The sequence below is a fragment of the Stegodyphus dumicola genome, chromosome 11 (genome assembly GCF_044657685.1).
Source record: "Stegodyphus dumicola isolate Sdum_Otavi_A_Nest chromosome 11, ASM4465768v1".
NCBI lineage: Eukaryota > Metazoa > Arthropoda > Arachnida > Araneae > Eresidae > Stegodyphus > Stegodyphus dumicola.
Genome location: NC_140778.1, coordinates 42,445,842 through 42,590,020, shown reverse-complemented (window position 1 = coordinate 42,590,020; position 144,179 = coordinate 42,445,842). Strand labels below are relative to the sequence as shown.

Genomic DNA, 144,179 nt, shown 5'->3' with positions numbered 1-144,179 from the left:
TAGAAAATTATATTTATAATCACGGTTTTCAAAGAAAAGAGTATGATCAAATATATCAAATTTCCCATGCTTTTGAAGAGAAACATCCAGCGGAATTAAAATTTCCGTTATACTACCACAAAGAGATGCAGAATGTCATTTTACAAAGGTGTCAAGCAAGAGAAATACTACTTAAGTATAAAGTACTCCCTAAAGTACTGAAAGGAAATAAATTAGTACCGTATTTAATTTATGTGCAGATAAATTCACAAAGATACATTTATAATTAGGTCATCTATCAGGATCGATCGACATTTATTATGGAATTTTTAAAATTTCAAAGAAAGAATTAAACACATTATTAGGACTTCACATGAGATGAATCTTTTTTTTACACTGTGAGCAACAAGTTAAAATTGACATACACTTTATTTTTTAGTAGATAAACTTATAACTAGATCCTATTGTTTTGTTACTACATTTCGGAAAAGAACTAAATATACACCTCATACATAAAAAATATAATTCTTTTCTATACCTCCAAGAGTTTCACAAATTCCATATGCGCCGTAATATGCATAGCAACTTACTCGAAAACATGTTTTTTTGAGTTTCTCAGATGCAAGATCTTAGATAATGAATAGAATATTCAGATATATGACAGATCTGAATAATGTCCTATTGCTCGAGACATAAAACATACAAAATAGATCGCATAACAAGATGATGTTGTGCTACGTTCTGTGAACTCAAGTGAAGATCTTAATTTAATTTAATGGCAAACATATTCCGCCGGTATAGCGGTTAGAGGTTCTGATTGCCGTAACGATGGGTCCGAGTTCGAACCCCGAAGAAGGCATGATTCCAGCTGCCCGTCCCTTCAAAAGAGGCCACGGATCCGTCCCTTGTAGTGGCGCAAGGCTAATGGCTATTAAACTAATCTCTCGGCCATTAAATAAATATTCGTATAGAGTAAAATGTTTAGTACCAGTTGGTTTAGGTTCTGAATACACTACACGGAATTCCAACCATTTGGTAACCAGCACCATTTCCTCCGGAGTAAAATATATTTATAGAGGTGGAAGTAAAGATCTAGAATATGAAATATTTATTGGATCGCTTAAAATTTCAGATGCCTAATTGTTCACCCTGATAAATGTGTGAAACGTAAGTCATTTAATTTTTTTGCTCTAAATTGTACTTTAATTTCATCCTCCGAAAGAATAATCACAAGTGTGAAAGAGGTGGCTAAACACTCTAGTACTCACTAGAAGTACTCCTTCGCTCCATAATGTAACTGATAAGACTTTTGTTTCCAGAACACGATAACTAAGAACCTGTTAGCTGCATTTAGTTAACTGAGAATCTTTCATTTTTTGGCTGCGGAGTATATGATTCCTTAAATACTATTTTGTTCTAAGATGAATTGAGTATCTACGCAATCCTCTGTTAAGGAGAATTTTACTTTCTCTTTTTTCCTTTTGGACTGCAGGGTTTGATCTTGTTATATGAGTTGATATTTTTTGAATAAAATTTAAAGTCTTCCTTTCAACCTAAAATAAATATTTAAGTATAATAATAAACTTGATATTTCGATAAAGTAACCGTTTCTGCACTCAGATTTATGATTCCTTTAAGATAATTTCACAAACTTTTTAAAATACAGTCGGTGCAAAAGCAGCTGCGGACGTCTTTTGATATCCTAGTAATAGCCTGCTTCATTTCTCTTTTCGACCTTTAAACGTTCAAGCACTGCGTTTTGTTATGGGATTAGTACTTTATTGTGATAGTACAGACGATTTAAAAGATTACTTTATTCCCCTTATGAAATATCTTATTGCCTTGGTATTTTTCAATTGAAGAACTGCTGAGGACTGTAATGAGGGGATAGGAATCGAGGTTATAATTATTTTTTCACTTCTCGCAGTATATACCTGAGTGAAAAGAAACTTTTCCAAGTGTGAAGAAGAAACAAAATGAAAGGAAAAGTATCAGTTTGTTTCTTATGTCCACTAAAACTGTGCAGATACGAGAATTTTTTCCTTTGATGGTAAAGGTCCCTCCCGAATGACCGCAAATCTTTTGCTTGGATTCGAATTAAATTTAGGGGTAGGAAAAGTATGTAGATGAAAGTATGTAGATGTAAGTATGTAGATGTGATTTAAAGTATAGTATGTAGATGACACAATAATTGTTATGTCATGAATCCACAAATTGAACCTAAAGAACTAAAACGAGCCTAAGGAAATCCCACGCCAAATTTCATTTCTACCATCACCAACACCAAAATAACCAAAACTAAAAAAACAACACACACAAAAAAAGAAAAAAAAAAATTGAAAGGTTTTCAGATTTTAAATTACGTCCAAACATGAGTTTTTTTTTTTTTTTTTTTTTTTTCCAACATTTTGCGTATTACCTTTATTTGTTAAATTCAATGTCTCTTCGCACTTAAACCATAAAATTCAGTTCATAAATAATGATATGATAATATGATAAAATAATTTTAAATTGACCATATCTTTAGAATTCCCTACGCAGTCTCAAACGCTGGAGATAAAAAATGCTTTTTTCGGTAAGCGTTGCCATTTCTCGCTTTGAACTCGTTTAGTTTTTAATCAAAAATTCGTTAAATTGTTACAAAATATGAAATCGATAACAAAACAAATTTCAAATTCAAATTAGTTCTTCCACATCCCCATACTCTGTGGAAGATTACGTTATTCAAATTTTGATGGCTCTAGGTACCGTTGTTTTATCACAACGAAGGAAACATACATTTAGTTATGAAGATTCTTCAATATGTAATTTCTTCAAATATTATACAGGGCGATAATATTTGGTGGTAACGATTTGAAACATGATACAGCATTTTAAATGTTTCGACGCAAAATCTGAAAACGAAAACAATAGTCCTTCAGGGCAAATTCCGCATTTGGACTTAAAGACATCAATAATAAGCGCAGACCAGCCGCAGCTCTTAACGCTAGTAATATACCTTCCGGAGTCTCAAATCCAGTGTTTTAACAGGGGAACAACACGTTGCTCTCCCCTCTCTTATAAATTTATCGGTACCCAAAGAACGAAATTTTATTCTAAATTGTAACGATATTCTTTCGGGAATCATACAAATTTCTAATCGGTCTGGTTTTGACCAGAAAGTGCTGCTGTAACTCTCAAAGCTGCTCCGCCACATCTTAGAGTGGCTCACTCTGGTGCTGACACAGCCTACTATAACTCTAAGAACCATATTACGCTCCAATTTTCCGATTCCGCTCAACATGAAAATTCAATACTTTTAACGACTTCATAAAACGTTGTTTATGGAATACCAATGATATAATACCTAAGCTTCCGGAATTCAGAGAAAATCTGTATGAAAAGCGTTTTCACCTTATTCTTATGCAAAAGACCAAACTCCAGCCAGGGACAGTTCTCAAGCTTGCAAATTACAATTTTGCTTCATGGCAGACAAACTGTCAGTCCGCTGGAAATGTATCATTGTGGCACAGGTATCGATATTAAAGACCATACCCTTCACAGAAGGATGGATACACCGAGTCTGAACAAACCTGAAGCTAGTATATCGAACTTTTTTCCAGATTCAAATTCAGTAATTGGGATCTCTTCCACATAAGGGAGTGGGAAAAGGTTTAAAAATCACTGAGGGAGATTTTAACAAACTGCTCAAAACTCCCAACAATATCATTATTGCTGGTGATTTAAATTTTCATAATCAGTTTGGGGCGTTATAAAAATTCAAAATTCGTCTTATTTTCCAAAATAGGATGAAGACATCACGCGACCAGTTCTTCTAATCACAATATTCAAAATATATAAAGTCTCTAACGGCCAGTGGCAAAAGTCTTTCGCGTGAATCTGCCGGATAACGCAAAACAGAAAACACTCATTCCGTTCTTTTTGTAGATGCAGTAATAGCTCACACAGACACGAAGAAAGCTGAGCTTATTGTTAACAGTCTCCAAACCCAATTAGCACTACGTAGCGAAGATACTATATTCGCCAACAACACTGATACCTCCCCACAAGATGTTGAAAGTTTCTTAAACCCATCTTTCAAGGTGACTAGTAGTTAATTTCACTCTTTTGAGGTTAGCACTTATATTGCTAAACCACAAGCCTAAATATACAACTTGAGTGAACTCTACCTCCCATCGTATGATCAAAAACGTTCAGTCCAAATTTGTTTTTTCCTACAATAATGGTAATTGCTAATTAACTTTATGTGCACATTAGCAATGAACATTATTATTGCCATAATAATGTTCATTGCTAATTAACTACATCGCTATATTTAAAGAAAACCAAAAACGTGAATTAATATTGCCTATTCGAAACCGGACCAGTACCATTCAACCCCTCAAAATTAACTAACTCTTATCGTCGTTACCAAATGCGATACGAATTTATGTTTCCTGAACACATGAATGTTTTGCTCCGAAACGAAAATATCAATATTAATAAAAAGTTTGGATTCGAAAAAAATACTGTGCAACTCACCAGCTTCTACGAACAGTGGAGTACTTTCACGTAGGCTTCAGCAATAAAATGCTTTAAGTTTCAATTTTTGTATATACTATATATACGTAAGATTTAAAAAATATAATTTATTTATTAATATATAACGAAAGAGAAGCGAGCTAGCTCTGTTTGGTGAATGAAAAACTGGCAAAATTATTTTTAATTTATGCTTCCTTACTTTGAATGAGTAATGTAAAATTGAATTTTTGCGACTAAGTTTTAATTCAAAGAATTCAACAGTTTCATAATCATATTTAATCCAAGTTTGCTGACCACCAGTTTTTTCATACTATCTTGCGGTATAAGAACTTTAAAATGAATTTTGATGACGTGACGTGTACGGATTCTGATCTTTTTTTTTTTTTTTTTTTTGAATAAAACTGCTTTGTTTCATTGAATCAAAGTGGTGGTTTGGAAAATATGTTAGCTCATAGTGTGCTTTCTAGCTAGGTTGGTTTTAGAATGATTTTGGCTGCCAAACGTATTCACGTTGCGTTTTGTAACTTTGATTTACAAGGTTGAGTGCCAACAATTTCATTAATATAAAATTGTAAGAAAAACAAAAAAAATTCTAACTTTAACATTTTCCTGAAAAAATATGCTTAAACCAGCATGGTTCTTCAATTGACAAACAATAAGCAATTTGAGAGTTTGGAAGCTTTAGCGAAAAATGAAGTTAGGCCAGATATAATACCGGGTTGCATTTTATTCTGGGATTTACACAACGCCTTTTAGGATTAAATAAATTCCTAAATGGAATGGTACAGTTATTAAAATATCTCTTGTTACCTATAGAGGGATGTAAAATACTATTCTTTATTATTGCTCAATACATAATGTGTAACAAACGGCCCACCAGTGACCGAGCGGTAAAGTCGCTGAACACTGGTAGTTCGGTCCGAGGTTCGAATCCCGCGAACGGGCTGTCTGCATGGGTGTTTTCGTGCTTTTCCCAATGTGTAACGTGTATACGAGCCAGTTTCCCTTAGAAAGTCCTCCGCGAAGGCATCCCTCCCTTTAGGCAGATAGCCCTAGTGTGCTTTGCCATAATTAAATAACCACCACACACCACCATAATGTGTAACATACTTTCATATTTTATGCTTCCATTTCACTTAAATCATTATTCGCACATCATACGGAAAGCCTGTATTATTGCCAGCAAACTTTCGATGCTCGCAAGAATTTTTTTTTTCAAAAACGAGTTAAGGATACATGCATTTTAAGGCCAACTCTATGTTACGCTTCTGTGACTTTGCGTATAATTACTATGAATCAACGATTCACCTGAAGTTGCTTTTCAAAATTGCTTCTACGGACTTTGTGTAAAATTGCTATGGTTTAAGTAAGTGCCTGACTCAGTTGTGCAGGCAAGCCTCCGCATTATTTAGGCATCGTTTTTGTTAATCGCGACCGTACGAAGACAACGCCTGAAGGGATGCAACAACCGGTTTCTCCCTCTCTTTTTTGTTCTGCTGCTGGAGTACGGGGGTGACGGACGGTCTTCTGGCCTGTTTCTTCTTCCCTGCCGATGTCATGTGCCATTTTTCTTGTCATCCAATGCTGCCCGAAAAAGCCATGCAAAATTTAGTGAGATTAATTCAACTTGCAAGTAAATCGTAGGATGACTGATACTCCTAAAACGTATAAGATTGCTGCTGATATGTTTTCTACCGTCTAGCAACATATAGACACGAATCATGTATCCACTGGTGCTTCCTTGTTCATCGACCTCGTGAATCCTCATTTTAAGTTCAGCGTGCGCATGCTTCTTCTTTGGTTCAAAAAATAAGTTTCATTACCCTTTATGCCGATCGACTACAAAAATTTCTCATAATTAAGTTTTCTCAGAACTTTTAATTTGGACAGATGGACAATGATTTACTTGTGCCGATGAGTTCAACAGTTTTTTTACGATATTCATGAAGTCGCGTGTAATGTAGATCTGGTGTCAAATGATGTATAAGTACCAGTTTGTTCAGTTTAGGTTGTCTTGCGAACACCATATTTAAAATTCCTTAATGCTTATTTTGAAGTAGTGATGCTAAAAAATAAGAAATAATTGATTCTCTTGTGAAATATTTTAGTTATCGTCATTCTGGGCAAATTTTTCTAATCATATTTTTTCCCTTCATAGAGCACACATTTGTATATATGTATCTATCGGTTGTTATGGCTACGAAACAAACTAATTAACCATTTAAGAATTTTTATTGTAACATAAGTCAAGAATGATTCTCTCCTCCGAGTGTTAATCTTATTACACGATTTCTTATTTTACTACCGCAAAAGCCCTAGGGAAGCTAAAGAAATTTACTGGTTAAGATTCTCAGATAGTTGTGCAGCAGCACAAAAATGAGGTTCAAAGTTCAAACGCTTCTGCAGCCTAGCCGTCAGACTCAAATGCAGAATTCCACAAACTTCGTGTAGTACAGAATAAGATTCTGAGAGAAACGAACTGATAAATGCTGATTTAAAAATCGACTCTATTGTGGACACAATAAAAGAACGTTTATTCAAAACAGGACTAGCTGTAATGATGCAAAAGTTTCAGAAAAAATCTTAGTTACCAAGTCATTCCAGAAGATGATTGGATCAGAACGTTTCCTACTGAAACACTAACTTAATGACTGAAACTTCGTAACCTAGCTTTGACTGCCGATTTTTATTTAACTTTTTTCGCTGCGTTACTTTAGTCTCTCGTCGCTTTGAATCCGATTGGCACATATGCAGCACAGGAGAAAACGATGTCCCCACTTTTACCTCACATCCTCAATAAATGTTATATATATTAATGATTGTACGATTTGCTTCTTTTTCGAACCTGGCGAGCAATTTCGCTCGTTGAAAGAAGTTTTGTTAGTCCTACGTTTACATAGTTTTGGATTTTAGACGTTTATTTAACATTATTTTATAGTTTATAATTTCTATTTGTAGACATAATATTAGTTTATATTTTCGGATTTTAATTATTTTGCAAATGGATCGGAGAGGTCTGACCTTTTCTGAATCACTCAAAGAGCTACACGAATTGCTTGAGGTAGTGAATCTGGTACGGATCCCGGTACATGTGCAAAGCACACAAAGTTTGGTTGTGCTTTTTCAAAGGTGGTGTCACTTTCTTCGTAAAGTACCACCATGAAAAAATAGATGAAATTATAAATATGAAATGCAGATAATGAAAATATCATATACCCAAGTTACCTTTTTTTCATTTATATGCATGTAATCATTATATAAACAAGAAGAACATTTTAGGGTGGTGTAGAGTAGCAACGTCTTCTATTGGCACATCTTGGGTAATGCTAAATCTGCTATGGTGTATTTAGAATCTAGTGTTTGTAATCGTAGGCAAAATCTCTTAAACCCTTATCACATACGATATTTTTTGCCGGAATAAAAAGTTTGGTGGAACAGTTCTGAGAAACGCTCTTTGGCGAAATAGGGTTACCATCTTCACTTGGTAAACAGGCTGAAAGCCAAACAAGAATCAGTTATCGCTCAGATTGGCGAAAGTGACGTTTCCTTTCAAGTGACGTTTGCTTCTTCGTGTTGTTTTGTATCGCTCATACTCTTTTCGTTTAAAATTTATTGTTAGTAATGGAATATAATAGAAAGGTGATTGCTATCAAGTTAATCAGTTTGATCTCCACTGTGGCACTTCAAGTAACAGATAAACACACTTCTGGTTATAGCAATCAATTATATCAGTAATAGCGAAATTTTGTATACATTAAGAATAGTTTAAAACGTATGCTGGATAAGTCTATTTATCATGCATTATTTATGTGTATTTTCTGTAGTCTGAATTCCAATGAAGATTTTATGGCTCACTGGAAAATTTGTTACCTGATGAAAGCATTTTCTTAACTAATTTTATGGCTCATAATTACTGTTCTGTCCATTCAAACAAACAAACAGACAAAAAAAAAAAAAAAGACCTTCGCGAATTGTTTACTGTCCCGTATTTCCCCGACTGTCCCGTCGGTAATATACCTAAAACACATTAATTATACCAATTCTAGAAATTAGGTGGTGCACATCATGAGTTTGTTTTATGTGATTACGGCCAAAGCCTCGAGAGATATCCGCCTAACAGGAGAGATCCCTTTGTAGAAGATTTTTTAAAACTGGCTCGTATACCAGTTACAATTGGTAAAAACCAAGAAACCGCCCATGTAGCCAGCCCGTTCGCGGCATTCTAACCTCAGACAGATTTACCAGTGTTCAACGACGCTTCGGCTACTAGTAGGCCCGTGCACGTAATTGGAAAGTACAATTCATTATGTAAACAGACATGAAAGTAATAATCAGTTGTCCACTGTTTTAAGCAATCAAATGTTATAAATGCACAGCTGTTACATCTCTTTTTTATTTATTAGTCATGTTTATATTACGTAGATCATACATATGATATAATTATAAATTAACCCAATAACACAATGTGTACCCTCTTTAGTACTCAAATGCTCATAAATTATTTTTCAACTGATTATTACATATCCATAATAATTTGCAAAGAACTGATGACTACAGTTGCTGCCAATTACATGATCGCTATATGAATTAAAAGTAATTTCAAATAAACTTTTTGGCAATGTTCATTTTTGTATTCATACATACATATATATATATACACATCTAATAAGTCATATATTTACATACAGATAGAGAGATGCGATGGTTAAGAAGTTCTTAATATATATTTATTAGTATTAATGTAAAGAATAAGATTTATATTAATGAATGTATATACAAATTTTTTCATCATGCATAATAATAAATCCATAAATTTCCAGTGTTTCAATGTGTAGCATTTACAATAAAAGTATAGTTGCTAATGTATTTATAATCCATAAAGTAATTCATTAATAACATGAAAATAATAGACAAATTTAATGAGAATTCTCATTATGACATAAGCTATGCTTTTCTTTTTTACGCATCTTTTATACTGTTTAAAATGCGTCACTGATTATGCAATTAACAATTTAAAAGATATGTAATTAGGAAAAAAGCCACGCATACACAAACGGATTTTAAAAAGTTATTCAACTTAAATTTAAGAAATAAAATTCTATTATATAAGTGACAATACACGATCAACACGAAATACCACAAATTTGGCGAACTTTTGGCGATGAACAATTTGTAAACAAATCGAATTGCAAGAACGTCGTAAAATATTGTCAACTCCGAAATTTCCAAAATTATATATTTAATGAATGTATATACATTTTAAAAATGACCCAGGCAGTTATATTATTGCAACAAAACAGCAATAATTAAATCGGCCTCTATTTCCACCGTCCATGACTTCACAGTGAGAGGCATCGCCCATATTGAAATTTACCCGTGATCCTTCAGAAGCAGAACTTTCGTCTGATTGGTTTAACGTTCGAGGAACACGTCTCCAGCCGGAACATTTTCGGAAAAGTTTTAAAATGTTGCTCGTAGCCGGGACATGTTCCTCTAGCTAGACGAAACATTTCTCGGAAGCCTCCCGCTTAAAGCAGTCCTACTAGAATCTCGTTTCTCGGAATTGTCCCGGGTAAGCGCGCGCATCCCTTGAAGGAATAGCCTCTTTAAAGAGCGACTAGGGATTAGGGACGAAATGGCCAAATGCTGGTGCTGAAGAATCATCATTCAACACCTTTTAGTTCGGGTGCCACTATAGAGTCATTAGGATTTTTTTTATAACAGGAGATGTTAAAAATTAGCAACGCCTTCGCAAATAAATCAAAACGTGGATCTCTGGAATACGCGCTCAGCTTGCAGACCACTACACCTCGAAGACACGCTAAGAAAGCGAGAGAAATATCTTCAAAATGTATTTATAATCATTATATTTCAAAACTATTAAATGCATATATCACTTTTTCTTGCAGCTTAACCGTTTTAAACGCTATTGAAACAATTTCGAAAGGTAGAATACAGGAAACAACAGAAGAAAATAAAATAATATTAGTAAATGTACTTCTTGTATTTTACCTTGATTTCTGACGTACACGTACCTCTTGCATGTACAGGAATATTAAAATAATTTTGAAATTCTTCCTATTTGTTTTCATAATAATGCAACAATAAAATCCACATTTTGCTTACATCTAAAAATATGAGAAAATATATGAAATTGAACATAAAAGGCAATATACGCATTATCCATATCAATCAAAAAATGAAATAGCAAACAAAAATGAAAGAAAAAGACGGCAAACAGGTTTCTGTTCTTTCATTTTTTGTTCGGCAACTCTTTTTTACAACTCTTTTTTTTTTACACGGCAGATACGTTCCTAAGGAAACCGTGCAAAGAAATCGTGTAAAAATATATGCGACATATGTTAAATTTGGGCATATATTTTACAATTTTAAAAAATCAAATTTATCAAATTTATCAAAGAATGTTTTGAGTTGAAGAATTCTTTTTACATATTCAGCAGCTACAATTATAAACTTAGATCATTGGTTCAATTCTTTCAATCGTTTGGTAAATTTTAATAATACAGTTTTGAGCTTTAACTCGTTGTGTTAAATGTTAAACACAGCAAACAACAGACATTTAAGTAAATGTATCATAAAACATATCGCGCAGTAACATTATAAAACCTAGCATTTCTACTCAGTTTAAATATAATTTAAATTTTCTTCCAATACGAAACTGTAGATATCTGTAATTTGGTTTCTAGATAGAGAGGCACTCATTATTACGGTATAAAATGGCGTGTAAAGGCCTAAAACAAGTAAACAGTGTCTTGATTTGTGCAGCGTCTTCTAGGATTGAACCTAAATTTTTGCAATTTAATTTCTACTTTAAAGAAATTTAGTAGAGAAATCTTTCATTTTAGGTTTAACAGAGTTAGTTTAATAAACGATGTTTATTTGCTATCGATTTACCAAAAGTATGATTGAATGCCCATACAGTTACGAAGCTGGCATTATTGGTGTTGGTTAATATTAGTACTTTGTGCCGTTTTAAAACCTCTCTTAGAATTAGTAGACACGGTTTGTACCAATTCTTCCGCAATAAAATTCGAAGTTTAAAACTTTCGTTTCTTCTTAACTGCATTTCATTTTGAGATATGGTTCTATTATAATCGCCTGATTACACTCAATAGATAGCTTTATTGAAACCTCTTTTTTATTAGACACGATAAAATCAAATTAAAAAGAGAAAGACGAGACTCAGTCATCACTGCAGCATGGATTTTTCTAGGCGCGTTTAATTTATAATTGCATTACAACAAAAGAAATTCAATACATCAATTCCTATAATAAATGTTATTGTAACAATAGTGTAACGCAGTGTTTCCCAACCTTTTTTTTCTCGCGAACCAAAAGAAAGTTTGACGAACCGCTTGTGTAGTCGTTACTTACAGGTAAAAAAAAAGCAATAAAATTTGATAGAATATATATTTTTAATATTGCAGAATAATTGATTATATTAATCGTGAAACATTTAAATAAAACATTAATAAGACTAAAATGATGGCTATAAAAGTTAATGAAATAAATTTAACAAACTGGTTCTTATGTTTTACATTTGGTAAAACTACTAATGGGATATTTGTGGCTGTTTGATAGAACAAAACATTTCAAAGTTAGGCTCAATATCTGACAATTTCATTCTTAGATCAGGTTCTGCATTTAACCTGTTTCTGTATTGTATTTATCTTTTAGATAAGTATATGTTGAAAATCCTTTCTCGCATAGATATGTTGTGCAAAATGGTAATAAAACTCCAATTTTTTTTTTTTTTGGGGGGGGGGGACAGAACAAGATATTCATTTTATATACTGAGCCAGAAGTCAATTAAAGATTGATTTTTAAAATTTGCTTCAAGAGAACTGTCTCAAAATAACTCTATGAGTTTCTCTTTTTACAGTATATTTAGAGAGGTTTCTGAATTTACATTTCCTTGAAATGGATTACGTATCCAGTTGTGTTGGATATCAGTTGAGATGGATATATTGCATCTGTTGGGAAAATAGTCATCGAAAGTTAATCGAAGATAGTTCAGATGTTCACATATACTCCTTTTAATGTTTTCGTCAAGTTTAATTGAATTTTCTGATAAAAAAGTGCTGACAGAATCGAAACGTCCATATTCATTCATCTGCAGGCATTGAGTCCAAAAATTGATCTTTTTCAACATAGCCTCAATTCTATTATGTACACTGAAAATGGTGACACCCTCGCCTTATAAAGACATATTTAATTCATTCAGTTTACAAAAACGTCAGCTAAATAGGCAAGCTTTTGAAGCCAAAGAACATCAGATATACAAGAAGACAAATGAAATGGATGATCAATAAAAAATGCTTGAACTTCAGACTTCAACTCAAACAAATGCATCAAAATTTTACCGCGGGAAAGCCATCTAACTTCTGTGTGAAGTAGTAAAGAAACGTGGCAACTTTCCAAAATCCTCACAAAGCATACGGAATAGACGGCAATTTGTAGCACACGATTTTATAAAGTTCACAATTTTCACAGCATCACTTAAAGTAGTAGACAACTCTGCAGGAATACGCTTACATAAAGCTTGTCTATGAATACAACAATGAGTCCATTGAATTTTCTCGTTGATTTTTTTCACCCGTGCCACAAAACCAGAACATTTTCCTATCATTGATTTTGCACCATCTGTACACACACCACAATAAGACCAGCTTATTCCATTCTTTTCAAAATACCCATTGATCATATCGAAAATAGCTTTTCCAGTTGTGTAGGTTTTCAAAGGTTTTGCAAATAGTACATCTTTTTGAACAATAATTGTAAAAAGATATCTAATGTAGACAAGCAAGACTGCGGCATTTGTTACATCCGTCGATTCGTCAAGTTGAATTGCAAAATAATTCAATTTTATTCTTTTTAGAAGTTCGTTCTCCACATAATTAGCCAAGTCATTTATTCTACGCGACACCGTGTTGTTTGATAAGGGAATTAGCTCAATTTTCTTTGCTGCCTTTCCCCAAGCATACATTTGGCGATATCTTTCGCACATGGCCCAATTAAATTTTCTGCTATTGTATGCGCTTGTCCAGATCTTCCAATTCTATAACTTACTCGAAATGATGCTTCTAGGGCCATTTTATTATCTTCGTTTGAAGTCAAGATAGAAGAAAGGCTACATGTTTTGATATCTGCTATTTTTTTTTTTTTTTTTTTTTTTGAAATATTCAAGAGGTTTATCTTTGTGTGTCGGATGTTTTGTTTCAATATGTCTATGAAGAAGTGATGGTTTTAAACTGCTGTTCACAAGAACTTCGTTACATATAACACAAAGCGCATTAGGTTCCGACTCATCTCCAGTAAAACGAAAACCCATTTGTAGATAGTCGTTGTCATATTTTCGCTTTCTCTCTTTTCTATCATCATTTCCTTTCTTTTTCGTCTATTGAAAAGGTACCTCACTACAGCTTTCAGTACTATCATCTCGATTATCATGTCTCATTTCTAAACGACCCGTTTTTAACCATCGATCCATAATAAAAGTAAGCTATAATAATAATTTAATTAATAATTATTAAATCATTTACACGAGAACTTGACAGTCACAGTATCACTATCACTCAAGCTTTACAAGTGCTAAGCCTATGTATGAACGTCGACAGACAGACAGACAGACAAAATAGACAGCTAATACAACACTACTCTCCCAGTTCCCAGTTGTGAACAAGAATATAATTCTAAAATCTGTAGTAAACTGCCTTAATTTGATATTTATTTCCAATTGTATTGTAAAAAAATATTACATAGAAGGGAAAACTGCTGCAATGATTTTAAATATAAAGCAGAACATGATACTAATTACATTGATAAAATGTTTTAAATATAAATAAATGTTTGTAACAAAAATAGAATAGTATTTGATTACTTGAATAAGCGGAATAAATTATAATGTATAAAATTGTTGATATGATTTTATATTGATGAAGTAATTTTGAAAAACAAATAAGGAAAAAAGAAATGAAAATATTGAAATTTATTATAGATTTCTTAACAAAAGTTTCTTAACACTTGATAAAACTTATCTGTCTACTCAAAATATTCTTGCATCTCAGAGACATTATAATCACACCGCCATGTCTTGCAAACGATCTGAGGCGAGACCCAAAGGTGTGGAAATCTGTCAACTATGCTCACGTCTGAACCATCTAGGGTAGCTGAATTTAACTCATTTAACTCATTCATAACATTTCAAAAAATGAACATTTTATGACATTTTTATATTTATGACATTTATGACATTTTTATATTTATGACATTTATGACATTTTTATATTTACGGACAGGAGTTTTACACTACTCAGATCCATCGGTAGGTAGATACATCAGCTGGAATACTACTAAATTTAGTAGGGGGATTAATGACTTCATCAGAAAAAAAAAATTGTTCAGAACGTCGCTGATAGGGCAAAATGTGGCATTGTTGTAATGTACACAACTGAAACTTTGCTTGAAACACAGGTAAACTTTGAAAAAGAAATGAAAATAGCGACACTAATTCCGTCCATAAAGATAAGGACAAACCGAGGAATGTTCGCTGGTGTAAGAGGGTCCATGACACTTAGCTAACCACCACTCAGCCGACGAGACACTGACTGACACCAGTTAGCCGACAGGACATTTAGCCGACACGGATGATTAGCCGACAGAAAATTTAGCCGCCACGGTCACTTAGCCGACAGATCATTTAGCCGACATGGAGAGTTAGCCGACAAGACATTTAGCCGACAAAGACACTTATCGACAGGACATTTAGCTGACACGGACCGTTAGCCGACAAGACGTTTAGCCGAAAAGGACACTTAGTGGACAGGACATTTGGCCGACACAGAGAGTTAGCCGTCAGGACATTTAGCTACAGAACATTTAACTGTCAAGACATTTAGTCAACAGGACACTAAGCGGACAGTGACGTTTAGCTGAAACGTACCCAATAATTATATAAACTTACTATGACTTAAAAAATTTCTTGACTTATGCATAAGTTCAATATTTAAGTTATTTTTTTACCTATCAGTAAAACTCATTTTTCGATTCTTAAAGATCTTATATATGCTTTTAATTATTGCGTTAATTCAGCATTGTTTGATACGTATGGTGCTCTTTGGTGTACATTAGCCAAACTGAAAAAGGCGCTGAAATTTCTCGTCAGGAAAAATGAATTAAATTTCGAAAGGAAAAAAGGATTTAATTAGCTAAGTACGGCGGTCACTTTATTGCGTTTTAATATGGGGTCTTCAAAAATTATTATTCGTAAAGCTTCTTCATTTAATCAACTCGGACCTTTTGAACACTTTCACTTCATTAATAATTTTTCTTTTTTACTTAATATTAATTTTCCAATCTCGCTGTTCCAAATGCTTTCAAATTTCTAATACCTTTACGTTTCATTACTATTTTACTGAACACATCATGCTACGACCCTTCCCGTACAAAATCATTTCGCTCCTTCCACCATTGAAATTTCCTTTCATGTGTGAGTTCTAAATTGTATGTACAGGGTGATCAGCGAATAAGCCCTGATTTCAAAATTAAATATCTCTACAACAAAAATCGATAGAATTATGCAGTAAATTGTACCTTTATTAGCAAAACTGTAAAAATGCTGTACAAAAGTTTAGAAAATTTAGTTACGAAAATCGTTAACAGATGGCGCTCTAATCGCAATGACCTATGAATAGCCTTAGAAAATGTGCTTTGAATTCGAAAGTGATCAGTACGACTGTTGTGTAGTGAAGAAAAGCTAGCGTAGAAAGTGAAGTAATGTATTCCATCGAACAAAGTGTTTTTTTGGTTCTGGAATTTCACCGATTAGAACACAGTCCTAACACGACACGTCGCAGTTTTCAAAACCGATTCAATGTTCCAGTTGGACCCGATGCGAAAACCATTCGCATGCTCTTCGCGAAATTTGAACGGACTGGCAACGTGGGTGATGATCGAAAGGGAAATGTTGGGCCCACGCAAACTGTAGTCACTCCTGAAAATGCAGCCAACGTTTCTGGAATTGTTCAGAAAAATCCTAGGATAAGCATCCGATGGATGGCATCAGAGACAGGTTTGAAGTACACGAGCACACAAAAAATATTCAAAAATAGCCTACGGCTATTTCCATGCAAAAACTAAATTCATCATTCCATGAAAGCTGGTGTATATGAGCCAGTTTCCCTTAGAAAGTCCTCTACGAACGCATCCCACCCCTTAGGCAGATAGCCCTAGTGTGCTTTGCCATAATTAAATAAACACCATGAAAGCTGTGCGACAAAGGGCTGACTTTGCGAATCAGATTCTAACAATGGTCGACAACGACAGATTTGATGTGAGCTGCATCTGGTTCACAGATGAGGCTCATTTTCATTTGAATGGAGTCGTTAATAAACAAAACTATACTCATTTGTGTGAAGAGAAAGCACTGCATGGGTTGCGGTATGCGCCAGAGGCATTATCGGACATCGTACGAGAAACGATAACTACTGAACGTTACGTTACAATTTTGGAGCAATTTGTCAGCACTCAACTAGCGTTGGACGATCGACCAGGTATCGACTGATTCATGCAGAACTTGGCTCGACCACATCGAACAAAGTTTTTCACTTTCTTCATGAATACTTTGGAAATAGAGTAATTGCGTTAGATTATCCGCAATTTACTGACACAGGAATAGATTGCCCTCCATATTCTCTCGATTTGAGTCCTTGTGACTTCTTTCTGTGGGGCGCATTGAAAGACACTGTCTATCGAAACAATCCCGCTACTCTAAATGAGCTTGAATCCTTGAATCGCCATCTGTTAACGATTTTCGTAACTAAATTTTCTAAACTTTTGTACACCATTTTTACAGTTTTGCTAATGAACGTACAGTTTACCGCATAATTCTATCAATCTTTGTTGTAGAGATATTTAATTTTGAAATCAGGGCTTATTCGCTGATTACCCTGTATCAAGCTCAAATTTTTTTCTGAATTGGAATCACTTCTATAGCAGTAGCTCAAGTATAGTGCCAATTCCGGAAGAAATAATACAAATTGAAGAATGTAAAGTAATTCTATCATGAAGTGTTAAAAGTGCATTGCTTGTTCAAGTCAGTGTGAAAGATTAATGTGAAATGTGTGTAGAAGTGCAAACATGAGTTGAACTGAGTTCATCAGAAAGTGATTTCATTTTTTGGTGATGGAACAATTTTTTCTTAATCCGGAGGGAATGTGAGAACGCAAGTTTCTCATCATGGAGTTTATCGTCACTGATCCAATCGTATGTTGAATTGTAATCGCAAAGCTACACGTGAGAATAAATTCTCGAAGAACTGCTTTTTTTTTTCCTTTTCTGTCTGACTACGACGACAAAGTGGTGTTTTCTTCTTCGGGCCGTGCTGCACGTACACAGTGGAGTGCAGGAGGTCACGCTGCTGACGCTTTGCAAAGTGTGGGATTCTTCGAAACGAAAAAAGACGCAAGCTGTAATTTCCGAAATTTCATGGAATATATCTGTTACAATATGTTTCCGCCAAAATTGATTCTCTCGTGGTGATGAGACCTCATGACGTATTTGTGTAAAAAAATAGTTGATGGTGTGGAAATTAGAGCAATAAAATCTATTTTACAAAAAAAAAAAAAAAAAAAAAAAAAAAAGACGGCTGAATGTGAACAATGCAACATCCAGAATTAGTGTGTGAAATGATAGAAGGATTCCAGTAAGACAACAGAACAGTGTTTTTATTCATATTTTGCTAGAGGTAGCGCAACTCATTAATGTATGGCATAATAATCATATTATTTATTTAATCTAGATAATAACTAAAAGTATGTCTAAGTAATTAAATAAAGTAAGTTAATGGAAATAAATATATGTATTTTCTGAAGAAAGAAGTGTGTACTGTTTGGGGAACGCAAAACGGAAAAAATTCAGTTTTAATTTGAGATATGCATTTCCAGTTTAGCTGAAAAATTTGAAATCGAATTTTTCGAAACAAGCTTTGCTTTGGAGTAGTAATGAATTTAAATTCAGATATAATACAATCTAGTTACATCTGAATTATTAGTTGTCTATTCAGATATAATACAATTATTTCAAAATTAATGACCACCAGTTTTGTTCTCTCCTTCCATGGTATAAGTCCATGAAACTAATGGGAACGTTGCTGAAAAGTGTGTCATGCTGTATTTTGTAAGTAAAACTGCGCTGTCTCTTTGAGGCAAAGCGGTGGTAATTAACATATATAAGGTCACTATTTGCTTAGTAGCTGGGCTGTCGCTGTTGTTTTTGATTTGTTATGCGATTGAATACAATTCAATTAATTTTAAAACTTTTACTTCGTTTGATAGGTTTGTGAAAGGTAAAGCTACTATACAGGGCATTTTCAAATGACGTTGACAAACATGGAATTGAAGCATGGATAAAGCTACTATAGTGGGCATTTTCAAATGATGTTGACAAACATGGAATTGAAGCATGGATAAAGCTACTATAGTGGGCATTTTCAAATGACGTTGACAAACATGGAATTAAAGCATGGATAAAGCTACTATAGTGGGCATTTTCAAATGACGTTGGCAAGCATGGACTAAAGAAGTTTTAACACAGCCCCCCGAATAGTGGTAGTAAAGGTTTCCTAGTTACTGACTGTTGTGCATTTTCCTATTTTAACTTTATGTACACATTAGAAATTAGTATTATTACTTCCATAACAATTTTAATTGCTTATTAAGCACATTGCTATTTCCCAGAAAGGCAGAAGCGTAAATTAATTAAGCCTATTCCAAACCTGTCCAGTGACATTCGAACGCTCAAAATTACAGATCTAGCAATCTTCTATCTTCGTTATCAAAGGTATATTAATTAATTTTGCTTAAACACTTGAATGTTTTCCTCCGGAACAAAATATTAGTACTGATGAAATGTTTGGATTCAGAATTAAAAAACCCTGGCTTCTACGGACCGTAGAGTATATTCATGGAAGCTTCCGCATATATATATAAAAGGCGTAAGGAATATAATTTATTTAGTACTTTAGTACTAATATATAACGAAAGAGAAGCCTGCTTATATTATTTGGTGAATGGAAAACTGGGCAAAAGTATTTTTTAAGTCAAGTAATGCGATTTTACTTTGAGCGAAGAATGTAAAGTTGAATTCTTCAACATAAGTTTTGATTCGAAAAAGAAAATAATTTTACAACAAAATATGATCCAAGAAATTGCTGACCACCAGTTTTTTCGTAACCTCTTTTGATATAAAAACAGAAAATTACTTCTTTAGAAAGCATGTGAAATTCTTCATCTTTTTTTTCCAATGAAATCGCTTTGTGTTATCGAAGCAAAGTGTAGGTCATGGAATATAGATTTGCTCAATAATTGCTTTCCAGCTAGTTGGCCTTTAGAGTGGCTTTAGCTTTCAAACGTATTTTCGCTATATTTGGAATGTTTGATTTGGAACATGAGTAACGACAATTCAACTAACTTAAAATTGACGGTTATTTTAACAAAAAAACAAATAACATAGACATTTTACAAAAGACGTACGCTTAAAGCAGCACGGTTTTTCAAGTGACAAGCAATTTGAGATTTTTGGAAGCGCTAACGAAAAATGAAGTTAAGTTAGATACCGAGTTATGTTTTATTCTGGAATTTATATAACGCTAAACGGAACGATTTATCATTCAACACAATCAAATAACAGAAGAGATTATTATTTATTTTCTGAAAATATAAATCGAGATTTCTAACAGGATTTGCTGTATTTAACTTGCAGGCTATGTTCGGCGTTTAATTAGCAAATACCGGTTATTATTGAAATGATGAATAATAATCATCAACAGGATTCAAACGCTCTAGAACAGCATTGCAAATAAAGCTAGAATCGTCCATGAATAATTAGTAAATAATTACACAATCTTTACTTCTCAACATCACTTTCAACACCAGTATTTTTGAAACCTTTTATCCAATGAAGGTAATATACAATATGACAAAAAATAATAACTTCGCTTTCTGAAACATTTTATTCACGGAAGAAAGAATATGCTGCATTATTATTGGTACATTTTGTTTTCAAGTTGAAACTTACGTATTCTTTGCAATATTTCTCTCGTAAATATTAGCAACAGTCGGCGCGTATTACTTTTACATAGTTTCGTTGATTCTAAACACTATCCTTTCGAATTTTTTTAACTAATTTCGTACTGATTTAAGGAGGGAATGCTTGGTAAGTAAATGTTGCTGATTGATAACGTAGCACTTTGAAATTTCTGAAAAATGTTCAAACGAAATCATAAAATCTTCAGTATCAATAATCAGTACAAAAGCATTCAAATGGCAGGAACTAATCTGGGACAGAGATAATAATATGTACTTTACTCTATTATACTCGAAAGGTTTTGTTTCATCATATGTTAGAAATGCTTATTGACTGACTGTGGTCTTGGTGTATTAAATAAGCCTCTTTAGTTACCCCCACCTGCTCTTGTTTCGCAAAACTGCTATCTTGCAATGCTTTTCTTACATGCTTCTACAACATACGCACATTGGGCAAATAAAATATAATGCTTAGAAATAATTTCCTATTTGATAAACTGTGAAGATTTTAGTTCTACTTACTTCTTCTCCTTCATGGGTACTCTTTCTGCTGAAACTCTCTATCTCTGATTTTATCTGAACAATATATCTCTGTTTGCACACTAATAACATTAATTTATTGGCAGTCTATAATTCACAAGTATCGTAACCTTCATTTTTTATAATTGTCCTCTTTTAAGCGATCCTCTAATTCCATTGCGTCTAACTATCCATGCTTAAAATTTAGAGCTCTGTTTTTAGATCACTGTTTAGATACCTTTGTTACCTGAAATACAAAACGTGTTACGAAACGGGAAGTTTGTATTCTTATTTATTCGAATCATATTCCTTTAAATTACTACCTCATGATGAGTCTATTTGAAGCATTAAAAATATGAATGAATAATTTGCATTTTTTTTTTTTTTTTTTTAGTTTTTTGTTGAAAGTGTTCTAAAAAAACAGTATATTTTAATATTTCTAGCTACATTTTACTTCATTCTAAAATTTAACATTTAACCCTCTAAGCGGCAAGCTCTAAGCTCTATGTTTTTTATGATATGTGTAAGAACGTATATATACTTGCATCTTAAAATGCGTAAAGAAATTAAGGGAATATATCAAAAGCAGACAAATCAAGGTATGAAATTCCAGGAGAATTTTTACATTAAAATAAAAAAAAAATAATAATTTGTTCTCATAGTAGTTTTGGGAAATTTGTGCTTTCTTAGCGAAAACCCTGGCCGCTCGGAGGGTTAATAATGTTTTATTTTTAAATAAAAGTTTTCCTGATGTTTAATTTTTTTCTAGCATGCTGTATAATTTTTAATTCTAATTTTAAATTTTAACTTTGGCGAATGCAGAAATGGGCAAATTTATTTTTCTAGTTTTCAGTCAAGATATGCATTTTGAAATTGGATGAAAAATTTCAAACTGAATTTTTTTCAACAAGCTTGGATTCGAAGAAGTGACAATGACAATGGGCACAATGAAAATTACGCTGCCTTCGCCAAGTTAAGGAACTGAATGTTTTTCGTGTCTAACTTGAGAATAAAAAAACATAGAAATAAGACATTTACAGGACATGTTCACTAAATAACTCTTTGACTCTTAGAAAAACCGAAGCCTTCGCTGAGGTGTATGCTTTAAATACTAAAACCCCCGAAATGAATTCCGAGATTCATATTGGATCATCACATATTGGAGAATCTTGTGTTTCATCTCCTGAATAGGATACATTAATTAAACTAATTAAAATTTCACTTAGTCAACTCTCTCACCAGCCCCCGGTTGATCGTTACGTGGTAGTTCTACCCTTATTAAAATTTTGACAAACAGTTTCACTGATAATTTTTGTTAAAAAGCCGGTAATCCAGGAAATGTTTTTCTGTTCTTTTCGCTTGAGGATTTAATTGCACTGAACTGCTAAACCAAGTTTGACATTTCCTCTATGACAGTCGTCGTAATCGTATGCTCTGAATAGCAGATTACACCCATATGGCGAGTATTTTTTGAAATAATTTGCTTATGCTACACCATGCCGCATCGGAAGTTTTCAGCACGAATAGTGCATAGGTTTGTTACATTTGTAGTATTACTCTCCTCTTTTTAGAAATCCTAGACGGAACAAACACAGAAGGGCAAAGACCTCCGGATCGTGTACCCTTTTTATGAGTAATGATCTAGGATCTAAAATCCCTAACATACATTAGGGAATGGACTTTATATTATACCGAGCTATTGCGAAAAGGAACTTTGCCGGTTCGTGAGTTCAAGCCCTACGGCACATGACATGCAGAATTCTGGACGTGGAGACCATGTCTGAAGAGAAAACGGAGTAAAAGAAAAGGAGAGAAGTATCAAAAATGAACAAGGCCGAAGAATCTGACACGTTCTCAAAAGTGAGGAGAGAAGAGTTTTCTATAAGGATTCTGAGACCGTGCATTTAGGGAATGGGTTATTCTTTTTGAATGAAACTGCTTTCCCTCTTTTGAAGCAAAGCGGTGGTTTGAATATTAAATTAGCTCATTATTTTTTTTTTGTGTGTGTGTGTGTAGTTAAGTTGGCTTTAGAATGCTTTTGCCTGCGAAATGTATTCGCTTTATATTTCGGAACTTTGATTTGCAACATATTGACGATAATTCAATTAATTTATAATTGATGGAAATTGTAAAAAAAACAAAAAAACCTTTATTCTAGATATTTTATCGCAGAAATATCCTTAAGCCAGCACGGTTTTTCAAGTGACAAACAAAAAGCAATTTGAGAGTTTGGAAGCTTTAACGAAAAATGAATTTAGGCTAGATATAATACCGACTTACATTTTAGTCTGGAATGTATATAACGCCATTTAGCATTAAATAAATTCCTGAATGAAACGGAACTCTGGCTTATGTCTAGCCTAACTTCATTTTTCGTTAAAGCTTCCAAAGCTCTCAAATTGCTAGTTTTATTTCAGTTGACAAACCATCCTGGTTTAATTATATATTTTCGGGGAAAAATATCCAGATAAGAATTAGTATATTTTGTTAAAATTTCACCGAAGTTTGAAAGCGAATTGCCGTCACTAACAATACAAAACAAAGCTCCGAAATATATCGGGAACGCAGTTGGCAACTAGATGAATTCTAGACATCGTAGGAAGAACGCAAACAACAATCTAACCCTTGCCAAAAATTGAAAAATTTAGTACGACTACTACATTTTAAAATGATTATTTTCATTTTCTCAATAAAAATATTAAATATATATATATATACAATAACGTTTGCACAACCTATTGGCGATTTGTATTAAGCACATATAAAACTATTAGATTAAAAATTGGTTACCATTTGAATCATCAAAATTCAAGTTTATAATGCTTTGATTCTAAAATTTAGTGTGAAATTTGGGCCTGTTTAAGAAAGATCAATTTCTTTGCGTCTGGTCTTATTTCACTTAGTTTTAACCGTAAATTAGGATCCACTTTTAATGTTGGGTACTTAGGTATTAACGCCACCTCAGCTGCAGATTTCGCGGTTTTTAAGCGCCGCCAATCTACATCTAAAATTTTTGCGACAAATTATAAATTAAAACACTTTATTTAAAAATCAAAACATCTTCAAAAATCAAAACACTTTATTTAAAAATCAAAACATCTTCAAAAATCAAAACACTTTATTTAAAAATCAAAACATCTTCAAAAATCAAAACACTTTATTTAAAAATCAAAACATCTTCAAAAATCAAAACACTTTATTTAAAATCAAAGTAGTCAATCGGATTTCGGTGGAAAATGGGCCGATATAGATTTTAACATAGATTTAAAACAGTCTCTATTTTCTTTGACCTGATGCTGTCGCCGTATGAACTCTGCTTAATAAGATTCTAAATGATGTCTCGCTGTCCCCCTTTGTCTCTTGTTCCTCCATTTAGCACTGTCCCACATCCCCCCAACTGTTTGTGTATGAACTCCTGTATCAGGATCAATAAAACTGTGTTTTTATTTGTTTGCCTTTTCTAAGTCTTACTTGCTGATAACACTGTCTTAAATTACAGTTACAAAACGTACGTTTACCAAAATAAAGTTTCATAGCATGCGAATTGATACATTTTCGTTTTTTTGGCAAATCCCAAAGACGCATTTTCGTAGCACTTAAATTGGCGTCAAAAATCAGCGAACGACAGGATTGCTCTTGATCAGCGCAATTTCTGATGCGGAGGCGTTCATATGTAAGTACCTAATTTTGTTGTGTATTTACTTTTGAAATGTAACAGGAAAAAAAAAATTCTCGTTAACACAAATAGGTTGGGGAAAAGGCAATAAAAATTATACCTTCATTTGAAATAACTATAAATTACTTTTTTTTTTTTCGGTTCAGCCAAAAGTTAACAAGTGGGTTATTTTTAAAATCTTCAGTTAGAGTTCGATCGCAGGAAATTCCTGTCAATTGCTTTTTTTCTTCACGAGATAAGTTATACTAGTTAAAAATACTTTGTTTCTTTCCGTCCCACCCATTTTTCTCTTGCGTACCACCAGCAGAGAATCCCGAATCCATATAATCTGAATACCTGTAGGAGTTGTCTAACCGAAACGTTTTAAACTTGTTCGATCATTAGATTATTGAAACTTAAATTCCTTAGTTTACAAATGTGGGTCAGAAAGTTTTGTCGAAATTTCACCCCCATAGGTAGACGATTTATTTGCTTAAACTGGTGTTATTAAATTTAGCGCAGTTGTTAATGTGCATTTGACGTAAAACTCTATTTATTTATTGTGAGTATCCATAGCGTTGTTGGAAACAAGAAATTTTGGTAGGTGTTGTGAATTTCTTGTAAGAGTAGTATTGTATATAAAATCTCAAAAAAGTACCTGTAAACTTGCTTAATTTCTAGTTATTTATGATGACATATTTTCTATTTATTTTGGGCAAAAAAAAAAATAAAGTAGACTGAGACAATTTAAAAAATATATTACACGCATTTCGAAGTTTTAGAAGACCGAAATCGTTCATTAAAAATTGTAAACAAGCATTCTCACGCTCACCAGTTTGAAAGGGGCAGATGTGTGGTGGAGCTACATAAAAAAGTAGAAGTTAAAGTCTGTTTAGAAGTCTCTATGACAAAAAAAAAACTACTATAAAAGTGCATTCACGGAAGAACTCAAAACTCTAATAAACATTTTAATAATTACATCTGTAAATGGATACCGAAAACTGATTTTGTGAGGGTGATCACATTAAAATTAGTCTGTTAGATGCGATAATATCTGTTACTGATGTTGTGCAAAGCAGCAATAAAATAACTGAACTATTATACGTATACAACCAGGATTTTATCTTTCTTTGAGAAAACTCTTTGTGAATTTGAGAAAAATAGATTGTGATAGAATTTGTGAGATACAGCTCGCTTATCAAAACCTTTGTAAACGGGCCAAAAAGAAAAATATAAACTAACAAAACAAAAACAACTTGATGTAGAAATGTCAACTCAAGATGATTACGGCGCAGAAAAATATAAAAATGTTTTTCTTTAGTAAATTATTAGTGTTTAAATAGTTTTTTTTTTTTTTCAGTTTGTTTCAAAATATGTTTTTTTTAACTTCCTGTAGTCATTTCTTGAAAACTTATTAATCTAGAAGGTGAAAATAAACAACATAAAATGAAAAAAAGGACATTCATAGGGTATGGTATCCCCTCCTCATCTGTATACAAAGTTTACACCTTGTGACCATGCTTTCAATTAGGTGGTCAACCACCGCAGAATTAAGCAATTGCCATTCTTCTTGTAGAGCAGTTTCCAGCTCAATAAAAGTGGCTGGACGTGGGAAACGTGAACATACAACACGGCTGAGAGCATCCCAAGGATTTTCAATGGCATTAAGGTCGGGCGAATGTGCTGGCCACGCCATATGCACAATCCCTTCACTCTCCAGGTAGTCATCGACGATGTCAGCTGTATGGGGACGTGCGTTTCGTCCATTAAAACAAAAGTAGGGCCAACTGCTGCAGCGTACAATCTGGCAATGGGTTCTAGGACTTCATCTCGATACCGGTCAGCCGTCAAAGTATTCCGTTTAAAGATATGCAGGTCGGTGCGGTATCCTAATGAAATCCACACCATAATGCTTCCACCTCGGAATGCGTGATGTTCGGTGATGTTTTGAGACTGATTGCGTGTTCGTTCTTCACACCATATCCGTATACGCTTGTCATCTGGCTGCAGAGCAAATCTTGACTCATCAGTAAACATGACATTGCCCCAGTCGGACACATTCCAATTGACATGTTTCTGGCAGCAATGTAATCGTGCCCCTCTTGATCGGACGAATAGAGGAACACAAACTCGAGGTACCCGGGCTTACAGTCCACTCATATGTAATCTTCGGGGTATAGTAGCTGCAGATATCGCCTTACCAATGGCCGCTGTAAGCATGGATGTCACACGTGTGGAAGTCGCTCTGCGATTCCGCTTGGCTACAGTAGAAGTATATCGATTTTCCGCGGGGGTTGTAAGCCTTCGGTGACCGGCTACGGGTCTTCGGACAACTGTCTGTGTGGTTTGGAATTGTTTCCATAAACGTGAAATTACAGAATGATGAACGCCGAAGAAAAGAGCAACATCTGTGATCGACAGTCCTGCTTCGGTGTGCCCCACAGAAAGCCAGCGCTCAGAATCTTCCATTCGTCTTCTGGAAACCATAATAAAACGTGCGCCCTGTAAACAAATTGTACGAAAGTTTTAAACACTTTCTATCAGCACTTACAATCAACTTCTGTAAACCTTCATAAAGCTGGCTTCTTATAAGACTGCCCTTTTTGCATATTTCTTGAGATGAAAGCGCAACTGGCTGTTACCTAACATATTTGCATACTTCCATCTACCTCTGCAGCGAATTGCACCCTCTTCAATTCTGATTGGCTTCAGGAAACTAGCATTTTCCTCTCCGTGCTTAACTTTTGGAAGTGAGTGTATATATTAATACTCTAGATATTCTTATTAATTTTAGGCTAAATGGGTGTTAGCAGAGAAGGGATATTAGTCTCAAAACGGTATTTTGCGTTGAGTTACTTTTGAGGTTGTTACCACCAAATATTATCGACCTGTATTACAATTCAAGAAACTACATAATGGAGAATCTATATGAATGTACGTATGTTCCTCGCATTATGAAAAAAAAGGTACCTAGAACGGTACCATCAAATTTTGAATAACGTAAACCTTTACCCGAATATAGACATCTGGAAAATTTTTTTGATTAAAAAACTCATTGACTTTTAAGCGAGCAGTCACAACACTGTACGGAATAATACATATTTGTCAAAAGCGGAAACTCTAAAGATATGGCTTTTAAAAATATTTTTAGTTAAAAGGGGCATTAGCACATTTTTAGTTAAAAGGGGCAATGCTCTCCTTCGCTGGTGTATTGAGAACACGGGAGCAGGCATCTTGGCTGTGTGAATGCTTGTCCAAATGCAAAAAAACATCACAATAGGCATAAAAACCAGATGTCAAATATACATCTTTAACTGAATATTTATCCACCAGTTTTTGGTTATAAAACTCCCTAGAAAAGTTTTAAATGCCAATCATTTTTAAATTTGCTTGAGATAAATTTTGGTAAGTATATTTTAAAAGCACTGCTATGTCCATCCAGGCGAAGCGGTGATTATTATTATATTGTTACTTCTACTTACGTATGTTTTTCACCACATAATACTGCGTAAAGTAGTTGGGTAGTGTAGCAAAACTGTAATTTCTTACGCCGCCATTTAAACATTTCCCGAAAGCATGTCCCGATTGCTGTGAATAGCCACTGGGGTTCGGCAGTTTCTCGTCGTTTGCAGCAGTAGAAATTCTGCCGCTTGAATTTCGAAGAACATTTTATTCATAACCGGCGGTGAGAGCGCTATTTTCTGGATCTCTTTTATGATTTCAGAGAAATTATACGTAAATTGAACCAATAATAATTACCATTGTTTTCTGTATATTTATATCATATAAAATTAAATGTTAATTGCAAGTCGTTTGTATTGTTGGGGTTTCGTAGCTGAGGTGTTTTTCAAAATGGTAAAATTATCAAATTATCTCAACGATACCATTCAGAAATTTGCAATAAATGTGATGACAATTTATCGCAGTTTGTAATATTTCAAAATCAAGATCGAGAGATATTTTACTTGGAATTTTGCCTTCTGCAAGGTTTCCCAACTAAAAAATTACTAATATGGGCATTTTAGAATTTTATGCGAAAAGCAAAATTTGATTTTAAATTAAACACTGTTAGGAGTTTTTCAGAAAGGTTTTTAAATCTTCATATGGATCATAACACCGTTGCCGCTTAGCCCAGTGTTAAGTAAAACACAAAAGGGGAATTGTTTCTGGCGAAAGAAACCTTTGAGGATTCAATTTCATTACAGTTCGTTGACAAAACTCTTAGCAAGTATACATGACAATATTCCACCTTACGATATTTATGATCAGTTAGAATGCATAATATTGCACAAGTTAATATAGACTCCCGATCAACGAAGCAAGCCATTTTTAGTTCTATATGCAATCATTTGTATCCGGATCATTTTTTAATAAACTATTTCGGAAAACGTGACCGTTGATAACAAAAATGCCAGACGGAGAGGATTGCTCTTTAACGAATGAGCAATATTCCGGATTAGAATTTACCTCTCATTTTCACTAAAGCATATTTCCAGTTACCGATCGAGTAGTCAGGAAAGTGAAAAGCCATTTCCCGATATGTTATAGATGTATTTACTGGATTAAGGTTTAAAGTATTTTTCGGTTGTCTCAGATAATCCCAGTATGAATGGAGCCTTATGGTATGTAACATTACCCAACATTGTGTGAAATTTACGAGAAGAGATTAAAAGAAGCAAGAAAAAGTTGATAAGAAATTATTTTACTTTTTGAGAGAAAGAGAGAAAATGTCCAGATTTAAATGCAAAATGAATATGAAATAAGAACGTCACATTCTATAGAATCTACTCAGAGAATCCAATTGAAAAACCAAGAAAATCACATAACCAGCAGAAGAATCTTACAACGTTTACCTGATGGGTAAACGTTTCGAAATTGTTATACTTCGTAACATATTGCTCTGTATATCTCAACATAAAAAGCGGCATCAATATGATTTCATTACAAGAATTCCCTACATTCATTTCTTCAGATTTCACACTTATTAAACATTATTTCAAATTTCATTATTACATGTTTATAAAAATTCGGCAAAATATTTTAAACATATAAATATTAATTGAAACAAGTTAGCATTTTCAGATTAGCAGATATATGATTGCAGCAAAAAAAAAAAAGTTTCAGATTTCACATTACGCCCAAGGGAACTTTTCTAACGTTTTCTGTGTTACCTTTATTTATTAAGTATCGTGTTCTTTGCCCTTAAATTATAAAACACAATTCAACAGCAATATAGCGAAATAATTTTAAAATGATCATATCTTTAGAGTTTCCGATAGACAATCTCGCGCGCTGGAGATATTTTTTTTTTCTTTATCCATACAGTGCTGCCATACCTCGCTTTGAAATCGTTGAGTTCGTTAATCGAAAATTCGTTAAAGTTCTACAATATATGAAACAGATAATAATGGAATCGTTGTTTTACCACAATGCGAGAAAAATACATACATTTTATGCAGATTCTTCATTATCATTATCTCACTTCTTTAAATATAATACAGGCTGTATTATTTGGTGGGAACAGTTTGAAAAGTGGACCCACATTTATCGTGAATCAAAGAAAAATGACAAAGCGAGATTAATAGCCCTTTTGGGCTAGCCCAAAGTCAAGTCATGAAAGCCCAAAACAAGTCAGGAAAATCAGTCTTTCGTAACAGTTAAAGTATTTAAACAAAGGTGCTGATTTTAATCCATTTAGGCAATAATGCCTTCGTTAAAACATGAGTAGGTGAGGATGAAGTCTCGTTTGCTTTGTAAAAACGATTTTTAAAATCACAAAGTCTTTGGTGCAAATTTTTTTAAATTTGAGTTATTGGTTAAGGTCAGTCACGTACGCAAAGGTCATGGCCTTATTTGCATATAAATGTGTTAATTTATGCATTTTTAAGGATTCAGTATTTGATTTCTTTTATGGTACTTACTGGAATTTCTATATTGCACTGATTTGCCTTAATTGTAAGTCTGCCTTCCTGTCCAGGAATTCTACTGCTTAAGACGTGCAGTCCTTGTCAAGATGTCAATGTTACGAATTTCAAATACAGATAGATAATTTTAGTGAAATCATACGTGAAACTGTTGTATTATTCTGTATAGTACACTCATGTCCATAAATTAAGGATAATGTAAAATCAGGCAAAGGAAGAGTTAGAAGCAAAACAAATTTGACTTATTTGTAAAGCTTATTTATTAAACAAAAGGTAAAGAGCAAAAAAAAGATGCTATATGTTTGATATTATTAAAAAAATAGCGATTTTTTCTCCCTGGAGCAAATTACAAAAAACAAAAACAAAACAAAAAAAAAAAAAAAAACTATTTTAAAAAACCCAATATTACATGGTTGGTATGATTGTTAATACATTGTATGTCTCAAAGACGATGCAATGCAGTCCGTACAACGCCTAGGCATGCTGAGTATCAAATTATCGATCTGAGCTTGGGGGCTATTACACCACTCAAAAAGCAATGCTCTCCGAAGTTCCGGTAGACATGTAGGAGGAGGTTGACGGGCTGCAACTCGTCGGCCAAGCATGTCCCACACGTGCTCTACTGGATTCAAGTCCGGTGAGAATGCTGGCCAGTCCATACGGGTGATATCCTCCGATTGAAGACATTCGCTTACGATGTTTGCACGGTGAGGACGGGCGTTGTCATCCATAAACACAAATTGTGCGCCCATGGCGCCCCGAAACAAACGTACATGTTCCAGAATGACATCCCGATAGATCTGGCTTGTCATGGTTCCAATTTGAACATGCAGGTCAGTTCTGAAACCCAGAATAATTCCATTCCAAACGAGCACTCCTGCACCACCGTAACGGTGTTGTTCAATGATGTTTTCTTGGTGGTAACGGGCACCTGGAGCTCTGCATATGAAAGTCCGGCGAGAATCAGACTGCAAGCTAAACCTGGACTCGTAGGAAAACATCACACAAGCCCACTGTTGCGGTGTCCACAATGCATGCTCTCTACTCCAGGCTAACCGCAGGCGACAGTGAGTTGCAGTACGTGGAACGCATCTGACAGGTCTACGAGCATATAGACAAATCTGCCCTAAGCGTCTGCATTCGGTCTGCCTTGAAAATGTCGTTCCAGTGGCTTAAGAGAGCTGACGAGACAGGTCTGAGGCTGTGCTCCGACTGTTTCTTTTGGCAGTATCTTCCAAAAACCGGCGTTGTAACTCTGAGGCGACCCGTGCTGTAACGTCTACTCACATTATCATCATCTTGGAATCGTTGCCAAAGCCTGGAGATGACACTCTGTGCAATTCCAAGTTCGTCTGAAACTTCCAGTTGGGTACGCCCACATTCCAGACAGCCGATAATCCTACCACGTAAAAAATCTTCCAAATACGTCCTTTGTGTCATAACTATTCGGTTATTGCACTCAAATGCTTATAAAGCGCCTTCGAAAAAAATTAATTCTTTGCCAGTATTCCTTATATAACACTCTCTTACACTCTCGTCATTGTGACGTACCATCGGTGTCATCTGGTTACTTCCTGAAATTTGCATATATTTCTTGAAGATGTGTGTAGTGATTTTACAGGTGATATATTTATTTTAAAGTTCGATTTCCGCGTGACTTCGAATTATCCTTAATTTATGGACATGAGTATATAATATGAAACGTCTGAGAGAAACGATGCTGTGCCCGAAAAATAAGAACACAGGGACAAGTCTGTTTAACATTAAGTAAATGACTATGTCGCTAATATAGCAAAATTTCGCCAATGTGGCAACGCATTCAGTGACTAATTTTCTGTCGGCAAAATTTGGGAAGAAATTACCAAAGGTCACCATACGTAGCGAACATTTGGCTCTGTTTTGTTCCGTTTCCTGTATAAATCCAACTAATATTGTAATTAAATAGCTGCAAATGATTCCTATATTAGCTCTAACCGTAACCAGACTTGGTATGCTTTCCAGTAAATTCGAAAAGCAAAGGAACCTGCATATTTATCTGCGGAGGGGGGGGGGAAATGAGGAAGACCGGAGAGAGCATCAGTTTCTCAGTTGTCAGTTCAGATCGAGTTCCTCTTCCGAGTATTGTGATATCCGTGAGATCTTTACCATTTTAGATGCGCTTTACACTGCATTGAGTCGAATGTTCATAGTAGTTTGAAGTTTAATTGCTGATTGTACTGTGGGATATTGTGAACATTTCTATGAGTTCTGAAACATTCGAGAGTTCTGAAACATTTGTTTTGATAAAAATTAATTTGATTAACCTCTTATCGGACCTGTGTGCGTTTAATCGAGCCTTACTCACGTAACAATATGGTTATTTGAGTAGTATTAAAAAGTAAAGAAAACACACAATTACAAAATACATTTGAATGAAAATTAAGAAAATACTAGAATATAGTGCAACTTGAAAATATATACAAATGTGTAAACATTAGCTATTAATATACAGCATTATGGGGAATTGTCCTAGAGTAGGTTCGTTTGTAATTGGTAGGATCATTGTCCGCTACACTGGTTACATGGGCATAAACAGAGATTGCAATTCTTTCAAAGGAATTATGCAAACTTGGAAGGATGCGATCATGAGCTGGGAAAATGTCGAGAGCATTATGAATAATATGGTTGCGCGAAAACAGGATGCATTTGTACGATTCCTAATTAGTTTATTTTGAAAACCTAAAGTTTCTTTCCATAAGATTTGGGTGCTTAGGCCCAAGCTCGTATAGCATAAAAGAGAACTGGGCGAATCATGGAAAGATAGAGAGTCCTGTTAATTTTGAGGTTAAGCTTTGAACTTCTTCCCAAACTTCTTCCCTATTATGCCTTTTTTAAGGCATATTTAATATGCCTTTGAAAGTTAGCTGGTTATCTAAGATTACACCCAGATATTTTGTAGAATTTACAAATGGGAACATTTGGTTGCCAATTCGCATGTTTAGGTTAATTGGGTGGTTTATCTTGTACCTTCTAAATATAATTATACTGCAATAATTTGAATTTCCATAGGTGGCACCAGAGAGAGATTATATTTAGGCTAATTTGTTAATTTTCTATTGCATGATTTGGATTAACTGATTGGGTCGTAACAACTAAATCGTCGGCATACATTGCAATCTTGCTGCTGATAGGTACCGACAAATCATCGATGTGGGTGTTAAAAAGTAAAGGCCTTCGAGGAACTCCAGCACATATAATTTTTCTACTAAATAGTGCGTCTCCCACACGAACATGGAATTTTCGGCAGTGCAAATATGATTAAAGAAACTTAATCATGTCAGGAAGAAGCCTGAAGATGGAAAGTTTACATAGGACTACCTTGTGCCATATTCGGTCAGAGGCTTTCTCAACGTTAAGAAAGCAAGCTGTTATATATTGTTTTTAGTGAAAGTCTGCTCAATAGTCTCCCACACGAACATGGAATTTTCGGCAGTGCAAATATGATTAAAGAAACTTAATCATGTCAGGAAGAAGCCTGAAGATGGAAAGTTTACATAGGACTACCTTGTGCCATATTCGGTCAGAGGCTTTCTCAACGTTAAGAAAGCAAGCTGTTATATATTGTTTTTAGTGAAAGTCTGCTCAATAGTCTCCACAAAGTTAAGAATTTGTAACGTTGTGCAGTGACCATGCCTGAAGCAGAATAGATCGTTATTAATAATATTGTGATATATTAGAAATTCATTCAAACTCTGAAGAGAGACTCTTTCGAGTATTTTCCCGATGTTCTGGAGCAAATTGACAGGCGATAACTAGCCGGCAACTTATAACCTTTTTCCAGGTTTTGAAAAGGTAACATTCACAGCATGATTCCATTGAGCTGGAACGTAAGCCAAACGCAGGTAAGCATTTATGATGTTGTAATAAGTACTGTTAAAGTTCTTGGTTTCTCTTTGGTAATTTCACTAAACCTTTAGATTTTTTAACATTTAATTTTTGATGATACAAGCAATTTCTCGAGGAGTTGTGTGTGGGTTTATTGTAGTAGAACCTGTTTGCAAATATACCATAAGTTCATTATGAATTATATAATTAAGACAATTTTTGTTGTAAACTTCACCATAAAAGTATTCTAACCATGAAAATATATCTAGTAAAGATATTGATACCCCAGTTGATCACCGAACCTGTACCTTAAATTCAACTACGAGGAATTTGGTATGGAATTAGAAATTCAAATTTTAAAATTCAACGTCTTATTTCCCAGAATGAGATCAAGACATGATGTGACCAGTTCTTGCAATCACAATATTCAGAACATATAAATTCTCTAACGAGTAATTACAGCAATCTTCGGCGTAAATCTTCCGGACTATGGAAACATAAAGCACTGACTGCGTTCTTTGCTTTCGATGCAGTAGTAGCTCCCACAAACACGGAGAAAGTTGAATTTTTCGACATAAGTTTTGATTTGAAGAAGTAAAGAACTTTATAATCAAATATCATACAAGAAAATGGCCACCAGTTTTTTCGTAATCTCTTGTGCTATAAAAATTAAAAATTACATCTGCTAACTTAATTTTATGTGCGATCTATTATATCCGTGTTTTTTCAATAAAACTGCTTTGTCTTTTAGAAGCAAAGCGGTGGTTATTGAATACAGAATAGCCCGTTATTTGCTTTGTAACAACGATGTTTTTACAACGCGCTTGGCTCGAATAATTTGCTTTCTAGCTAGATGGGCTTTAGACCTATTTTAGCTTACAAATGTATGAGCGTTGTATTTCGGATTATTGATTTGGAAAGTAAGTGACGACAAATCAATTAATTTAAAATTGACAGAAATTGTAACAAAAACCTATAATCTACATATTTTCTCAAAGAAGTATGCTTAAAGCAGCACGGTTTCTCAATTGACAAACAAAAAGCAATTTGACAGTTTGGCAGCTTTAACGAAAGATGAAGTTAGGCCAAATACCGAGTTATGTTTTATTCTGAAATTTATATAACACTAAACTGAATGATTGTATCATTCAACCCAGTTAAATAACAGTAGAGATTATTACCTTTTGTCTGAAAATATAAATTGGGATTTCTAACAGGATTTGCTGTATTTAATTTGCTGGCGAAATTCGGCATTTAATTAGCAAATACCAGTTATTATTGAAATGATTGAAATGATGATTAATAATGCTAAGAATCACCAACAGGATTCAAACGCTATAGAACAGCATTGCAAATAAAGCTAGAATTATCCATAAATAATTACACAAACTTTACTTCTCAACATCACTTTCAACACCAGTATTTTTGAAACATTTATCCAATGAAGGTAATGTACCATGTGGCCAAAATTAATAACTTCCTTTTCTGAAACATTTTATTCACCGAAGAATGAAAAAGTTGTGTTACTATTGGTGCAATTTTTTCAAGTTAAAACTTACGTATTCTTTGCAATATTTCTCTCGTAAATATTAGCAACAGTCGGCACGTATTACTCCTATATAGTTTTATTCTTTCTAAACACTATCCTTTCGGGGAAAGATGCCTCGAGAAAGATTTTTTGAGACTATTTGATTCGTCTTCGTACTGTACATGAAACAAAAATATAACACAAAAATTAAGATCGCGCAGAGAGCCCTTTAGCCTGGACTCAAACTCTTGTCACACTACCAGTATTTGGCGGTCTCTACCACTCGACAACTGATAGACACGCCGTTTTTGAAACAGTTTGTGTTTTTTTAAGCTATTTTTAAATTCTTTCTGCAGCGATTCTATGTGTCGTTAATACAGTAAATGTTTCCCAAGCGAGGAGTTACTTCAATACTGCATTGTTCGTAGGGAAAAACAGCGTTCAACAGGGCTCCCTCTTTATGGAAAAATTATGTACAAATCCTTTACGTCATTTTCAGTCGATGAAAATCCCGAGAGCTAAAACTAGAAAGCACCGACGAATCAACGTATAGAACAGCGTATGAATGTTGAGGTGCATATTTCTAGCGCTTCGCAAATTAAATTGAAGCAATTTAGGTAACACGAATATGCGATATCGCGTTCCGCAGATTCACGTTATGGAGGGGTACTGCAAGGAATTGGAGGGTTATCTGCTTATGTAAAGGGATCTTTCATGAAAGATTTTCTGTGACTTAGTTTATGTTATTTAGATATCGCAAAGAGAACAACTGTATTTATGGACTAGATGTGTAAAACGCATCTTTAGTCAAATATTTACCTAATAATCTTCAGTTTGAACATCTAGTAAGCACCGGACCACTTACCTAATAAGTTATTTTCTCCCTCATTTATCCATTCATTCCTGGTGTAACGATAAGCAAAGTCGGCGCGCATTCGAGAGGTCGAGGTTCGTGTCCCGGCAAGAGCATTGCTCATTTTTCATGTTTTCTCCTTCATAAAAACCTAATTATTCTACAATGCAACTCATTCGCATTTGATTCGCTTTGTATAAAGATGATGTCAGTGCTCCGAAATCTACTTGTTCGGATTTATTTCATCGAACATTAAGGACTCACACGAATAATGTTTTATAACTGAAAATATTCCACTATAAATGGGCAAAATTTTAAAGAATGAAATATGACTAAAGTATTTTCAGCTACGTTTCGTATCGTGAATCCTAATTTACGAGTTGAAGTTATTAATAATACAATATATGTTACCGTTAAAGCATATAATTCAATTATTTCATACAATAACTAGTTATTTCATAAATTAACTAGCCAAGTCAATTAATGTGTATAATAGATTAATAAGTCACCCAACCGTTGCCGCTAAAAGAACCGAAAACATGAACGCTAAGTGTGTGTTGGAAGGAAATATGATCCTCTAAGGCTCACTTCAGTTGAAATAGAAAACATGAATCGTCAGAAATACAACTTGGTGGCACTTGCTAAATCATACAGAGGCGAAGGTTTTGATAATATGACTATGGAGGAATTTCGAGATAGATTCGAGTGGAAGAAGTTGACTAAGGTGATTTGACGGAAATGACGTCCGAAGCGTTAAATCATATCGACTCTGAGGGCACTAGCTCTGATCAAGATTTTGTAGTTAATAATTAATCATTAAAAAATTAAAAGAAGGGCAAAGCTTAGCTGAAAATCTCGACTCCTTTCTCTTGAACTCCATCCGCTGAAAGAAGGCGAAAATTCAAAAGAGAGCTGAAAAACATTCTGACTCCATTCCGAGAAATTTACACTGACCATTTAACAATGTAAATTACAGACTTTTTAAAGATTGAAGAAGATGTAAGAACTCTAAATGAAGAAAAAATTTCTGAAAGTGAAAGCGAAATCATTCCACCGAAAGAACGTTCTCGGATGATTATAATGAGCATTGATGACAAAGACATTTATTAAATGAAAGCTGGTTTTAATAAAAACAATGTGTGTGTTTTTTGCCTTGTACATATATTTGTATTTTTTATAAAAATGTTTGATTATACTTTCACAATTTCTCGACTTTTAAAAAATTTCGAAATTTGCGATCTGCAAAAATTCTTGATGGGATAGTAAAGCTTGAAGGTAATTTCCGACTCAGTCATAAAAACGCATAAGAAGCAATTATCAGAATTTTAAAAAACAGCTATCCCATACTTGTTAATTTAAGTAATCTGGTTTTAAATTTAGTATGTGTAAAATATTAAATTGTTCACGAAAGAGATTTTCATTCTAAAATTCTTAAATGAAGTACAACAGATAAACTAGCTGGTAAAAATTCAGAATGTCAAAGAATCCAAAATTTTTGGAAACTCGCAAATTTTTTATTTTGAATACACCCAACTCTTTTTTACACGGTATTTTTTACACAATTTTCAAATAACGAGGTTCACTAATAAGACCAAATACACTGTTTTATTCTTGACGAATCCCCTCCAAAATGTTTCTTTAAATCTAATTCTGTCGGTGTGATCAGCAGTTAGACTGTTTATGCCCACACATGTATTAGCAACTTACTCTACCAAGTCAAGGAATTTATCATGTTAAGAATGAAATTTTCGCCAAACCTCAGAGGGGCATCCATCCAGTCTTATGGGCATGCGCGAAATAGCTGTCGAGCAGTTGACGAAGGTCGAAGGTAAAGTTTATCGAGTTCAAACTTCGGTTCAAGCGCGATATTGACGCTCTCTTGGGTACCCGCGATTTTCGTTATCCCAGCAGAACAAAAAATAAAAGATTTTCGAACATGTGTGAGTTCATAATAAACTAAGTAGTCTGTGAAGTTCAAAAACAGAGAAAAATATGGAATAAAGGAAGAGTAGGAAATCAGGATCATAATGAAGAGTACAACGTCATAATTCATCAAGCGATGTTTGCTAACACGAAGGAAACTTTGCTCTACGCAACGTGTGCTACAGGCCCGAAGTCGACGGTAGAAATGCGTTTGTCCTCTCTGTCACGTGACTATTTACCTTCCTCGGCGAATTCAATGAGCCGCTGAGCAGTTGCAAATCCTGCTTTGAGTTTCTCTGCTGTGATTTTCGCCTTCTGTATTTTTTCGATGAAGTCGACAATAGTTTCTAAGAGTTTCTGAATACTTTCATCCAAAATGCAGTCATAGCCTCATGCATCATTTTACGAATTTTCCTGGGAGGTGTTTTCAGTTTCTCGCTGTAAGTTGGCTTGGAATTTGACTGCACAGGAACTTCTTCCGTATTTTTAAAAGCAGGAAAATTTGTCTGAGTTTTTTCCAGAGCAGGAGGGGCAGAGATTTTCTTATTTTCAAACCTTTCCTTGTATGTTTTACATCCGCGATAGGACGAGACATGTCCTTCTCCGCAGAAAATGCAGATGGGTTTGTCTTCTGCTTTTTTTGGACATGTGTTACTTCGATGCCTTCGCCGCACTTCACACACCTTTCGGGATTGTTGCATAAGTGCTGTGTATGTCCACAGGCCTGGCAACGAAAACACAGCACACGCCTTTTCTTCGGATATTGCGTTTCAATTTTTACATCAAAACTGAACATGTTGTTCAGATGAAAAATGTTGCTTCCGTTTTCATATCTTTTCAGCTCAATGAAGAAAATTGGAAGTTTCTCAGTAATTCCTCTTCTTTTACTGGAAACTGTCTCACTTTAATTACGGGAAATTTGCGATGTACCAGGTCGTTAAAGATTGCATCTTCTTTAATGGGAGCCGGGATGTTTTTCATAATCACCTTAACATTTCTTTCGCTATGCAGGAGGAATTTGTGGAAGTGTATTAACGTTTTTGAAAGTATTTCGTCATTTTCTGGTCGTCTGCTGCATTCTTTAGGTAAACATGGATACTTCTGCTCTTAACGCTAGCTTCATATTCATCCGTACAGTTGGATTTGAAAAGGTCATATATTTCTAGCCAATCAGGAACGTTCTAGGGAAACACAATCGGAGGGGGAACTTCTGAAGTTCCCGCTACTGCTTCGTCTCGTTCTTTGGCTTGTTCAGCCCTTCGAACCGGTTTTCCTGCTCTATCTCCATAGATTTACTTACTCTGATCAGTTTAGCGGTTTACTCAGGGGAAATCTTTCCTTGATTTTCTGTCGAACTTAAATCTGTTGAGTCAGGCGTGGAAATTTAATCAGTTTTGAGTTTCTTGAACGGCTGGGGTGGCGGGTTTTCAGCTACTGGCTTCAGCATTTGCAACAGGTTTTCGATGCCATCCGCTTTGATAATCTTGAGAACCTTCTTATAATTTTCAGCCCCGATCGTCTCAGGTTTCGCATGTGTTTCTGGAGTTCCCAAGTTTTCACCTTTAGAAACTGACTTCACAAGCTTTTTCCCTTTTCCTTCTTTCGAAGTTTTTCTGCTCCTGAGAAATTCATTCCTCTTATCCTAGACAGGTAGCGACCTTACAGAGTACTCCGAATCAGCATCACTAAACTCCTCATCTGAGTTCACAGTTCTGAAGAATGGCATGTTAATTCACAGAGAAACTCGAAGTTAACACTGAATAATTACTTTTAAGTAACACACAGGAGAAATTATCGAGGAACTGAACTAGCCGCCTAATTTTACTGAGCTAGTAAGTTTCTTCTGACATTGTCAGGCTTACTCTCCGAACGAACGAACTAACTCTGCGAAATTTCAAACTTCTGACATTGCTCTTTTTGTTCCATTGAATCGACGTAAATTAAATCACTGATCAAACTGCGATATGTATCAATGAACAGAAAGTGCAAGCAATTCGATTAAGTTTTATTCCTAATTTAAATTAAAAATTGTATATGTATCTATAGACTCGATTTTTCACTTCCGAGCGTTACAGGTTTAGTTCTGAAATTTCGAAGTTCCTCAGAATGTCAAGAATATGTGGTATTTTCTTCATTTTAATTAAAAAAGGACTCTCTCACTTTGTAACTTGATTCCTTTTCTTCCAATATACATTAAATCGGATACATTAAATCTAGCAGAAATGTTCCTGTGTAATGAATAAAGAAGACAGCCTTCTGTACACAATTTTCCGGCCGTAACGCTGAGAGGGATAAATTTTTTGGTTACAAAAATGAACTATTTTTGTTTTATAAATATATAATACGGCTTTCATAATTACTTTTTTGTGCGATTTTTTGGGAAAATCTTTTTAGATTTTCATCTTACACGATTTTTTAAAATTGTGGAATATATGCGCAACTTTACCATACGTCAAATGCATTTTTCTACGAATATTTTTACACGCTTTTCTTAGGAACGTGTAAAAAAAGAGTTGGATGTATTTTAATTGCCGAACTAAAAATGTCATAAACCTGTTTGCCGTCTTCTAGAGAATGTATACATCAGAAATGAAAGTAAAATACAAGAAGTAGATGTACTAGTATTATTTTATATTTGAACACATGGATTGGCAGGATTTTACCCAAAGATACATAATTTTTGTGTTTTATTTGTAATTTTTAAATCAAAAATGCACATACAAAAAGTATTTAACCCTCTGGGCGGCTCGTATATTTGTATCGGTCATGAAGACCTATATTTAAACAGCCTTTATTAGCTATTTACTTACTTTATTAATTAGTTACTTTAGGTTCTGTTTACATTAACTTACATTTATTAAGATGAGATTTATATTATTAAAGAAAGCAAGAAAGCAAAATGTCGTAAATTATAAGCTAATATATATAGCAAATGACAAAATAAGTCGTGACCGAATAAAGCCGGCTATGCCGTTCAGAGGGTTAAAATCTCTTATTCCAAAGCTGGCCAGTGCCGTTCAAATCGTCAAAATTACAGACCTACCAGACTAGCATCTTCCTTATCAAATTATACGAAATTATGTTGCTTAAACATTTGGATGTTTTCGTCCGGAACAAAAATATGACTATTGATGAGATGTTTGGCTTCGAAAAAAGATCCTACTGTACAACTCACCAGCCACTGAGGAGAAGGGAGTACATTCATGAAGGCTTCAGCAATAAAATACTTTAAATTTTCATTTGTATATATACAGGGTGTCTCATAAATGTTGTGACTTCTGGGAGAGGTAGGGCGCATCATAAGGATTAAGAATTGTAGAGGAACTTAATGCCCGGAAATTAAGGGGTAAATGGTAGAAGAGATAGAAAATGGGAAAGGAAACGAGAGTGATTAATTTGAAACGTTTATTGGACATGAATACAAATGGTGTACGACAGTTTGAATGTTACAACTGATGCTTGAAGTTTGCACCATCAGACGCCAAGCATGTCTGACATCGATGGACCATTGATTGCCGGACATGTCAAAACACACCAAGAGTTCCTTTGATTGTAACAGCTGTGCAAGGGCGTATTTATGAAATCATTTCAGACACAACAGGATCGTGATGAACGGTACTTTTGATGGCTCCTCACAAAACGAATTAAGGCTCAACCAGGCCACCACGTCCAATCCATCGACGCGGAAATGATCTGTTCGAATGGACAGGAACATTCAGTCAAAACGAGGAGGCTTCCTTTTGTGTTGGAACCACATGTTGTCCTTCACGTTTGGTGGAACATCGTCTAGCAAGCCGGAAAGAACCTGCTCCAGAAACATCAGATAATTCGCGGCATTCAACCTAGATGTTAAAACGTGCTGCCCGAATAAGCAGTCGCCGACCAACCCCACACAGACATTAATTTTGAAGCGTAGTTGTGAAACGTGATGCAGCATACCGGGGGGGGGGGGTTCTTGAGCCTACAAATGCTGATTGTGGTGATTGAATACGCCATCCGTATTGAATGTGGCCTCATCTGTGAACAACACTTAAGCTGGAAAATTAACATCACTGGAACTTTCTTGCAGAAATCGCTGTGCGAAACGCCCTCGTTCAGGATGGTCATAGGGGATTAGTAATTGAAGCCTTTGGAAACGAAAGGCGTGGAAGGAGTCGGCGTTCAAGTCATGCTGGACACTACTACGAGATATTCGTAATTGAGAGACAATAATAGGTATGTTCGTCCCTGGATTACTCTCCAACGTATCCGACACATTTTCAGCGTTAACGACGGAGCGAGTCGATCTTGGCCTGCTCTCACTTGTCCTGCCACTTCTTATGACATGTATTCACACAAATATTGATGCAGATGTGTAAACAAACTGTGGTGCGGTTGATGTCTATCGGAAAGCATTCTCGATAAACTCGTGCAGCGTCTCGTCAATCACCCTCAACTAGTCCATACATTAAGTGCATGCCTGCAAGCTGTCTGTTCGTTTAACTTTACATGATCGTCGCATGGTGCCTACGGCTCGAATGAGGCAATCCTCATTCTCTTGTACAGCACCTTCTGTCGGCGTGCAATGATGTTTCTGGGCATGGGTTTATATGCGATTCTTAATCCTTGCAATGTGCTCTAACACCTTCAGAAGTTTGTCACAACATTTACCGGGACAGCCTATATATATATATATATATATGTTATATATGCATAAGATGTATAAAATGAATTTAATTTATTGATATATAACGAAAGAAAAGCAAGCTTACACTGTTGGGTGAATGAAAAACTGGTCAAAAGTAATTTTTTAAGTTACGCGTTTTTATTTTGGATGAAGAATATGAAACTGAATTCTTCGACACAAAATTTGATTCGAAGAAATAGAGAATTTAATAATAAAATATAATCCAAGAAATTGTTGTCCACCAGTTTTTTCGTATCCTACTGTGGTATAAAAAATTGAAAATTCTTTTTCTGACAAGTCAAAAGTGTACTTTACGCGTTATTTGTTTTGGATAAAACTGCTTTATTCTTTTGTAGTAAAGCGGTTGTTTTGGTAATTAAATTGTTTTATTATTTTGCTTTGTAGCTAAGTTGTGTTAAGAATGCTTTTGGTTGCTAAATGTAGTCGCGTTGAGTTTCGGAACTTTGATTTGCAACATGAGTGAAGACAATTTAATTAATTTAAATTTGACGGAAATTCTAACAACAACAAAACAAACTTTAACGTAGACAACTTCCCAAAGGAATATACTTAAACCAGCACACCTTTTAAATTGACAAACAAATGACTATTTTGAGAGTTTGGAAGCTTTAACGAAAAATGAAGTTAAGCCAGGTATAATACCGAGCTATATTTTAATCTGGAACTTCTATAAAGCTAAGCGGAATGATTTATCAATCAAACCCAGTTAAACAATAGTAGAGATTATTATTTATTTTCCCCAAATATCAAACTGATATATTTAATAGGATTTTCTCTATTTAATTTGGAGGCAAATTTCGCCATTTCAATTAGCAGATAGCAATTATTATTAAAATAATTATTAATAATGCCAAGAATCGTCAACAGGATCACCAGCATCGGAAATATAGCTAGACGCGTGCTTAAATAATTACACAAAATTTACTTCTCAATATCACTTTCAATACCAGTATTTTCGAAACCTTCATGAAAAGTAGGTATGTACCAATGAACTTCCAATGAAGGTAATGTACCATATAACAAAACATAATAACTAACCTTTCTGAAACATTTTATTCGCTAATGAAAGAAAAAGCTGTATTTTTAGTGGTGCATTTTGTTTTCAAGTTAAAACTTACGAATTCTTTGCAACATTTCCCTCGTTAGTAGCATTCGGCGAGTATTACTCACCCTCCTCTATTATTAGTTATAAATTCGGTAAACCAGGCTAGTCTTTCGCGGAAAGATGTCTTCGTGAAGGACCTTCTGAGAATGACTGGGTCGTATTCACGTTGCAAATGAAACAAAAATAAAACAAGAAAAGAAAATCCTGCTGGAAAGTCCTATAAATAACTAAGTAAATTTGAGAGCATTGTCTCACAAGTAAACCTTCTCTCTTTTGATATCGGTTTTCCGGAAACCCATATGTTTTCTGAAAGCTTAAATCACAAACAGGAAAACTGTGAAGTGTTAGGGGCAGAGGGAAAAGCGTTTAGAAGCTATAAAACCCACAGGGTATCATTGAAGTGTGTATAGATGGACATATTTCCGTAATGACGTCTCTATTTCTTGTATGTTTGTGCTTTGTTTGCTTCCGAAGTACCTGATGGTAAAGTCCTACAAAAAGAACTGATACCTGAAGGATTTACGGGAAAGATCCAGCCTCTAGGTATTCAATTTTTCAGACACTAAAAATATATTGTTCATTACTGCAGTCTGGCCCTGCAGTCTTTTCCACTTTATCAATTCAGCGCTCCTGGTTTTAAGAGATTGATTAAGTATGCTTTTTATAAGGGCAGATACTTGGATGATGAACCTGGAATGTGGATTGTGCAAATAGATTACTGCTCCAATTCATTGACAAATAATGAGTGTGCAAGTGTGAGGCTATCGCTTTTGTAAAATGTGCCATTTGTGAACTGCCTTTCTGCCCGTCTTACTATTTATTTGGCGAATTGCATACTGATTATCTCTTGCAATAGATTTTGTTTGAAGTCAATAACAAGCCACATTTTCAATATCCCAACGTATAATGTTTCTTTTCAACAAATTGTTTCTTACTTTTTCTTGAGATCCCTACCTTCTTATCGTATTATTAGTTCATATAAACTCGCAAAACGAGCATTTTAGGGACGGCTAGTGTTATGTTCCCAAATTTTTTTTCTGATACTTTGTGAGCGGGTAATTGTTGTATATCTTCTAAACCCTTGTCCCTCTGCCCCTAAGATTTCACATTTTTTCTACTTGTGACATAAGCTTTCATAAAATATTTTTTCCCTGGAAACCTATATCAAAGGAGAGAATGTTTCCTTGTCAGTATCCTAAAGATTGCAGTGGATGGCGATTCTATGCTTTGGTGCATATTATGTGCACAGTAGGTACAGTTCTGTTGTAGAATCCTGCGCTTGCCAGATCACTTAATGAATCCCACGTGGGGCCTCGCTTTTCAAGGCTTACCACATCTGAATTACCGTAGAGGTGAGATCAGAATGGGTTAAAAATAGTGAGTCGCGTTGCCTCGGTAATCTCGCTGGCGGGTGAGAAATTGAGATGAACTGGCTAAATCTGAGAGTCCAGTCAGGAGATTTAGTACAGTCACATAGCAGTAGAAAACAATGAATATTTATTTACATTATAAACAATATTAACCCTTGTGATGTAGCCGTTCCTCAACAGACACTAATGCCGGCTAGCTTTAAAAGGATTTATTAACAGAGCACACAGGAAAGGTTACAAACAAAAGAAATATACATAAAAATGAAACTTATACCCAAATGGAACATCAAACATTTGAATAACACAACATAGTAAACTATCATCATGGCGGCTGGAGATCGACTGACGTTTTTTCATATCGCCACGAGATGGCGTTTAAATAAAATAGTTCGGTTACAGTTCATGAGTTCATGGCGAGAATAAAATAGTTCAATTACACTTAAATAAGTCTGTTACATCCTCCCCCTCTGACTTCGTAGACGTCTCGGCAAGAAGTCAGGAACTGACATTTGTCTACTTTGTGCAGCGGACGGAGAATCAGATGGACGGGCTCCAGTTTGACGAGGAGTAGATTTTGCGTCACCAGCACCTTGTTTTAGAAGGGAATCAAGTTCCTTTTTCAACAGTTCTTTCTTACTTGGTCTCATCCGATATGGAGGGACTGAAACAGGGGGGCTGTTTCTTGTGTTAATATGGTGTTCAATGAATGGAGTGGCTTCTCCCCCTACTTTGAAGACAGTGTGATATTTGTTAAGCAATGCATCAGTTGCAAGCCGTTGGGCTGTAGTTAATTGTTGTCCTTCATTTTCTCGTAGTTGGCAGTTGTTTACAACAACTGGGATTTCTTCCAGTACTTAGGATTGATGAGGTTTCACGAAGCTATATTTTCTTCGAGGTTCATCAGAAAAGTTCCACCTATTTTCAGCAAGATTTAAAACAATTTTTGCTTTTTGAAGAAAGTCAATTCTTAACAGAGTCGAGTTATTTTTGGCATCAGGCAACACAAGGAGCGGAGTTTTGAACTCTCTGCCTTCGAGAAGAATGATTTGTTCGGTGCGAAGTACCTCTTTTTCAGATACCAAACCATCAGCGAAAGACACACTTCCAGTGTTGTCTTTTCAAATACTGCATCTTGTTTCTGCAGAATATGGTAGAGGGATTCACTTGCGATTGAGTGACTAGCACCACTATCGGCGAAAGCTGTACCGGAAACACCACCAATACTAATTCGAAATATAGCATTCCGAGTGGAAGATAAACAGGATCGGATTTGGATAGTGCCAAAATTTGATGAATTTGAAGTCTTTGGGGGGTTACAGTCTGAACATTTAGACTTGATAAACCAGTTTTTCCGCACCCATAGCATGTTAAAGTAGGTCGCTTTTCCTCTATTTGTTGCTGACCACGATTTAAAAAGGTTTTATGAGTTCCCTGTATGTCACTTGTTCGATTTTCCACTTTGTGTTTGAATGGATTAGTCGATTTATAAGAATAGTTCAGGGAAATGCCAGGAAGTTGAGTTTTATAGTTCGTATTTTTAACACGTACAGCTTCATAATCATCCAATTTCTGTACTAATACAGATGAACTCTTTATTTTTCCCCAAGTATCAATAAAATGCTCCTTAACGTCACTACTGACTCTTCTTTTAAGCTGATCCGTCAGGACCAAGTCTTTGAGCGATTCAAAGTCTGTAACATCGAGACTATGAAGCCACTCTTCGAGAGAATTGTTTAATTCGTAAGCAAAATCTTTCCATAAAGACCCAGGGTGTTTTTGGTGTGTAGTAAATTTAATTCGAAATGATTCAGCATTTAATTTGAATCTTTGTAGCAGAATCTTCTTGATGTAAGAATAATCTTCTAATTTGTCTTTTGGTTCTCTTAAAATAATTTGCGAAATGTCTATAGGCAGAAGAGGTAGGAGATGAGTAATGTAATCTATTTGTTTTATATTAACTTTCTCACATTGTCTTTCAAAAATTTGCAGGTAGGTTGCAATGTTAGAAGTTCCTGTAAATTTAGGGATTAGGTGTTGAATATTTGTTCCAATAGCTGCATTTGAAGCAAAGGCGGCATAGTTAGGGTTTGAGCTAGCAGCTGCCAGGTTTAATTTTAAACGTTCCAATTCTAATAAAAGTTCTTGTTCTTTTCTTTGACGTGTCTCCAGATCGTTGCTTTCACGTTGTTTTTGATGTCTAGTTTCGATTAAAGTTTCCAGAAGATTCCTGGTAAAAGCCTCATCATAAGTGTCAGAATTGACAATAAGATCTTTAAGATCTATTACTCGCATAGTGTCGTTTACAGTGAAACCCAGTTCTGCAGCGAGAGTTTTTAAATCCTCTTTTCGTGCTTTGGCAAGGTAAGCCATAATTATATGAGAGGTCAGGGGGAGGGAAAAGATGAAGTTGAATTTGTTGTTATTTCGATTTTATTCACAATACAGTATTTTAGAATTAATAATTATACCTTTAAGTAAAATGTATATACCCCTATTAAACAGCATGTATGAATGTAAACAATGTTACTCGTACATTTATATACCACTATTAAACAGTATTTATAAATGTAAACAATAATACTCACAAAGTTTATTATTTCGGAGTCGTAAAAATATCATAAAATGCCCTCATAAATTCAACTTGTATCAAGAAAATAACATATAATAAATTGCTCAAAAATTGTTTACTACTTAGCAAAACATACAAAACATACATAAATGTCTTACCATAAGCTTTTATATTTAAGCTGAATTCTTCGAAATCTTAATCTTAACAAAATATTAAGCTGATTAAGCAACATACACTTAGTAACTCTTTTACTTTATTTAAATAGTCATTCGATTTTATTCATAATTATTTTCTTTCGCTTCAAGAAATATTTTCAAGACATGCATTCATTAAAGGAAAACAATCGTATTTTCTTAAAGTATTATTATACTATAATCATTTTCTGAAAATGTTCGTCGAAAGATAAATCAACAAGTACAATATTTTATTTTATGTAGAATAAAACATTTAATAAGGAACAACAGCACTCAAAGGAAATAAAAATAATAAAAGATTTGACGTAAACACATCATAAATCATCGCTAGTCTAAACATTTCCGCGGGGGGAAAACATCTGCTGCTGTATGTCAGAATCGAAACTAATAAATTCTAATGAACAACGTCCATGAATATGTTCAAACTTTAACATCAAAACATGTATTCAGTGAAACAATATTATTCACAAATTAATTTACTATGCGCATTAACATTTTAAAATAACAAATTACAATTCAAGAAATAACGTTTGGTTAACAGAAAGCCGTTTGCTTTCGTTTAATACTCTTATGTAGTATCAATAAATGAGATTTCAGTAAAGAATTTACATTTGCTTTAAGAAGCAGCTTATAATAAATAATCAGTTTAAAAGAACTTTAAACTCAGATTAAACGATAATGTAAACGAAACTTATCTTTTCCGTTGAAATTGTCCAGTTGATGATTCGATGTGCTAGCAACACGGTATGACAATTTTAATTCCAGAATTCGTTTCCAGAATATTTGACCAGTAGTCCACACCTGAAAAGAAACTGAGCCGATCTCCAGCAACTAAAAGTTAAATTCGGGAGTAAGAGCTTGTTAAAGCCAAACAGAAATTCTAAACATTTTGTTGCGCCATTTTGGATTCAAATTTAGTTGGGCGCCAATGTGATGTAGCCGTTCCTCAATAGACACTAATGCCGGCTAGCTTTAAAAGGATTTATTAACAGAGCACACAGGAACGGTTACAAACAAAAGAAATATACATAAAAAATGAAACATATACCAAATGGAACATCAAACATTGAGAATAACATAACATAGTAAGCTATCATCATGGCGGCTGGAGGTCGACTGACGTTTTTTTTTTCATATCGCCACGAGATGGCGTTTAAATAAAATAGTTCGGGTACAGTTCATGAGTTCATGGCGTGAATAAAATAGTTCAATTACACTTAAATAGGTCTGTTACAATTCTCAAATAATTAAAAATACTAACTTACCTAATCTTCTTCAGAATCTTGATTACGTGGCGGATAAACTTTTCTTATTTCCTCCGCTAAATAAAAAGCAATGGTATGTGCGCCTGTTTCAAGATCTTTAAAATCTTACTTAATAGTTCACAGCAAGGTACCAGGTAAAATAAATAAGTTAATAAAACTTAATAAGCAATCTTTACTTCTATCTCGCACAACCTTAAAAAAAACACTTATTACTACCCCTTTCAATCCCACTAAATACCCATTTCGAATTCACTTTAGATAGGGCCATGGGATCCAAAAATTAACCAACACTGTTTCACACAACACAGAATAAAGCTAAATATAAAATTTCCAGATTTTTTCCAGATTCCCCCCCTTTTCCGATTAAAGAACTGTAATTCGTCCATTAATGTCACATGACATATCGCATGATCTCTCATTTCCCTCACACAAAATAATGCGTAATCGGAACTGAGTACTTCTCACATTATTCCCAAAGTCCTAGGTAGTAACCTTTATCGCCTACCAAAATATCGGCAAACTACCTGTTACCATATTCCAAAGATTAGCCAAAAAAATTGAAGAAAGCTACAAGTTAAAGTAACAGTGATGGCGAGTTGAATTGAACGAACGAGCTACGATTCTGCAAATCGGAACCAGGAAGTGTGTGGTACGTCATCACCGGAAGTGTACCTACGTCATCGTTACATTACCTTTGCTGACCAATGGCATACGAGCAGGTTAATATAGTTCTAAGAGTGGTTACCCAACTCTTTGATTTATCACTGTTTGGCAATTACAATAGGTAAATAATATCGTAAACAAACAGAGTAGTTATCGGTAAAAATTTGCTATAGCTATTACAGTCAAAAGTCGTTAATCCGGACTCGTCGATTCCGGTACTTCGGCGATTCCGGATTATCGATTTTTCCGGATTATAGATCATCAGTTTAAATCTCGTAAGATGGCATGCAGAAATTCTAAAATTAAAAATATGAAACCGTAATTTATGAAATAAAGAACAATTATGATCTAAAGGGTATCAAAATTTACAAAAAAAAAAAAAAAAAAAAAGCTTAATATTTATTTGTTTACTTTATTAAACATTTCTTTCAATGCAAGTTGTTTAAGTTGCTTCGTTTTATGTGATAATACTTTCTCTTTAATTCTATAAACAGACATATTTTTCTTGTTCAGTTACAAAGTTCCCCTCTTAAGTCCCGTTAATTGCTGTGCCGAGAATACCGACTAACTTGTCAATCGAAATGTTTTCGTTTTCACTAACCTCTCTGTCACATTCTTCATGTCTTTATCCATTTTTTGCAGCAATTCCACTTTTTGTTTGTGGGACATCGAACCATACTTTCGTTTTGTAGATCCTTTGGAAGTTCCAGCATCGGAAATTCTATTTGACATAATCGAAAGTTCAAGTTTTCTTTTATAAAATTGCTCTTACAGTCTGCAAAAAATAATAAGCGGGATCCAATTCGAAGATTAAGGAACAATGCAATCATTAACATTAACTGAAATAGATAATTAGATAATTTTAGCTTACACCGTCCGTTATACATTAAACGCGCAGGCGAAAACGTATTCTGCACTTGCGCACACGCATATGCGCTGTAGTCAAGGTCTTACGCGCACGCGTAAAAGGCCTGTGCGCCTGTGCCAACGCGGCGCATGCGCAGAAAGTTTTTAGCTTTGAGGTCCGGATTATAGATCCTTCCGGATTAACGACTTTTGACTGTATATGGTATGCACTTGAACTTTAAGGATATAGGAAAACTATACATCTTCAGTGTTTTTTAGGCAGAACATTTTTTAATTCACAGATATTGTTCTTAGTTTGTAAACATTCCCTATTACATATAATTCACAATGTTTGACAGAAAATTTACATATGATATTACTCTGTGACTTATATTGAATTAAATTATTATAATTTGAATACTGTTGTTATTGTATTGCTACGCATCTACTTGCACTCGAAGTGAAATAAATAACAGTAAGAAAAAGTAACTAAACGGCATCGAAAAACATTTTGGTCACAGTACATTTCATATTTCGGTTATTAGCAAAATAATTATTTCTCATTAACTGATGTAATGAATGAAAAGGAATAGAAAAGCGAGGTAATTCTTAACAATATTTATATACTACATGTACGAACCGCTGGGACAATAATATTTGACTTTTATTTTTATGGGTTAAAACTCTACAAGAAATTAAGAAATATTATTTAATTTTTCATAGAAAACGTACTGTTTTGCAAAAACTTATAAACATCTTCAAGTTGATTATGTTGATATTTTCATTAGATCTCATCAAAGAGTTTCATATTTTTCTATCAGAATGTTTTAAAAATAATTTTTTCATTATAAAATGTCTGTATACATCTAGGTTCAGCAAAGAATTTTGTGTAGCTGGTACTCTTTTCATTCACACTTGGGATCTTTTGTATTCCAAACTTTTGTATACTGCAGTTCTAAATTTGATTTACTTTGAAGTAATTATCTCGCAATTTTGTGCATTTATTGAATTATAATAAAATTACTGTATTATTATTTCAGTTACATTTTAATTACTATTTTCATTCTGGGATATACTGTCTCAAACCTTACCTAGTGGTGCAGTGTTCCAGATTTAGAAAACATTTTGAACAAAATGTAATCTGTCACTGAATATAAAATTTTCTAAAATTCCAGTCTTATCATTTCATCCTTTCCTCTATATTCTAATTTATATTAATAACTTCTTACAATCCAAGGTACCCTTCGAATGTTTTAATGTGATGCAATACTGTAGGCTGTTTTTATATTTCAAATAAACTAATTTTCCTGTAATTCTATGTATTCTCTTATTATATTTTGTATTATCTTGATTCAGATTTATTAATTTGATTATATAATTATATATTACTTGTCACAATACTAACACTTTTGGCTCATATAATTAGAGTGTTTTAATTCTTTCCAGACATCGTTTAAATTTTCATTGTATAACTGAAAAACTGTAATACTAAAAGTAAATAAAGGAAGAAACTAAAGCATATTTCATGCATCTTCTTCTTTTCCCTCTTTTGTAATTCATTCAGTGTATATATTTCTCATTTATTGTTCATTATTTTTATAATTTGCATGTATTGATATGCATATTTTCGTATATTTTGCATTGTTACCCATTTCATTCTGATATTCTGTTTATTTATTACATCAATTAATGTAAATTTATTTATTTTGTCAAAATTTAGTTATTGTTTATTAACTCCCAGTAAATTTAATGTGAAACAGAGTTTCTTTGAGTACTTTTCTCTAGTGCTGTAAATATTTATACATAGTTGTCTGTTTCTATACTTCTTTAAGGATTTTGATTTTCCATTAAAAACAAGAATCAAAATTCAATTTTATAAAGCTAATTACTACAATTAAAATATTTGTTGCAAATAAATGCATTTAAAATTTTAAAATACTTAAAAACAGTTTAAATAACTACAGTTTTAAGTTTGCTTGTTGGAATTTCAAATAAAAATACAATTAATTTGAATATTTTTATGCTAACTTAATTAAAGAGTTTAAAGCATTCAACATAGTATTACATTAAAAATTCTGCATTATTTAATTTCATCGAGAACACAATGAACTTTCATTACAATATTTCAGTTCATTCAATATTTTCGGAAATGTACTTGTCCTAAAATTGAAAATATAATTATTTTTTAAGAAAAACATTAAAAAATTGACTGATGGCTATTTTATTCATATTTCCCTAATTACTTATTTTATGAAGCTGTATTTGTTAGTCAATTTATGGTAAAGCTCATGAAGGCTATCTGCTTAAGAGGAATCTTTCCTTCGTGAAAGATTATGTAACATTCATATTCACTGTGCACATAGGAAAAATTATGAAGACAAATTGTGCGCCAATAGTCTAACCTGGATTGAATTACGAATTCTTAGAGATTAATTTCGGGGTTCTTACTTTAAAGATAATTTCTGTACTAAAATTGTTGAGAACATGGGGGTTATTTAAATGTGCAGCTGTTATAAAGTAACACTTATGTAATAAAATAGTAAAATATATCTTTGAGATTCTTGTAAGAGATAAAGTTCCTCATTATTATTCTTAATGGAGGATTTTGTTAAATTTTAGTTAGAATCATTAATATGCATGAATCACATATATGCAGAAACCACACAAAATTTCATTTTCTTTCTGAATTTTGAATTAAAATTATGAACAGATTTTATTTGTTTAACAACTAGTGAAGAACCTTTGGTGAGTTTACAAAAATTATGCATTTTCTATATTAAGGTCTGATTAATAGATTTTTATCTTTTTTATATACTATGAGAAGTATAGACATAATTATTTCTTAAACCTGTTCATGACTTTATGCATTAAACAAATCTATGATAATATTAGTGGTGTTTTTTTTTTTTTTTTTTTTTTTTAAATTTACTAAAATTTTATACCGGGTGATCAAAAGTCAGTATAAATTTGAAAACTTAATAAATCACGGAATAATGTAGATAGAGAGGGAAAAATTGACACACATACTTAGAATAACATGGGGTTTTATTAGAACCAAAAAAAAAAAAAGTTCAAAAATGCGTGATTCTGGTTTTGTAACTGCTACCGTGACGGGTGAGAGGTATGCCGATATGTTACAGAATCGCATCCTCCCCAGCCTGGCTGATAAACACCTGCTGGAACGTACGATTTTTATGCAGGATGGCGCTCCACCCCATATTGCTAGACGCGTGAAAGATCTCTTGCGCGCGTCGTTTGGTGATGATTGTGTGCTCAGCCGCCACTTTCGTCATGCTTGGCCTCCCAGGTCCCCAGACCTCAGTCCGTGCGATTATTGGCTTTAGGGTTACCTGAAGTCGCAAGTGTATTGTGATCAACCGACATCTCTAGGGATGCTGAAAGACAACATCCGACGCCAATGCCTCACCATAACTCCGGACATGCTTTACAGTGCTGTTCACAACATTATTCCTCGACTACAGCTATTGTTGTGGAATGATGGTGAACATATTGAGCGTTTCCTGTAAAGAACATCATCTTTGGTTTGTCTTAATTTGTTATGCTAATTATTGCTTTTCTGATCAGATTATTGCTTTTCTAATAAAACCCCATGTCATTCTAAGTATGTGTGTCAATTTTTACCTCTCTATCTACATTATTCAGTGATTTATTAAGTTTTCAAATTTGTACTGACTTTTTGATCACCTGGTATATCAGATACCTAAAGATGAAAAATTATGGTTTAGTTAATTAACTTCAAAAAATGACAGCTCAGTATCCAAGCATGTAAAACTGAAGCATAAAAATATTTATTCATGAATACATGAAAAAATCCAAAAAGCAGTATCCATTTAGGAATTTAAATATTTAAAAGAAAAACATAAGGACTGTTAGTTTAATAAAATGTTTTTATATTAAAAGTACCAAACCTTATATTAAAGGCGAAGGGGCTGGCTGCAGGGGTGTTTTTGTGGTTTTCCCCATGTGTAACGTGTATACGATTGAGTTTCTCTTAGAACGTCCTCCACGAAGGCATCCCTCCTCTTGGGCAGATAGCCCTACTGTGCTTTGCCATAATTAAATACACCACGCCACACCACCTTATATTAAAGTAAATTTGGCCATCATTCCATATAGGTATGTGTGGCACTGAGATATTTATTTTACAAGGATACAAGATTCTGTAAACGCTAATCATACACATTTGTTAGCAGTTCATTTAGAAATGAAGATACTCTTTTCTGGAATACTTTGTAGTTGTAAAATAATTTTTGCCCAAAAATTTGTTTAACTGTTGAAAAAACAGTAAATATTTAGGATGAGATTGAGGTTGTTGACCAATTGCTCCCAAACTTGTAATCACAATTTCTGAAGTAGCTGTTATGAATTTAGCCTTAAGTTCATGCTGTCAGCCAAGAAGCATTTCTTGTAATTTCAAAAGAATCTGCTCAGTGTATTCAATGTTTCACGAGCAGAAGTGGAGCAATTATTGTACCACAATGCAGTGGTCATCTGCTTAGCTGCACTTTGGCTTGATTAATAGTGTGCATGATGCCATGCCATAAGTTATTGTTTAATCTAACGTGATACACATCATTGTTTGCATTTGGGTGTAACAGACAACTCGATTTTTTTTTCTCAGCCATGATATAAGAAAGTAAATAAGCATCTTTATTTGCTTATTGTGCCAATATCAGTGCAGCTCTAAATGAAAGGTTCCCCCACACACACACACACACTTTATATTTGGTATATTCTTTGGTAAGCATATATTGTTATTACTTAGCACACACTTTTTCACTAAAGCAGATGACAAGCAATGATATCATGCATAATGGATATATGAGAATAGTGTATGGAATTCATGATTCTCATATAACACATAATGTTCATATCACTATTGTCATATAACACATATGAGAATAGTGTATGGAATTCATGAATGGTGTAGTGCTAGTCACAAAGTTCAACTTTATCTATTCTATGTTATAATTCATTCAAAATAATAGATGTCCTTCCAGGACATTCTTAATCATGCATGTCATCTCTTTCACCCAAGAACTTTCCATGTCACTATCTCATTTTTGATTTTTTAACAGGTCAACTTCATAAACTTCCGTAATTTGATATTTAATTTCACATGAAAGAATATTTCTAGTGAGTAAAAATCAAGCAGGTGTCGCTTCATATAAATACAAAATTAAATTAGCACACATCATTGACTGATAATGGATGATTTTGATTGTCACTTACTTATTGTTCAATCAATAGACTGGTGACAGAAGTATGTTACAAAGTAGATATGAACTCTTGTTTCCCAGTTCAATTAGTTGCTCAGTACCATAGTATAAACGTTTATATGGAAAATAGCCTGGCTTATGCATTTTTAAAATTAAAATGTTTATTCAAATAAATTTTTCCATTCCTTTTTATTGTGAAATAGCTGTAACATTTTGTATAAGTCTGATATACAATAAATTACATTAATATTTTGCTCTTCATTTTGTATTCAACCAACTGTACACATACATGTATTAATTTTCATAAATTTACTGAAAGGTCATCATTTATCATTACCCATTGATAAAAATTACCCATGTTTTACTACATTAAAAAAAAAAGACTCATCATGGGTCGAATGTTGTCTGAAGCCATGGAATGCTATTAGTTTGTTCCAGATTCAATAACCAGTAGATAAATGGATTGGAAACACATGGTTTTCATGGCTTTCCCATAAAAATACAAATTACTTAACTTCAAAAAAGCTGCATTTATTCCTATAGAAATTTAAGCTGTCTTTAAAAAATTTCTCATAAAGGCATAACTTTTATATAATTTGTCACGATAAATTATCTATCCACCTGCTTCATTCAGACTAATGCATAAAATGTGCTAAAAATCTCAAAATTCATCATTAATATGAAAAAAAAAAAAAAAAAAACTTAATGGTTTTCTGCGAATTGCTGAAAGGCACTATGCGCCATGTTTATTTTTGAAATGACCTTTGTAAGGAAACTAGAGACACTGTTGAATGCATCATGAAAAAATATTCAGCAAATTCTAATTATTGGGAGGGACTAGATGCTGTAGAAACAGAAGTCATTAAATTGTTTGTTTTATTTGTTCGAATATAGCAAATTACATTACAGCTATCTGCTTAAATGAAGGGATGCCTTCGTGGAGGAATTTCTAAAAGAAACTGTCTCATATTCATGTTGTATGTAGGAAACACTATGATCCCAGCTTTTACTTCTGGGTCCGAAAGAAAAGAACTGATTAGTCTAGTTTTTTTTTTTTTTTTTTTTTTTTTTTTTTTTTTTTTTTTAGTATGACAAAATATACTGTTATTTGTTTATCCAGCAGAATGGCTTTATGAAGATTTTTCTAAGAAAAACTAGCTGATACATCATTACACAAGATAAAATCTACAGAAATGCATGCAAGCAGTTTTTTCCAGCTACCAGAATAAACTTCAGTAAAAATTACAAGTGTTTGTGGCTTTAACTACTTGTCAGGCCAGTCTTCTAGTCTGTAAAACTCTGTAAGAAACTGATCTTTGTCATATACATATGGCAATACTCATCTGTCTCATATGCCATAATACATATGAGAATCTCATTTGTCATATACATATGAATACATATGGTTGTCTCTTTAAACAGTAACTTCAGATGAGCAGCAAGAAATTAAATAGCTGAAGGAGAAAATGGACATTAAGCTATCCCCCTTAGTGCATAAGAAATATTACATATTCCCAAATCACTCATGAATCAACTATAAAACGCTAACATTATTTTAAACCTCAAAGTCTTACAGCTGATTAACAACTAATTCGTCCCGTCTTTCAGAGCCGTATTTACACTGTCATCAAAATTTAAGGATAATGACAGAAATAAAAGTAGCTGATACTTAATGAAAAATTATTAATAGAAATTTGTACAAAAGCATTAGTTAACATAAATTACAATATTTGGCAGTTGATTATTCGCAAAATATTTAAATTCAAACCAAATTGATGGGAAAATTAAGCCCCTCTTGCAGAAAATATTTTTTTTAATATGGTGTATGGTCACCTAGGGCATATCTGACATCTTGATTTAATACACTTTAGTCTTGTAGAATTGCACGCCAGTGATCTAAAAGTGGATTTGTCAGCTCTTGGAAGGTCCGCGGACGAATTCGGCGTGCTAAGGCATCCCACACATGCTCAAGTCGGGTGAGTAAAGTGGTCAATACATTTGAGTGATATCTTCTGTTTACAAGTATTCTTACACCACATATACTCGACGAGGCCAAAAATTTTCATCCATTAGCAAAACTTCAGGGCCAATAGCTCTCCTAAAAAGTCTAACTTGGGGTTTCAGTAGCTCGTCAACATATCTCCGAGCGGTTACAGAACATCCTTGAAAGATATGCTTGAAAAATTCCTATACGGCCAATGGTCGTAATTCCTCCCCAAAGCATTAAACCGTGGAAACGGTATATTTCACGGACAAGAGAAGGGAAGTTGTGTGTTCCTTTCTCTTTCCAGATCAACACACGTCTAGAATCACTGTTTAGACTATGTGTGGACTTCTCAGTAAACAATACTTGGGATCAGTCGTTTTGGCTCCACTAAACATGACGACGGTACCAGTTTAAACGGGCCCATCTGGAAGATGGAGTGAATGGGACACAAACCATTGGTTTTCTTGCATACAGCCCAACCTCGTTAAGCCTTTGTGCAGCAGCAGAACGGCTAATTTGAATTCCTATGGCAGCATGAAGCTCTAAAACCAAATCCCTTGCAGTTTCTTCACGCCAACAAGGATATAAAACGCTCTTCTGATGCACTTGTTGCTCTTGGTCGCCGTTGACCAAGGCTGTCTGTCAACCGATTCATTGCTTAAAAAAGCAGCTTCAGATTCAAATCTTTTGCGACTTCCATTTGTATTTGACTTCTCTCGATTATAGCAATTTTTCGCCACTTTTGACCTTCACTTAAATGATGCTTTGAGCCATAACTATTGAATACTGATTACTCTCAGGAACCATATTCAATTTAAACAGTACAACAGACCGGAATTCCAACATGCATCCATTGCGCACCACATTCTCAGTCACCGAATTTGCATATTTCTGGCGCTAACGTATGCGCGGAAGTGCAATTTTGTGTTCAATTGTATTTAATTAATAGAGGCGTAGCTAAGGTTTTCAGCTTCCGGGAACACCTAAAGATTCTGCGCCCCTTTCTGTATTCCAAGAATAGAAAATATTTCTTTCTGAAATGTATATCATCAATTTGCCGCCCCCTGGATGCCCCCTTGCCCCACCTTAGCTACGCCACTGTTAATTAACGTAAATAATTATAGCATCGGGCACTAGTTGCAACATTAACTTCGTGAGCATATTTTTTCCTCGTTATCCTTTAATTTTGATGACCAGTGTATATGGTGCAGCACGAGTTCTGTAACAAAATTGGTCATAGGGCTTCAAAAGCAAGCAAGTCAGCAGCAAGACGCGTTAGAAGCGTACTTGTTCATACTTAATAAGTGTATTGATCTGGAAAGAGAAAGGAACACACAACTTCCATTCTCTTGTCCGTGAAATATACCGTTTCCACGGTTTAATGCTTTGGGGAGGAATTACGACCACATGGCCGCATAGGAATCTTTCAAGCATATCTTTCAAGGAGGTTCTGTTTAAGCTATTTTTACAGTTTAAATATTTTTGAACTCAGAATTGAAATATCTACAATTGCATGTAAGAAATATATTTATATAAGAATAAAATGAATTTAAATATTTCTAGAAATTTGCAACAATTAATATTTATTTACTTACCACAGAAATGTAATCTTATAAACATGTCAGTCCGGTCATGTACTTACAGAGAAATACTTGTGTGTATTCAGAAATATTCATGAGCATTCACTGATCCATCTATATAATGTAAAAGAGATGACAGACCTCCTGACGAATAGGATAGCTTATTTGAATACGGGAAAGCATACTAGTCCTATCTGCTGAGGGGAAATGAGGACTTTCTAAAGAAAACTGGATCAAATTCATGTTGCAGATGTAAATACTATGAAAACCTATCATGCAACCATCGTTCACATGGGTTCGAACTTGGGTGATACTACTAGTATTCAGTAGTCTTAATCATTCAGCCTGTGAAAGTCTCATAAAACCTCCAACGTGCAGGTGGAAAGAACTGAGCACCTTTGTCGCCTCATCCGAATTTCCAGCCCTCTGTTTTAGTGAAATTCTTAGTAACATGTTTCGTCTAATATTATTACTTTATGCCTCTTGTTTTCATAAAGAGACAAATTAGTCCATAACAATTTAGAATCAGTCATAATTTAAGTTTTAGAGGCTAGAAGTCATTTCTGGCCAATTATCCAAGATAGAGGTTTTAATGTGGTTTTGCATGTGATTCTCATGGACTATCTCATAAGACCTACAAAAAGCTTCCGAAATCTGTATTTATCTACCCTAAACTGCTCAGGTAGTTGAACTGCATCAGCATCACATGTGATTGTGTGACACAGCAAGTCCCTTTTCAAAAGGTAGTACGGATCAGTCTAAGAATTTTGTACCGTTTTACACGCATCCTAATTACCTCTTTGCCTACTCCCTTTTTCTCATTGACCTATGTTCATCGCCTTTGCTTTCCATTTCATAGTGGTGCAGTTTCCGAAATGAGATGTCTACTCCAAATCCTTTCGACATCCTCACCGTCCCTCTCTGTCTTCTGACATCTCGCGAAGACGGTACTACTCAGGTATAAGAATTATTTGAAAAATAAATGGATTTTATTCATTGTAAATTCCCGATTTTTTTAAATTTACTATATTCTGTATGGTTGCTAAGGCAGGCTCCACAGATACACTACCTATCAATTCCTACAGAACTGGACAGGCTGACTGCCAGTACATTGTGCATTTCGATGTCCGACGAAAAAATGGAACATCTATGTTTTTGGCTCACTACTTTCTGGAACATCTATGTGTTTGGCTCACTACTGTCTTCAACCTGTACAGAGTGATATTATATATCTGGTGTCGATTTTACCTGCCTTCTAATGAACTCATATCAACCGAAAACGCTTAAGATAGCACTTATCTGCATCATTTGTTCTAACCGATGATTTTAATGACGACAATCCTCTTTGAGGAAGTAAGGATAAGAACTTAAATATGTAAACAGAGCTACTAAGTATGTGACTGCGTATGCCTCCATAACGATCGATAGCAAACCCATATCTACCAATTTAAAAGGCTACTTCACAACACTGATTTTGTTATCTGTATGCCATTACATCTATCATTTTATACATTTAGAATCTAGAGTGATCCATTTAATACTGAATATTTCCCAATATTTGCGTCTTTTAAACGAATACGAGTGTCGGACATATTTAGAATTCCAAGGTTTCTTTAAGAGTGAGAGACTTGACCTTGTTTCCATCTCTAGCTTTTCTTACGAATGAAAAAGTAAGGTGTGTAAAAATAGATGATACTGTGAAGGCCGTTACTGATCTCAGACGTTCAGAAACCACAAATCTGTATTCCTACGTCATCAGACAGACTTCCTAGATACATATCTAAAATCATAACTGAACCCTATGAAGAGAACTTTAGTTAAGACATATAAGACAAACTTTAGTCTCATAACATTAGCAATTCCATGCTGAAGCATTCGTTGACTGAGTCTTTTATTAGTTTCCCTTCTTACTCTTTGTAATAGAGGTTGTAGCAGGGCATTTAATGTTTGGCAAATAGAAATCCAAAAAACAAAACTTGGAAAAGCCAGAATTTCAATAATGTTCCGTTATATATTAAAATATGCTTTTTACTATATTTGCCCATCAGCAGCCAAGCGGTAAAATCACTGAACACTGATAGTTCGGCCCGTGGTTCGAATCTCGGAGAGTGGGCTAGCTGCATGGGTGTTTTCTTGATTTTCTCCATGTGTAACGTATATGCGAGCCAGTTTCCTTTAAAGAGTCCTCCAAGAAGGCATCCCTCCCTTTAGTCAGATAGCCCTTGAGTGTTTAGCTGCAATAAAACAAATCGCCAGAATTTTGCACTAACGAACCACCTACGCAAACTTTTGGGGGAGGATGGCATACTGCAGCCTTGATCGTTATTTAGAAGAAAATGATAGATAATACCTTTCCTAATCACAATGGTTTTCTAGAAAAGATCAATACTGAAAATGTACTTCTGTTCAGAGCTATATTTTCTGCTTTTTTTAAGAGGAATCACTTGATGTCAATATTTTTGTGACAAAGAAAAAAGTGTATGAATTGGAGTTCTCTAAAATCTGTTCATTGTTGTTTGCAGAGACCTTCCAATTTTTAAACAAAAATTTTTAATTTGCCCTCATCTCGCTTCAATCACGTGCACCTCGACTTGGTCGGGCACTTATATTTATTAATAAAAATATAATACATCAATAAATTAATTACTATGTATACATTTTTCTTACCTTGGATGAAGCAAAATTATCATTTACTTCATCGAAGTCGATCCTTTCAAATTTTTCTCTTTCCACACTTAAAAATGCTAGAAGATGTAGGGGATCTTGTCCTATCGTTGATTGTAAATATGTGAAAATTTATTTTAATTTGCTGAGCAGCATTTGATAATGAAATAGTATTTGAAGTGCGACTCCTAGGTTTGGAAAAACATTTTCTCTATAGATATGTAGTGGAGGTTTAGGTTCCGTTTCTTTTCTACTGCGGAGTAACGTCATGCAGTCATATTCACTGCTCAAAACAATTAGGGGATATTGTGGGTTCGGTATGAAATAACCATATAATCGATAACCTTTTTGAACAAAAGGAAATAAAAGAGATTATAAAGCAAAATTATAACGTTTACAAAGTTGGGAATATGCAAATTTAGTCTGTGACGTCGAAAACTATGCGTTTTATATAAGGAGTGAGGAGCGACCTGCAGTATTCTTTTTGTAATAATAGATTAAAAACAACTGGCATGCGTTGAATGCTTCGTAGCAGTGACTATATGATGTCTTAGGAAGATGACTTAGTTGAATCGGTAGCCAGGAAGTTTACAGGAGTTTTACAGGATAGTCAAATACAATCCATTGTAGCGAAAACGTTAGGATTTTCCCAAAATGTCATTTCCAGATTATGGAATCGAATTTTGAAAACTGCATATGTTTGAGAAATTCCGGACAAGGTCGTGTTATCATTTTAAAATAAAAAGCGAGAGGTATACGTGTATTTCGTTTAAAAAATAAAAACATATCTCTACTTTGGAAAAATAAAGTGGTCAGAAAGAACGTTTTGGTTGATGTACTGCAAATATTTTATCAGACAAATCAAGAAAATAAATAATTAATTATATTACAACAGTTATTAATTTTAAATATATTTTCCAATAATCCATTAAAATAAAAAATGAAATTTTCCGGAAAATTTGTTTGGAGACCATTTGACGCCCCTCTACGAGCGGCGCCCGGGGCATCATGCACCCCCTTGCCCCCCCCCGCTACGCCACCATGGAGGTAGGAAGTAAGATGGAGTTGCCCTAAACAAGTTTCTCCCGTACCCTGCTCTGAAGCACCGGCGATCCCTACGTGGTGACCAAAACATTGGGTCATTTACCATTGAGTTCAATGGGATATGACTCGTTCGGATGTAAATATTTTGTAATTACGTCGTAAATATACATAAAATGTATATATTTTCTTTTTCTACAACACTTCAGAGTCCTAAGTATATGAAAACAACATATTTTTAAACAACATTTCATTCTGAACGGAATTAAATGCTATACTTTTCACAGGACAGTTTTCTTAGAATGGTTTAATTTGAATGAAATATTTTCACAAGTTTTCGTTAATTACATTAGAAAAAAAAATTAATTCGATTTGATTCGGTTAAGGTACAAAAATTAAGATCAAAGTTTATTGTATTATTAATATTAAAATTATGCATTATTTCTTTTCTATTTATAGAGCTTCTTCCTAAAATACTTTCTTAAATATGACATGATTTTTTGGCTTCTGAGGCATCTTTTAAATCGAAAAATGTAAGTCAATTTATAATTAATGCTCTATTCAGTTCATTTTAAATTACAAAATTATTAGGAATTAGCGAAATACTTTAAATAGTACTTGACTTTCTCTGAACATTTCTGAAAGGGAATAAAATAAGTTTTTTTTTTTTTTTTTTTTTTTAAGTATTACTTAAAACTTGTAACTCAGTTATTATAAAATGTAAGGGGAATAATTCTTTTAATTATACTTAACAGATTTTTTTTTACCCTTCATTTCAACAATACATATTCCAAAACTCTTTATTACTTTCTTAAGTGTGCATCTCATAGCATTTGCTTTACAATACCTTTTAACAGATTGCTTTCCAATACGAACAGTTCTTGCTTAAATAGTTTTATAACGTATTTGTCAACAGGATTTCAATATATGTTTACAATTCAATATTAAGGGTATTATATATTTAGATAACATTTATAATCATTATAAATTAGATACATTTAATAATTAGATTTCTTCACAGTACTTTCACAGTTGTTTATAAGTGAATAAATTCTTCATTTCAAATACATTTATAAATAATTTAATGAATATTTATGAATTTTGTCAAAGGCAGATACATGCTTTTTGCAATAATATATGGATGTGAAAAAAAAAATTGTTTTATTTAAAACATTTTGGCGTTTGGAAAATAAAATAAAAGTAGCGAATACTCTATCAAGGGTATCGAAAGACGTATACAATTTTAAATGTACCGTAAGGTATTTTTCATTCTTTAAGCATAATATTTTTCTTAAAATCTATATTTTTGTAGTTCAACAGCTTAGAATTTTATAAAACAAATTCATAATCAAAATCGCCCTGTTGTTAGTTATCGAAAAATAACCAAGATGTGATTTTTGCGTAAATGTCACTAAACTATACAAATTGCTATTATCCATCACACTATGAATGTTTCTTTCATGCGAAAGTGTCCCTTTTTCGATTTGTATGGAACTGTCGTGTGTCAAAATACTATCAGAACCGTGTCAAGCGAGCTTCTGAATGTAAACAAAGAACACCCCATCTGGTGACCCAAGCTTCAAAGTAGTGCTTCACTTCTAGTGCGGACTGGCCCCTCCTTCCTTTCCTACCTCCATGTACGCCACTGCCTGATACAGGAGTTCATACACAAACAGTTGAGATAATGTGAGGCAGTGCTAAATGGAGGAATAAAAGACATAGGGGGACAGCGAGCCATCATTTAGAATCTTATTCATCAGAGTTTATATGGCGATAGCATCAGGTCAAAGAAAATAGAGACTGTTTTGAACCTATGTTAAACTCTATATCGGCCCATTTTCCACCAAATTCCGATTGACTACTTTGATTTTAAATAAAGCGTTTTTATCTTTGAAAGTATTTTGATTTAAAATAAAGTGTTTTAATTTATGATGTGTCGCAAAAATTTTAGATGTAGATTGGAGGCACTTAATAACCGCCAAATCTGCAGCTGCGGTGGCGTTAATACGCAAGTACCCAAAAAGCTTCTTTCGAAAGCTGGAAAATCTAATAATCTCCTACACAGAAACTGCCATCGATGCTAAGGGAGTTATTTTACTAATGAAATTAATTAAGTATCTTAGTAGTAATTAGTACCATAGAGAGGAGGAGGAGGGCCGGAGGAAGCCAGTTGGTTTTCTTATAAACTTCACTTTTTGCTTTGTTTTTTTTAATAATATATTAAGGAGTTTGACTCTATCAGTTCTTATACGCAAAGTTCACATGCTAATTATTTAAAAAAAAAGTGCGTGTACATAATTCACTTCTGTAGTGAAATATACTCAGTTATAAGTCTTTTGGTCGATAATTTTTATTTATGTTTTTGGTTGTTAAAATTATAGCTTTTAAATTTTAAGCAAATATGCATTCTTTCTAAAAGTAACTACCCAAGTTTATCTTATTTTCTTGCACTATTAAGAGCCCATGTCATAATAACTACCAAGTCCCACACTTCACACCACTATCACTACTCATCTCTCGTAAATTCTCTCTCTGCGGTCTATTGCATTCAAAAAAGAAGGAAAGAAAAGAAACTGATACAGCTCACTGTATATCACTATTGCATTGAAACTATCATCCTTTCAGTAAAATTTTCAGAGGAACAAAGATGAAATTCTACATTTAGAGATCTAGACTGTAACACAAATACGGCAATTTAAAAGATTTTTACTTTTGTGGCATACCTCTAGCAAGGGTCGGCAACGCAGTTTTAAATTGCTCACCATTCAAATACCTAAGTTCCAAAATTTTACGTATTTGGACAATAAATAGTCGTAACTGTAATGAATAATTTTAGTACAAATTTTATCTTCCCCATTTTAACGATTGTATGAACTGCACAATTAAACTTCCGACAAAAACTGAATCTTAGCTTTCAAATATCTATATTTACTGATGGATTAGCATTAATTAAAATTTGCATTAGAGTAAAAGAATTATCTGGAAGCTCCTAAGCTACCAAAATTAAAAACATCAAAGATTTCAACAAGTTATAAATAATTCTTCAGTATATTCCAAATAAATTTTTGCTATTATATAGCAAAATTTTTCTGAAACTAAACACTCACATTGACAAGAGTTCCAAATCAGAATCTACAAAACTGTTATTATTGAAACTTATTTCATGCTTTTATTAGTTGCTAAACATATTCTACTCTTTCAAGATTCAAAAGAAAATGTTATTGTTTTCTCTATGCAAATTTCATGTCTGGCAAAACAGAAAATATTATCACCTCACTTGTGGGAAGTATTTATTGTAGGCTTGTAAACTAGCTAATCTAGTTAAAAAAAAAAAAAAGAAAGAAAGAAAGAATGAAAGAAAAGAAAAATTGCACAGCTAATTAACATCTAAAGACATTATTGAAGGTATTCTTACTATATAAATTTCAAATAATGGGAATATTTATTTATTTTTAATTTTTAGTTGCATCACTTAAGCATACAATACATTCACTAGAATAATGGGAATATAGAAATTGTTATACTACATCCATATGGAAGGAATATTTATTACAAATATCATACACAAGCAATCCAATAAGAAAAAAAAGAGCACAGCTACAATTAAATGATTATGCTGTAATTTTTTTTTATTAAATAAATGCACGTCTCCATGACAGAGTAATATTGTACCTTATTTGTACTATTTGTCATAACAATTTTCAATGGCATGCTTTCAATAAATGATTTTATTTTGCACCTTGAATTTTTGGAAATTTAATTCTGAAGTTATTAGGTCTTGTAATACTTGGTTTAAAATGAATTCAAGTTTTTAAATTGAAATCTGATTATGAAGACAAACACTGTAATTTAAAAAAAATTTTAAATGAAAAATCTTTTTTAAGGCAATCTAAAATTTTTTTGGTGGATATGGTAGTAAATATTCATACAGTTAAATGACAGTACTTTTAGCTTTCATCATATATTTTCTCCCAACTCCACTAATTGGTCACTGACTCACTAGCGTAAAGTATAATAATAAATAAATATGCAATATCTTTTTCCCAAAATTATCAATACAACAATATTGCTGAAAAGGTATTCCCAAAAATGTTCGTTTTATTCCAAAAACTAACTTCAGCTGGAGAGGTACACAAATGTATTACATTTTACGTTTTTGTTTCCAATGCTATACTTGTTTTTAACATTTAATTGCCCAAAACAGAAACACTAAAAAGAAAAAAAGTTTTTTTTTTAATCTCTCTATCCCCACTTAGTGAATTTCAGGTTCTTTTAAAATGTGCAGAAAACAAAAGCAAAAGAAACTTACATATGTAAGAAATAAAATTATTTTTGCTTTTCTTAATACATGAATGAATATTTTTACATCACAAATTTAAACACATAATATAACTTCTCTTAGTCCAGAAAGGGAGAGTCTAGTTTCCAAATGAAAGGATACATTCATTTGTTGATAGCAGGTCCCAGCTCTCACTAGACAAAGATTAATTGAGAATCACTCTGTGTATCAAACCTTGACCCTTCACAGTAGAGGACAATCTAGCTGTGGCTAAGAATGGTATGAGAAAAGATGGGCTGTTTTATACAATCGCTTAAGGGGAAGACATACTGCTGGACACTATGTTTAAAGGTACCGCTCTGCTAGGTATTTGAATACAGTCTCTCTGGATACTATTATTTGAGACACAGCCGCAAGTTTCTAAGAAAACTCTGTGACCATTATATCTTTATAATTCAATTCTCTGTAGGAGTTGTGGCTCTTTAACATGCCCTCTAGTGATAGTAAAAATAGTTTAGAACTGATACCATAACCTGAATACCATCAGTAAAGACACTCTTAACTATCAAGAAGCCTGAGACTGGCCAACTATTCAAGACACTTATAACTATTGAGTGACCTCTATTTGAGAGTTGGCCAACAATTTGAGACACATATAACTATCAAGCATCCTTCAATTGAGACAGACCAACATCAAGCCTGCCAGTGATTCTTCATCTTAATACATAATCTTAAAAATTGTGATTTTAATTTCCAAACACAATTCTGTACACAAATTTCATAAACTTAAAAATTGATTACTTTCACTTCTTAAAAAACTTTTTAACCTTTTAACAATCATTATGTACTTGTATTACATTTAATGCTCTTCAAATTATATATCATATCCGTTTAAAACTATTAGTTCTACCTATTTTGAACTATTGCCAAAATGTGTTTGTAATTTTAATTTTGGATACCAGTGTATTACACTTCGTTACATTAAAATTAGGTAATATTTTCACCTAGTTAGCTCTTATCTTAATGTAGGTAATATTTGGCACTGAAAGAATTCAAGTCTCTTAATTTACTCTTTACATTTTATTTCAGTTCAGAGAGGTTTTGGATAAAGGATAATTTGAACTATTCTCTTTTATGCAGTGGGAAATGTATTTCAGCAGATGGATGATGACAGCATGTTATGTGTGAATGTGAGGATGGTAAATGTGATCTTCAGATGCTTATTTTAAAACTACAGAATACATATAGAGGGGTAAAAAATCCGATGACTGTTGTAGGTTGAAATTTAATGATGTTTGCTTGCTCCCTCACTGCAAGTGTTTAAGACTATAAACCACTGATATCTACTTTATCCATCAATGATTATTAATGAGATATGGGAAAGATGTGTTTCACAGCATGTTGTTCCTTTACACTGAAGATCAAAATTTACATTATTAAAACTCATTTAACCACATATGGCTCTACATTAAAAACATTTATTTATTAAAATCTTAAAAAATAGAAACATTTTAAAGAAAAGAAAAGTTTATTAATATAAAAGCACATTGTTATATTTCAAGGGACAGGTGATCACAGAAATATACAAAAATAGATTATCACAGGACAAAAATGGATTATCACAGAAATAAGCAATATTATTGATCACAGAAATGTATAAAAAATTCCTGAGTTGTTTACATAGTACAAAAATATAAAACATCTTGGAACATTACACTCTGCCTTTATCATACAGCAGACTCTGTTGTAACCAGTCTGGCTGTAATTGGTCATATTTAAAGCTTTTTTTCGGTTGAAGCTATTGTATAGATATTTTTATTAATATAATTTATATTTATGTTAAACAAAATTAAACAGAAATAGTTACTGATTAAACATTTGATTGAATCTTCATATAAGATTCTACACATGTTTACAATAAATTAAGACAATTTGGATCAAATCAAATTTAATGCAAAAATTTTGCTGTAGATCACCAAGGCTGGAGAATGAAACTAAAATTATGAAAATTTCGAATCATTTCAAAATTAAACTTAAAACTGTGCATATTTTACTTGCACAAATTAATTTCATTAGCACCATTTAATTGTGTAGTTGAAAAATATTTTCATTGCTAAAACTAAAAGTTAAAAACCAGGAGATTCTGTGATGTACTGGGAGACCGGGAGATGAGTTGAAATATTGTGAGAATTGACAGCTATGCAATACTGTATTTATGAATAAATAATTAAAAGTTACTAATATAAAGTGTTAATATATTAACGGTTTAGCAAATATATTATTATTATTGGTTCATTCACACAATTCCTTTTTGTTTTACCTTGCAAAAATTAATATAGAGTTGAAAATGGCATGGATAACAAGTTTAAGGCAGGCAGATATATTGATGTTGATTTACAGATAAGAGAATTAATTAGAGTTTTAAAAACAGTAAACACAGTAAAAGTCTCTGATAATAAGAGATTTACAGCTACATCTTAATGTGATTAATTTCCTTTTCTTTAATGACAAAAAAAATTGCACAAAACGAATTGCAAATAAATCACTTGCACACAACTTATGCATTGATTCAAAAGAACTGATATTTATATATACATTATTGAGAAATATTCATAAATGTATATAATATTAAAAGCACTGAACTGAACAATATCGTGGCAGTTTGCTGTGCCTTGAAGATGACTCGTGTTTTCTCTTAGATGAAGATGCCACTGATAAATCAAGTATACCGTACTTGTTCTCTAAAACTAATGATGAAAAATTAGGTTCATGGCATATTTTTTCTACAATTTGTGGTGATGGTTCATTTTGCCTGTCATCTGAAAATGAGTGCCGTGAAAAGGAAAAACCCTGAAAATACAAAAATCTGAAATTAATTTACAAAAATCTTGATTGCCTACAAATATTATGTGCAAATCGTAAAACAATTACTTACAGAAAATACATGTTTTTGACTGTCAGTTAGAGAACAGTCATCTGTAGCTATGTCTGGGACATCTGCAGCCATGTTTGTAAATTTATCAAATTGTGACACATCATCATCACTCAGCTAAATGGAAAAAATTAAAATCTGAATTATGATATAATAATAAATACATTCAAAGAAAGTCATTCTCAATAAGATTATAAGATTCATTTATCTCAATACGATAAACATTCCATCTTTATTAACCCAAAACCATTTTATAAACCTATACTTTTAGATGACCAAAGACTTTTGTAAAAAATAGAAACAAATCAATTATGCAGATTACTGTCAACACTAATTTTATTAATTAGTATTTCATTTTCAATTAAATCACCTATAGCAAAGAATATAAATCTGCAATTCAAAAAATTCATCAAACTTTTATCATGGCAACCACCTTTAAATGATAAATCCCATATAGGGAAAATATAGAAAAAATTGCCAAAAAAATTTTTTTCAGAGAAAGAATTGCCTGAAGAAAGTAGATAGTAATGAAATAAGTAGCATAAAACTTTAAAAAAGTGTTACACTTAAATACAAAACACTTAAAAAAATTTTTAAAAATTTCTTTTATATTATGAACATTTATTTCATATTGCACAAAATGAAATTTATAGAGCTTGTCAATCACAGAAGAAGAAGAAATACATAACAGAAAAAATATGGCATGTTAATCTAATCAAACTGAATGTTAAACTGTAGACTTGGACTGTAGGTGTGTTTTACTGTTCTATTCATTACGCACTAAGAATAAGATGACAAAATAGTTGAGTGAAATCACTCAAATTTTTTCCTAAAATAATTATTAATGTTGCATAGCTAAATGGGATTATAAACCAGTACACAATAAACAGATCATTTAAAGAAATAAAAATGAAATAAAATAAAGATTAATATCACTGATCTACAAATCCCCTTCTTTCCTGCTACAGAGATGAAATAAATTCTTTGTACAAAATCTCGCCTGAGTATGAATATGCATTTTATTTCTAAGCTTGGCTCTTGTTTAGAAGTTACAGAAAATTCATGATAAATTATAACATTCATAAGCAATGTTTTTCTCGAATTTCAAGAATTTGCTATAACTGAATAAAGAAGTGAAATAAGCCTTTTTTAAATTTAATTTCGCCTCCTAAACACAAATACGCTTCAAGTATTTTTATTTAAGTTTTAATAAAATTTAAAATCTAGTTTTCTTATTAAATCTTTTTTGTAGGGGTGCATGAAAATGCAGTAAATGATGTCAAAACACTAATAAATCTTTGACGTTAAAATTTAAAGCTTTTAAACTTTCTTTGAGAGTAGTGATCAAGTGATTACTTTGGCCTTATTTTCTCAAATGTTGTCACATTACTGTGATATTACCAGATGCTCAACAGTATTTTCTTGTACACTCAGATTGTAATAAACACCCACCTTCTCTTCAGTTACACTAAAATGAGAGGTAATGTAAATTTTTTAATGTCATTTTTTGCGATCAACAGCCTTAAATTAAAAAAGATCAGACACTATCACTTACATAACAAAATGCATGTAAGGAAAATATATATTTACTCTTGATTCTAGAAATAAATTTGAACAAAAGAAACAATATAACTTCCATATTCATTATAAGAAAACTTCATAGCTAGACTTAAGATAATAAATGGTCTACTCTATATAATTAATTCTCCCCATTGACTAATAATGCAGCTACTAAAGAGGTCCTATATAATGATTCTACACAGCAATATGTATGAAAATCTGCAATGAAGTACAAATAAAGGAATTTGGGAAACTGAAAATGTACACTGATATCAAAATTATGCACTCTGTACAGTATAAAGTCCGTAATTCAGACGTCCATTATCCGGAATGATCTATAACCCAGACCTCAAAGCCACAAACTTACGTAATGCATTTACGCACGCGTGTTTAATGCGCACATCCACTACGCATGCGTGCTTCCGATAGTGAAGAAAGTGACAGAGAGGTTACTGAAAATGAAAAAATTTCGATTGACAAGTTAGTCTGAATTCTTGACACAGCAATTACAGGACTTGAAACAGTGGAATTTTGTAGCTGAACAAGAAATTATGTCTGTTTATAGAACTAAAGAGAAAGTACTAGCACAAAAAAATGAAGCAACTTAAACAACTTACATTGAAAGAAATGAAGTAAACAAATAAATATTAAGCTTTTTTTTTTTTTTTTTTTTTTTTTTTTTTGTAAATTTTGATACCCTTTACATCATAATTGCTCTTTATTTTATAAATTACGGTTTCATATTTTTAACTGTATAATTTCTGCATGCCACCTTACCAGATTTAAATTCATGATCTATAATCCGGAAAAACCCCTAATCCGGAATCGCCGAAGTCCTGATGAGTCCGGATTACGGACTTTGTACTGTATTTCGAATTTTATAAACATCTTTTCAATATATGAGGCACATCCAGAAAGTAAGTTTCCTGATGTTTTCCCCTTTAAAGTAAACGTAATTAGCTGTGTTAACTGTGCATGCGTAACAGATCTATGACGTATCAATCAAATGCCAGTCGGTCGGATAGGTCCCACCTCATGCCGTAGCATGGTAGCAGTGGTCCGAAATAGAAGCTCTTATTCCTTCTCCCACCACCTGAGAGGCTCAGTTGGTGATAAAGTTCTTGAATGCACAAAGCATTACACCAATTACAATTCATTGCCAGCTCTGTGAGGTCTATGGGCCGAACATTATGAGTAAGCAGATGGTGTGTAACTGGTGTAGGCAGTTTTTGGAAAATCGTCGAAGTGCCTATGATGAACGCAGTGGGCGACCGTCCCTCATCAATGATGATCTTGTTGAGCTTGTGCGGCAGTGCGTGATGGAGAATTGTCACTTCCCGGTTACGGAGCTGTGCAGCCATTTTCCGCAGATATCATGATCCTTGTTGCACGAGATTGTAGCTAAGCACCTGCTGTTCAAACAATTATGTGCCAGGTGGGTGCCAAAAAACCTGACACTTGAACACAAAATTGAACACTTAGGAGTAGCATTGACATTGCTGCAACGGTATCATGATGACGGCGACAAGTTCCTAGACATTTCAACAAGATCGTCACGGGCGATGAGACTTGAATTTCGCATTTCACCCCGGAAACCAAGCAGCAGTCAATGCACTGGCGGCACAGTGGATCTCCAGTCAGGAGGAAATTCAAACAGATGCTGTCGGAACAGAAAGTGATGTGCACAGTGTTCTGGGACAGGTAGGATATTCTGCTCATTGAGTTCCTTCCACATGGTGAAACAGTAAATGCTGACCGTTACTATGAAACACTGCGCAAATTGCGACGTGCCATTCAAAACAAGAGGCGTGGAATGCTTACTGCAGGTGTTGTGCTCCTCCATTACACTGCTCGTCCACATACAGAGCTCGACGCACAGCAGCTGTTTTTATGGAATTTTGCTGGGAGTTGTTTAATCATCCACCATACAGCCCTGATCTTGCTCCCAGCAATTTTCACATTTTCTTGCACCTCAAGAAATTCCTGTCCTACGGTCAGCATTTTGGCAACAACGAAGAGCTGAAGACATCTGTCACACACTGGTTCCATTCACAGACGACAGAGTTCTGCGACAGAGGGATACAAAAGTTGATCCTATGATAAGACAACTGTCTAAATTCTGGTGGTGACTTTGTTGAAAATAGCTGAAACATTGCTGTACTTGTTGCCAATAAATATGTTCCTGAAAGTGAGAGTTCTATTTTTTTTAAATAGGGAAACTTACTTTCTGGATGCCTACATAAAATTAGGCACAAAGAAAAAAAGATACTTGTAACTTTGTTATAAAGTGCACATAGGACAACGATTTGAATCAAATGAAAACTGTTGCCGAACAGAGCCATTTAGCACCGTTAATGTTATTTGATGTAACGCATTGTCTGTATCATAAGCCTGAGTAATTCTTGATAAGTCAGTTTAATTTTTGTATAAAATGATATAAGCTAACTGCTATTTATGAGTTTTTCAAGTGCATTTTGAAAAAAATAACTAACACTTGGGACTTTTCTTCAACAGAATAGTATGTAGTTGAGTATTTTCAAGTTTATGGGATCCTGGCATCAAGAAAAATGTGACTTAAATGGATAAGCACTGGCTGTGTAATGTGGTGAAAAATTATGGCAAGCAATTTAAGCTTTTTATATGTTATGTCTATAACTTGCATATGTTGATTAACTAAATAAAGAGTTATCTGTTCCTTCAAACTTCTGCTGGAATGACTAGTTTGGTGAGATCTCTGCTAAATTTCACAGTTGATGGAGTATTGTAATTGAATATGATGTTTTTACTTTGATGTTTATGTCTGAAATCCCTTTCTTTCAAAATCTCACATAATCTAAATGTAGAAATTTGATATTTAAGTTGATAACAAATAAAATGACTCTTTATTTAGCTTTTCTACTTCGAATAGTAATTTTCGTGTGCTAAATTATTCGGAATTTTCCCATATCCAAATTTCGGCATTTTCCGTGCTTTCCAGATAGTCGAGCTTTTACTGTAATGATGTATTATCAAAAAGTAACACTGTGTATATGTATTTTCTTGCTAGCTGGTCACAAACAATAAAATGCCAGGTATGGTTAGTTTGGCATATAATTTGGCAAACTCAGATTTATAAATCCTTTAGATCTTTTTGTAACTGTTACTTTTGTAATAAATGACCCTTGATAACATAATTTACCAGCACAAAACACCAACAAATAATCTGTATTTAAAAAGATAAACAATTTTTATGTTTTCCAGAATTTTGGCGGGAGCGGGGGAATTGCATCTATACATAAATTCGGCCAATTGATGACTTATCGTTTCTCAGTGTTATTTTGTAATGTGGTATTATTTACGACTGATTATTATTATGATGATATGATTATGGCCATTTGTATATGTTGTTTTAGATAGCAATGGCCATCATGAAAACCTAATTTTATTTGGTGTTTGTTTACACTATTGCACCATTTTCATAGGACTGCAACACTAGTGAAAATTTATTCTCACCATTGTCGTTCTCCCACCCCAATATGTGTCCGGCTAATTAGAAAAGAGCCTGTATATTTTAGAATATGCAGGTCTTATAGATTTAAGCAAAGCTTACCACTGGTCGTTCAAAGAGAGGTTGCACTCTTTTGGCAAGAACATCATCCCAATTTACATGGCTGAAGAAGTGATGGCGTTTGATCTCTTCAGCATCTTCAGGACCACTCCCAAGTCTCTTCATATATGGATGCTTAAGCAGCTAAAAATATAATACAGAAATACAAAAGTTTAAAATAACTTTTATCATTATGATGAAAGGGAATATTTTTAACATTCTGTAATATTTTTTTCTGGGTAAATACATCTGACACTATAATTAATCAACATATGTAAAATTAACAGCAAAATTTAGTCATTACAGCATGTATAATACACTTGTTTTATTATATAAGTTGAACCTTTTAAAATTCGTCATGCAAAACAAATTAATTAATAAATGTTGACTGAACAAGGACCAATTTTGAGGCAGTAATGATTAATAAAAAAGCAGATTATAAAATGAAAATATATTCTAAATATGATGTTCTTTGTGGCATTAGCTGCTTATTTTCAAAACAAACTTCATGAATATTCAATCATCAATAAAAATATTAACTCATGATTTCAGTTTCAGACTTCAATGAAATGGCTCCTAATAAATCTAAACTTATCACACTGTACAATATTCTTTTATTAATCCGCATCTGAATTACATTGTTTGATCAAATACAAATAACAGGGTTGCCACTGAAACAAAAGAATGAAATTTCTTGACTTTTCCAGGCTATCCACGTAATATGCATTGGCTGTGCTGAGCGCAAATTATTTATGGTACCACTTGAAAACGCAAACATTTGCCAGTTACTTAATATATATACTTTTAGACTTATATACATAATCCCTAAATAGGAGTTGTCTAATCCTCAGAGGATTGAGATTATAATCTGCCCATCGGGATTTAAAAATGTCTTTACTGCAGACATTTTGCAGCTAAAGGAAAAAAAATCTATTTAATGTTATTTTTAAATACATTCAAGTATTTTATATTTATTTACCAGCATCTTAAGTAAAAAAAATCTGATGTGTACACCACATGACTTCCTTGTACGGAATATTAAATTATACGCATTTTTTTCTTCAATTTCATTTAAATTGATTGGATTGAATTAAATCTACTTCGTCGACAGCGCATAAACCACAATAGAATAAATGCACTCTTTAAAATTCACTATATTTGTTTACTATAACGACACTCTGAATGCACAAAATTTATATCATTCGAAGAATTACCTTATTGTTGCCACGTGTTCTATTCAAATACTATAATAAAGCTAGAACAATGTATGAAAGAAATTAAGCAAACAAAACAGAGAAAAAAAAAAAAAAACAGTTTTTCACAGACGATTTAGTATTTCTCATTCAATTAATTTAGTTCTCACTTCGCGACAAGGCAAAAATACATAAAAACTCAAAATATCTGTATTAAAAATTACGAAGTAAATCTTAAACACTTCTTTCCTCGAAAACATTCCAGAAAAGATTAAGCATGATTTAATTCGCAATAATAAATGAAGGCGTTATTTTTGTTGTTGCGAAGCTTAGTCTTTCTAGATTGGCAACAAATCTACAATTCTGCTGTTTCAAATGTAAACAAATATGTCCACCGTGTTGTTTAAAACTTAACCGCTCTTAAACAGCTTTAAAATTGTTGATAATTGTACAAATATTGCTTAAAGAATTACGAAAGGCATAAAAACCTTAACCAGAAGATAAGAACAACATAATTCAATCATTTTTAAAGCAAAAAATGTACAATTTACAAACATATAAGAGTAAAGAAACTGAGATTACCGAGCCGGGTAATAGAGTGGATATATATAAAAATATATTTATATACGTTTGGTGCTGCTGATTGCAATCAAAATACGAGGTGCATATCTACATGTTATAGCAGTACTCTATATACAAAATTTCAACGTTCTTAGGCTACTCGTTTTTGAGTTATGCGAGATACGTTCGTACAGACGCCACGAAAAATTCTCTTCAGAATTAATTTTAAAGGAGCTTTATAATTTTTTTGAAGGAAAAGAGTATTTTATTCTGTCCTTACGTACAGATATGACGCAAAAACATCGTTAAATTGAATTCGATAGCGATCAAAATGGATATTTTCGTTGAAATATGCTGCCTGAAACTTTTCGCGATTACAATACTTCCTTTTACTTCGTACAAGGAAGTAAAAATGTGAACTAAATTTCGTGATGGCATGTCATATTACTGGTGAAATTAGTTTCACAAGTATGCAAGAGAAAATTGCCCGAAATTTAAAAGTATTACTAACTAATAATAAATAAATTTAGAGGGAAGAAGTCACATTAAATGGTACAAAGGGCATTATTATAAAGTTAATTACTTAAAGATTAAAAACTGAATTACAAAAATCGATGGTATTTCAGTGAATATATATATATGTGTGTAAAATATAAAAAATATGATGGCTTTGCTCTTTGGGAACCAGCAACCTTTAATTAACTTTCTGCAATTCAGCATCTTTTCTTTAGACCAGTACCTTCTAGAATTTGCTAGCCTATTACATAATCACTACTATAAATACTGAGTATGACAGACTGCTTCCTAATATTGCTGCTACAAGACTCTGCACTGCCCTATCCATCTTTCCTTCCTTTGTTAGAATTAGTGATGATGCATAAAGTTTAAATTCAATCATACTTAGTTAAAATCACTACAGATATGGAATTTAGAGAGTTTCATATAAAAGGAAAATGATTTGCTAATTGGATTAAATAAAAATGGATAATTAAAAGCTAAATCAATTTGAGTCGTCTTTGGATATCCATTACCACTCTTTAAAAAGCCATGTCTGAACTCTGATGCCAAGCTTCATGACTACCAAAATATCACACATGTATATAGTAAACGGTTAGCCTCTAGATGACCGATGATTTTTTTATTTTATTTTTCTGCAAAATGACAAATAAGGATTTTGTTTTATATACGAGAATTGGGGGGAAGTGAATTTACTTTTACATTCAACATGCACTGCACATGGGAATCTCTGGATTTTCGAAGTTACTGGAAATCAAAGATACTGGAAACTCGCTTTGTCTTTCTTAAAGACAATCTGATTGGCTCTATGAAAATTGGCTACACGCCAGCTGTCCGAATGACGCACATGTGATACATGGTATGCCAAGAAAGATATCGTGTCCTGATGTGTCCCCAAAAAAGTGATTGACACGAAAATCACTTTTTTGGGGATCGCAGTATGAAATTCCCCGACATTTCCAGATTTTGACTAAAACTATTTAAAGTTCCTGATTTTTTCCCTGACATTTTTGGCCAATTTTCGAATTCCCTGACTTTTTCCAGGTAGTGTAGCAACCCTGAAATAACAACAGACATTGTCAAATGATTAGTACAACCAGGTACAGGTAGAAGTGAGACAGGTACAGGTCTCCAAATTTTGAGGGAGAATTCCCTAAGGGTAGTTCGAGGATCTTCATTCCCTGTTTCCCTAAAATCAGTCTTTCATGAGGGCTTTGAGCTTTTAGTGTATTTTGAGTGTTCCATTGCCACACATATAATATGCGCTGACAAATATCCACGCCTTGCACAGGATTTGAACCCAGGCTCGTCGATATAGCAATCTGCATCACTAAGCAATTTGCAATTTGAGTGGCAATTAATACATTCAGAAAGACAAATTCAATCATCTCCAAGTGGACATAACTATCAAAAGCATGCCTCTGAGCAAACACTTAATCACTTTCCAAAGCTGGCTGATAATTTCATCTGAAAATACAGATACTTTGTTGACCTCAACATTTGCTAATTCTTTTGATTTAGGAATTTTGATTTCAGGAAGGCCCACAGAGCAAAAGGAAGGAAGCTGGCAATAGCAGAATAAAGAAAAAGTCCAAACTCAATATATTAACGTAAATCCTCGACCATAATATTAGTGTAAATTCCAGACTGCAAAAGTTGAACTAGTCTAACCATGAACATGATTTTAACAATTTACATTCAAGTTACTTTAAAACAATTTTTGAAATTAAACTTACTAACTATGGATTCACTCTTTTTAGATAATTCTACTAAAATTAATCTTAGGAGATAATATAATCAATATTTCTTTAGTAAATAAATTATTATTAACTTACTTTGCAGCTATTGCGCAAGTAGTAGAATAACTTGATTTCGCACTAAGTGAATTTAAGATCATACAACATTATATATATACACTGAAGTGACAAAAGTCATGGGATACCTCCTAATATTTTGTGGGTCCTCTTTTTGCCCAGCGAAGTGCAGCAACTCGATGTGGCATGGACTCAACAAGTCCTTGGAAGTCCCCTGCAGGAATATTGAGCCATGCTGCCTATATAGATGCCCATAATTGTGAAAGTGTTGACGGTACAGGGTTTTGGGCACGAACTGACCTCTCGATAATGTCCCATAAATGTTCGATGGGATTCATGTCGGGCGATCTAGGTGGCCAGATCATTCGCTGGAATTGACCAGAATGTTCTTCTAACCAATCGCGAACAATTGTAGCCCGGTGACATGGCGAACTGTCATCCATAAAAATCCCATCGTTGTTTGAGTACGTGAAGTCCATGAATGGCTGTAAGTGATCTCCAAGTAGCTGAAGGTATCCATTTCCAGTCAATGATTGGTTTAGTTGCACCAGAGGACCGAGTCCATGCCATGTAAAAACAGCCCAGACCATTATGCAACTACCACCAGCTTGAACAGTGCCTTGTTGACAACTTGGGTCCATGGCTTCGTGGAGTCTGCGCCACACTTGAACCCTACCATCAGCTCTTACCAACTGAAATCATGACTCATCTGACCAAGCCACGGTTTTCCATTCGTTTAGGGACCAACCGATATGCTCACAAGCCCACGAGAGTCGCTACAGGCGATGTCGTGCTGTCAGTAGTAAAGGCACTCGAGTCGAGTAAGACTCGAGTAAAGGCACTTGGGCATAGCCCAAGGAAGACAAATTTCGCCGCAGTATCCTATCAGACACGTCCCTCGTACGTCCCACATTGATTTCTGTGGTTATTTGACGCAGTGTTGCTTGTCTGTTAACATTAACAACTCTACGCAGATGTTGCTGGTCTCGGTCGTTAAGTGCAGGTGGTCGGACACTGTGCTGTCCATGGTGGGATGTTATGCCTGAAATTAGATACTCTCGGCACACTCTTGACACTGTGGATCTTGGAATGTTGAATTCTCTAACGATATCCGAAATGGAATGACCCATGCATCTAGCTCCAACTACCATTCCGCGTTCAAAGTCTGTTAATTCTCGTCATGCGCCCATAATCACGTCAAAGCCTCTTCACATGAATAACTTGAACACAAATGAAAGCCCTGCCAAAGCACTTCACATTTATACATTTTCTATGCGATACTACTGCCATCTGTATATTTGCATATTGCTATCCCATGACTTTTGTCACTTCAGTGTATATATATATATATATATGTAAGATAAAAGTATATGAATCAGAATTATAATATAACTATAAACATTAATTCTTCCTCTCTATTCTAAAATCATAATAACTTCTCTGCATTGCGTCATTTCTAGATCACTATAATTAAGAACTGAAACTGTCGTTGTAAACCAAAACTTTTCTCTTCGCGTGCTTCCATCTTTCATAACTACGCACTTCAGCTTTTCCTTGCTACTGTGCTAAGATGTGATTTCGCTGGCTTGCTTTCTATCCCAACAATATCAAAAATGTAAATCTTCTGTGGAAAGGCACGACTAGAGTGCCGAGTGATTGTGGCCACAAATATCAATTGGAAATAAAAATGGAATTAAAACTGCATTGACTGCCAAGTTCTCTAAATACTACGCAATCAGAATTCTTCTTCAATATGGGTCTAATCACGCATCTACAGTGTTCCGTCATTTCCTTTCCTTGTGCTTTTAATATGACAATTAAGCCGGTAAGGATAGTTTCCTGCAGCCTGAAACCTCAATGGAAAATTTAATTCAGCTCTTCAAATCATCGTTTTGTGGTAAATCCAAGATAATGTGAAAGAAGTGAATCATCGAATTTGTTTTTTCAGTGTTTAAAAAATAACAGATCATTCTTCTGCTGTGGTGCAAGTGCTTCAAAAAAAATATAATCACGCGTAGTGTTTACAGATTGAAAGTGATCTCTCGATAAATTGAGAAGTTCGAATGCCTAGTAAAAAGGAATATTTAATTTGCTTTGCCGATCTCTACAATATTTAGAAAAAAAGTGCTTTAAATCATCAGTGAATTACCGTTTAGGAATTCAGCATTGCAGCGGGTTCAAGGTCGATCTGAGTTAGTGTTTGCAAGTATGTGCGACAGAAAATTATTTGCACTTCTGCTTTTTCAACAGCTCAAAAATTATTACATTCATGTGAGCCTAGCTCAGGAACTAAATTATTTAATGTGCTGCAAATTCTATAGTTTTCATTTCAACATTGGTTAAAATTTCTGCAATTTGTTTTGAGAAAATCTAAAATTCTTGTTCATTAATTTTTCTAATTTTTCATAATTATGTGTGAGCAAATTAAGTAACTAATTTTAAGCTATTTAAATTATTCATAGGGAAGGATATTAAGATAAGTTTTTATGTTTTTGAAAATTTGTTGAGAATTTTGAATACGAATTTTATAATTATTCTAAAAATAAAGATGTTAAAAATAAGTGAAATTAATACAGATAAGTAATATGAAATTATGGTAAATGCATGTTAAAATTTATGGGTTATTGTGTGTTAAGTATAGTATGATGAGGGTGTACTGGTTCCTTCAACAGAGGCCTGTAATTACCTCTGTACAGTTGTTCCTTTTACCCTCTTCATGCAAGATAATGTTGGAGGGTCTCATTTTATGAATGCATGTAAATTTTTTATATTATTATTATTATTATATTTTTTATTATGGAATGTATTAATGCAGTTCTCAAAGGCCAGTTACCTTAATGCAAGGAACGGAGGCCTTTTCAAGTAACTGTCTAGGCACCCTGGGCCACCAGTGCATAGAACACACTGGTTAGCTCAAGAGGACAGCCCTATTGATGGATATGTTTGTTTAGAAGTATTGCGAGGCTTCCAGTTTGGTAAAATCGGGAATTGTAAATGAAAGATGATAACGGTGAAGCCATAATTTCTGAAGCTTACTCCTATTATTATATGGTATTAAAATGTAATTTATCAATATGAAAATTAATATCATGAATATTTATGTGCATTACATTTAATTATAAGTAATGATTATGTAAAAGTTTATTTTGTGATATTCTGTAATAACAAGAACCTTCCCTGAAGAATTATGATTATGTGAATTCTCAAACAAAAAGACTTTTGGACTGAAATGCTGAAAAATTCAATAGGACTCTAAAAGTTAAAAATTTATTTAAAAAAAATTATACTTTACAGATAAATTATACTTTACAGAACAAAAATTTGATGACTTATGTGTTTTTTTTTTTTTTTTTTTAAACATTTGCTAGTGCTTTAACTCTTTCTCTTTAAAAAGGCTTCTCTGTCGCTACGCCTTTTTCTTTTTGAAGGGGGGAATATGTAAGATAAAAATATATGAATCAGAATTATAATATAACTATAAACATTAATTCTTCCTCTCTATTCTAAAATCGTAATAACTTCTCTGCATTGTGTCATTTCTAGATCACTCTATAATTAAGAACTGAAACTGTCGTTGTAAACCAAAACTTTTCTCTTCGCGTGCTTCCATCTTTCATAACTACGCACTTCAGCTTTTGCTCACTACTGTGCTAAGATGTGATTTCGCTGGCTTGCTTTCTATCCCAACAATATCAAAAATGTAAATCTTCTGTGGAAAGGCACGACTAGAGTGCCAAGTGATTGTGTCCACAAATATCAATTGGAAATAAAAACGGAATTAAAACTGCCTCGACTGCCAAGTTCTCTAAATACTACGCAATCAAAATTCTTCTTCAATATGGGTCTAATCACGCATCGACAGTGTTCCGTTTTTCCTTTGTGCTTTTAATATTACATATATATAACAAAAATGAGAACCAACATAAAGAGATAAAAGCTAACCTGAATCATTTAGTTAATTCACTAAATGTAAAAGGAATCATGAAAGACATTTGCTTATAACAAATGCTACAACTAAATATATTCATTCATCCATTCAGTGAACACTGAGGTACATCAGTAATATAGCATATTGCTATATTAATGATGTACTCTTTTATGCATATAGCATATTGCTTTTATTGCTATATTAATGGAAGCTCTTTTATAGTAACCACCTTCAAAAGTAACCATTATTTTTTTTTTTAAACAGAGACAAACATTAGCACTTGAACATCACCTTACTAAGATAATCACCTTAAAAAAAAAGACCAAAATCATTTGAAACAATAGGTGCTTGTTTTTGAGATGGTTGACTGCGATTTCCCCCCCCCCTTTGTTATAGTGATAGTGAGTAGCAAAAGTGGCATACAGTTTGAAATGATTTAAAATTATACTGTACATATAACTGAATATACAGTTGGAAAGATACTTAAAGAATAAAACCAGAACTTGTTACAACATGAGCCACATTTAAAAGGCTGAAGAGTTGCATGTGCCTCATTCGTCAGTCAGATTCAACTTCTTAAAATTTTGCTCAACAAAGAACTCTACGAGGTTTAAATTTTAGATGAACAGGGGGATAATACACAAATAAATAATAATAAAGAGAACTATTGTTAGAATTGAATCTATTTGTTTTTACCATCAACACAGTTCCATAAACATGATGATAAAAATAAGATATTTTATTCAAAATGTTCTAGTAGTAGTATATTCTAATCAGCCAAAACATTATTATCTCCCTGCTAAGACAGTTTTGCTTCATTTTTGACATTTAAAACAGCTGCAACCCATTGTGCCATGGATTTCTTAGCAAGTTTTTGGAAGGAAGTAACCAAGGACAGTTCAACAATCTGTATAAGAGCTGCAAATGCAAATCTGATTTTTCCCACAAATCTCGTATATTATGAGATGATGGTTGGAGAGCTTTAAGCTAGCAGGATGTGCTCAACAAGATTAATAGTTGGCAAGTTAGGAGGTCAGGACATCAACTGAAATTCATCAGCATGTTCCTTAAATTACTCCAGTTCCAGCCCTGTGACAAAAAAAAATATTTTTTGGTATAAAAAGTTTATTTCTAGGGGGAAAGAACAGCTGCCATGAGAGGCATATCTCTCCATGTAGTATACAGTTATCATGGCATGTTTTACACATCTATCAAGCCTAGGAATACCCTTCAAAATATCTCCTAAAGTATAATATCCCTATCACCAACTTGTTTATGCCCTGTGATACACATGTTGATCAACTATTCACCTGGAAGATTGCATACCCTGACACAACCATTTAAGTGGTGTAAAAATATCATGATTCATCTGAGAGCCAACTCTTTTCCACTGTCAAATGGTCCAATCATGATGTTCACAGGCTGGTTGTTATCATAAATGTTGGTAATATTGGGTTAACAAAGACACAGGAGAACAGTATTAACTGTGCAAGTCCATATCCAACAGAGTTCAATGAAGTGTGTGCTCAGATATACTTGTACTTGGATCTGCATTATATTCAGTCCAGTAATAATTTATTTCACATCATAAAATAGCAGTCTCTGGCATCTGTATTTACTGATCTGGCATGAACATCCATAGCATCAAAATTTACGAATGTTTCATCAGACTCCTTCCACTTTTCATCGACATTAATTGCAGCAAGCAAACATCAAAGAGCAGTGCTATTTTAGAGATAACCTTTTCTAGCTTTTGGGTGATCACAATTGGGCTATTTATCAAAGTCACTTAAATCAGCATCTTTTTCATTGCATGTAGTTAACAGAATAATGCATCAATATCTCCAGCATCCATTAAATAACGTTCCCACTTTTTCACATGTCAACTACATTACTCGGGCAAATGTGTGCTCACAGTGCACTCAGTTTTAATGTTAAGGCAGTGATGTTTCAGCTGGTCAGTGTATGTATCTTACTAATGAAAGTGATAACAGCTTTCCTCCAAATCTCTTCTTAAAACGAGAAAACTTACAGTTAAAGAAAGAAACCTTTCATTATAATAAGTAAATTATAAAAATTTCAAAAACTTTTTACCTTTCTCATCAAATCTTTAGCAACTTCTGTAACATAACGTGGAAACCTCAATTTTTTATTTAAAATCTGCAAAAATTTAAAAGTATTTCATTAAAAAATATTGAGGAAACATATGAACGCATTTACACAATGAAGAACTGAAACATAAATATCATACACATATTTGTTATCATTCTTCTAGTTCATGTGTAATTAAAACCAAGTTTAAAAACCGCTATTTTATTTAATTTAGCCATATTTATCTTAGATTTAATAACATTTTTAAAAACCCTTTTGAAAAATAAGCATTAAAAGTTTTGTTGTTTTAATAGTACATACATGTTCAAAAACAATTTTTTTGTTATTGTTGTTTTTTGTAAAGCATTTATATAACAAAAGAAATAATTAATCTGACAGGAATTTTTGAAATTATTTCCAAAGAAAGATTAAAATGCTAATTAGATGCAAAGAAACTGACTTTGCATTAGATAAAGAAATGGACATTCTATATGAAATAAAGTACTACATTTTTGTGATTTCTACTGACCTTTCTAAAGTAATAATATAGGCAATATTACATAAAACATATTTATAAACCTAAATTATATTTTTCACTACTCCTAACAATGCTTTTCTCCTCCCTCAGAAATTTAAACATAGAGATTCCTGGAACATGGCAAATGTTTTACAGAACAAATATTTTAAAATTAAAATCTTACCTTTTCAACTTTTGCCTTCTGATTCTTAGCTGTGTAGGGTGGCTAGAAAAAAATCAGCACAATTATTGCTAATGTAACATTTCTGTGCTTTTCTGTTAATGGGAAGCCAGTTGTCAAATACGTGTCAATGTTCCAAATGTTGGTAGCCTATTTACATCACATTAGCAATAAAGTCATTGAAAACAAGAGGAAAGAATGAACATCAATCCAGTAATTTTTCCATGCTAGATTTTCAGCTGCTTTTGTATTAAAATGCAGATAGCCGTTCTTCACCAAATTTCTGCAATTCTCTGATATTTTTTTAAGCAACAGTTTTATTCACCTTGTGTATACAGTGATCTGTTTTCACTCAAAAGAAAAGTCAAAGAATTATGCACAGCCATGGTACAGCACCCATTAAACTATATTCATTACACACAATGCAAAGTCCAAAATCTGGATGCACAATTTCCGGAAGGGTATAATATCCAAACCTCCAGACATTAAGCAATTTTTGTTTGTTTGTTGTTGGGAAAAGTGAGAATTAAGTTCTGAGAGATAATCTCCTTTTAGCATATGCTTAATGCTTGATGCATGCATAACACTTTTTTTTTTTTTTTTCATAAAAAAGCATGTGGAGAGTTCTAATCCTAAATTTCCCTTTAGCACTAAACAAAACTCCTCCTTGTTGAAAAAATAATATCATTTATTAACGCAAATCTGTAAGATCAATAATTTGGCTCTGTAGCAGCCCTTTTGCTTGGCATGCATCTCAAATCAAGACATTCTACAAAAACTCATCACTGATTTTACACATACTGAATAACTTATAAGCCTGGCATAAACCTGGAGAATTTTTTAAAATTATTTTTTGCATTCATCATCATGACTATAAACTCATGGCAGCCTGAGAAATGATTCATGCAACAAAGTCTAAAATAATTTTTCCCCTCAAATACTAATAATTGAATACCAAACAGAATGGTAGTCATTTATGTTGACATGCTTGGCAATAATTATACATTTCAGACAATTGTGCTATGAAGCATTGAATACACTGACAAGAAGAAATTCAACAGAAATTTTCTCCATATGCAAAAAATAGATCTTTTAAAAGATATTTTATCAAGCAAAGCAGTAAAAACAATTTTGGTCAAGAAAACATCTTGCGCAATATGCTGCAAAATAAGTAAAAAATAAAAATTGTAGAAAGCTCGCCTAAAAGTTACCAAGAGCTGCCGCTCCAAAAGGTTAAAGACGTTTTCAAAAATCAATACACATGAAAAGCTAATCATTAGACATGTAAAACATAAATACAATAAAATTAAATAACAGAAAAAGTTAAAAAGTAAGCGGAAAATGGTAAATTAGCCCAATTCGATATCCAAACAGGCTTTTCAAGGGAAATTTCATTGTTTGAACGTCGAATCAAGCTAACCCCATTACGCCGAAACAGACAATTGAAACTTTTACGCTAAAAAATTTTTTGACAAAGTGTCTTGGAAATTTTAATAGTCTCAATTCTTTGTTCCAATTTCCCGACGCGTCCGCTTAGAAAGACACATTAAGGTGTTAAAATATGTAAATCAAAATCAAACTTTCTAAATCTAGTCTAAAATTAAAGTCAAAACGAAAATAAATAGCGATGAGCTATTAGTCCTAAAAATACAAATACATTCGGGCTGGGCCTGCAAGCTTAAAGATTAACAATTTAATTTTTAAATTGTAGATTTTATAAAACTGTAAGGAAACCTGTAGTTAATAATCAATATAAAATTAAAAAAAAAATTGAGAAAAGAACAACTCGGTCTTGCTAAGACCAAGAAAAAGTTGTAACAAAAGAAACAAAAAACTGACCTTGGCGATGTAAAGCTGTCCCTCTGAAAACATGTAGTAAAATGGCTGCTAACTTTAAGCGTCTTATTTTTGGATGACGTAGGTAGGGGGGAGCGAAGAGTTGTGGGCGTTTAGCCAATGCGAAGTGATTTTCGTTATCTGTAACTCGTCTCCTATTATCGGAGGGGGCCGGAAACCTCGTGAATCGCGTGAAGAGCTCAAAAAATGGCGCTTGGCTTGTAGAAGGATGGAAAAAAATTTTTCGAAGTGAAAATGGCAAATTCAGCTAAAACTATAAAAACTTGGCCATTAAAGCATGAGAAAAAGGAAAAAACAGTAATATGTTAAAAAAGTCGTAATTCTTCAAGCTAGCGGGCGATCAAGCTACTATGAAAAATGGAAAAAGCCCGATTTGTTAATAAAAGCAGTAAAATTGGCCACTAAAGAAATTTAAATTTAAAAATATGTACATAATAGTATTTAAGATTAAAGTGCCAAAATTTTTTTGGAGGAAAGAGAATGAATAAACAAGAATTATCTGTACATTTTTACAATAGATTCTCTGAATTAGTCATCCTTCTTAAACCGTCCGTAGCTTTAGGTATAAAAAATCATTATCTAACTCAAAAAATCTATAATTAGGTAAGGTTAATGCCAGCTTTGGTCAGGGAATTTTTAATTATTTTATGTGGTATTTGGTTACTTTTTAAAATAGTTACGAAGTATAGTATTTCTTCTTGTAAGTGATCCGCAGTATTGCAAATTCTTTTCATTCTAAGTAGCTGTGAATAAATTGTGTTGATTATTACTCTTTTGGAAATATTTGAATTCCAGTTAGTGAGTTTAAGTGTGGAAAAATTAAATTCTCTTCTTTTATCGTAAACTTTAATAAAACGGTAATCAATAATATGTAAATCAAGGTAGACTATATCATGCTGTTCTGTATTGGTTTTATTAAGTTTTAAGCAAGCAGGGTAGATATTAGCGTTTTCTATTTTGTTGTAGTTATTAAATGCTATGACATCATCAATATATCTATAGATGTGTTGGAAAAAGAGACTTTCTTCCGTTCTGAGTGAACGTACATAGGTTAGTTCTTTAGTGAACAGGAATAATTCACAAACTGAAGTTGAAAAATTCCCGCCCATAGGTATTCCCTGTACTTGTTTATAGATGTAATTGTCAAACTGAATAAAATTATTGAAGAGAACGCTGGTAAGGAATAGCTGCCATTTTTCGTTGCTGAGAATGGTAGAAATTTGTGGAAATAAATCTGGAAGAGCAAGTAAACTTGTAAAAATTTCTTCGAGTGGTAGAGATGTATAAAGGTTTTCAAAGTCGTAGCATTGGATATGTTCTATTTGAAGTGAATTCAGAGTTTTAATAACTTGTTCATTACTAGAGATCATCCAGTTGCAATGCAAACCTTTAAAATCATAGTTATTGATTAGTTCACGAATCATACGAAGTTTTTGCGCAAAGAGATAATCTATTTCTTTGAGATAACTTTTAGTACTATTAGCTATGAACCTGAATTTAATTGGAGACTTATGAAATTTCGGTAAGGCATAGAGATTTGCAAACCTGTTGTTATATTTCTGGGGTTGTATTTTAAGTCTTTTATGTAGTGCTTTAAATTTATTTAGAAGAATCTGAGTACTGGAAGTTATTTTTTGGTAAGTGCAAGTGTTATTTAACTCTTTATGCAGAAGGTTGTAGTAGAAGTGTTGTCAAAGAATACTAAAATTGTTGCTTGCTTTGTCAATCTTCGTGATGATAAAGTTATGTTGCAATTTTTGAATGAGATCCTCCAGGTGTTTTTTATTGTGTAAAGAGTTGAAATTAGGCGCCTTGAAAAGCAAACATTGAAATTCTTTTATAAGTGCAGCTTTCCATTCAAGAAAAGTTGTAGAAGATATTTATATAAAACCAAAAGATTACAGTTAGTGTTATTTGAATTAATGATAACTGATTTTTTTGTTCCAATAAGCTTTAAATATATCTGGAAATTTATTTATTCAGGACTTGGCCTTAAAAGTATGTGCAGAATATAAATATAAGTATAATAAATAACTAAACTAATATAATTCTGGTTTAACTTGCTCAGCGTGTGATATACACAATACAAAATTTAGCCGAGCAACATGTCTTTAGTCCCCAATCTCGTGATACATTCCCAATAGTGTACAGCGAGTGCTAGCTGAGCCTTATGATGGTAACTGTGAATTTGACGATTTTAAGACATCGCAAACAAAAAGCAAAATTTTCAATTTAATGTGAAGAAATGTATAAAATTTGCAACAAATGAAAATGATACAAAAAAAAAATATTCTATTGCGATAACAATGCTCTAATAATTGATCAACTAAAGAACAGCGAAATTCATAATAGGGTTCTAAATTTAGGAAACATTGCTACCAATAATGAAGAATGTGACAGAGGTTTCTGAAACATTTAAACTAACAATTTAGTGGGAATTATCGATTACCTTGATCAATAGAGCGTTGTAATTGAACAAGAATTTATGTCTATTTATAAAATTAAAGAGAAAGTATCAGAAAAAAATGAAGATGCTTAAACAACTTACATTGAAAAAAATGTTTAACAAAGCAAATCAATAAATATAGAGCCCTTTTTTTTGGGGGGGGCAAATTTTGATTTTTTTAAGCTCTTAAATATTTTATCATTTTGTACTTTTAATTTTAAAATATCTACATATCATCTTACTAGATTTAAATTGATGATCTAAAATCTGGAACTGCCAGAGTCGCAATGAGTCCAGATCTCAGATTTTGTATTGAATAAAATAACTATACATTTCATAAAGTTTTTTGTACTTTTAGGGTTGCTATTATTAGTTACATTACTTATATTTCACATCAAGATTTATGTTTGATGCTAAGTGGTGTCCCATTAACAGAAAAGAATCAACATGTTTTCAAATGTGGATGCTATTAAAAAAAAAAAAAAAAAAAAAAAAAAGAATTTAAATACAAGGAATGAAATAAGCAGCATAAAAATTCAATAAACATTATATAACAAAAATGATCTTAAAATTGTACAAGGTGTTAAAAATAACCACTTTTTTTAAGTGTGATATTTAATTTAGTAATGCTGTAAATCCTACATATATTTAAACAAAATATACTTTTTTATTGCATTATTTAAACCAATTGAGGGAAGTTTAAGGAAACATTTCAGGGAAGTTCATACATCATGCAAAAACATTTATGGTATTCTACCCATGAAAAATTTACTCTCCAAAATAGAATCATGCAATTAGATTTTTTAAACTATCATTCAACAAAATTAATAAATTAATTAAATTAGATATATACAGCGTTTGATATATACAACGATCCTTTTCTGGGATATCCTATTCCTATCTTCCAAATGATTCTTTTCTGTGATATTTTGACAAAAATTAGTGTTCTGCTTTTGGATAAATATTTCAGTGAGGGCTAGAAATTCATCAAATCAGTGAGGTGTCATGCGAAAGTAACTAACAAAAATTTTTTTTCATTCAAGCGCATTTCTTCAATTAAATTATTTGCATCTCCTTGCTGCAGTCGTCTCTTACATATTAATATAAACACTGCATTCTGCTTCTCTTACACAATGTAAGGTAAGTAATAAGTTAAGTAAAATAAATTTTAATTGAGCTGAAATTAAATCCATTTTAATTTCAAAATGTAATCGTAAAAAGTCAAAATACCACACAAAAATTCCCCCCTTTTCCCCCAAGTTTTCAATATGAAGCGCTATCTAGTACAAGCACATGGCAACTTTTAAAGCGAAAGTTGCTGCGCTGGTGTGAACTGACATACGCAGAAAGCGTTTCTTCCCGTATTGCCACTTTTCGCCCCAACGGACTAGTTGAATGCAGCTTAAAACGGATAGGCTAAATTAAAGGACTTATTAAGGTATAAGCTTTGCATTTTCCTGCAAGAAACAATGCCTTGAGATAGCATTTTATATCAATCTTCTCAATGTTTGACTACTTGCAGCAAACAGTATTCGTTGTGGCATATCAACCAAAATGGAAGAAAATATAAGTCCCCTAAAATCAAAGAAGAATTGATACTCAGCCCCCATGCGTTCTTTCTCAAGACCTACTGATTTCTGTCACTCAAACGTGAATCATTCTGTAACTGTGATCAATATTTATCCTGTGCATAGACTTTACCAAAATTTTGCAAAATTTGCAATCAAAAATACCATTAATGAATTCACAGTTTTTCATACAGTCTAATGTTATTTATTATTACAGGGTGATAATGAATAATTCCTCAGGTTTTAAAACATTGTATTTCAAGAAATTTGCGCATAGAGTAGTGAATAATACACAAAAATAAACATTAAATAGACAAATTTACATCTAAATTTTACAATCTGCATACTACCTCAATGAAGAACTCCCACATTGCTGGACTGGGCAATGTGCAGAAGATTATTTAATGCTGTTGCCCATGGTCTCTATAAACCCCCACTCTGTGTGATTCTTCCTTTGGGAGGTATGTTAAAGATCTGTTTATATACCCCCCGCTGGAAACTTCATTGATCACTAATGATAATGAAGGAATGTCAATCAGTTACAATAAAAAAAGCACAACTGCTAAAATAAAAACTTGTACACAACAGGATAATCCAAAAATCAATAACCTTTTAAAAAATTTTTATTTCAGTGAATTTGCATTATATAGTAAAAGGAACTGCGCTTTCTATCATGACAGCATTAATACCCACTAAATAATCTGAGATATAAATTTCCTAATAACTTAATGGCCCTTTCTAGATTATCCTATAATTTTATAAATATAATTGGATGAAAATTTTTCATATAAATGATGTTTTATTGCATCAGAAATTAATATTACACTAAAACCAATATATCTCAGACTCAAACTTACTGAACCAGTCAACATATTATACATGACTGCACCAAAACTCCACCAATCAGCTGCTAATCCATGGCCACTTCGAGTTAATATTTCAGGAGCCCTGGGTTGAAGAAAATACAAGTCAGTCAAAAGGAAAATGTAAATGTGGCTTTTTTTTTACAATTAACAAAAAACAGCACCACAGCTGAAGTAAAGAATAATGTACTTGCAGTAAGCATAAACAGAACTTTGCTGCTCCAAAACTTTTTAATAAGTTATTTTGATTTTTAATAAAAATGAGGCAAAACCATTTCCAGATTTAATTAAATATTAAAGCTTTATTCTGTTAAAATTATGAGAATGAATTTTAATTTAATTGAAGGGCAGTCTATTCAGGTAAAGCAAAATGATAGTTTTTCATTATGAGTCTGATAATTTACTTATCATATTGATGAACTTTAAATTTATTAAAACATTTAAAAACCTTCTTCTGAACTAATTTATCATTTATTTAACAAAGCAACTCCCAATTTCAAAACTTTTTTTGAAACACTGAAAAGGCATTCAATAAAATAGGAATTTAAAATAATATATCCAGAACCAAGTACTTACATAAAATCAACCGTTCCACAAAAAGTCTTAGTTACTGAACCAGCATCCATAAATTCTTTGGCTAAGTTAAAGTCAGTCAATTTTACATGACCTTTGAGAGATAAAATAAATTATGAAGCAATTTTTTTCACATTATCAGTTCAGAAAATTCAAGTAAAATTAATGTAGTAAAAAAATAATACTAATAATTAATTAATTAAAAGCAAAATTAATGCAAATCAAAAATGACTTATTTAACAAACAAAAATAATTCCATGCATTATAAGGTATCTGATGTTACTTTTAAAATTTGTTAACAGGAATGAAAAGATATTTACCCTTAGCATCTAACAGCACATTTTCTGGTTTTAAATCACGATAGATAATACCTTCCTTATGTAAATATCCCAGAGCTAGTAATATTTCACTCAAATAAAAACTGCAAATATATATTTTAAGTTTCATTACACAAAAAGATGATTTATTGTTATTCACATGTCAAATGCATTTAAGTAATTAACAGGCTATAACATTTCTAGTATAATTTATAAGATATATAGAAGAAATCTATGTTAATTTCAAAACAAAAACAAAAAAACGTATAATTTTTCATTGCATTATTTCACACACACATAAAAAACAGTTAAAAAGCAAAAGAAATTAAAAAGTAAATAATCATTCCTAGCTAGAAATTTAAGAATTTTTTAATTCATGACAATACTATCCTTCCCACATACATATAATATTTTATGGAGTTCCCATATTTCCTTTAATTTTGCAATAAAAAGTGCACTTAGAATCAGAATAGCTATTTTACAGAAATCATATCCCATTCTTTCTGTGTTATTTCTTTGAAGGGGGGAAAAAGTATACAGGCAGTGATCATTTCAAGATCACTTGATTTCTCTTTCAGCAATGTACCTTTAGCAATTCCAGATTTAGACTTGATAAGGCCCTAACCTAGTTGAGATATGAGGCTCTTTATGAATTCAGATATTATATGTCAGTGTAAAAAATGATTTTCGAATACCTATAAATTTTTTTGAGGGGGGCAAGAAAGCAGGGGTTCTAAGATATAGCTTGTGTAGCTTATACACAAATCCTGCACACCATTTAGTGTAATTTAAATATAATTTTTAATCTTCATCTAACATATTTCGTGCCATTATCACATATGAGGTTTCTTGGCATCATTCAGAACTCATACATAAATTTAAAATATGAATTTCTATATCTGAAAAAAATTTACTCAATATTTGGTACTTTGCTGTTATGCACCAGGCAAACATTTTGACGTTTTTTTAAAATTGTAAATACAACACAAAGTCCGAGATCCGGGCAGCCACTATCTGAAATGATCCAAAATCCAGAGCTCAAAGTCACATTTTTTTCCCCTTATCCTTTACCCATGCGCATTTGATTTTTTCTCTTATAATAAAACATGGAGAGTTCTGATTCTTAATTTCACTTAGGCACTAAAAAACTTCCCCATTATTGAATGGGGCAATAAATTCCCCATTATTAGCGGAACAACTTTAAGCATAAATTTGTGAGATCAATAATTTGGCTATGTATTTACTTGATATACATCTCAAACCAAAAAGCATTCTACATAGATTTTTGTTTTTATACCTATTAGTATTTTAGAATCATTATTTATTATACTTTACTTTCATCAACGCATGTTTATCAATACATGATTATTTGAATAATGACTCATGCAGTGATGTCTAAACTTTATTTATATATATATATTAATAATTGAATAATAAGAGTATAGCAACCATTTATGCTGACATTACCCTTGACGAAGATTACAATTAAATGTGCTGAGAAATGTTGATGAAAAATTCAAGAAAAATTAATTTTCATATGCTAAAAATAGATTTTGTTAATGAAACTCATAGGCCAAAACATTACATTTAGTGCTATTTGAATTAAGAATAACTGATATGTTATTCACACAAACCCAGAGCCAGCATCAGAGCTCATATGGCCACACTGGGTGGCAGAATTTAGGCAAGACAAAATTTTGGGGATTTGGAGAAGCACAGAGTGGCAAAATTAAGGGATGAAAATTTTTCTATAATTTAGGCAAAGGACTGGGATCCAAAGTTTAGGGGTGGTAAAAATTTAGAACTTAGGGAGGCAATTTGTAGCAGAATTTAGGACCCGCAGAGACTGCATCCGCTGGTATCTAGTGGCGGCCCTACATAAGCCTTAAGTATATGTGGGAGTTTATTTATTCAGGACTCGGATTAGCCTTAAGCATGTGCAAGAAACAGCCGTAGGTATAATTGTAAGGATCTTAAGTTTTACTAACGTTTATTTTATTTTAAATCTTTACTATCACTTCTTATTTTCTACTTCCGGCCAGAATTATAAGCGTGAAGGTTTTTATGCAAAGTTTGTCTGGCGAACGCCAAGTATTTAAGTGTGGCTTTTTTACCAAGCGAAAGAGAGGAAGCAGTAAGTCAACGCAGGCCGCTTACCTTAGAAGTTACGCAGTTGCTATTTGCCTTCCAGGCCAGAGGTTTTAATCCTCTTGATAAATTAAACGTATTGTAGTGTTCACAGTCTCTGTGCTACATACGCTTCCTGTTATTATAAGGCCAATCTTCCACGTGTATTATTCTAAAGTTAAATTAGAGTTTAGTTTTATTTTTATACTTTTTTACGTTAGACCCCGAGTAGAGGGTCAGTGTATTCCGAAGTACGGAAGTTATTGTATATAGAGAAAAATAAAGGGTTTTGTATACCCTTCGTCTGTATCCTGTCTACTTACCACAATTAGTGAACATAGCTTTAGTAAGCTCTCTGTTCCGAGTCAGGTCCTTGTATGTTCCCGAAGAAGGTTAGAAGGAAAATTGAACCTGATAGTGGCGCCCAACGAAGAAGAATAACCATGGCCGAGTTTCAAGAAGAACCTGTGCTGCCTGCAGAAACGGCTCAGAATCCAGAAATGCCAGCTGCCGCCCTGGAAGGATTTGGGTACATCGTCCAGACCATGCGCGCTTCGATGAAACCAGAAGCAACATTTAACGGAAACTCACCGGTAACCAGTTTTTTGGAAAAATTGGATGACCACTTCATGCTCTACCCCGTGCAGGAGTTTCAAAAAGTTACCTTAGCTACCAGCGCTTTGAGGGGCCAAGCGCTTAACTGGTTCAAATGTATAGGCAGAAGTCTCTTGGGTCAAGCAGGAAGTCCCACCTATACTTACGAGAATTTCAAGACTGCCCTACTAAAAGCCTTCCCTGTTGTAAGGGATCGTGCGAAATTAGAAACGGAACTTTTTAGTATATATCAACAAAGAATCGAAAACCTCTCGAGCTTTATTTTAAGAAAAATTCACGTTTTCAAGCTCTTGTATGGAAACCGTCCGGATCCTGAAATAATTCAAGTGATTTTGCCGAGGTTACTACCCTAAGTGCAAGACTTTATTGAATTAAGAAATCCGACTACACTGGAAAAGTTATTTGAGCTAGCAATCCAGTTTGAAAGTAGAAGAACGGCGGACGTCGAAAGAAGACGCCAATATCAACAGCGAAACCAATTTGGTACGCCAAGACTACAGCAAACTCAAGCACATGGCTACGGAGAAAAAGCGAATCAGTGGGCAAGGAAACCCGAGCATTCAAAAACAGCCGGCGAACGTCGACAGTTCAATAGCAACCCAGGAAAAAAGTCTCAAGGCCAGGGGAAAAAGAAGGAAAGCACGGAAAGGAAAAATAATTTAAACTAAAACGGATTTCTGCTGACGAGAGGGTGCGGAAATCCGAAGGCCACGAAAACCCCTCTTCCTACAAGTTAAATACAGTAATGGTGAAAAATTTGACTCTTCCGAAGATTGAAGTCTTGGTGAATAATATCCCGGCCACCGCACTCCTGGATACCGGCGCGCAGTGTTCCTGTGTGGCAGAAGTCCTTTTTAGAAAGTATTTTCGCAAATACCGCATATATAATGCGGATAATACGACAGTATTAGCGGCGCAAGGAGAACAATGTAAGTGCGTAGGTAAAGTACCTTTGTATATCCGTATCAAGGACGAACAAGTAAAGGTGATGTTTTTTATAGTAAAGAATTTGCAAGCACATTTGATCTTAGGAATAGACTTTCTTTCAGGCGCACAAGCTACACTGGATTTTAATGAAGCGTCCCTTAAGCTGACAATGAAACCAGTGCGTGTAGAAAAGGTTGAACCGCCAAGGTTAAATCTTGACCACCTGCCTAATGACGAGCAAGATAGAATCCGACAAGTGGTAAGTGAATTTGCTTCGTTATTTAGTGATATTCCAGGATTTACTCAGGTTACTAACCATAGTATTGACACCGGAGATGCATTGCCAGTTCGTCAAAAACCATACCGGTATGATAAGAATAAGGAAAAAATTATAGAATGGCATATTACCGATATGCTACGTAAAAAGATCATAACGCCCATCTCAAGTAGTTATGCTAGCCCGGTGGTTTTATGTAAGAAAAATAATGATTATCCTTTGGAGCATCCAAAAAGGTGGAGATTCGCTATTGATTACCGTAAATTAAATTCCATAACGAAATATCCGGTATATCCGTTGCCGATCATAGAAGAAATTTTAAGGAACATAAAATCAACCAAATTTATGACGACTTTAGACTTAACGACTGGTTATTTTCAAATAGGGGTGAGGCCTGAGGACGTGCCTAAGACTGCTTTTATAACCAAGTCTGGCACTTATGCATTTTTGCGTATGCCGTTTGGCCTTTCAGGCGCCCCGGCAACATTTCAGCGATGCATGGACATTGTGTTAAGACCTGTTCTTGGAAAGTCCACATTTATCTATTTAGACGATATCATTATTACTAGTGATAATCTAGACCAACATGTACAGGATTTAAGAGTGTTTTCTTTATTAAATGAGGCCGGTCTAAAAGTTAATGTCGAAAAGTGCAAATTTGCAGCCCCTGAATTAAAATATTTAGGTTACAAAATATCGCAAAAAGGGATCGAGACAGATGAATCAAAAATAATCGCTGTACAAAAGTATCCGACTCCAAACACGGCAAAGAAGCTCTCTTCTTTTCTAGGACTTTGTTCATATTATAGGTCCTTTATAAAAGATTTTGCGGCTATCGCTGAGCCATTGTTAAAATTAAAAAGGAAAAAGGCAAGATTCTCGTGGACGGCCGAAGCCAATAGTGCTTTCGAAAAATTAAAACAAGCATTAACGCAAGCCCCTGTGTTAAAATTTCCTGAAAAGGATGAAAATTTAGAAATTTCAGCGGATGCTTCGGATTATGCGGTAGGAGCGGTACTTTCGCAAAATCAGCAGCCCGTGGCATTTTTTAGCCGAACTTTAAATCAAACACAAAGAAACTATTCCGCGACCGAGAGAGAGGCACTTGCAGTTCTGTTAGCAGTACAAAAGTTCCGAGTCTATTTTGGAAAGGCGCCGATAACAGTATACTCGGATCATGCGGCGGTAACTAGATTGTACTCAGGGAAAAATTTATCCCCAAGGTTAATAAGATGGGCATTCAAGCTGCAAGAATATAATCTGGTAATCAAGCATACCCCCGGAAAGGAAAATATCGTAGCAGATGCCCTATCACGAATTAAATTAGACGAACAGGGTAATACCGTAAAAGTTGCAATGCTTACAGCGTGTACAATAAATTCCCGTGAAACTGAAATAACAGAACTGGGTAAGGATCCTGAGTTTGGAAGTATTTATGAGTATTTGAAGGATCCTGAAAATTTTAGCCACCAAGATATTGTGGCGATAAGAAATAGGGCGGCCCATTACGAACTAATAGATGGTCTATTATTCTACACAAAAACTACGAATTCCAACAACGAATTTCGACCTGTTATCCCAGCTAGTCTTAGATTAAATATCCTTCATGAGCTCCATGACAGCCCTTTAGCTTCTCATGCTGGTATTCGAAAAACTATCCAACGCGTACGCGAGGCAGTCTACTTTCCTGAACTGCAAAAGTTAACAAGAGCGTATGTCCAGTCCTGCCCAACATGTCAAGCCGTTAATTATATTAATTTCCGCCCGGCCGGGTTTCTAAATAGTATTAAATCCGAATTTCCAAATGAAATAATTGGCATCGATTTATTGGGCCCTTTCCCAAAAAGTCAGTTAAATAAAAGTCGCTATCTCCTTGTTATGGTTGATCATTTTAGTAAATGGACCGAAATTGTTCCCTTAAAACGAGCCTCCGCGAAATTGGTTACCGATTCTATTTTAAATAAATATATTTTAAAATACGGGGCGCCCCTAAAAGTTATATCGGATAATGGTCCTCAATTTGTAAGTAATATATTTGAAGACATGTGCCAAAAACTGGGCATACGTCATTTAAAAATGGTCCCGTATCGGCCGCAATCAAATATAGCGGAACGGGTCAACAGAAATATAGTGAAAATTATCCGTAGTTATGTTAAAAATTTTCATAAAAGCTGGGATAACTATGTCAATGAATTTGCTTTCGCCCTTAGGACCGCAAAACATGATACAACGGGCAAAACTCCTGCTGAGTTATTTCTAGGCAGAAAGATTATAACACCGTTAGATAAACTATTTTACGTGCAACAAAGAGCCCCAGAATTTAAAATGGGTGATATAGAAAAACTAATAAAAGAAGCAAAAAAGAATACGGAAGTAGCACAAAGAAAACAGAAATTATATTATGACTTGAAACGACGGGGAGTAACTTATAAAGTAGGGGATGAAGTTTTAAAAATTAAGCATTCACTTTCTTCAGCACCAGAAGATAAATCTGCCAAATTTTTTCCACGATTTGAAGGACCATATGTTATAGAAAAAATAACTCACGCTGTTGTAGTGTTAAAAGCCAGAAATGGTGAAACCTGTTCCGCAAACATTGATCAAATCAAGCCCTACTTCGATCGTAATAAAATGCAAATCTTTTCAGATCTTTTGCAGGATCCGGCACGGCAGACCCCAAGGCATTAGCAATTACTGCGGTTTTCCGTATTACCTAATATACCTTTCCCAAGCCCTGGAAAATTATGTTTCCCGGCTGATTGTCTTCCAATCTTTCCGATTCCATTAATGCAATGCATTCAGGAATTCGCCTTTAATCAGCACCTCTCTCTCTTTCAATCTAGTAAAACAGGTTGAAAGCAGAAAGAATTTTTTTCGTCCTTAGTGTGGACTCCTAATTCACTTCCTTCCCCGTAAACCCTTAATGGTCTCCTTCATTACCCTTTAGCCAGTGCTTCTTCTTAATCGCTTCAGTTTTCTTAACGAAGTTGTGGAGGTAATTGCATTAAGTTGCAAAGGTACTCCGGAAAATATCGCCTTGGGCCTTGGGCACGGCAGACACCGCAGGTACAAGTTCCAGAGGTGAAAAAACGACAAGTACAAGGGCAAGCCAATGAGAGACAGAAGCAAGTGAAAAGAAAATTGCCCCGCGGAAAATGGAAGGTAACAAGAAAAAGAAGCCGTTCCACCGTCCAGAAAACAGAGTTCACGAACACCCCCAGAATGAAGAAGGGAGAAGGACGACGTATGTGAAGAGGACCAGGAGAAATGACGGCAACTATAACCCGGCTTTAAAACGGAAGATCTACTCATCCGACAGAACTCTCCGCAGCAAAAGTCGCCGAACTGCGGAAGGGCCATCAGCGGCGGCGGAAAAAGTACAAGAAAAATTTGAACGGCCAACAACGAGGTCCAAGCAGGATCACGACAGAAGTTTCCCGGTTCCGCCAAGACCAGCTGCCATCAAACGGCAAAGACCACAAGCAGAGGAGAAAAGGAAAGTATTCAAGGGTGGCCGTACTGGTGAGAAAAGGAAGCTTCCAGAGGAAAGCACTGAAGAGCGAGCCCGTACAAGAAGGAGGATAAACCAAGCTACTATTTGCAGTACCTTTAAAGACTGGGCCCAGAAAAGGATGTCCGAATATTACAAAGATAAGTAAAATTTTATGTTACTTTGCAAACTTAAGTTAATCTTTCATTCTTACTGCAAGTGGCAGATTTCAAGAAGTTTTACCTCATGTGAGGTCTACTTTTATCGCCAAAAGGGCGAGAAATGAGTTGTGACCGATTTTCTAATTATGTTTTTAAATTACTCGTGCGTAAAACTAAAGTTGATGTATAATAGCGTTGTGTAAAGACTTAAATATTGTAAAAAGTTATTGTATAAATTTTATTTAAAACATTCTAGCAAGAAAGAAGTTTTAGTCTGAAAGACTTTTTGAAATGTAGTATTATTTCAATGTAGAAAGAATTGGCACTTGCTTTGAAAAGAATAGAAGTTAACAATGTACTACTAATGTATGTTTTCAAATGTGTAAAATTAACGGCATGTTGATATGTTCTTGTATACATGTGAACTGTTATTTTAAATGTTAAGAAATACCTTGATATGGTAAAAGTGAAAGTAATGTTAAAAATTTGTTATTCGTGTGACTGTAAAGATTAAATCATGGCGAATATGTGGTAAAGGTTGAATGATGTAGTTAGGCTCTCTGACGCTACACTTTAGAGTTAGCCTCTTTTAGAATAGTACCTCAGGGTTTAGAGTTGAAAGTAGGGTGTGTTAAGAGGTCTCGTTATTTTAACACGTTAGTGTTTTGATTGTAGGAGGAAGTGTGGCACACGTAGACAGAAACACATTCGTGTTTGGTGTTTTTTTACAACACATGTCAGAGAGCACGGGGAGAGATAATTAAAATAGTCATGAATGAAATAAGAATGTTAAGAGAAGTATATTCTATATGTTATTTGCAATGTCATTGTGTAACATTTCATTAAACTAGTTTTCCTTCCAGATCTCTGGAAGGAACCAGAATTGAATAAAGCTCCTGTTTAGATGCAGCACAGATGAAAAAAAGATTGTTGTATATTCTGGGAGCTGCTATTGTAACAAATTTCTTTCTTTTAAAATTTCTAGTTTCTAGTTAAGTTATGGTTGTAAAAGGTTGGCCTCGCGTTAGTTTCTAGAGCTAAAAGTTTTCAACAAGGTCGTTTTAGACCTCAGTTTCAAACTAATTAACTCTGGCGGGAAGTATGTAAGGATCTTAAGTTTTACTAACGTTTATTTTATTTTAAATCTTTACTATCACTTCTTATTTTCTACTTCCGGCCAGAATTATAAGCGTGAAGGTTTTTATGCAAAGTTTGTCTGGCGAACGCCAAGTATTTAAGTGTGGCTTTTTTGCCAAGCGAAAGAGAGGAAGCAGTAAGTCAACGCAGGCCGCTTACCTTAGAAGTTACGCAGTTGCTATTTGCCTTCCAGGCCAGAGGTTTTAATCCTCTTGATAAATTAAACGTATTGTAGTGTTCACTGTCTCTGTGCTACATACGCTTCCTGTTATTATAAGGCCAATCTTCCACGTGTATTATTCTAAAGTTAAATTAGAGTTTAGTTTTATTTTTATACTTTTTTACGTTAGACCCCGAGTGGAGGGTCAGTGTATTCCGAAGTACGGAAGTTATTGTATATAGAGAAAAATAAAGGGTTTTGTATACCCTTCGTCTGTATCCTGTCTACTTACCACAATTAGTGAACATAGCTTTAGTAAGCTCTCTGTTCCGAGTCAGGTCCTTGTATGTTCCCGAAGAAGGTTAGAAGGAAAATTGAACCTGATATAATAAATAACTAAACTAATACTCTTCAGGCTTAATTCAGTACTCTATAGATGCAAGATAAAGTTTAGCATAACAACTTGTCTTTTATTGCCCATCTTATACATGGCCAATAACGTACAGCGAATGCTATTAAGCTAGGCTAAAATTATCTTTACTGATTCTAAAGAATTTCAGTTAATGTAGCAGACTGCACTACTACTTAATTTTCTAATTTGATCCAGTTTATTATTTTTTGAAGACTGTTATTGTTACAGCAATTTTATGAAAATTAAAGCTCGAACTTTTGATTATGTCAAAAAGAGTTTCTAATTCTGGAGCTTCAAAAGGTTCTACAAAGCAAACGCATGTTTCGATGTCCATTAAACAAAAAGTGAAATTGCTGCAAAATGTGGATAAAGGCATATCCGTCTCAAAATTATGCGAGGAGTATGGCACTGGAAAATGAACTGTATAAGACCTAAGAAGAAAGAACTTTTTGAATTTTTTGTGGATTCCGACACCTCACTCGCAATGAATAACAGAAAAATTGTTCATTATGCTAAAAGTTACGATCATGACAACATGACAATTGAATGGGTCAGACAGCGTCACAGCAAAGGCCTGCCATTGACGGATCCAATGCTAATGGCTCAAGCCAAATTCTCCATGAAGAAATGAACTTAAAACTGAGTGCACTTATTCAACAGGTTGGTTAACCAAATTTAAAAATCAACGTGGTATAAGACAATTAAAAATTTCAGGTGAAAAAGCTTCAGCTGATACTGAAGCTGCTGAGCTAATTGCAGACGAATTCACTGAACTCCTTACTAGTGAAAAATTATCTCCAGAATACTGCAGGAAAGCACAAGTGCAAACTTTTCGTAATCAGAAAAGAATACGTGACCTCGAGCATTTGAAGGAGCAACGACTTTCCCCTTTATAAATCGTGCAAATAAAACAGCATGCATGACACAAGCATTAATGAATGATTGGCTTGAAAATGATTTTATACCCGAAGTTCGGAAACATTTGAATTTGATTGATTTACTTGATGACGCAAAAATTTTCCTGATTGTAGACAACTGTTCGGCTCGCACTTCACTAAAAGTTTTAGTGAAAGATAATGTATCTGTATTATTCTTTCCTTCAAACTGTAGGTCTGTCATTCAGTCTATGGATATCTGAATAGTGCTTGCATTGAAATGCAAATATAAAGTAGTATTTTGTAAATCCATGTTAAATTTCTTGAACAATGGCAAGACTATTCAAGAATTTTTGAAATATTTTAGCATAAAATCTGCTGTGTGGAGCATCGCAAGATTGGGGAAGGATATGTCTCCAGATACTTTTAAAAAATGCGTGGCATGATTTATGGCCAGCTACCATATATCATGGTGAAGATGATGAATATGATAGTCGTGAATTTGAAGGTTTTCGGATATCGCAAACCAAAGAGGAAGTTTTCCAATTAACGGATTTTGTAGAGAAATGTGGAGAAGTGATAATAGATGAAGATGATATAACAGGAGTTTGATGCCAATAGAAGTTTGATGACAAAGCCCCAATCATCAATTAATTAATGGACTGCATGTAATTAAATCTGTAGTATGGTTCTAGATCCAGAAAATACCTCTATCGATAGTGAAGAAAGTGACAGAGAGGTTATTGAAAATGAAAAAATATCGATTGACCAGTTAGTTGGAATTCTGGCACAGTAATTACAGGACTTGAACAGTGGAACTTTGTAACTCAGCAAGAAATTATGTCTGTTTACAGAATTAAAGAAAAAGAATTGGCATAAAAAACGAAGCAATTTAAACAACTTATATTGAAAGAAATGTTTAATAAAGTAAACAAATAAATATTAAGCCTTTTTTTTTTTTTTTTTCTAAATTTTGATACACTCTAGATCAGCGGTTCTCAATATTTTAAGTAATGCATACAATCTAAACAAAAATTGAAAACCTTTAGTACCACTACTACAAAATACTACTACTGCCACCACTCTTGTATAAAGTTCAGATCGCATAAATTTAGAAGTGTTAGAAAACAACTCAATCAGGATGTTGGGGTTTTAATTTTTGAATTTAATAGTTAAAAATACTTTGCTTCTTTGTGTAGCACCTATTTTTCTCTTGCATACCACCAGCAGTTGAGAACACCTGCTCAGGATCATAAACACTCTTTATTTCATAAATCATGATTTCGTATTTTTAATTGAATAATTTCTGCATGCCAGGTTAGTTACTAGTTAATTACTAGATTTAAATTGATAATCTAATATCCGAAAAAATCCCAAATCCTGAATCACCGAAGTCCCGAGTCCGGATATTGGACTTTGTACTGTACACAATTAAATGTGTTAAATTAAGCATTTATATAAATGGTTTGGTCCTCGGATGGTGCTATCACTGGGTCTCAATAGCGCGTTCGGCTTCCTCTGTCACAGGTGCCAAAAAGCGTGGCCGGTGCATAATGGAAAAGTACCAAACATTTAACATATAATATAAACATGTTATGATTATATGAAAAATTAAACATTTTTATCCTGTATAATTGTTGCATATATTTACTGTAACACAAAAATTTTAAAAATACATTAAGAGTTTTTTTTTTTTTATTATCATATATTTTATTTCTGAAAATTAAAAATTTCTAAAAAAAAATTAGCACATATATAACCAAATTTGGCTTTACATAGCTTTCATTAAGCAGCAAAAAATATAGGCATACAGTAAGGAATTAATCAGTCTTTCAGATATATAACATATCCAAATGCCACTTTCATTGAACTCCTGATTATCCAAGCCTAAGTCCCTGTCATGTATTCATATTTCTGAATTCAACAAATATAATTCACAGAATATACATAATGTAATTGGTGATTTATTAAAAACCTCTATTCAGATACATTCAAAGCAACCCAATAAATGGTAATTCCAATTTCAAGCAGATGAACTATAAATAAAATAGAAATATTTAAAATTTAAGATCCTCACTTTATAGATCTTCTAAAATAGCATTTACTAGCATAACATTTAAGCTTACCAAGCATGATTCTCAAGAAGAATGTTTTCCTTTTCAAGAAGAGAGAACAGTTCTCCACCATTTAAAAATTCTAAGATCAAATATAATTTCTGCTGTGTTTGAAAAGCATAATGAAGTTCCACTATAAATGGATGCTGTAATGAGAAGGGGGAAGTCCATGAATTACATATGCAAACATACAAACTGAATATTTTAACCAGTTGTAACATGCAACGCAATCATTATTTTTATATACATCATTATTTTATATTATCTTTATACAGTACAAAGTCTCTAATGCGGACGTCCATTATCCTGAATGATCTATAATCCGGACCTCAAAGCCACAAACTTATGCATGCGCGTTTGATGCACACTTCCGCTACGCATGCATGTAAAGCCAGTAAAGCGTTCACCCATGCGCGCTTCCGATAGCGAAGAAAGTAACAGAGAATGTTATTGAAAACGGAAAAATTTCGATTGACAAGTTAGTCGGCATTCACGACAGAGCAATTAAGGCCCATCCACACGAGTACGCTCGCGGCGTAGTTGATGCAACTTTTTTGACGCTGGTGTAAATTCACGTGACGGAGAAGACGTAAAACTGAGTTCGCTCCTGTTCAGCTTTTACGTCCGTAACGTGAACAAACAGCCAATAGCCGACTGAGTTCTTATCACGTGTCATAATCAGAAAACCTTCTTGTTTACCCATTTCAATATGGCATCCTGAATGCTCAGTAGCCACCGCGTCTTGCCGGATTATGCCTATAATTGTTGTGACTTTTTATGCCACTGCTTATCCTTGACAGCGTATCTGCGGCGCGTTTTTTATTTGATTTGGTTGTTAATCTATCTAGTTACCCCCAAGCTCACTTAGTTAGGAGTGAGTCAGGGGCCTGATAGATTTCCACCTGCTCATCCGTCTGCCGGAACGCCGTCGTGCGGGTCCGGTTCCGGGGCGCAGGCTCTTTTTCTTGCTGGGGCGCAGGATTTTATGGATTCAAGGCGTCGAAATGGATGCGAACCAGACAATTGAAAAACTTATAGAGTTTTACAACATACAAATCAGAGAATTAGAAAAATCTAAGCAACTCAATGGATCTTTTACCGATATTGAGGAGAAATTTCATTCCTTTCTAATTAGCTCACTGGGCATGATTAAGATTCTCAATGAGGAGAATCTTAAAAAATGCCAAGAGCACATTAACACACATCATAATCTTGATGCACATATTGATAATAATTCTCTTTCAGATAACGATAGAGGCCGTAGCCCTATCAAGCCACACGATAATTCGTCAAATAACACCGATGATGAAATAACTTTAGACAAAGATATATCTTCGGACGAAGATATAACATGTAAGCGCAGAGGCGACCAAACTGTTAGAATTCGTAATTCGCACCTTGCTGCAAAGAAACTAAAACTTAGCATGAAGCATACAAATTCTTCACAGCAAATTGATAATAAAAACCAAGGAACAAAAAATACTAACGGCAATGCCAAACAATCTATTACTGAAACCATCAGAGAACAAGCGGATAATCCGATCATGGACACTTCCAATCAGGAAGATGCTACTATCAATCTTGATAATACTTCGACCAATTCTAACAACAAAAATCAGGAAGCCAAATCAAATAAACTCCCTCCAATCATACTTCGAGAAAACAAATTCTCATATAGTAAAATTAGGAATATTTTTAATCAAAAGCACTTCAAATTTATAGGTAATAGTATTCCTGATGGAATTAAAATTACTACCACAGACCCTGACACCTATAGGGCTATGGTTAAAATTCTTAAAGACCTGGGGGTGGAACACCACTCCTACATTCTCCCCCAGGATAGAAAACTTAAAGTTGTAATCAAAGGACTCCTTAGGAGTACGGAGACTGAAGAGATCAAGGAAGAACTCGAGGAACTAAATTTCAAACCTGAAGAAATCAAGCAGCTAACTAAAAGAAGGAATGGTGAAGATACTAAACTTCCCTTATTTTTAATAACTCTACCTAAAGACGAAACCTCCAAGGAGATTTACCAATCTAAATACTTATGCGGACTCAGAATTAACGTTGAGGAGTACAGAGGCAGACAAGGTCCCATACAATGTTTTAAATGTCAGGGCTTTAACCATACACAGATTGGATGTAACTACCAACCCCGTTGCGTCAGATGTGCAGGCTCACACGAATCTAGAGACTGCCCTGACAAAAACAATAAGGATAAACCCCTGCTCTGTGCTAACTGCGGCCAGAACCATGCTTCTAGTTTCAAAGGGTGTGTAAAGTTCCCCAAACCTAAACAGGAAAAGCAGAAAACATACCAAAGCCGAATCATCGAAGGTAAGTCTTATGCGCAAACACTAGGTTCTGGTACTTACAACGAAACTATCAGCGAAGCAAAAAAGATTTTCTCTGACCTTGCTGAATTAGTTGCCATCATCAAAAGCGCAGGATTCCTGCAAATCACACAACAAATCAAGCAGATAAATACTACCAATGAGGAGAAGAAAACTAATACCAATCTAAATAATGGGTCTTAACTCTATTATTAAAGCACCCATACAAGTTATGATCTGGAATGCTAATAACATCCTCAATAAAATTCCGGAACTTCAAAATTTTCTTCTAACTAAAGATATTGATATTGCATTAATTACTGAAACGCATGCAAATCCCAGCAAAAGAATAAATATTCCAAACTACCGGTGCTACCGGTGTGACAGGCTTAGCCACAAAGGTGGAAGGGCTGCCATTTTTGTCAAAAGCTCTATACAATCCTGCCTCATAAAGGAAGATAGATCTAATAATCACGAATTAGTTACGGTTTCTGTTTTACTGCCTTCATACGGCATCATCTACTTCAGTTCTCTTTATAATCCACCACATAACCCTCTCGACGAAGAAATTCTGAAGAACATCCTTTGTACTAATGATAATAATATTCTGGCTGGAGACCTCAATGCGAAAAATACTGAATGAGCCTGCCGGCGGACCAACAGCAATAGCAATACGCTCAAAAATTTCATTACTAACTATCCTGTTTATTTATACACTCCAGACAACTATACCTACCTCCCTGAGAATGTGAGAGAAGGAGATATTCTCGACATTCTCCTCACCAATATTTCCATACCTATCTTTATTGATTCTACTATAGACCTCACCTCTGATCATATTCCTGTTATTGCTACCCTTGGCACCAACAAAATTGCTAATGAAAAATCCATCAATAAAAGTGACTGGAAACAATTCTATGAAATTCTTGAAAATAACCCACCTAAACTCAATAGCCTCAAGACTACTTATGACATCGAAGTTGCCATTGATATGCTCACTAACAGTATCAAGGAAGTCTACAACTGTGCCACACAGAAGATTCCAGCCAACAAATTCCAGGAGATTCTTCCCCATAGTATTAGAACACTAATTAAAGAAAGAAATAAGCTCAGGAAACGCTGGAACCGGTCCTGGGACCCTCAAATTAAATCCGAACTTAATAAAATTAGCCGATTAATCAAGAAAAATATTACTAACTACAAGACTGAGCTATGGCAAAATAAAATCCAAAAATTCAATGAACCCGGAAATGAATTCTGGAGCTTTGCCAAGCGCCTCAGAATTACTCCCACCTGTAATAAGCCCATCAAAAAAGATGACAAGATTGCAATTACTAACAAAGACAAAGCTACTCTTATGGCGGAGCACTTTGAAAATCAATTTATCCCGAATGAGTCTCCTTCAGACCCTACCTTCACATATGATGTAAGGTACTTTGTTCAGGATTATATCAATAGCCCCACCGCAAGACTCAATACTGATTTTACTAATCCGAAAGAGGTCATCGATATCATTAAACGTCTCAAAAATAGAAAAGCTCCAGGATATGATGAAATTAATAACATCGCAATTAAGAATCTACCACTCAGCACTATCTCTAAGCTCATCAGTATTTATAATACTTCATTGGACAAGTCCTACTTTCCCATGAAATGGAAAATAGCAAAGATTATACTCATCCCTAAACCAGGCAAAGACACCACTTCTCCCGACGGCTACCGACCTATCAGCCTACTGCCCGGACTTGGAAAGATCCTAGAAAGAATCATTCTCAATAGAATGCAACAATATATTAGCAGACTTCCTCCTGAACAGTTTGGATTTAGAAAAACATTATCCACCACCAAACAGCTTGTTCGATTAGTTGAATTTATCGGCAGTGCTCTACACAACCATCAGAAAGTTGCACTACTCATACTCGACGTGGCCAAAGCTTTTGACCGCGTCTGGCATGAGAGGCTTATTTTCAAACTAATCAAGCTCAATTTCTCACCGGAAATGACCAAGTTAATTTATTCCTTTATCAAAAATAGAAAATTCTACGTCTCCTTCGGACAAGATAATTCAAGCTTCAAATACATCCGTGCCTCTGTGGCCCAAGGCTCTATTTTAGGACCCATCCTTTATCTTTTTTATGTCTCCGACTTTACAAATCCTGACTACGAAATCAATAGATTCCTTGGCTGCTATGCGGATGATACTGCTCTTGCAGTAAAATCCCTTAGCCCCGATGCTGCAATTTTAAAACTCCAAAATATCATGCCCTCCATCGAGCAATGGTGCAAACAATGGCGTATCGTAATTAATGCTGAGAAATCTCAACTACTCATTATCAGCAGAAATAGAAAGACGCATCAAATCATCACTAACAATCTTAAACTCTTTGATAAAAATATACCCATTGTCAATAAAGCCAAATACCTTGGAATCACTATTAATCATCGACTTACCTGGACTGACCACATCAATATAATTAAAGGCAAGGCCTACGGCAACATGAAAAACCTCATGCCTCTGCTGGGAAAGTTCTCCGAGCTTAATCTCAAAAGTAAAAAGCATATTTATACAGCAATCATCAGGCCCACCCTTTGTTATGCGTCGCCTGCCTGGGCTGCTATCAAAGAAAAGGATATTAAACAAATTCAAATAATACAAAACAAGTTTTTAAGACTTATCACGAATGCACATTTCTATGTTTCAAATGCCACCCTGCATAAGGACTTAAAGACTGACTACATTAAAGATTTCATCTTGAAGATGAATGATAAATTTTTCAATAAAGCTCTCAACTGCCCATTTATGAATCATTTTCAAGTTTTTAACTACGCTCCTTTACCTGAAGATAGAGACCTGAGGCCCTGGGCGGCCCATCAGTACAACCAAAATTTCCCAACTTGACATTACTGTACATTTCTGTATATATTTATTTTGCTATCGTATCCTTTTATATTAATCCAGATTTTGCATTTACTCCAGCTTTTTATAGTTTATTGTTTGCCATGTATTACTTTAATTGTGTTGTACATATGTATTATATTTAATTTTCTTTATTTTCAGGAACCCTATACATTATGCATGTTTTATCCTTATATATCCCAGAATTACTTTACGCAAGTATTTATGTTTATTCACTACTTTATTGATTTATTCAAATGTTTTATATTATGTATTTCTCCTCAATCTTGCACATTTGTAGGAAATTATCAGGAATAGATAATGCTTCCCCACCACCGCGTTCTCCAATAAGTCTGGTTCTCATTCTGTGACGCAGGGTCACCCCTTTTTCTCTTGACCTTTAGTTACCACCACCTAACTGTAAGAACGACTGATTTCAGGTGCCACCACTCATCAGGAGCCGGTAAAGCGGCATCCACTAGCTGCACACTGGCCATAGCAACATGGATGGATGGATGGAATATGGCATCAGAACCACACAGAGATGTGTTTTTGCTTAGAAATATCATAATTGTATACAGCAATAAAATAACCAGCATTGTTCACACCATCTTCAGATTTCTCAAACCATACATATTGGTATAAATTTCAAATTCTCATTAAAGGGAAAAACTGCATACTGATAAAGCAATGATCCAACCAGTATACACATATGCTTCACCTGTTTATAACACCGTAAGTAATAGGAACCTAAATAAATTACAGTTTCTAGAAAATCAAAGTTTTTGCCTTACAAAATTCTCCTTAATTATTATAAATATTGGCCATATCATGTGTAATAAAAAGCTCTATAAATATCCCAATATTAAATACACCAAAAACTAACTTCAGCAATATAACAACTTCTAAAATAAAGCAGTTGACTGTGAAAGAGTATTCAATAAAATACAATTACAAAATTTTGGAGGAAAGTTACAACTTGTGTCATACAGCAATCATTTATTGAAGATTAATTAAATTACCTTTGCAGTGACTTCTACTTGTTACATTATTTTTCACAAACACTGCTATCACAGATAGCTGAGTGGTCAGCGTGCTGCTTGGCAAATGGAAAGGTGGCGAGTTCGAACCTCGCCCGTAGACAGGATGTAAATCAGTTAGCTTTTCTCATTTGGAAACGTGTTTCTTATATTTAATAATGAATCATTATATTCTTATTTCACTTATTATTATTATTGTTTTCATTTCTTATTTTATTCATTATTATTATTGTTTTTAATTTAGTTTTAAAATGTGCATTACAAATAGAAACCCTTATGTAATAATATATCTGCATCTCTTTATCATATATCATCTATAAATTATCTCTTTATATTTACTTTATTGCATATTTTATCATGCACATAATTTCTCATAAACTGTCCAAAGTTTGAACCTCATTCTAAATTTAAAAATAAATAAAAAGAAAAACAAAATACCAAGGAAAGCGGAGTTTAAAAAATATGAAGATGGATTTATTATATGGTGGATGGTGTATATAAAGAGAATTAAGTAGTTTAATTCTCTTTATATGCTGTATTCCAAACCAATTTTATAAATCCTAATTTTCATACAATATAAAATCTGTAAGTCTGTCAAACTGGTCGATAATCATCCTGAAGTACTTAAAAAACAAGTACAGTCAAAAGTTGTTAATTCGGACACCCATAATCCAGAATGATCTATAATCCGGACCTTAAAGCTACAAACTTTTTGCGCATGCGTCGCGTTGATGCATGCGCGTTTAATGTATAACGGACGGTATAAGCTAAGTTAAAATTATCTAATTATCTATTTCAGATAATGTTGAAGATTGTGTTGTTCCTTAATCTTCGAATTGGATCCGGCTTATTATTTTTTGCAGACTGTTAGAGCAATTTTATAAAAGTAAGCTTGAACTTTCGATTATGTCAAATAGAATTTCTGATATATATTTATTAATATGTAAAGGATCTACAAAGCGAAAGTATGTTTCGAAGTTCATTAAACAAAAAGTGGAATTGCTACAAAAAATGGATAAAGGCATATCCTTTGTTTATCTAAACTTTAACATTTGTTTATCTTTAACGCCGTGGCACGCAATGAATTGGAAGTTGATCTGTCAGCACTATCTTTATCTTCAGGGAAGATGTTTTTATTTTATTTGGCTTATAATTCCTTACTAAATGTAGTACTTCATCTCGATGTACTCCGTCTTTGATATGATTTAAATCAAACTCGTCATCATTATAATTCACTTCCGATAGCGAAGAAAGTGACAGAGGTTATTGAAAACAAAAAAATTTCGATTGACAAATTAGTCGGTAGACACAGCAATTATAGGACTTGAACAGCAGAACTTTGTAACTGAACAAGAAATTATGTCTGTTTTTAGAATTAAAGAGAATGTATTATCACATAAAAAACGAAGCAACTTAAACAACTTACATTGAAAGGAATGTTTAATAAATTAAACAAATAAATATTAAGCTTTTTTTTTTTGTAAATTTTGGTACCCTTTAGATCATAATTGTTCTTTATTTCATAAATTACGGTTTCATATTTTTAATTTTATAATTTCTGCATGCAATCTTACCAGATTTAAACTGATGATATATAAATCGGAAAAATCGATAATAAGGAATCGCCGAAGTCCCAACGAGTACGGATTAACGACTTTTGACAACAAAAAAAACAACAAAAAAAAAAAAAAAAAAAAGTCAATTCCTACTTAGGTCGACAAAGAAAAATTTAAAAAATACAAATAAATAAATAAAATAAAAATGCAAACAGAATTTTTTTAATTAAAAATTTAAAAAAATTTAATATGTGAAAAAGCTGTATAACATCAAGTGTCATCCACTACAAGTTTAAAAAATTGTATTTGAACTTGAGTGGATGGAAAAAAAGTATTTTATTAACGACTGAAAATTTGAACAAGATATACCGAGAGTGTGAGCTAATAGTAGAAATTTAATAATTCTGGATATTCATTTCGCAAACGAGACAGTAAAGAAAAAAAAATCTCTTTGAACAGGTCACTCTAAATAAATCTTTCGGAACCATTCTCGTTATTTTTTTTTTTTTTTTGTGGTTTTGCCTCTGCTTAATGAAGTAAAGTTTCAGCTATCAAAAAACCATCTGATTTGGGCAACTTGCTGCAAACATATAGAAGCACAGCGAAGTAACAAGATACAGCTCCGTTGACGCTATATTACAGCGCCATGTGATTTTTGCACAAAATAATTCTATTGGTTAAACGTACTCTTCGCAAGCATACTCGTTTGGACGCTTTTCCGCTGGTAATGTCAGTCATTCAGTCGTCGGATTTCTCTGCGCTCTGCTTTCTTTCGGGATCGCTCTTGTATCGGATTACCAATTTTGGATTACTTTTGGATTACCTGCTCACGCTGAATGTCTGGTAAGTTTTCTTTTCTCTCTTGTTGATCTAGAGCATGCATTACCGAGCCATTGGTTAGGTTAATAGCTGCCCGAGATGAGCAATATTGAGGAGAACAAACTGCACAGATACTTAGAGCAGATACGTGGGAGTAACTGCGGTGAAATAGATTATGACAATCTCACATTAAGAATCAATTCTTTAGTTCTAGAGGCTGAAAGTTTAACTAATGCGAATATTCCTAAAGCTGACCCCCGAATTAACCAGCTCCACGAACAAATAGAATATCTTACCTACATAAATGAAACACCCATGGATGAGTTAAAAAATAATAAATCAGAGAACGGCTCTGCTAAACAACCAAACGAAACATCTAATCAAGCAAACTTTCTTAAAACCCCGTCAAAATCCAAGAAGGACGACGACGTGAACAGACATAAACGCACCCTTAGCGGAAAAAATCGTAAAAAGAAAATGGAAATTGACAGTGAAGGTTTCACGTCACCGAGAAAAACCCAAAAGCTAAATAAACCTGAAGTTGTTTACCCCCCTCAGGAAAACAAATTTGAAATTCTCAATCTAGAAACTAACATGGAAGAAGACAACACAAATGATGCGCCAAAAAAGACGGCAGGACATATCCCACCAATTGTCCTAGCAGATTTCACTGGAAATTGGGATAGAATAAAATCTGAATTCTTATCAAAAACTACACAGGAGACCTAAAAGGAGGAAGGCTCACCATTCGTGTCTTCACCCCAGATCATTATAGAATAATAACTGAATATCTAAAGGAAAAAGCAATTCCTTTTCATACTTTCAAACTCAATTCAAAACGACCAAATCCAAAAGAAGTAACAAGTTATAGGCCAATTAGTCTACTCCCTGCCATAAGCAAAATCTTCGAAAGGATTATCCTGAGAAGACTTAATGATCACACAAATAATTTAAATCAAATAGACAACCAACAATTCGGTTTCAAAAAAGGTCATTCTACTTCGCATCAGATTCTCAACTTAATTGAATATGTTGCCGTCGAATTTCAAAAGAAAAATACTGTGGCAGCATGCTACCTTGATTTCGAGAAAGCTTTCGATCGAGTGTGGCATGCTGGCCTTATCTATAAGCTTTCCAAACTGCAAGTTCCTATAAATCTCATTAAAATCATTATCTCCTACTTAGATGACAGAACGTTTCAAGTAAGATGTGGAGATGCTCTCTCTAATATCAAAAATATGTACAGGGGACTTCCACAAGGATCTGTTCTCTCACCAACTAACTTTAATATTTATGCATATGATATGCCTAATCCCATTTCAGCCAAGATTCTCAAATACGCCGACGATACAGTCATTCTTTCTAATTCCATAAACCCACAATATGCCATAGACAAACTTGATTCCCATGTTCAATGTATCTCCAACTGGTGCAAATTCTGGAAGATTAACCTTAATCCATCCAAATGCTGCATTGTCTTATACCGCCGTTATAAGAAAAACTATCCCATCAATCTGAATATAAAAATGGACAATAACCCGATTCATTCATTCATTACAAATTATGCCGAAATATTGCATGTGATGCAACGTGTCCGGCTCATGACAAGTACGCCCATAGGGCACATGACATAAAAAGTGTCTGGACCGAGTGATAGGAGGCAATAGGAAATAAAAAAAGAGGGGATGACTACATGACGCCACAAGCAGAGAATCGAACTTAAAGCCCAAGACCAGGAGAGGCAGCAATGTGTGGAATGTCAGGGTTAAAGTTGTTCCTGATAGGTATGTTACGATAAATCATGATAAATTAGCAAAAAACAATTTTTTATTACATACGATAAATACAATAAGTGAGCAAATACAATACAAAATACAATAGAATACGAGTTATAATACGACAATTTATGTACAATATATACAAAAGATGAAGTTGCATGAAAGATAGTTTAAGTAGGAAAATTAGTGTCCCTGGTAAGGAAGGCCGCTAATGGTCTGATTTTAATATCTTCTGGAAACACGGTGTAGTCGAAAACCTTAAAATGATTCATGTACGAGCAATTTCTCGCCTTATCAAAAAATTTCCGATTTTTGGATTATGGATAACATCACCAACGTCGCTATCAAAAACATGCCTATTAATGTTATCACGAAATATGTCAGCATTTTAAATGCCTGTCTTGAAAATAATTATTTCCCCTATAAATGGAAAACTGCTAAAGTAATTTTATTACCCAAGCCTGGTAAAAATGCTACCTCCCCGGAGGGTTACAAACCAATTAGCTTACTGCCCGGTCTGGGCAAAATCTACGAACGTGTTATCTATAAGAGAATCGAGCCTTACATGGATAAGATACCTCCTGAACAGTTTGGCTTCCGTAAGAAATTGTCTACGACCAAGCAGCTTGTCCGACTATGTGAATACATCGGTTCTGCACTTTTCAAACATCAGAGTGTCGCCTTACTCATGCTAGATGTGGCGAAAGCTTTCGACTGCGTCTGGCATGAGGGGCTTATTCTCAAGCTTATATCCTTGGATTTTGACAGAGACCTGATATTACTCATTTATTCTTTTATTAAACACAGAAAATTCTTTGTCAATATTGGTAACGACAACTCTGATCCCAGAAGACTCAAGGATCAATTTTGGGACCAATTCTTTTTATATTTTATGTTGCCGAGTTCCCTAAAATATGCACAGACCCTAATTTTTATTTAGGATGTTACTCCGATGACACGGCGCTTGCATACAAGTCTCACAATCAAGAACTTGCCATTTCTAAATTGCAGGATAAAATTCCAGAAATTGAGCAATGGTGCACGAAATGGCGCATAGCCATCAATGCACAAAAATCCCAGCTTATAATTATAGGAAAAAGGCACTCTAGAAGTCCATTTGTAAACAAACTTAAAATCTTTAATGTCGAAGTTCCGCTTGTGAACAAAGCTACATACCTTGGTGTTGTATTAAACAATAAACTCACATGGAAAGACCACATCCAAAAAGTAAGAGGCAAAACAGTTGCGGCTATCAGAGATCTTATTCCATTAATCGGAAAAAATTCAAAACTTGACCTACGAAGAAAAAGACATATTTATACTGCCATTATTCGGCCTATCTTTTCTTACGCGTCTCCAGCCTGGGCGACTTATACGAAAAATGAAATCAAGAAATTACAGATCACTCAAAACAAATTTTTAAGGCAAATCACGAATGCTCATTTTTATGTTTCCAATGAAACTCTACACATAGATTTAAAAATAGAGAATATCGAGAATTTCCTCCATAATGCAAATCGGAAATTTTTTGATAAGGCGAGAAATTGCTCGTACATGAATTACTTTAAAGTTTTCGACTACACCGTGTTTCCTGAAGATATCAAAATCAGACCATTAGCGGCCTTCCTTACCAGGGACACTAATTTTCCTACTTAAACAGTCTTTCATGCAACTTCATCTTTTTTGTATATATTGTACATAAATTTTCGTATTATAACTCGTATTCTTTTGTATTTTGTATTGTATATGCTCACTTATTGTATTTATCTTATGTAATAAAATTGTATTTTGCTAATATATCATGTTTTTTCGTAGCATACCTATCATGAACAACTTTAACTCTGACACTCCACACATTGTTGCCTCTCCTGGTCTTGGGCTTTAAGTTCGATTCTCTGCTTGTGGCGTCATGTGGTCACCCCCTCTTTATTTCAATTCCTATTGCCTCCTATCACTCGGTCCAGACACTTTTATGTCATGTGCCCTTTGGGCGTACTTGTCATGAGCCGGACACGTTGCATCACATGCAATATTTCGGCATAATTTGTAATGAATGAATGAAAAAGAAGTAACGAGAAATTGTGTACCCGTATGTATTCGTTACTCGGTGAACCAGTACTCGTTACTATCGTATCGTTACTCGTTACTTTCGGTAAAATCGATCGGTATCCGTATCCTGACTCTTTTTTATCGGTCTGCGGCCCTAAAAAGGGCCTTGAAACGTCGCATTGCATTGAATCACGTGAGCTATTCTACCCCACTGGAACTGGGTAGTGCTGCGATAGGGAGTTGGGTAGAAATAATTCACTTTATTTTGGCTATTATTTTTTGGTACACTGGATTCATTATTAATTTTTCTATTGCTGTCAGGGCTTAGTTTCTAAAGTCAGAAGGGTGTACGGTAGGCAGTCAGGAAAACAGGAAAATATAAAATAAAAAATAAAGAAAGAAAGGAAATAAATATTACAATAATAACATGAATTAGTAATTAAAATAACAAAATTACTTATTAAAAAACTTAATATTTAAAATAATAAAAAATAGTGATTAAAATAATGAATAATTAAAGTAACATAATAATTAGCAACTGAAATATAAAATACTTATAAGTACAATTTAATAAAAATGTAAAAACAAATAAAAATTAAAATAGATTTTAAATTTGTGATGACTAATTAAATAATAAAGTAAAATACCAGATCTTGTCTTATTGGCTTAGTATCGTTTCGTCCTTTCTCATTTCATCCCCAGCTCGAAAAAGTGTTATTTCGTTCGCTGCCTTTCCCCACCAATTCTCTCTTTCCCGTTTCATCCGATGTTTGAAAAATATGTGTTTACTTTACGATAAGGCGAACGTCTGTTTACTTCAATTAAAATGGTTTAGAAAAGATGACTGTTTCTACTTCGACTTAGCTTTTGATTTTTTAATATTATTTAATATTTTATGCAGACAAATTATGCTGAGCAGAATAATGAATTTCAGACATGTTCAAAAGGTGCGTATCTGAATATAATAACATTTTTGTCGTATAGTATGCATTTTTTTAATATCACACATTTCTAAAGCAACAGAAGTACGTTATCACTATTTTGGCACACACATCAAAAACATGTATAATTAAGATTAATGTTACATTCCTTATTAAAAGTAATGGGTCCTCATTAAATGCAACCATTCATGCTTTTAGAGGATTTTACATGTGGTGGTCTTACGAAGATGATGTTCATTACCAATGTTTGTTTATGTTCCCAAAAATAGAGATGTCATAAAAGGTGACCTCTTAGAGATGTCGTAAATAGATGACTTGCTATAATTATTTTCCGATAGATAATGGAATTAATGTAATTTAATGTCAATAACTCGAGGAAGCATATTTAAATACGGTGCAACAAAAATACAGAAGTATTTTAAATGACGAAAATATGTCAAATTTAAAAAAAAAAAAAAAAAAAAAAAAAAAAAAATTTGAACAAATTATGAAATCTAACTTTTAATGTCGTCTTCTGGTTTCTATATTTATATCTGGCAAAGTTTTATACTTGTTATGAAAAAATAAAAATACAAGAAGTTTGAGTCCCGTAGGACAAAGATTGACCGGGAAATTTAGTTTCAAGATTTGCAATGTTTGATACCATTTGAACTTGCCTTCGGGTATCGCTTAATTGAGTTAGAATAATTCGAGGAAATAAGTTTAAATGAAGTGCAGAAAAAATAAGCATAATTTAATTAGTCGTAGAAGGAAGTCATGCGGAATCCATATCAAATTTTCACTTTTTCATAATGACCATAAAACTTTCCCAAATGCAAATACAGAAACTGGGAGACCGCATTAAAGATTAGCTTTCGTTATTTGTCCGTTATTCGTTATTTCGTTTGCTGCTTCTCCCCATTCCTTTCATCAGAACCGCTAATGACGAAAGGGTGAATTTCTAGTAAAGCATGTATATTAATGTTCATTATACATTTGTCACATTTTTGCTTTCTTTCAAAACAGCGATAATGTGGTTCTAAACAGCGATAATATTGTTTTATAAATTAATAAAATGGGCCATATGTTATAAAAACCTAATTATATTTAGATACACACCTTTTGCACATGTTTTAAATCCATTATTCTAATCAGAATGTCTACAGAAAATATTGAATCAATATTAGAAATCAAAGCTAAGTGAGATTGAAGTAGTAAGAGTCATATCGTCTAACCTGTTTTAATTGAAGAAAACAGGTGCTTGCTTTATCGTAAAGTGAACACCTATTTTGCAAACAGCGAAGAGCCCACCAGCGCTCGAGCGGTAAAGTCGCTGAAGACTAATAGTTCGTTCCGGTGTTCAATTCCCGGCTAACGGCTGGCTGCACGGGCGTTTTCGTGGCTTTCCCCATGTGTAACTTGCATATGAGCCAGTTTCCTTTAAAAAGTCCTCCACGAAGGCATCCCTTCCCTTAGGCAATAGCCCTAGTGTGCATTGCCGTAACCAAATAATCCGAAACGGAAAAAAAGGGAATTGGTGGGGGAAGGCAGCGACGAAACGTCGTTTTAGAAGAATAGGCTACATAACCAAATTTCTATCTATACTCTGGTAAAATAATAAAAGTCAAGTAACTTACTTAGTGATAAATAAATATTATAAAGATATATATATATATATATATATATATATGTACTTTACATTTAATTATAATTTCTTTAAAATATACATATTTACGTTTTGTAGTATTACCGTTTGCAATAAAATGGGAGGTGCACATCTAGATGTTATAACGGGCCCATATACAAAATTTCAACGTTCTACAACTAATCTTTTTTGAGTTATGCGAAATGCATATATACGTACTTACATATCACGAAAAAATCCCTTTCAAGTATCAACTTAATCATTAGTCATAAGTATCAGCTTAATGTCATAATCATTAGTCATAAGTATCAGCTTAGAGTAAATGGGATTACATTTAACAATCCGTTTCTGGAAAAAAAAAAAAAAAATGTGTTTGTACGTACAGACGTCATCCAAAAAAATAATTCACATGGATTCTGTAATCGTCAAAAATGGATATTTCCGTTGAAATATGATTCCCAAAAATTTTTCTCGATTACAATACTTACTTCCTTTTTATTTCGTACAAGGAAGTAAAGAACTTATATTATGCTACATATTCTTATTTAAACAATACCTAAGTGCAGTATATAAATATTTCAAATCAATAAAATCTCCCTATGGCACGCTCAAGAAAAAAATCAATATTCATCTAAATTTTCAAATTACAAACATAATATGCACTATAAATCTAAATGTGAAAAGTAAATACAAAATAACGCTTCACGCTATCAAAATTGATCATTTTCTTAAATATCAACAACTAAACAATATTTCAACTAAAACACATAATGTAAACAAGAGTTTGGCCGATGAGTTAACCAAAAAAGTTCGAAATTATCAATGAAAAATGTGGCACACGGGTATTGTTAGCAAATGTATCATTCGTATTCCAACAGCAACCGCATCATTCGTATTCGCATAGAAACCGTATCATTCGTATTCGCATAGAAACCGCATCATACGTATTCGAATAGCAACCGCATCATTCGTACTCGAATAAACCGCATCATACGACAGATGCGAGTAACGAACAGATGCGAGTAACGAAATGAATTTGTGAGTACCGAATAGGTACTTAGAGTCAACCGATGTACCCGTTACTCGGTAACGAATACATGCGATTTGCTCCAGCTCTGCTAATCTCTGCTTATTATTACACCTTACAGATTCTTTGTTACCGCCTCTCTACTGCACCGAATCAAGCTCCATGCACCTACTCTGTATGCAAATTATTATTTATACTTTAATAGTTATCTCACCTTAATTTACCCTGCTTTGCCACCTATGTTTCTTTTGCCCGAGGGCACGGTGCTTACGCACCTCTATTCAAAAAATTAAATGCTAATATCTGAGGCCGGATAATTATTGGTTAATACTCTTAGCAGTAAATACCAAGTACTAGAATGACGACTTGACTTGACTGTTAATTCTCGTCATGGACGAAGAGGATGAAGGACGTAAGAGCTCAGAGCTCCTGCAAAGCAATGTGAACCCGAATACGGCGCCGCCAGCTGGTAATTCTACCGCTGCCTCATCTCAATTAAGGATCTCCACCGATATGGACACGACTACTCCTCCACCTGCCTCTCCCTCAGCGATGGAATTGTCGAAAAGCGCAATACAGATCTACGCCTTGAAGAATCGACATACTGATTTGCTTTTTGATATTCAGCGACTGCAGCGATCGGACAACCCAGCCAAGGACCAGATGATCAAGCAAATGACCAACGAGGGTGAGCGCATTTTATTTTCTCTCCACACCTTATGCACAAACCTCGGAGTAAACCTCTTTACCCTTCCTGCCACTGAAGATGAATTTTTTAAAGAGTGTCAGGCTAAATCTTCAAAACCCCCTATTTCGGAACACACCACTCCAAATTCTCCTAAAACCACCCCTACAGAAAAACCAAAAACCCCAATAGAAACTCCTAAATCTGACCCAAAAAACGCACACGCCCTACAGATTCTGAAGGCTTTGTAATACCACCTAAACATTTAATTGCAAAAAAACCACAAACCAAACCCATCTCTACTGAATCTAATAATATAACCACTCCAAATTCTTTTAATGTCATCCAAACAAATACAACAGAACAGTCTACACAGCAGCCGACAGACATTCCAATTCAAAAAGTACAGGCACCCCCACCAATTTTTATTAAGCCTAGAGCTGATTGGTTCTTCCTCCTAAATCAACTCAAAAGACACGCACCGACAGTCCAATCAAAACAGAACATAGACTTTTTAAAATTAACCACTTCAGATGAAACCGACTACAGGACTGTCGTTAGATTTTTAACAGACAACACTATTGAATTTAAATCACACACCCTTAAATCCGACAGGCCACTAAAAATAGTTATTAGGGGATTACCCTCAAACACACCACTCAGTGTTGTGCAGACTGCGGTGGAAGTACTCGGTTTCAAGATTCATAAGATATCACAACTAAAAAGATGGAAGACAAAAATGCCGATGCCTCTATTCTACGTCCAGATCTACAATAGCCTTAAAGCAGAAGAAATTTACAATATCACAGAGCTCCTTGGAACTGAAGTTGCCATGGAGCACTTTAAAGGACAGAAAGGCCCTTCACAGTGCTGGCGCTGTCAAGGGTTCTTTCACTCATCAGAAGTGTGTACTCTCCCTAGAAAATGTGTGAAGTGTGCAGGTCCACACCAAGCAAAAGACTGTCCGAAACCTTTTGAAGCACCCAACAAATGTGCAAACTGCGCAGGAAACCATGCAGCAAACTGGCGTTCCTGCCCAAGATTTCCAGGCTCCAAAAACAGATCAAATTCGAAACCGAGCACCAAACCCAGTCTGACCGCTGAAAAAACCAACGCAGACAAAATTAATATCCAAAACAACACACAATTCCCAACACTGTCGGCTGCACCTACACCCAGTGCAAATAATATTCGCCCTGGAGTTTCTTTCTCCGCAGCACTTACTGGTATGCAACAAGCTGCACCCCAAATTATTCCAAATTTATCGGTCCCCTTAGGAGCTAATTCGACGCTAAATTGCACCGAAATCCTTTTGGCAATCATTCAAATTTCAAACCAGCCTGGTATTGACCAGAGCAGACTTCTTTTGGCATTCAAAAACGCCTTACCGCAGCTCAGAGTGGCTCCATCTGGTGCTGACGCGGCTTACTACATCTTTGAGAGTTATATTACTCTCCAATTCTCTGATATCCCCAGACAGTAAAATTCAATACCTTGAAAGGATTGAAAAACTTAAAACTATGCACTTGGAATGCAAATGGCATTCTATCCAAATTCCATGAGTTTCGAGACTATGTGGAAGAGAAGGATTTTGACATTATTTTTGTCCAAGAGACCAAACTCCAGCCAGGGAGAGCTCCCAAGCTTGAAAATTATGCATTATATAAAAATGACAGACAAGCTTCTAATACTCGTGATGTCTATCATGGTGGCACATGTGTCTATATTAAAAATTCAATACCACACAAAAGAATTGACACTCCGAGTATGAGTAAACTCGAGGCAACAATCATCGAAATTTTCATTCAAAATTCGCCCTCCCTTGTAATGATCTCTGCCTATCTTCCACCAGGTGGAAATTTACCTGTGGTTGATTTTAACAAATTGCTCACCTTTTCCAACAATCTAATCATAGCTGGTGATTTAAATTGTCACTACCAGCATTGGCGTTGCCATAGATCAAACCCTGCTGGTCGTGGCCTTCTAAAATGGGCTCAGTGCGCCCAATTTAAAATTATTGCGCCGGATTCCCCTACTAGATATGGTTCACGGGGTGCCCCTTCATTCATCGATTTGGCACTTTTTCGAAACATCCCCTTTGGATATCACGTGACTGTGGAAAACTGTTTATCCTCAGATCACAACCCCGTAATCATAGACCTTAACTGCACTATCTTTAATCAAAATTCTCCGGCACTCGTCTCTACAAACTGGGACAATTTTAGTTTCAAACTTAAAAGTAAAAGTTTGCCCTCCCTTGAAATTAAATCCAGCCATGATATAGACTCGGCAGTTGATCACTTAACGACCATTTTAACAGATACTTATAAGGAAGTATCAAAACCCACCCTCAGACCCAATTTTCGTAAATTACCTCAAGAAATTAAACTCAAAATTAAAGAAAAGAATAAAGTACGGAGACTTTGGCAAAGAAATAGAAATCCTGGCTTAAAAATTCAACTCCGTGCTCTCCAAAATGAGATCAAGGCATCATGTGACCATTTCTTCCAATCACAGTACACGAATTACATTCAGTCCCTAACGACCAATGATAACAGTCTTTGGCGCGCATCAGCCCGCCTACGCAAACACAAATCTAACATTCCGTCCTTAGCTAAGGACGCAGTGGTGGCTCACACAGACGCTGAGAAATCCGAATTAATTGCGGATTCTCTTCAAACTCAATTTACACCACATAATGAAGGAATTTTTGCGAACAGCGCAAGTTCTTTCCCACAAGATGTTGAACGTTTCCTCTCCTCGCCTTTTGCGAGAGAAATACAATACACATCCATGAGCGAGGTAAGTGAATACATTACCAAGCTCAAACCCAAAAAAGCCCCTGGTATGGACTCTATTTCTAATCGTATGATTAAAAATTTACCCACCCACTATCTATTTTTCTTAGTAATGCTTATAAATTTTATGATACAGCATTGCTATTTTCCTCAAAGCTGGAAACAAGCACTTATTGTGCCTATTCCAAAACCAGGCCAAAGCCTTTCTAACCCTCAAAATTATAGACCTATCAGCCTCCTATCCTCGTTATCCAAGATATACGAGTTTGTGTTACTTAAACGCCTGAATGATTTTCTCCGAAATCACAACGTTCTGATTGATGAACAATTTGGATTTCGAGCAAAACACTGCACCACGCACCAGCTGCTGAGGACAGTGGAGTTCATTCACGAAGGGTTTCGTAACAAAATGCTTACTGGCGCTTTATTTCTTGACATAGCCAAAGCATTTGATAGGACTTGGCATATAGGAATTATTATCAAGCTCATACGACTTGACGTTTCGGCCCATTTAATTCATATAATTAATTCGTACCTCACTAATAGATCTTTTTCTGTACGAGTTAATTCTATCATTTCGACACCCCGTCCTATACTAAGCGGCGTCCCCCAAGGGTCACTTTTAGGCCCAATTTTGTTCAACATTTTCATAAAGGACATACCAAAATCACCAAGTATCACTCTTGCACTTTATGCAGATGATACGGCCATCCTAGCTCAACACAAACGCCTGGAAAACTTAGTCCAAAACATTCAGAGTTATCTCTCTAGCCTTGAGCACTGGCTCATCACTTGGAAAATAAAAATTAATGTTGCTAAATGTGCTGCTATGATATTCAAACGTAGCCCCCTCCCGTACCCTTCCATTAATATTAAATTCTTTGACGACTATGTTCCCTGGTCAAACTCTTACAAGTACCTAGGAGTTGTACTTGATTCAAAATTAACCTGGCGCCTTCACATTGAAAATGTTCTCAACAAAGCAAAAGGTGCCAGAGCCCAACTTTACCCATTTTTAGCTCGAAAGAGCAATCTGTCAATTAAAAACAAAATCCTTCTCTATACTTCCATAATAAGACCTGTCTTTATGTATGCATGTACAATCTGGGGTACTGCTGCAAAAACTCATGTGAAAAAACTTCAATCTTTTCAAAGTAAAACCTTACGTATGGCCCTAAACGCAGCTTGGTACGTCCGTACAGATGTGATTCATTCGGACCTTAACATTAAACCTGTTGATTACCTTATCAAAAAACATAGTCAAAATTTATTCCTCAAAATTGAACAGATTGATAACCGAGCACTTCAGCAGATGCCAGCCTACGATCCTGCTATTCGCAGCTCACAGAGGAGACCAAGAACCGTGATTGGCCGAGAGTTCGGCATCTACCCTCCATCTAAAAGGGCAAGACACGCCCTCTCTACATCAGTACCAGCTCCCGCGCCATGAAGGAAGGAAGTCTTTTCAGCGAGCTGCCATATAATTGCTTATTACCATCTTTACCTGCAACCAAGATCTTCAAGCAAAGTTATCAATCTGTTCGCATAGAATCACATCTCCCGCAGATTTTTAAAATCTGCCCATGAATATTTTCAACGCGTTCATATTTATTATTTGCACTATCCTACACAAGCCACATGCCAATGAGCCTATTAATCTTAAAATCTTTCCTCTCCGCTTTCTGCTTTAGTGTTGTATTGTGTACAAAATTTATAAAAACCAGAAAAAAAAGTATAAAATATTAAATACAAAAAAATTATAAAATCTAAAAACTTATAAAAAATATCATGATTATTAAGTTTTTATTATCTCATCTCTATCCCTAAACTTTCTTGAGCCAGTGGCTCCCTCTATGCAAAATTTTTTCCCATTTCTGCTCGCTTTTATTAATTCTGATGAGGAGGTAAATGGTTTTGAACCATAGGAACTCCGTAATTTTCAAATCATTGGCATTGGCATTGACTGTTAATGTAAAAGCGCGTTCGTCAGCTACGTTTCGAGTGTGGATGGGCCTTTACAGGACTTGAACAGTGGAACTTTGTAACTGAACAAGAAATTATATCTATTCATAGAATTGAAGAGAAAAGTACCAGCACAAAAAAACGGAGCAACTTAAACAACTTACAAATGTTTGCTAAATAATAGAAATGTTTACTAAAGTAAACAAATAAATAGTAAGTTTTTTTTTTTTTTTTTTTTTGTTGCAAATTTTGATACCCTTTAGATCATAATTGCTCGTTATTTCATAAATTACGGTTTCATATTTTTAATTGTATAATTTCTGCATTCCATCTTACCAGATTTAAATTGATGATCTATAATCTAGAGTAACCCCTAACCTGGAATCACCGTGAGTCCCGATTATGGATTTTGTACTGTATTATATTACAGATTTTATATTAAAATACGGCATTACATTTGATCACAAAGCACAACTGAATGTGTGTTTGGAATATGCCAAAGTCTATGAGCTAAATTTTATTGATACCTATTCTTTTCCTCATTCCTTTTTTCATAATTTTACAGACTGTATATAAGTAATATAATTTGTTCTAGTTACTTTTATCGTCATTTCCCAAACATGTGTTCTCTCTCTCTCTATATATATGTATATACATAATTTATCAAGCAAAGCAGTAACTATAAACTTATATATATACATATGTGTATATATATACTATAAAGCATCTAATGTAAAAGTAAACTGGAGTTAAAGCAAGGCAATTCTTTAGCAATATTAATCATTGCATCCTTGTATAAGAGGTTTAACACAAAATCTAAACAATTCAAAATTTAAAAAAGAATCAATGTAGTACACAAATTCAAAAACAAAAAATGCAAAATTTTACTTTAGATGCTTAGAAGTTTATTTTACTTCAATCCTGCAGCTATAATGCAGGACGGGTATAAAAAATTTGTTTTTTATTTTTGCCTCTTATTAAGTTTCTTTATGTATTTATATGCATTGGATGGCCAATAGGTCTATTAACATTTGAAAATTCAATAATTTATGAAATAATGAAGGTAAAGACATAAAAACTGACACACATGCTTGAATTGGCATTGAGTTTTACTGAAAGAAAAAATACAAAAAAAAAAAGCTAGCATACCACACTGGGCAGCAAAATGACAGTGACACCGCATTGAGAATTGTGTATAAAATGAGTTGTAGTAAAAGAGAGAATCATTCCCTTTATGATTTTGTCACTTTTCTATTCTTGCGTACGGGTGTTGGTCACGGTGCGTTGCAGATTTATCATATCAATTATTATTGGACCACTTTTTCTTCAAGAAAATGCATTGTTCTGCTACTCAAACTGGCAGTGCGATGGATGAGAGGTACACTGATATGTTGCAGAATCGCATTATCTCTAGCCTGGCTAATAAAGACCTGTTGGAGGGTATGACTTTTGTGCAGGATGGCACTTCATCCCACATTGCTACGCATGTGAACGATTCCTTGCCCACATCGTGAGGTTACCTGAAATTACATGTCTACTGTGATCGTTTGACCTCATTAGGGATACTACAAGACAACTGATGGCAATTTCTCACCATACCTACAAATATTCTGTACAGTGCTGTTCATAACACTTTCCCTCGACTATATAAGTATTGTTGGTGAATGATGGCCAACATGTTGAAAATTTGTTATTAAGACAATAATCTTTGCTAAAAAATTAATTGTTATGCTAATTATTGCTTTTGTTATCATAAGAAGTGCCCATCTGTTGGTCATTTTAAGCATCTTTTTTTCTTTCAATAAAACCCCATGACATTTCATGCATATGTGTCTATTTTTACTTCCTTTACTGCATTATTCAGTGAACTATTGAATTTTCAAATGTTAACAGACTTATGGGTCACTCAATATATTAAAATTAGGTAGTATTTTAATTAAAGCAAATAGTATCATGCAACTTCACTGTATTTCAGTATTAAAGTAAATGACTACTTGGCATTTCTTGGCAAGAATTTTACTGACTATTGGACTCAAACAGTTTAAGAAACATGATTGAAACAAAAGAAGATGATTATTTTTTTTTTTTAATTTTGAAATGCTTTGAGCTGTAAAATGTTTTATCAAATATGTTGAAATAATTTCAAAAATATGGATTTGAAACATGTAGCATTAAGTAAAAAAGTGTTACAATACTTTTTTTTTTCAATATTTAAATAAATAAGTGATGAGAGAGCTTTTTTCCTAAGCCTGCCTATGCATCTTTACCATATCTGAGAATTAATTTTATAGTAAAAATTTAAGCCCTTTATAAAAATTTTCCAATTTAAAAAAATTGGAACCTTGAACCTTAAAAATTTTTCATTTCTAGCATTCCTGCTGTTTTATAAAAACTGATGAAACAGTTTAAAGAAGTAAAGAATCAAAAAGTATTCGAAAAAAGGTTTTTGCTTCAATAAACATCTCATCTTTGGCATAGACATTAGCTCTGACGTAAATATTATTTTTTTTTTCCCAGTTCTAAACAAAACACAGTTTCATTACTATTATGAAAATGAATAAAACTGTTTTCAATTTTCCATTCAAGCTCACCATACCAGGCAATGAAGTGTCTGCAGTTGGCAGTAACTATGCATTCATCATAGACAGTATTTTAACTTTTAATTTTAGCTATGTTGAAAGACTTTTGTTCAAGCTAAAATGAGATAGGAAAAATTAAATAAATTACATTTAAGCTGAATGAAGGCAAAGTTGTCTTCTCTCTCTTTCTTCCAAAAAGAACAACTTTATATTTTTTCTGTTTTTAAAACTGGCTATTCATTTGAAAATGAAAAGAAGATGAAAGAGTCTGACTTAATTTATCATGTGATAAAATTGCATTTCAGAACATTTCCATTAATCATTCATTTGCATATTCTTTGCAGTTTGCAAATTGTACAACCAGACTTGGTGTTGCATTTTCTCTGTCAGGTAATGTATACAAAGTAAAATAGCACAGCAAGAAAGAAAACTAAATTAGTAAAAAATTAAATCTTTAACATGAAAACAAAGGAATTAACTCAGTAAAAAAATTTAAAAGAGAAAAATATACATATACATCTATTTAATACAAAGAAAACTATAAATTTTTGTATTTACATGGACTCTCCGCAATATACTGCACTCAGTTCTCGAGTGGGCAATATCAGTTTTCTTTCTCATAATTTTAGCCTAAATAATCAAAGAATAAAATGTTAAAAAATTTACACTGGTTCTTAGTTTCAATGATTTTTCATGTGAAAAATTCAATATATTCATAAAGAACATTAAACATTAGCAACTACATATAACAGAAAACAGGCAGTGAAAAATGCATAAATATATGAAAGTAATTTAACAAATATTCTCTATTTCTATAAAGCTAATATAAATTAATTTCAAAAATAAAAAAATTTATTATTACTGCAAACTAATTTACAGTATCATTTAAATTCTAAGAGCATATGTAAATTAAGTGCATGTATCTAAAACCATGAAAAAATAGATAATTCCAAAAAATTTTAATCTCAAATATTTTTTAAGGAATTTTTAAGACCAAATTAATTTGCATAAGTGAATAATTGTTGAGCAGGCAGGAGACACTTAGGGATAGTTGGCTCCAAACCTAACTCTTCAATTACTCAATTTGTGTTTTGCCATCCATATAGGCTAGAGTACAGTAAATTTTAAAAAAAAAAAAAAAATAAAAAAAAAAAATCAAATGTTGTCAATTATTAAAAAACAAATTTAAATTAGTAGGAATTTTGAGAAATTTAGCAAGTAAAATAACTAGAAATTAAAATATTCGTGTAGGGAAAGTTTTCAATAGGCAAGTTTCTAAATTACTTTGGTTTTCTACTCTTAATTATATTGACATTTAATTAATATTTTAATTAAATGTCAATTAAATTTAATGATTTAATTAAAATATTCGTTTTCTACTCTTAACTATTTTTGGTTTCTACTGGAATTTGGTTTTCTACTCTTAATTATATTGACATTTAATTATTATTTTAATTTAAATTAATAATTAAATATTTAATTAAAATATTCATGTAGGAGAAGTTTTCAATAGGCAAGAGTTTCTAAATTACTTTGGTTTTCTAAAAAATTTGGTTTTCTACTCTTAATTATATTGACATTTAATTAATAATTTAATTCCTAGTCATTTTACTTCCTAATTTTTAAATGAACAATTATTCACTTAATGCAAATTAATTTGGTCTTAAAAATTCTGTAAAAAAAATTTTGAGATTAATATTTGGAATTATATATTTTTTCATGGTTTTAGATATGTGCACTTAATTTACACATGCTCTTAGAATTTAAATGGTATTGTAAATTAGTTCGCAGCAATAATTAATTTTTTATTTTTGCAATTAAAATTTCTTAATTTATATTAGTTTTATACGAATAGAGAATATTTGTTAAATTCAAATATCATTCCTTGCAGCAATGGCACAAGAAAATTATTTAAATTTACTATATTTTCGTGAAACAATATATGAAAGTAGACATTCAAACAAAATATACAAAATATCAGCCATTGTTTTATGTATAATATTGTTTATATTATAAGCATATGGAATGTAAACATTACAACACACAGTGTTAAGTGTCACCCATAATCTTATAAATCTCAAACACAACATGTTATTTATACTCAGTCTGTTGCATTAGTTTAATTTAACAGCAATGCATTAAAATATAAGAATTTTCATATGCATTTCCTACACAAATAACAATCTCAATGCCAAAGAAAGTGAACTTATTAGCAGGTAATAACTCAGGTTGTAAAAACATGCCGAATAATGATTATTGGAGAAGTCAAATGACAAGAATCAGCATTCATGTTTGACTTTTCCAATAAAGGTAATAATTTACCCAATAACATTACCAGATATTACAAAAATAGCAACTTCCATTACCAGCTACAGAAGATCTCTGTAAATTACAAATGTGTCTTTCACAAAAGAACTCCAGTTCAGGGAAGGTGTAATATCAACCAACAATTCCTTAATATTTCTGATTTTATCTCCAGCCATAAGGAATCAAAGGGCTTAACTACAAGAAAACTAAAGAAGCGTAACTCATTCATCTGCAAAAATATACGAAACAGACCATGATCACAGAATGCTCTAAAACTCTTAACCAGGGAGAATGCCTAAAGCTAATTAGACAATTTTTACATTTTAACATGAAATCAGGCTCTTCTAAGTAAAGTCACTATCTTTAGCTAATGACTTTACTTAGCTTGCTTAATGTCTAATAATCTTTACTTATGCATATTTGTTTCAATGCAAATATGCTGATTGGAAACTCACATTGTTGCCAAAATGGCACATAAAGATAGAAGATGGGATGTTGAGAAGATTCTCAACATGCCTCTACCATCTCTATGCACATAATCATCACAGCACAAATCATCCTTCTCAGTGCAGATTTCAAGCAGAATGCTTGACTACATGATTGCAGAGTTTGCAAAACAAGTTCTATATCTATAGGCTTGCAAATGGAAACAGAACAGCTAATCAAACAATGACACAAACCTAGTCATGAGTTGACAGCAGCTAAATTAGAAAACATTTGAGTGAATAAGTGCATTTGAGTGCTCTACAAGAGTGAGCTATTCCATGTGTGCAGGGGAAAATAATGCAGACGGAGTTCATAGATATGCAGAACGTAGGAACACCTAGAAATTAAGTAATTTTAAGGTCCATCAACAAAAAAAATTCAAGGACCTATCAAGCAAATAAGAACTGAATAAACTAAAGCGATAACCTACACCTGAACTTTGCTTATGCAATTTGTAAGAATAAAATAAATCTGTAAGTAGGATGCATTATTATTAAACATAATGTAAGTTAAATATTAGATTATTAAAAATAATCTAATATTTAACTTAGATTGTGTTTAATGTAAAACAAATTCAATAACAAAATTAATTTTTCATGTTTTTTGAAGTAATTAGAATTAAATTAAAAAATTTATTGAAAGATTAACATTTTGCACTTATAATAAGCCTACATATTTTACAGAAGATTAGTGGCTCTTTGTTTAATGTTTTCTAATAGTTAGATTAACATCAATTATTTCTTTTTTGCCTTATGTCATCACATATTTGCTCAATCTAGAGGTATATGTCAAATGGTATAAGTTAAAGTTTTAAGTAAAATAATAATCAGCATGACTCAAAACAGCAGGTTTCTTGGTGCCACCACACTTGCTTGCTTAAAGACAGAGAGCCGCAGATCAGAACAGATGTGAATGCCTAATATTGATATGTGCTGAAAGTTAGTTGCCCTTTGACCCAGTAAATGTCATAGCTTTGTGTATATTTGCTGAAATTGTAACCCAGTTAATATACAGTATTTAATATAAAGTTCTAATAAGCCACTGAAGTATCAGAGAAGATAGGTTGTTTTGTATTATTTTAAGGTCTCATTAGCTGCAAGGAATAAATTTTTGTGTTAATTTTTACATTTTTGTGTTGTATTTTGCATACATAATAAGGATTAAGGAAAGGAGATAACTCATCTTAGCATGTAGATATAATTTCTAAGTGTGAGCAGTTAGTTGCAAATAATCAAATTACGTAGTTAGATATTCTTAGTAATAAAAAATTTACATTGTTACAATTATATATTTTTTATTTCTAAAAATTGTCCATTAGAAAAGCACTAAGCATTTAAGAGCAGTTATAATTTATGAAACTGATTCTAAAATGACATTAGCAAGAAAAACAACAAAATGTCTATGCATCTTTTTAACTTGACAATAATCCAGTATTTTAGCTAATTTACATAGATTTCCTTCTCTTTAGCATCTTTTCTAAGTTTATTTCTTTCAATAAACAAATCAATGTTCCCAGTAGTCTTTGCTTCATCTCCTAATTTGTTAATATTTCAACAATGTACCTTTGAAAAATAATTTTCTCCTTCTTTATAAAACCAATTTCTTTTTCAATGAATTTCCTCTTCATTTTAGAATTTTCAAACTTAAGGATTGTTATTATTCTAAAGAACTGATTGTACTTAGAATGTATCGAGAAAACTGCTAGTTTTATTTCTTTACAATATGAATATGGAAAACAAACATACACTGATATAAGGCCAAGACTAGCACCGAAGCCAAAGTCGCAAAATTTTTAGAATTTAGGGCAGGCACTGAGAGACATGATGAATAATGGATCTTGTAACTAATTGTCATTTTTAAATTTCTTTACTTTCTTTAATTGCTTTGATTTTTGTGTCAATTGTAAAGATAAGAAAATAAAGGGAAGATAAACATATTAAGAGAAAGCCTTCTGGGATCAAAACGAGAAAATGCAAATAATTTTCTTTTCACTTTTCTTCCAACAATTTTCCTAAAAATATGTAATTTATCATAAATTTCCTATAAAACACATCCATTATATGTTAATACCATTAAGATACTTTTCATTTCATCACAATTTTCTGGAAATTGTGCATCTATAAATCTTGTCTTCAAAATTAAAACCTACAAATCTTGACTTTAGACCTTCTGGGGTGCAAGTCTAAAATCCAAAAGAAAAATTATCCCTACCAACTCTGTAAAATAAAAAGACTAGAAGATTTTTGAAAAAAAAAAAAAAAAAAAAAGAAATCAGAAAAGATAACAGTAAAGAGAATTTTCGAGAGAAAACTGGTACACATTTAAATATTCTGAAACAATTACCAGAGAAGTGGCGATGGAGCAAGGAGGAACATCTATCCCCGGGTGCAGCAATCCAGGGGTGCCAAATTGATGTTATAAAATTTTAGAATTAAACATGTTTCATTCTTGGCACACAGAAAGGGCGGCAAAGTCACTGAAAAAAATAGCTATGCCTCTGACAAGAGAAAAATCTCTTAGCATGTAAAATATTAAAAAAAAAAAAAAAAATGATATCAATTTTTAAATAATTACAGAGGCATTTTTTTTCCTGAAATATATTTTGGAAACTGTGCTTTATAGCATTTATTATCTTGTTTATTTTTCAGAATCAAAATATTTCGAAGTCACCAAAATGATGTCACTTTAGCCACCCAACCAGAATAGTGGTTAGTGACTCTGACTGCCGTATTGAAGGGCTCAGGTTTGAATCCCGGAGAAGGCATGAATGTTTGTAATGGTATATTGTCTGTACCCCTTTAAATATGTGGTAAGCAGAAAATCCTCTCGAGAGGTTGATGATAGAGCAAGAGGTGTCAGAGACCCTTGTACCCCTTCCCGACAGGTACTTTATCTCAAAATTGGGGGTGGAACTGAATTAAAGTCAGGCTGCTACCAACAACAGGTGCATATGAATCCTTGCCACTAGTTTTAATGAAAATAGTTTTATTAATAGCCAGCATCGTGAGCTCAGGTGGCCGCATAACTGGACCCAACCTCAGTTTAAGACTTCTATATTAGGCAGGAGATGGACCAGTCAGCCAAATTTCAACTCCAACAAGAGCATTTGGTAATTCACTCTCCTACCACCTGTTTCATTCTTACAGGCAACAGACTTTAATTTGAACTCTCTCGCCCATGGCTGATCTGGGCCTGGAGTTTTGAACTGGGCTGTGGCTCTATAGGCCTGGAGAATTTATTGGCCATTAATAGTTACCTGCCCGTACTACACAGGATGCCTAGTGCCACCTGCGGGCCCCTCGAATAAATGAGGACAGAACTCCTGCGAACAACCACAGGTCACGGAGAACTACAAGCTCATACAGGGTTCGTACACATTTCTGCACATGAAAATTAAGTACTTTTAAGGACCATTAATGAAAAAAATTAAGGACCATTGAGCAAATGGGAACTGAATAAATTCAATTAAAAATATTATCTATGCCTGAATTTCACTTTTGTAATACCGTCCTAAAAATAAAATAGGTCTCTAAGTAGTCTGCATTATTACTAAACATGAATTAATTAACATAATTATTAATAAGTTTGAGAATAAAATAAACTTTACGCAATTTATCAAGTAGCATTAAATATTTTACACTTACAACAGATGGACATACTTGAAAGAAGATAAGTGACATTTACGTTTTACTCACAGTTAGCTTTATGTTGATTTTTTTAAATGTCTCACTTTGTCACGTACTTTTTCAGTCTAGAAGTTCAGTAAATAGCAGGTAGATTTTATGTCAAACAGCATAGGTTAAAATGAGAAGTAAGATCATAATCAGCATGATTCAGAACAAAAGACTGAATGTTGTTACTGCTGCTGCTTGTCTAGAGAGAGACCTTCTCATTAGAACAAATCTGAATAGCCTGATGTAGGTTCACAAGTGTTGAAAGTTAGTTGGGCTCTGTTTGATGCAGTTAGTGTTGTAGCTTCGTGTAGAGTTTCAGGGGTTATAACCCAGTTAATATACTTTAAGGTTCCAATAAGCCATTAAAGCACCAGAGGTGATAAGTTGTTTTGCATTATTTTAAGTCTCACTAGATGCAAAGAATAAGTTTTACTTGAATTTTTACGTTTTTGTGTTTTATCTTGTGACCACAGTGAGTATTAATGAAAGGCAATAACTTGCTTTAATACATAGAGATAATTTTTAAGGGTAAGCAGTTAGTTATAAATAATTAAATTAGGTAATTAGACAACCTTAGTCATTATGGATTTACATGGCCACAATAAAATTTTATTTTTTAACAATATTTGTTAAAAAGCCCTATTAAAATCAAAATCTAATCAAATTTCACAGTTTAAAATACATGTAATTTATAACATTGATTCTTAAACGATATTAGGATAATTACACATTAAAAACTACAAAACATTTATGTTTTGTAACAACAACACTCAACGAAATATTTATCCGTCATTTTAATTTGAAGCCTTCCCAAACATTTTGGCTAGTTTATATTGATTTCCTTCTCTTTAAGCATCTTTTCTAACAATTAGAGATTTGTCTAAAAATGCAAAATAATGCTATAGCTAGTTTCTGCATCAACCTAACTGCTTTATGTCCTAACTTGTCACCCTCTCCACAATGTACCTATGAGAGTTTACTTGATTTGGTAAAAGTTAAATAGTCGAAACCCCCCAACTGATGTGAAGCAAACTATCGCTATGTCTTAAAATAACTAAAATATCAGACAAAGGTTTAAATAAGCCTCTTATATAAAAAGAACTTAGAATACAAAGGCATGTTCTGATGCTAACAAAATCATTTACAGCTCATGGTGATGTAATTAAAGAAGAACAGTGAAATTCAAACTAAAAGTGTGGACTAGTGGTCAAAGATTATACAATTTAATTTTAATTTAATCTGGCTCAGTATCTCTATCATATGAGGAAATAGAAATGGGAAATTATAATAAAGGCTGAAATCATAAACAATTGGGTGATTTACATAATAATAACTGCACATTTTCTTTGAAGAATAATTTTTGTCATTATTATTTTCTTTCTTCAACACATTTCCTTTTCATTTTAGAATTTTTGGATTTAATTAAAGATTTCCGTTATTCTAAAAAACATGAAATGCATTTAGAATGTATATAAAAAGGCTAATTTTATTTCTTTAGTAATATGAAAATTCAGAAGAAATATATATGGTAAAGGCCGGTTACAGAGCTGTTGTGGCAGAATTTTTAGAATTTAGTGTCACACCGAACAACAAAATCTTGAAATGGCAAAATTTTTAGAATTTAGAGCAGGCATTGGAAGCAGAATTTAGACTCCACAGAGATTGCATTAAGTGGGAAAATGCTTAGTGCCAGCTCTGTAATGCATCAGCTATGATGCATTACATTACAGTCTTTAATGCATCAGCTATGATGCATTAAAACATATTAGATGAATCTTTTAAATTGCAAGTTTTCAATTTCTTTATTAATAAAAAAAATCCCTTTCTATAATTTGCCTGCCCATGTGACAAGATTAGAAGCATTTTTGATATTTTCCATGCTTGTGTCTAGTGAAAAGTAGAGAAAATAAAGGGAAGATAAACATGTTAAGAAAATGATTCTAGTATCAGGAGTAAAACATTCAAATATTCATTGTTCTTCCAGACGTTCTCCAAAAAGTAAGAAATTCATTGCAAACTTTCAATAAAATAAATCCATTACGTGTTGCTACCATGGAGACATTTTTCATTTTATCACATATTTCTTGAATCTTCCAGAATCGTGAGTCTATAAATATTGCCTTCAAATCCTTCTAAACTTTCCAAGCTGCAATGTCTAAAATACTAAAGAAAAATTATCCCTACCAATTCAGTAAAATCAAAAAGCCAGAATTTTGGAAAAAAAGGGAGGGAAAAAGTGTAAAATTAATTTTATAGAGAAAACTGATACATATTCTGAGAATTTTGAATATTCTGAGACAATTACATGGGAAAAACTTTTACTATGAAAAAATTAAAAAGAAGATATTTTTAACTAATTACATAGCTAATTTTGCTTTTGCTAAGAGCCATTTCATAAATTGTGCTTTATAGCATTATACCTTCTTTATATTTATTATATTATTCAAAATATTGTATAATAAGTTGCCAAAATGAAATTTTATAATATGACAGCAAAAATTAAAAATGTTTTATTTTAATGTTATTTTTTAAAAATAATTTCAATATTTTATGAACAATATTTTAATTAAATGAAATTTATCAATGTTAGGACGTTTTGAAAAAAAATCGTCCAAAAATTCTCAGATCTCGGAATTAAAAATTTTCTATAGAAACTGATCTTAAAATCGCCAAAATGTTCATAAGTCGCCAAATTTAGAACAGTTTAATAAAAGAATTCCCATCTTCAAAATCGAAAAGTTGTTTAAGAGCTCTTTATTAGAAAAAATGAATTTCGAAATGCTTATATCTCACTTCTTGCTTAGAAACTCTAGTATCCCATCAATTATATTAGAAATAGACACAAATTAAAACCCATAAACCCATTCAAAAGATAATCATATATGCGCCAGTGAATCGCCAAAAATATTCCACCAAAATGCTAATTCACACTCCAAATGGCAATTGTAAAAAAAGACAGAAATTTCAGATGATTAAAATTAAGGACCTTCTGCTGATTTTGGCCAAAATTAAGGACCGAAAATCGATTCCAAAAAATCTAAGGACTTTTAAGAACCGTTCGAACCCTGCATCATAATTTTATACTCCATTCCCGAGACTACCTAGGTACAGATCCTAGCCAGTAGGTTTACAGTTTTTCCTGCATCAACCCCTTGGGGGGGGGTATGACTCCTTGCCATGATGAATGTCATGAGCTTGTGCTGACCTTTGTCAGACAAGTGAGATTGGTAACAATGACAACCATGTCACTTTAGAACACACCAGAGAAAATAAAAATGTTTTATTTTAATGTTGTTTCCTAAATAAAATTTTAATTTATTATCATTAAGATGTTTGTCAATGTTATGTTTGTAAAGAAAATCATTAAAAGTTTGCAAATCTCCAAATCAAAAAATTTTGCATAAAACCTGATTTTGAAATTGCCAAAATGTTGATGAATCTCCAAATTTAGTGCCACATAATAAAAGAACTCCTATCACCAAAGGAAAAAGTTGCTTTTGATGTAGTATTTCATTCACAAAACAAGAATTACTTTGAAATGTTTCAATCCAAGCAGGGCATCATGCTTTTAAAACTCAAGTATCCATTATTTATATTAAGAAGTAGGAAAGAATCCAAATGTTAACCCATCAAATGCATATTTATCAATGTGTTGTCAAAAAAATATTCTTTAAAATGTTAATTCACACTCAAAATGAGAGTTATAAAAAACAGACAAAAATGTCAGATGAGTAAAATTAAGGAAATTTTGCCAGTTTTAGCCAAAATTAAGGACTTCTAAGGACAAAAAACTGTTTCCAAAGAACCTAAGGACTTTTAAGTCCTTTTAAGGACCGTATGAACACTGGAAGAGCTTCCACATTGGAAGAAACAGTAATATTGAGAGCATACAGTATGTATGTTTAAATGTATGTATTACATTAATAAAACAACTTTTAATATGTACACTATGCACAAATAAAAAATGGGACAGTTCTATATCTCCCGTTCTACTGGGCCGATTGACGAAATTCAACTTGCGTTTTTCATGTCTTGAAAGCACGACTTAGGATATGTACTAGATTTACATATAGCATCATTCTAATATAGGTATTTTGACACGAAATCAGACTTTTTCTGAAATAACATACCAATTTTTTTTCCATATTTCAATTCTACGACTTAAAACTACTAGGTTTTGTAAAAATCGCACGAGAGTTTTTCATGACTTGAAAGCGTGACTTAGAATATGTATTAGATTTATATATAGCATCTTTCTAATATAGGTATTTTAACACAAAATCGGACTTTTTCTGAAATAACATACCAATTTTTTCCCATATTTCAATTCTATGGCTCAAATTACGCCCAACTACCAAGTTTGGTAAAAATCACATGAGCAGTTTTTAAAAAATTAGCTCTCAAAATTTTAGCTCCTCAATGTTAATTTAGTTTGGTATATATTTATTAATCTCTCTTTTTTTATTAAACTTGTTTGATTCCTCCTTCCACATTTCAAAATTTAGGTTCATTCCAAATAAAATTCACCTATTTTTCATGATTTATGTTTAAATAATATTTATAAATTTTTCAAAAAAATTTTTGAATTATAATCTATAAAAATTTTACAATCATTTTAAAGTAGACGTATTTTTAAGCATACCTGCAAAAAAATTGCAGTTTTTATTCCAAAATTTCCAAAGATATACGTTAATTTATATATTGGCCCATTTTGAAATTTGGCATAACATCAAATGCAGTTTAGCCACTTTGCCAAAATTATTTGGAAGTAGAAATGGACTTTTTTTCTGCTCACGCACAATGTAAATAGGTAGGCACGAGGTGCCTTTTTTCCAGCTCTGGCATAATGGAAGGGAAAGGAAAATTGGTTGCACATGTTAAGAAGTTTGCCAAGTGAATTCCAGCTCTGGCATAATGGAAGGGAAAGGAAAATTGGTTGCACATGTTAAGAAGTTTGCCAAGTGAATTATTCTTGGCGCAAATGAAAAAAAATCTACCAAGATAAATTTTTAAATTTCTCCGTAAATTCCTCACCAAAGTTTACAAAATTTAATATCTAGCCATAATTTGAGTCGTAGAATCGAAATATGGAAAAAAAAATTGGTATGTTATTTCAGAAAAAGTCCGCTTTTGTGTCAAAATACCTATGTTAGAACAATGCTGTATATAAATCTAATATATATCCTAAGTCGCGCTTTCGTGACATGAAAAACGCAATTTGAATTTTGTCAATCGGCCCAGTAGAACAGGAGATATAAAAGACATAGAACTGTTCTTTTTTTTTTCGGGGGGAGGACAGTGTACCTTTGAGGATAATTCTGCTGCAAGCACAAAATCTGTTCGTTCAAGGTTTAAGTCCTGGCGAACGGGCTGGCTGCATAGGTGTTTTCGTGGTTTTCCTCATGTGTAACACGGATATGAGCCAGTTTCCCTTAAAAAGACCTCCAAGGGGCATCCCTACCTTTTCATATAGTGCCTAAGGGCGGAACACATAATAAGGAAAAAAAAAAAGCACAAAAGCTGTTGTAAATGTCCTGGGTGTGAGCCAGCCAGTGTCTGGAGAATACAGACATTGAAACTGGATGATTATCCTCTGGAAGTCAGCTCTGCCTGATGGTACCTACAGGAAATTTTAACTGTCGCTGATGAGGTTATGTTTGTATGTTCAAGCACGTTTAACAACCACAATTCTTATCCTTGGGTACATGATAATCCCATGGTATCAGATCCCATGCCTACCAGGAAAAATTCTCCATTAATGTTTTGGCTGGTATGGCACATAACTAATTAGTAGAACTGTACGTTTTACTTAGTTTACTGAACAGCTGCATGACAGTATCCACTTCCTACATGATTTTTGCAGGAAATTATTTCCTACATTCCTCCAGCTGTTCACCTATGAATGTGGTTCCAACATGATTGAACAGTAACATCAGATATTACCTTGATGCTATTTATGGCTCATAGTAGATCAGAAAGACTGGATCTTTTATTTGGTTACTATGATCACTAGATTTGACATGCGTGGTTTTCTTTTTCTAGAGATACTTTAAAAGCACAGATATTTGTGTTGATGTCATTAGCATATTTTCATTTTGTTATACATTTTATTGGAATTTAAGTCATTAATTATGAGTCTGCAAATCTTCTGTGCTACAAGAACTACAGAAAAATGCCCTCAACATTCAACCATTATCAATCTTTTCATTTTTTTAATTTCTCATTTCTCCAAAGAAATGCTCTAGACATTTGCTATCATTCCTAGAGGTACTGGGCACAACTGAACGCTTTGCATTCATATGCGACTTTCCTTAAATTTAGATTGTTCTAATATTGGCGAATATTTTTATGATTTTTTTGAGTGCCTTATCCATGTCTTTTATCCCTATCCTTGAAGAATTTTTCGATTCAAAGATGACCTATGAAGTCACAGTAAGTTGAAGCATGACCATAAGGTGAATAATAAAG

The 144,179-nt window shown here is 33.6% G+C and overlaps 1 protein-coding gene across 1 annotated transcript; it reads right to left on the bottom strand.

Annotated features, from left to right (window-relative positions):
- Window positions 1–69,868: 69,868 nt before the first annotated feature.
- On the bottom strand, window positions 69,869–133,727 carry LOC146993907 (ribosomal protein S6 kinase beta-2-like). Its single transcript, XM_085826274.1, has 11 exons — window positions 133,638–133,727; window positions 131,803–131,874; window positions 107,170–107,303; window positions 94,866–94,966; window positions 94,549–94,639; window positions 93,967–94,057; window positions 87,242–87,283; window positions 86,544–86,609; window positions 76,441–76,581; window positions 71,295–71,408; window positions 69,869–71,209 (listed from the first exon to the last, which is right to left on the bottom strand). Exons 1-11 carry the CDS (start codon window positions 133,725–133,727, stop codon window positions 70,988–70,990), a joined length of 1,164 nt encoding a protein of 387 aa, XP_085682400.1. The 3' UTR covers window positions 69,869–70,987.
- Between the last annotated feature and the right edge of the window lie 10,452 nt (window positions 133,728–144,179).

Excerpts from the sequence above, each read along its gene's own strand:
- LOC146993907 (XM_085826274.1), bottom strand. The coding sequence starts at position 133,727 with ATGGCTGGAGATAAAATCAGAAATATTAAGGAATTGTTGGTTGATATT. Across the intron at positions 87,284-93,966 it reads ATAATATGTTGACTGGTTCA|CCACCCTACACAGCTAAGAA; the intron begins GTAAGTTTGAGT and ends ATTTTTTTCTAG. Across the intron at positions 76,582-86,543 it reads CTAAAGATTTGATGAGAAAG|CTGCTTAAGCATCCATATAT; the intron begins GTAAAAAGTTTT and ends TTATATTTTTAG.